Source organism: Adiantum capillus-veneris, chromosome 24 (assembly GCF_014529385.1).
Source record: "Adiantum capillus-veneris isolate H3 chromosome 24, ASM1452938v2, whole genome shotgun sequence".
Taxonomy (NCBI): domain Eukaryota; kingdom Viridiplantae; phylum Streptophyta; class Polypodiopsida; order Polypodiales; family Pteridaceae; genus Adiantum; species Adiantum capillus-veneris.
This window is the reverse complement of record NC_140954.1, coordinates 63,384,014-63,528,192: the sequence shown is the minus strand read 5'-3', so window position 1 is coordinate 63,528,192 and position 144,179 is coordinate 63,384,014. Positions and strand designations below refer to the sequence as shown.

The 144,179-nt window shown below is 42.4% G+C and overlaps 1 protein-coding gene and 1 pseudogene across 1 annotated transcript; one reads left to right on the top strand and one right to left on the bottom strand.

Annotated features, from left to right (window-relative positions):
• Nucleotides 1-32,415: 32,415 nt before the first annotated feature.
• LOC147426481 (uncharacterized) lies at nt 32,416-32,888 on the bottom strand (annotated as a pseudogene).
• A 38,543-nt stretch (nt 32,889-71,431) lies between these two features.
• LOC147426480 (serine/threonine protein phosphatase 2A 57 kDa regulatory subunit B' theta isoform-like) lies at nt 71,432-129,759 on the top strand. The gene is made up of 3 exons (XM_086499185.1): nt 71,432-71,724; nt 71,811-73,311; nt 129,082-129,759. The coding sequence occupies exons 2-3, from the start codon at nt 72,076-72,078 to the stop codon at nt 129,394-129,396; spliced, it is 1,551 nt and encodes a 516-aa protein (XP_086355311.1). The 5' UTR covers nt 71,432-71,724; nt 71,811-72,075; the 3' UTR covers nt 129,397-129,759.
• The last annotated feature ends 14,420 nt before the right edge of the window (nt 129,760-144,179 follow it).

The window sequence follows — 144,179 nt, the reverse complement described above, 5'->3', positions numbered from 1 at the left end:
TTGATGATCTGTGCAATATAATCAGGGTTTGAAAGGTCTTCGGTACTCCTTTCTGGTTCTGCCCGACTTGCTGCTGCACGGGCAAACTACGCGGAAAAGAGTTTAATCCCCACCTGCTCATGGCCCTCGGCCCCTGCTGCATCGCGTTTCCCTGCACATCTGAGGATGTCTCGTGCTCAATTTAAATTGCTCCATCATCTGCTTTTCTGCAAAAGACCCACATTTTGATTTTTGGATGGTTGAGCTTGAGCCAAGTGGCTCACTCCATGATCCAGAAAGTGAAAAAAGGTATTAGGCTCACCAAGTAAACATAACACATGAGTTGAATCACAATAGCATCTTCCATATGCACAAATAATCTTTTCCAAAGTATCTACCCTTACATGTCTATAATAAACCATCAAAATCACTTCATGGTCCAATCCCAAAACCATAAAACATAATCCAATCACATCGTATGGGTGAGCACTCCACCCAAATCGGGGTGAGGCACAACCAATCGTGCATACTCACTTTAGAACATAACATGGCTGCAAAAATTTTTGCAGCATAACCATATCCATTAAAAAAATTCAAGAGCCACACCGGCTTTCACAATAAAAACCACAACCATAATCCATGAGGAATCTCAGCCCTTAACCATAAACCATATTCACACTGAACCAACTCCCACACTTGGAGTTTGACATATCCAGTGCAATCAAACTGGGCCCACACACATGGCCCTTAAGACATGAACCTTTTATGCATAAAATAAGTCCAACCAATAACTAAACATGATATCAAAATCCAATTTTGACAATATCCAATCATGCATAACTGATGCATCATATTTGCACTTCAACCCTCTAGCACATGAGCTAGTTTTGAGCTAGAAAGATGGAAAGCAATCATACACATGCACATGAGTCATCCGCATCTATCCGTGAGGTTCCATACATCATATGATATCATTCCATCAACATAAAATGATGCAAAATAGCTCCGACATTTAGGTCGACCATAAACCATAACTTCATATAAATGCAAAAAACAACTTTTTGCCATTTTCATGTGCATACATAACATGCAAATGAAAGTGTTTCACCTCAAACCAATGTATCAAGCTCAAATCCATAAAATATACTAACACCTTATCACATCACTTTGCCCATATGATACTCATGCAAAAAACGATAACACAAAAAGATAGCCACTTTATTCATATATGTCTGTAGTGTTTGAGTTGACTAACCATATACCCTCACATAAGTTTATGGACATCTAATACTTGAAATCAACTCATCAAAATAACCATAAATCATATATAAAAATCTCGGTCAACTCACGACGTCATATGGTACTCCCCCTAGGTAGCACCCCTACACGCCTCGGTTGTGAAATAGTTAATAACTCGCATTCTTGAAGTGATAACGGAGACCTAAATACATATATTCAAGTTTAATCAAGATTTTCAATTGGTTAAGTGGGTTTTCTTATCTAGTGAATCTATATAGTGTTCCTCCAAGGAGCCTGGGGTCCAAAAATTTGACAGTGCAGTGGGCAGCAAGTTGTTTTTTTACCATAACTGTTACCTCGTGCGTGATTTTCACATGATACCCATGAGAGAGAATGTTTGAAATGATGTGTTTTATCTCCAGTTTAAAGGGTTCGGGCTGATCCATAACAGTTTGTGAGTTATGACCAAAATTGTGTTCCTATCGCTTACGTAACGTGAAACGAAAAGCGCTTTTTATATACACACATGACCATAAACACATCGTTTGCATAAATCAATGTGTTAAACATGATGAAATAATCATGGAGCAACTCATATGCACTCAACAAGTCCATACATGCACTCGTATATGAAAAATCAACCATCAGAGGGTATTCACTCAGAAAAACGACAGAGAGAGAAGAGAGATAGAGAGAGAGAGAGAGAGATGATTGCTATGGAGTTTAGAGCTTCTCATCGTGCTTTAGAATTGATCAGGGGCGGCGAAAGGCTTATTTCTTTGTCGCAAGAGAGTGATGATGAGCGCTACATAGAGGTTTTCACCACAGGAGCCTTCGGAGAACGCGTACACCATGAAACAAGAGAGGAGATAGTAAGCAAGTAGAGAGAAATTATTCTTCTTCTTCTTCTTCTTCTCGTAAACAAGAGAGAATAGTTTATGGAGATGGTGATGAAGATTTTACACCACCCCGTATAATAGGTACGTATAGCCTTGCGGTAGTAGATGTAACTAATGGCACTGAAAACTGAGCCTTGAAGGTGATTTTATAGGCATTGCAAAAAGGTGGAGTGAGCCCCAAGCCAGTAGCTAGTGCCCCCTTCTGAGCCTGGATTAGCTTCCTGCTTTTTGGAACTTTGTTAAGAACATGGCTTGGATTTTGGTGGTCAACTTTTCCACTTACCATTCAATTTTTGTAGTACAAATCAACTAACCAACTAGTATCCCTGCAATTAATGAAACTAAGACTAGACTATACCCCACCGTGATGTCTCGATAAAATTATGACTTTCCCATACTGCCCCAACGTATTTACAGGTTTTTCTCTTTATAAGTATAATTCCCGTAAAAATTCTGTTCAATCTCGTTTTTTCTCCGGGTGGTCATTTTTAAACACGGCGGAGACAAAAAAATAATATTTATATGTTTAGGTCATCCCAAAAAGCACGTTGCTTTTCAAAAACGTCAAAAAGCATGAAAAGCTAAAAATATCGTAAAAAGCAAAAAAAAAAAGCAAGAAAAATTAAAATTGAACCACGGGTTTCCGTCGTCCACTGGAATAAGAAAGCGGACTCGTTTTTCACTAAAAAGCCATGAAAGGCTAAAAATAGCGTGAAAAATTAAAATTGAACCACGGGTTTCCGTCGTCCACTAGAATAAGAAAGCGGACTCGTTTTTCACTAAAAAGCCATGAAAGGCTAAAAATAGCGTGAAAAGCGCTCGAAAAGCAGATTTTTACAAAATTGAACCATAGCTTCTCCGGAACTCGTAGATTAAGGATCCGGCCTTGCTTTTTGTAAAAAAGAATCAAAAAGCATAAAAAAGCATGAAAAAGATTTTAAAAACGGACTTTTTCAAAACTAAACCTAACGTTCGTCTGACTTACTGGAACATAGAAATAACCTTGCTTTTCACTTTAGAACCCTACAATACTGTCAAACAAGCATTTTTAAATCAAAATTTTGCAAAATGGACATTAAAATCTATTTTTTATTTTTAAAAGAGACCCAAAATTTGGGGATCTTACACTTTCTGTAATTGGGATCAAGAAGAACCTTTTTTTTTGTATCCGCACTTGCTAGACTTGGTCTTGTTGTCAAATTTGTGGATGACATATGTACAAATTCATGATGTCAATTTTGATGATGAAATTGTTGCATTTGGCATAAAGAGGTAAGGGTGCTTTTTGCCCCTCACTTAGCCTTGGTAATGTTTGGTCTGTGTATGTGAAAGAGAGGAGTGAGTGTGTTGCCACTTAGTGTGCTGTCATGGAGCTTACTGGACAACCTTTGCAGGTCGGTGATTACAAAGCTTAATCTTGTTGATAGCATAAATTTGAGCTTGTTGACTGACTATTGCACTCTGTTGAGTTTACTTATTGTCTACATATGGACAGATACTAAATTTGCACGCATAAGTTCTATTAAAAAAAACTTTTTTTGTATTGCACCATGCCTTAGTATGTGCTCTGCATAATAAACCCACTACAAAAGAATTTGGCACCCTTCTTTCCATATTGTAGGTGTCACACATGGCAGTAGATTGTTTCATTACTAATGTTTGGTATGTTTTGCCATGGTCTGCGCATACTTTATAAAATGGATTTTTTCCTTCTGACTTTGTATTATAGTTGTCTTGTACATAACTTGGACACCTGGTATATGCATATACATTTTTATCTAGAATCAAATTTTATCCTTGATATGGTTTTGAGGTTGTCAAACTTTTATGTAGCACTTTTGCAGGATAGTGGACGATGTCCACATACAAAAACTTAAGATTGTCTGCTCGATCACGACGCAATTTGGCTATGTTAACAATAGTAAGAGATTTTCTCTTACTAAATACTTTGCATTATAAACTTTATGAAATATGATACTTTTATATCAGCCCTATGGGCACCAGTTTACCATTGGGGAACACCTTTCACATGTAAGTTTTTGCTCCAGATTTTTTAGAACTGACTAATACATACACTTGCACATAATTTTCTTGGTAGTTTTTGCTCCACTCTTTTTAGACTGGGTTGGAGGTAGGGTTTCACATGGTGGGCCATACCTCCCACCATGTGGAACTTCCCCTAGGGTTGGGGTGGACCATACACACACGCATATGCATGCATACACACACACACACAAAAATACGTGTACAATCTCTCACACTTTTTGGTTGTTTCTCTTTAGAGAATATCACCATGGATCATACCTATAAAGGATTTTGCTTCTCAACTTGGTCCTTTTAGTTGAAAGAGTGGCTTTTTTCACGATAGAGGCATAAAGAATCATCAAATATTTTCCATTTGATTCACAAACCATTGAGTATGGTGCTTGGGTTAGAGCACGCACACACACACACACATGTCACTTTCATCGGTGGCTTACGGTTCTAAGAATGGATACGTAGGCTGATATTTAATAGTACATGGATGGTAGGTATAAGTTAAAAAGGTTTTAAGTAGGACATGGATAACAATTGATAGGTTTGTTGACACATGTATTACGTATTCAAGGCTAACAAATATGTTGTCTTGTTTATATTGATGTAAGTGAGGACTCTATCTTTACTTAGGATCTTTTTGGCTTAGTTGTTTTCCATCAATGTCGAACTTGGCCTCTTTCACTTCAAAATAAGTTGTTCTTGACTATCTTATGTACAAAACACTTGAATGATACCTCATTCTCGATATGATGTTCAACAATGAATCAAAGACTGAGTTGCTTTTGTGCTAATCATTGTCCTTTTTCTAAATCCAGTTGTCTTTTGAACTGTGATGTTCTTGATAAGTATAAGTCTAAAAATATCAACACAATATCCAAACTTTGCATTGGTTTCGTTTAAAAAACAAGACTACCATGGCTAGCAAGTCCAGAGAGAGAATGTTTTTCTTCTCATATGCACACCCACATGAACTTCTTCATGCTTATATACACACACATACAAGCAAGTGGAATGGCATCAACACTATACACCTTGAGGCTCGAAGGTGGCTAAAAACACAATATGGGACATACGTTTAAGTTGTGCCACATATTCATTAATGGTTGTTTGACCTGCCATGATCATCAAGATTTTATGACACCAATCAACAATGGTTCACTAGATCAAGCTTTTGCTACGACGTGATCGACATACAAGTAGGTGCTTATGCACCTCTTCTAAGAACTATTGTCTTGCTTGATTGCCAAGTGAGGAGAGGTGCATATTAACAAACCCGTCACAAAATGGACCTCAATCACATAGACATGGATACGTGCTGACTTTTGAACAAGAATGGCAGAGCTATATATGGACATTGTTGATGGTTTTTTAACGTTCTGGGTGGAAAATTGGGCAATTTGTATTCCAATCCATTCATTGATTTGGATGTTTTGAAACTAGATATAGTGAGAGTTGTTACCTTTTTAGATTTCTTCTAATAATTGCATGCTTTATACTAACTTTATGTATACAGGGTCGTATTTGACTAAGATACTAACCATGATGGTAATTCGATAGATACCAAAACTTGAGTGGGAGATTGTTTTTGCATTCTTGAAAAAAAAATCATGATTTCATGTACACATATGCTGTGTTTTTTTTTTTTTTTTTTTCACAAGGTGGGAATATTTAATGGATTGGGAGAACGTAGTTTGAATGGTTTGGAACATTGCATGATCATGCTACTATATGGGAGGGTATGACTCCAGGCATATGCCTTTAGTTTTTGTATATCGATTTGTAATTTCACCATGGCTTTATGGCTTGTGTTAGACAAGACATAGATTAATTGGTCTTGAGGTTTCTTCTGCTTTGAACACATCAAACTAGTTTTCTCTTTATGATGATAGTCTTAATCCTCAAGCGAGGGTCTCTTTGGAGATGATCGTTATTGGAATTTTAAAAATATTGTCCAAAATACAAAGAAAATGCTGTCAATTTTTTTCCAAATAGAAGTCCATGCAATTACTGATACGTTTGCTTGACATTTGATTAGCGATGACTTTTTTTTTGTACTTTCTCGCATAGATTACAAAGGAAAGGGATTGTTGACACCCATCCTCCCATGTAATGGAATTATTGATGTGATTTGGTGCATATGATTATGTTTTTAAACAATTTTTACTTGATCTCTGCTTAGGTCAGTTTCTTTGTAATTTTGGACACCGATAACAAGGGGAAGGGGTCGTTGACACCTGTCTTCCCAAGTAATGCTAGTTTTGATGGGCTTGTGTTTCTGTATGGTGGTAGGTAAGAGGTTCCTTCCTTGGGATCACAGCAGGAACCACATCAATAACAAGAGATCTTCATTCATTGCTTGGTTCTATTTTTTATGATTAACATATAGTCCTTGTAAACTCTTCTAGGATAATTGTATACTCACTCAATACAATGTCATTCTTTGATAATTGTATACATATGTAGTATGATTTCATTCAACCGTATAGTCTAAATGTTTCCATATGTACAAGCCTTTTCTTATGACTCTAGCATAATTCTCTTTTAAAATTTGAGTCTCCTTAAGTATATATGTTATATATGGTGTCTAGTCCAATTGTATGGTTCAATAGTTTGTGAAATCAAACTATTGTTAGGTATTCAATCATAAACACGCCTAGATATTCGTAGCTAGCCTTTGCTCAAGATAGCACCATACAATGGGTCTAGACGTGTCATATGGCTTGACTTGGCCTACCTAATCCAAAGGGATGGGCGGCTCCTAATCCAATCAAGAACATATAGAATATAGCTTTTCATTATAAACAAGAATTGGTTAGATGATTGCCTAACAAAGACGAGTCATCTTAAGCTACTTGAACCAATACCTAATCCAAAAGGGATGTATTTTGACGTGTCTATTTGTGCAATAGATTATATGAAATTATATTGTACTTAAAATGCATATACATTGTTATCTAGAATCAATTTTTATTATTGATGAAGTTTTGAGGTTATCAAACTTTTATGTAACACTTTTGCAAGATATTGGATGATGTGCACATACAAAGACTTGAAATTATCTACTCGATCAGGACGCGATTTGGCTATGGTAAACAATAGGAAGAGGTTTTCTCTTACTCATTACTCTGCATTATAAACTTTATGTCATATGATGCTTCTGTATCAACCCTACAGGCACCACTTTACCATGTGGTAACATCTTTTACATAGTAATTTTTTGCTCCAAAATTTTCAAAATTGGGTTATACATACACTCACACATAATTTTCTTGGTAGTTTTTGCTCCACATTTTTTAGACTTGGTTGGGGGTAGGGTTCCACATGATGGGCCCTACATCCCACCATGTGGACCTTCCCCTAGTGTTAGTAGATTGTTGTGATCAAACAAAGTAGCATAGTGAGAACTCAAACCTACATAAAATATGTCAATACAAGGACATAGCCGACTTGTCCAGTGCATGGAAACATCGAATGCAAAGTCCTAAGTGACAATGCACTAAGGAGAGAAGTGTTGCAAGTACCTAAAATGACAAAACTAATAAAAGCTACCTAAATGTGCAAGTGGTTGTAGGGACTCCTAATGTGCTCCAACAAACTTGCAATGCTCCTAGATCATGGACATACAAACCAAGGAGAACCTAATCTGCACTCAAAACATCATGTAAGCTAGGGTGGTAGGTGAGAAATTGTGACCATTTCCACCACCAACCGTGACCAAAAATGACGAATGAGGGGTCATTTTGGACCTCCTCAATTGTGCCTACCTCTATCCAAGATCAAACATTGCATTAGATGCACCAAATGACCACAAATCAAAATTCAACACACTAGGTGACCTAGAGAAAAAACTGCTCAATGTGTCGCGCGTGCGTGCACATTGAGCACACACACACACACACACACACTCAAACTTGACAAAACAACAATCAACATGAGGCTTAGAGTATGTAGAAGCAACACATGAATTTTCATTAGCAATGGTTACCCGTACAGAAAGTGATGCAAGCATCGGTAGCTTTGCACCACGAGCTCTCAAGTGGGTTACAATAATTATGTCCTTAAAAATGAGGCTTTTTTTTCATATATCTAGGGCCAGAGATGGGATGAGGGTAAAAACCATGAGATTTTACAAAACGTGAGAGCTAGCATTGGATGTAATGACATTATTCTCATTTATGTCTTTGGATTCACCGCAAAGTAGAATTTACAAACAATGGCTCGAGTAATTTACATTGCCTATTGGGCACCAAAAAGTGATGTAGACAAAATATTATACAGGGTGAGGATGTGATGACTTTAGTGCTTCTTGCCAAAGTGTGCATCTAAAGAAACTTGTAGCTATTGCTTGGCCTCAACACCCCCCTCCTAACTTCTTTTTGTCCATGACAAGACCTTTATGCATGAGGTAGTGACATGATCTTCTTTTCTGACATGTGCTAGTTGAAAGCTAGAGTCATCTGCTCCCATTGGTCTTCTTTTGGCTAATGGTAGAGGCATGAATATGGTGTGTTGCACTCATGAATCATGTAAGCAACAATTTTGGCATGTGAGTCCTTGCAGACTGGCCTAAAGATTGTGATGTCCATCTCAAAGTAGCCGGTGTAGAAGGCTGCTTCAAATGTCTGCATGTAGCAACTTGGTAGAAACATCAGCCGGGCAAATAATCCAAATATGAGTTTCATTTTTGAAGTGTCATTAAAGTTAAATATAAGACTTTTATTACCTTCCAAAAATAAATTCCACTTGATCTGTGTTGTTGAATGTGTTGATGCAAGCGGACATCATATAACAAATCTTTAGCGTTCTCTTGCATGCTATGTCCGGCCTGTCGTGCACTAATCTAATCATCTATTTGAGTGACTTGCACATATATCCAATGGAGGGAGAAGTGTTGGGATTTGCAAACATTGGATAATTGAGCCAAGAGGGATGAGCATGCTGCAGTGTTCAAAATCTGGCCAGGTCCTACGGTTAATAATGGGAAAGTATGTGGGGTCTCAACCTACTGGTACAGTGACGTGAACAATTTTATTGTAACCTATTTTTATGCTCAATTATGAAGGATGTCTTCCATGTTATGCACATTGCTATAAGATCCTCAATTATCCACTTTGACAGGTCGCATTCTTGATAACTTCCATTTGCATTTGGCAGTGGTGAGGCAAGTAGACTTTTCTTTTCTTCCATGGTTCTCCAGTTGAGCAGGGCATAAAGTATTTGGGGCTTAGGAACCTCATCTCTAAGCTCTATTGTGGTAATGAACTTTACAAGTCAAATTTCAATAGTTCTTCCTTATAGAGGAGGTTTTTGTCCACCAAGGGTTGAGTCCTTTTCCAGTGCTCCTATGGTGGCATGATGTCCTCAGAAGGGGATGTAGTACCCGCATCTACCGAGCCCTCTTCTTGCTCTTCTAAAGTCTTTGTATCTTTTGCTTCCTCAAAAAAAGCTAAGGAGAGTGTCTGCAAAACCTAACTCCCGTGGTGGAAGCTCTATGATGGCTAACCTCTTGCTCATTGACTCTCTAATCTCCTCCACTTATGTGAGTACTGCCTGGATTACTGTTTTGTGCATGGCATTCTCCTTCTTGTGATGCTTGCTTTCCCTATAGCTAACAACCTTGTTAGTGATGCAGGCAAGCTTTGATATCTCTAGCTGCTCTTGGAGGTCTTCTATTTGCTTATTGTATGCATCTGAGGTGCTGGCAAGGACTGTCATTGGGTTCATCATAAAGGCATGTGATTTTCTTGCATGTGACCCTATTATGGCATTTTGATGAGGTCCATCTTGGTTGCCCAGCTCCCTATGGTCGTTTTTGAGTTATTCAAGGGTTGCCACATAGCTTTAGTGCTTTTGGTCACTTGGTAGGAAGTCGTTTGATGAAAAACGTCCTTAAGATGAAAATTTTGCCCTCATTACAATTTTCTTGAAGTTTTTGCCAACTTTCCTATGGCATTGGCTTCCGTTGGGTGTCTCCAAGCTTATGCCATAAAATTTCTGGAATTTCCCCTTGGTTTGCCCTAGTTTTTGCCATTTTTCAACAGTTTGTCTTGAAATCTCCTAGACTTGTTCTATCTTGACTTTTGGTGGTCCATTCAATGATTTCTAAGCATGGGAGACATGCACAAGGCATAAGGAAGCTGTATATGTGCCTAGAGCTCACAAATTCTTGTCTTTGTTTTTGATCCCATCATTCCTTGCACATACCTTAGATTCCCCACGGATCTTCAATTTCCATGTTTGGACTTCTGATGCCCTAGATACGGCAGGTTTACCGTTTGGGCCACCGTTGCATTTAGGTCAAAATTCGACGTCTTCAATTTGCTTCCAAACTTTTTTTGGAAGTTTTTCATGGTATGGCATTCTGTTGTTTGGCTTCAAGTTTTTCATTGCTTCCTCAGGTTATTTTTTAAATTAGATTTGAGAAAGAAAATCCAAAAAAGGTACTTCAAATTTGTATTAAATCCAAAATTTAGTAAGATAAATCCAAAAATTATCAAAAAAACTACTCAAAAATATGTGAATTATTCTTGACAAATGAAATAAACTTTTTGATATATACAAAATATTTAGGCCATTATTGGTCTATTGTTTGTCTTTTTCTCGATTTTGACCATATAATTAGAGGCAAAATATGAAAACTTAAATATAGGAAGTATACACAAGAGTATGGGGTTACTTTTGGACCTAGCATGATGTGATCCCCCTTTAACTACTTATAGGCAATAAAATGTAACAAGGTTTAAACCTTTGTTAAACAATGCCCGATAATATGTATAAAACATTTTGCAATGGGTTTCGTATGGAATGCCTCCCCCCTCTCGATAGTGAGTCTTCCCGGACAATTTTTTATGAAGTTGTTGAGGTGGGATGATAATCCCATGGGCTTATGGCATTTGTGCAAAGGTGGTGCTCCATGATAATGAATGTGTGCCATGGAGTTTAAGTTGTAGTTGAAGTATGTGATCCTTCATAGGTAAGTTATAGAATTTTGTTTTGACCGTGGATACTTGACTTGTGGGTTGCCAAACGTTTTTTTTTTTGACATAGATGATATAAATGCTCTTTTTATTGGTGAGGTTTTGGGCTTTGGGACCCAAATCTTCAGACTATTGTGATTTTTCCTTTCTACAATTATTCTCCTTTTCACTCTCATAAATTAAAACACCAAAAATATTCATCTTTTCATGGTAGCCTCATAATAAGAGAGATAATTTTTTTAAGTTGGCCTCTTTATATTTTTTCTACCTATATTATTTTCTTTTAACATGTACATACTTTTAGACCCCTCAATATTTGATTTCCTGGCAACGTATGGAGACCTCAACCAGGATAAATTTAATAGAGCATACTTAAACGGATGTGACAAGAACTCCGGGACTGAAGAGTTTGATTCGGTTTCATTAGCTAGATCTAAACTTCAAGCATGATTAGGTCAGTCCAAACAGCTATGGATGTGCAGAGCTTCAGATTACGGTAGCTTGAAACAAGAGGAATGTATCCTAGAAAGGGCTTTAGAAAACAAATACTATATCCCAGAACCCTTTCCAAAAGAAGCACTAGAGCCTTTAGAATGGGAACATATTCTGGAAACCTTGGATGTGTGTGCTATTGAAGACAGTCCCACTATAAATTTTTGTGATCAAGATGGTTATGATGTGGTACGGTACTACATGATCACGGCAAATCTAGAGAAACAAATCCAACAGAAATACCATTTGCCACTAACCTACGATATGCTACAAAAGATCAATGTGGAAAAACAACACGCAAAAGAAAAGGCCGAAGTGGTAGACGAAGCTCAAGCAGAAGCTAAGGAACGCATTGCAAGATGCAAACTTCTATTACAACAAAAGCTAAAAGGAGGACCACTGCAAATAAACAAAGTGGCTCTGATAGAAAAAGAAGAAGATCGGGTGGATCCGGTAATTCAAGTTAAAGAAAGAAGCAACCAAGTGTTGGAAAATGCACTAGTAGATTTAGGAGCCCAGGGGAATGTAATTTCCTTGAGCCTATACAACAAGCTTGCCGACACGGATCTGCACACAACCTGTCAAAAAATCCAAGGGTATACATGCCCTCAAATACGAGCATAGGGCATGACCATAATACCTATGAAAATCGGCTCCATGGTCTTCCCACACAAATTTTATGTGGTCAAAGATTCCCATGAAAACCACCAATTGCTCCTTGGCCAGCCATGGCAACAAACTTACAATGTCAAAGTTGACTAGTTAGAGGAAGCAATTCAACTCCACCATATGACTAATCTTCATGACATTCCATTCTCTCACCCAACAAAAACATCCAAGGGGGTCTCAACAACGGAGCATCTATTGAATACGACGATGCAATGGAAACCCAAGCCATCGATCAAAGAGCCCACAAAGATAGAATCCACCAAGGAATTATCAAAAACAAGGTCAAAACCCTCAAAAGCAGGGCCACAAACATGCTACCACTTTGGGATCACAAACCCAAATCTTGCAACAAATGATCTGGGTTCCCTAAATTATGGTTCAAGCACAGAAGGGATGGTATCTCATGGCTCAGGAAGAACCACAAGCCATGCACATCCACAACGGAGACAAGGAAACGCCCAACATCTAAAGAAGGGTGCGGACAAGCAAAAAGTCAAGAACAAAAAGATGCACCCTTTTAGCTCAAGAAACGGACCAAACAACCAAGCTGCCAAAGCATGGTCCAAGTCCATAAGACCCACCCATGAAATTTAGATTTCAAAGCTCCTGATGCAAACACATCAACACCAAGTGAAGATTCGTGTCCCAAACCCCAAAATCTCACCAATCAGAATAGCATTTATGTCACCTATGTCAAAAAACAAAAACATTTGGCAACCCAAGATTTGAGTATTCACGGTCAAAACAAAATTCTACAACTTACCTATGAAGGATCGCATACTTCAACTACAACTTAAACTCCATGGCACACATTCATTCAAACATGGAGCACCACCTTTGCACCAAATGCCATAAGTCCACGGGCTTATCATCCCACCTCAAGAACTTCATCGGCAATTGTCCGGGAGGATTCACTATCGAGAGGGGGGAGGCATTCAATACGGAACCCATTGCAAAATGTTTTATACATATTATCGGACACTGTTTAACAACGGTTTAAACGTTGTTGCATTTTATTGCCTATAAGTAGTTAAAGGGGGATCACGTCATGTTAGGGCCAAAAGTAACCCCATACTCTTGTATATACTTCCTATATATAAGTTTTCATATTTTGCCTCTGATTATACGATCAAATATGGTCAAAATCAAAAAAAGCACAAAAAATAACCAATAATGGCCTAAATATTTTGTATATAGCAAAAAGTTTATTTTCTTTGTCAAGAATAATTCACATATTTTTTGGGGTAGTTTTTTAAAATTTTGGATTTATTTTGCTAAATTTTGGATTTATTACAATTTTTAAGTACCTTTTTTGGATTTTCTTTCTAAAATCTAATTTTTTTAAAAATGAGAGAAGCAATGAAAAACGTGAAGCCAAACAACAAAACGCCATACTATGAAGAACTTCTAGAAAAAGTCTAGAAGCAAATTGAAGACATCAAATGTTGACCTAAATGCGACGGTGACCCGAAAGGTAAACCTACCATATCTAGGGCATACGAAATCCAAACGTGGAAATTGAAGATCTGCGGGAATATAAGGTATGTGTGAGGAATGATGGATCAAAAACAAAGACAGGAATCGGTGAGCTCTATTCACATATACAGCTTCCCTGTAACATTTAATGGCCTAGTAACTTGTGTGTAGGGGAAAATAGCATGAACATAATGAGCATTTCATTAGAATAGATTCCTAATGCGAATAACAAGAGTGCTTGGGTGGAGAGAGCAACAAAAAGTATAACACCTAGTTAGATAGCATGAACAATACTTCAAAAGAGAGAGAAATTAAGCTATTGACAACAGTTGAGGACCGAATTTACATGGAGCCGGTCCCCCCTCCAAAAGGCTTTGTATTATGGTTTCTCCCATCAAGAGAGACATTTTACAATACAATCCTTTGTGTTCCTTCAATATAGCTAGTGTAATGAAGATGGAAACTTTAAGCACTAAGCAAAACATTTATTAAACACAACATCAATTCCCTCACGGTCTCAGACCGAAGACCTCACACACCTTCGAAGATGGTGAGAGCTAGCGTGGTATGAGAGTAGACTGAGAGGAAGAAGGAGTAGTCTTACGAGAAAGATGTACATCTCCTCACGTAATCACTCATATTAGCATAGCTTAGCTTAGTAATTAGCATGGTAGAAGAGATGAGCATGCATTGAAGCTTGGCTCTTGGTTGGATTTGCATCACAACGCCAAAAGTTGTTGGTATAGGCCTCCCTTCTCACAAGCTTGGAGTAGGTGATAAGATTTCCATTAAATCTTGAGAAGGAGGGGGAGGGGGAGAGAGAGAGAGAGAGAGAGAGAGAGAGAGAGAGAGAGAGAGTCTTCTTACTCCACACATGGACTAGTGTGTGTGTGTGTGTGTGTGTGTGTGTGTGTGTGTGTGTGTGTGTGTGTGTGTGTGTGTATGCAATAATGCCTTTGAAAAATCAGCCCCCACTCTCTCTTGGTCGACCCCTCTTGCTATTTGCTCATGCTCACACCCTATTGCCACATGCCAGCCTTAGCCAATAAAATTTAAGCAGCAGAAGTGATAGCCTTCTGACATGTGTCCCCCTTTCCCCTTTTGTGAGATCTTCAAATAATTAATTAATGCAACTAAACTCTCATTGGACCCCTTTGTCTCCCGGCCAATAGGAATCAGGCAAGCCATTGGGCTGTTGAATGCTCATTGGACCCCTTGGGAGACTGCCCAATAGTCTTCTAGAGAGCTTAATTCTTATTGGTTCTTTTATTAAGTGTTTTTAAATTAATTAAACTAGATTTACGTTAGCGTAATTCTCATTGTTCCACCTCCGTGTCCATCCAATAGGATTTAAGTACACCTTGTGGGCATATGGGCTAGGGAGTTGACATGTGTCCCTCTTTCCCTTTGTGTAAAGGAGCTTGTGAGTGTGTGTGTGTGTGTGTGTGTGTGTGTGTGTGTGTGTGTGTGTGTGTGTGTGTGTGTGATTCTCTCTCATCTCCTACTTATAGGGCTCGCCCCCTCCTATGTAGGGATGCATGAAGACTTTTTGAGCACACACAAAGCATCCAATTTTCCTAGGCTTTTGACCTTTGGACACAACCTTTGAATTTTGGAACCTTAGCATTTTGGAAGTCTTAATGGGTTGAACCTTAGGGTCTTTTGAGCCCATTGTTGCACCTTGCCCTTTTGCATATGGGCCCCCCTTTTGGATCCCTATTTTCCCTCCTTTGGATCCTACTGTGGCCGGTCTGCCAGCTTAACCAATATTCTAGCTTTTTCTCCCCTAGCACTCCCCCATATTAAATGATCAGTTTAACATGAGAAAATCATTTAGGAGAATTAGATATTAATCATTATGACATTACCTCTCTCTTGAAATCATAGTCCTCCTAGACTATGGAATAGAGAAGATAATGCATATTCATTAGTCCTTTTTCTAGTGGGTAGAGGATCCCTATGTTACCCTACAACATCGTTCCAGAATGGATGACTAGTCCATTTGGTGCTTGAGAGCCTAAGCTGCCGCAAGCATGTCTGCACATTAGTCCTATCAATCTTCCATAGTAGAGTGACAAGCTCTACTTGGTGTTTGGGAGACTTCGTCTCCGCAAACTTGATCTAAGCATGCACACTACTTCATTTTTGTGCACAATAAAGAAAAAGAGAGTCTTATAAGACAAAAACTTTGTTCATTTTTAACATTTGTACATTTGCTTACTCTAGGGAAGCATTGTAAGACTTGACAAGGTTTAGGTTATCCTTTAATCGTATGCCTTGCATCCATCTAGCATCTTCAAAAGGATAATTCTTAAAATTAATAAGATATCATCAGATAGTCTTACTGCCTCTTATTACCTTGTCTTCATGTCGGAGAATGGACTTGGGTTACAGCACCTCTTCTTGGTCCTCGATCGCCGGTGGGTCTTCAATATATAGTTGGTTCTTGAGGTGGCTCTCCTTTGTAAGGCTTTAGTACGCTCACATGGAAAGCATTGTGTATGAGCCAATGGCTGGGCAACTTGATTTGATAGTCCATCTTATTGATAGGCCTAAGAATCTGGAAGGGACCATAGTACCTTTTTGCTAACTTATCATAGTACTTTTGGTGTCTCGTAGGATTCTTGCTCGTTGTGTGCCTTAATCGAGCCTTGGGAAATTTGAGTAAGACCCAATCATTTTCTTTAAAGTCTTGGGCTCTTCTGTGCTTATCAGCAATAGCCGTTTGCCTTTGCTGTGAGATAGAGATAACATCCTTAATCTTTTGGAAATATTCTTGTAGGTCTCGGCTATACTCACTTGCATTGACGATCTTCGTGTCTACCTTAAGTAGCAAGGGACTTTTTTATCTTCCCTCAATTACCTCGAAAGGTGCTTTTCCCGTGGAAGTATGTACAGTGTTGTTGTAAGCATACTTCACTAAGGGTAAGTACTTCTCCCATTGGGATCTTTGATCTACTTCCGTTACATAGGCTTTTAGTAGATCAAGAATTTTTAGGTTAGCTATTTCACTTTGGCCATCCGTTTGCGGGTGATAGGGCAAAGAGAATTTTAGCCTTAACCCTAAATTCTCAAGAGACCCTTCCAAAAATTACTGGTCATTCTAGGATCTCTATCCGACACTATGGACATTGGCAAGCCATGGTACTTGAAGATTTGTGAAATGAAGAGGGTTGCAATTTGATGGGCTTTGATAGTCTTTTTGACAGGTATAAGATGAGCTTGTTTACTGAACCTGTCTATTATCGTCCATATTCCCGTATTCTCATGGATAGACTTAGGCAATCCAAAGATAAAATCCATGGATATGCTCTCCCATGGTGAATTAGGGATTGGCAAAGGTTGAAGCAATCCACGTTGCTTCCCTCTATCAAACTTCGTCTTTTGGCATACCACACATTTAGAAACATACTCTTGTATGTTTGATTTCATGGTAGGTGAATAGAAATATGTTTCAATCCCTTTTAAGGTAGACTAAATCCCTATATGCCCTGCATAAGGAGGAGCATGAGATTCATACATTACTTTCTCACGGAGTGAGTTAGTAACAATAGTCTATTGCCATAGAGAAGATAACCATCTTGTAAAGTAAATGGTTCCTCTTTCTTCCCTAGTGTAAGGGCTGAAATCACATCTCTAAAATCGGGATCAATAGCATACTCATCTATCATAGAAGATAGATCATTGTGAGTCGCTATGGAAACCGCATTCACTCTCGGTCATCTTGAGAGTGCATCAGCTACTTGATTATGCTTGCCAGCAATGTGAGCAATATGAAAATGAAATTGCGAAAGGAAATTTGTCCACCTCATTTGTTTGTCAAAGAGCTTGGTTTGTGTCATGAAGTACTTAAGACTTTGGTAATCCGTTCGCAGAATGAAAGGAGTCCCCAATAAGTAGTGCGTCCATGAGTCTAAGGCATGTAGAACTGCGAGGAGTTCCTTTTCATATATGCCTAGAGCTTGCTCAACAGGGTCGAGCCTTCGACTTTCATAGGCTATGACGTTCCTTTCTTGGACCAAAACAGCTCCAAGGCAATCACCACAAGCATCACATTGGACCTCAAATGGCTTTGAGAGATCCGGTAGTGTAAGCACAAGTTGAGAGATAAGCTTTTCAAAAGCATTGTTCTCCTTGGCAGACCATGTATACCTAACGTTTTTCTTTGTTAGGTCATGTAATGGTCCTGAAATTTGTGAGAACTTTTCTATTTTTGTCTATGGTATGCACACATACATATAAAGCTTCTTAGTTCATGAAGATTCCTTGGTTTAGGCCATCCTTTTATTACCTCTAATTTTGATGGATCCATTTGGACGCCATCTTGAGACATAATGTGACATAAATACTGAATCACTTGTAAGAAAAATTCACTTTTCTTTTGATTAACATAAAGTTTATTCTCTCTTAAAACTTGAAATATTACCTGGAGGTGTTGCTTGTGTTCGTCTCATGAATTAGAGTAGATGATGATATCATCAAAGAACACTCTAGTAAAGGTTCGGTGAGGCCTGAATAGCTTCTCCATCAAGCCGTTGAATGTGGCTGGTGCATTGGTCAAGCCACAAGGCATGACAATACATTCGTAAAGACCAAATGTAGTGCGAAATGCGATCTTTACAATGTCTTGTTCAACTATCCTTATTTGATGATAGCCACTTTCTAGGTCAATCCTACTGAAGTACGTGGACCCTTGTAGCTTATCAAATAGGTCTTCTACCCGTGGAATGGGAAACCTATTTTTGATAGTGATCCTATTTAGTGCTCTATAGTCGACATTCATACGATATGTGTCATCCTTCTTTTGCACTAATAACATGGGTGAGCAAAATGGAGATGAGCTAGACCTAACCATGCCCTTCTCAACTAACTCATGCACTTGCTGCATAATCTCCTCTTGTTGATCTTGAGAAACTCTATAAGGAGGTTTATTAGGTGGTAAAATTCCTGGAAGAAGTTCAATTGCATGGTCATCATTGCCTCGTTTAGGAGGTAGCTCACAAGGGATGTCGTCAATAAAGACATCTTGAAACCCCTTGAGAAAATTGGTTAACTCTAATTCTTTGTGAGTGTGTATATTTTCTTTTGCTAAACATTAGGTTCATTTTGAGAATCTTTAACAAAAATCATGTACACGGAATATAGAGCTCTTTATTGACTTATTGAAAGCTTGCATATGTACAATGGGTATGGTTGTTACCCATTTGCTTGGAATCTATGTACATATCTTTTTCCCTGAACCTAAAGTAGATTCTCCTTTTAGGGAATTAAACATTGGCAGCAGTCATGCGATCAAACCATCGTGCCCCTAGGATTACATCCTCGTGCTTGAGAGGAGAGATAAAGAAGTCCTCTTTGTCCACATAGCTCTGGACATGGAGTCTCGATTTCCCGATGAAGGGAGTGGCTGAAGCTTCTTGACCCTTGAAAGCACCATCTGTGGTTATCTCGTAAGCTTGTATGCCTAGCTTGGTGGCCAACTCTATGGATATGAAATTGTGAGTAGAACCAAGGTCAAAGAGAATAAAAGATTCATGTTTTCTTACCTTTCCCCAAGCATGGCATAGAGGAGATCCTTTGTGGTGAGTTTCCTCCTCTTGGATTTCGGCCAAGGTAGCTCTAGGAGGTTCATGGCGGGTGTTCTTTTGGGGAAAAGCGGGGTACACATGCCCTTGCTTGCCACACTTGAAACAGCGGTTATCCTTGCGATAACGCTCAAGCTCTTCAGGAGAGAGTTTGTTTTTGCCTTTGTAAACTCCCTTCTCCTTAGCTTTGTTGGAATTGCCCTTATGAGACTTTGGGACATTGTCCTTCCCCTTAGGCTCATTGGAACCCTTGTTTTCGTGGCTTAGAATTCTCTTAGCCCCTGTTTGGAAATTGATTCGAGAAGCCACCATCATATGGTGTATAACCGTCGATATGGTGCGTGGCCTTTGGGAGTTGACATACTCCGCCATTTCTTCAGTTAAGCCCGCACAAAATTGTTGCTTTTGCTCTCCAAAATCCAAGTTTTTGAAGATAGTGGCTTTGAGTTGTAAGTCCCAAAACTTGTCTACAAATTTGTGAATGGATTTGTAGGGAGAGAGCTTCAAGCTTTGCCATTCGGTGAGTACTTTGTCTTTGGCATCGATAGCCAAATACTGCTTCATAATGGAAGCTCTTAAAGCTTTCCATGTTCGTGGAGCTTCATCGTTGGCCCGTAGGCTAGACCACCATTGCCTGGTGGACTTTTGAAAGTGCATAGCTACATGGCATAGCTTAGAGGACTCCGTGAAGCCCTCATCTCCAAATGCCGCATTGAATTGTTGGATAATGGCCAAGACTTTGTCCATATCACCAAAGGTGCCATCGTAGGTAAGGAAAGAGATGCTCTTCCCTCCCTCTTTGAACTTCTTGAGCTTGGACAACCTCTTCCACACGGTATAGGATTTCCTATGGCCTCTTATTTTTGATGGTTCAAAAGTTGCACCATTGCTTTCTTCAAAGGAAGAAGAATTTGAGGAAGATGGAGAAGAGGGTGACCTCTTTCTCACCTTTTCTTGCCTTGATCTTCTTTATATGCACCATCACTTTCATAAGAGGAAGAGGATGAAGAAGATGGAGAAGTGGGTGTCCTTTTTCTTGCCTTTTTCTTCTCTTGCTTTTTGTCATCCCTCTTTGAATTATGGTGTGGAGAATTGTGCAATGGTCTTCTCCGTTTTGGAGGTGATGGAGAGCGTTTAGCACGCCGTCTTCGTGGAGCCATCTCCACCAAGGTGGCAGGAGACTCACTTCTTTCTCGTTCCTTTAGTGGGGGTTCTTGAGTTCTCCTTTGAGAAGGAGATGTGTCATAAAGAAGCAAATTTCTGAGCCCTTCGTATGGATCCTCTTCTTCTTCCCAAATCGGAGAGAAGCCTCTTTGAAAGTCTCGCAAGGAGGCTTCCTAGGTGCTCTCTTGTCATGGTGGGGAGCTTGGATAATCCCATTCATCAAAGTTAGCAATATTAATTTCACTCTCTTTACTATTGTCAGCCATTCTAACAACTTTTAGGTGTAAACTTTTTAGGTGTACTTTGGCAATTCAAGCCCTAGTTGCTACTCCTCTTTACCCCTTTAGAAAAAGCACTCAAGCTACTGTACCCGTAGCTCGAATTTACCATTAATTGCAAGGAATAGAAGAGAGGGTCATTCAACACCAAAACAGCACCGGGTCCTGTCAAGCTTGTACGTATTAGCATAGCTTAGCTTAGTAATTAGCATGGTAGAGGAGATGAGCATGCATCGAAGCTTGGCTCTTGGTTGGATTTGCATCACAAAGCCGAGAGTTGTTGGTGTAGGCCTCCCTTCTCACAAGCTTGGAGTAGGTGATAATCTTTCCATTAAAGCTTGAGAAGGAGAGAGAGAGAGAGAGAGAGTCTTCTTACTCCACACATGGACTTGTGTGTGTGTGTGTGTGTGTGTGTGTGTTACTCCACACATGGACTTGTGTGTGTGTGTGTGTGTGTGTGTATGCATGCAATAATGCCTTTGAAAAATCAGCCCCCTCTCTCTCTTGGTCTACCCCTCTTGCTATTTGCTCATGCTCACACCCTATTAGCCCATGCCAGGCTTAGCCAATGAAATTTAAGTAGCATAAGTGATAGCCTAAGTGATAGGCTTAGCCAATGAAATTTAAGTAGCATAAGTGATAGCCTTCCAACATGTGTCCCCCTTTCCCCTTTTGTGAGAGCTTTAGGTAATCAATTAATGCAACTAAACTCTCATTGGACCCCTTTGTCTCCTGGCCAATAGGAATCAGGCAAGCCATTGGGCTACTGAATGCTCATTGGACCCCTTGGGAGACTGTCCAATAGTCTTCTAGAGAGCTCAATTCTTATTGGTTCTTTTATTAAGTTTTTTTAAATTAATTAAACTAGATTTACTCTAGCCTAATTCTCATTGATCCACATCCATGGCCATCCAATAGGATTTAGTACACCTTGTGGGCATCTGGGCTAGGGAGCTGACATGTGTCCCTCTTTCCCTTTGTGTAAAGGAGCTTGTGAGTGTGTGTGTGTGTGTGTGTGTGTGTGTGTGTGTGTGTGTGTGTGTGTGTGTTTTTCTTTCTCATCTCCTACTTCTAGGGCTCACCCCCTCCTATGCAGGATGCATGAAGACTTTTTGAGCACACACAAAGCATCCAATTTTCCTAGGCTTTTGACCTTTGGACACAACCTTTGAATTTTAGAACCTTAGCATTTTGGAAGTCTTAAGGGGCTGAACCATAGATGCCCGCCCCCTTTTGGATCCCTATTTTCCCTCCTTTGGATCCCTACTGCGTCCGGTCTGCCAGCTTAACCAATATTCTAGCTTTTTCTCCCTTGGCACTTCCCCAATTAAATGATCAATTTAACATGAGAAAATCATTTAGGAGAATTAGATATTAGATATTAGTTATTATGACAATCCCTATGCCTTGTGCGGGTCTCCCATGCTTAGAAATCATTAAATGGACCACCAAAAGTCCAGATAGCACAAGTCTAGGAGATTTCAAGAGAAACTATTGGAAAATGGCCAAAACTAGGGCAAACCAAGGAGCAATTCCAGAATTTTTCCGCCATAAGCTTGGAGACACCCAAAGGAAGCCAATGCCATATGAAAATTGCCAAAAACTGCCATAAAACTCTAATCAAGGCAAATTGTGCATCTTAAGCGCGTTTTTCATCAAATGACTTCCTACCAAGTGACCAAAAGCGCTAAAGCTATGTGGCAACCTTTGAATAACTCAGAAACCACCATAGGGAGCTTGACAACCAAGATGGACCTCATCAAAATGCCATATAGGGTCACTTTGTGCAAAACAGATTGCAGGAAACAAGAAATAGTGTCATATGATCATTTCAGTGGACCAAATGGGACAAGCAAAGCATACAAGGAGTCTACACATCAAGAGGAACCAGTTGGTACCAATTCCATGTTGAATGGTCAGAAGTGACATCTATCGTGGTTGGTGCCACAAAGCCCAACCTAGGCATTTGCAAGTGAAAATGACACCCAAACCTTAACAAGTGGGTAGTCCCTAGACCCAAAATGATGAGGAAAGCCCATTTATAGGCTTGAAATCACAAAAATATATGTCAGATAATAGTTGATCACCCAGGATCAAAAACTAAAGGGCCAAGATCCTTTTTTTCCTAAAAATAGAGATTTGGTGATCCAAATTGGTCAAGCAAGGCATGGTTGGATAGAGGAAGACAAGCATAACCAAATTGTGCAAACACCATCTCCATATGACACATATGGATATTTTTTAGACAAAATGGTACCAATGGATAGCCCTTGCCAAGAGGATCCCAATGACACCTCACATGCCAAATTTGGACACTCTGACCTCAAGTTAGTGACCAAACTAATTGGGAGGGAACTTAATGCACAAATAGCCGACATCTGAAAATTGTCCATCTAAATTGGGATTTTTGTCATTTGATTGCTACAAAATTAAACACTTCCAAGAAGATAAGGGTACGCACTATCTACAAGCTTGAAGACAAGGAGAGTTTCCAGGTGCATCACAGTTCTCAATAATCGATGTGGCCAAATGGGCCTTTGATAGAATCATGGCTACAGCAAAACGCAGACAATGGGAAAAGAAGACAGGCGTACCGCACCTTGGAGGGGCAAAATTGCTAACAAAGATAGTTGCATACCTAGTAAGAGAGTTTGATTTACTGCAAGAGGCACCAACATTTGCAGAGTGGTCTGACATCATGCGAAGACCAATGAGCAAGGGATGACCCACACTTGTAGTGACACCCAAACAACCAAGAAAGGAGAACCACACAGCCTGAGTACATGAGAGACAAAGGAGCCACCAGTTTAGAGAATGTGGACTCGGAAACCAACATGGAGATCCGAGTGCCAAAAAAAGAGAGATGGTCGAGGATTCAACTTGAGCAAAGGATCGCTCACACGGAACAAAAATGCAAGGAGCAAGAGGAGCTTGAGGCCAAGGCCGGGGAAGATCAAAAGAAAAGACAGATAATCCGCCCAAACTCAACGAAAAGCCGAGAAACACAAAAGAGAAGTGCAAGCTCATAGCTTGACAGCCATAATAAGAAATAAGATCAGGGGCCAAACCAGCTAGACAACCAAGCGACCAGAGGACGCTACAGTTGAGAAAGAAGACGTGAAGAAAGCTAACAAGGCAGCAAGAGAACAGTGCACCAAAAGACGCCTTGATCATCACCAAGCAGTTTCTCACGTCCCTACGGACCCTGAACAGCTAATGGAGATTCTTGTAGCACTGGAAGAAAAGATGGAAGAGCAAAAGGTGAAGCCAACAAGGGCCAAGACCAAGGACTACCAGCACCTGAAGCGTAGAACAAAGCCATGGTCTAGGAGCAAGGGCAAGAGGAGGAGCCTCCCCTCGTGGATCTGCCTCCCTTTGACCCAGAAGCAAAGATTTTCTCAAGGAAAACTACACTATCAAGGAATCCCAAGAGGCTGTCAAGACAAAGATAGAGCTATTAGCAGAAACGATCGCAAATATCCAACCTAAGGGCTTGCTAAAAAAATGCAAGAAAACCCAATGATGGAAGGATCACATGTAGAAAAATCTAAAAATGAACATGTAATTTAGGGGGACAAGTCGCTTGAGGGCTTGGGAAAAGAGCAAGAAAACCCGATGATGGAGGACTTACCTCCTACACAAGTGGAAGACAAAGAGAAAAAGAAGGTTATATAGATTTTGAAGATTGTAGAAAAGCGGATAGTGTGCCGGCCAATACTCATATCCATCATCCCTTTCCAGGTGCACAAGACCAAAAGTGAGAGGAAACCTGCACGGGCTGAGGAGCCAAGGCTGATCACCATCAAGACAAGCCCCTCAACTACACCTCTGGAGCTTAGCAAAGAAGACGAGCCAACACTACCCTGCAATGGCAACAAGCACACCCATGTCAAATCTCAGGCATGCTGCTCTCATCAGGAAGCTTGCTGAGGAGCTGGAAAAGGAAATGATCAAGAAAACCATGCTAGTTGAGCAAAATAAGCTATACAACAAGCTAGTAAGCCTAACAATCATGAGCTCCCAAAAGCACGTAGAGAAACTCAAGAAAGAAAATGTCAAACTCACCACTACAAACACTGATCTACTCGAGGATTTGAGAAGAAGGGATGCCCAGCTCGCTCACATCTAAGTAGAGGAAAGCGGGTTTAAAGAACTCTATGAAAAAGAGGGGACGACAAGGGAGACCCAAAAGAGCAATACACGCAGCAATCATGTAATGGAATTCGCCTATTCAACTTGAGAATAGCGGAAATTAATGAGAATACTTTCGAGAAATAACTTTGTGAGCATAGCGGGTAGACATAATTGAAGATAGCAACATAATCATAGCAATTAGTTAACTTGGCATGAACAATACTTTTGCAAGAGAGAGAATTTAGAGAACATGACAACAGTTGAGGACCGGATTTATGTGGAGCCGGTCCCCCCTCCAATAGGCATTTGTATTATGATTTCTCCCATTAAGAGAGACTTGTTACAATACATTCTTTGTGTTCCTTGTGACCTAGGTGATGCAATGAAGATGGAAAGCTTCATGCATCACAATCATAGCATAACATGAACTTGAAGAAAGCTTTAATTGTCCCAAGCCTCAGTCCCAAGACCTCAAACACCTTCGAAGGTGGAGAGAGCTAGCAGGGAATGAGGGTAGGGAAGAGGAAGAAGAAACATTTCATAGGAGAAAGAACTAGTTCCTCACTTATCATACTCTTGTTGCTAGCATACATAATAGCATAGTAATGAAGAAGAAGGAGATGTCAAGCTTAAGCATTGAAGCATGGCTCTTGGTTGGATTTGCACTCCATAGCCAAGAGTGTTGGTGTAGGCTCTCAACCTCTACTTGCTTGGAGAAGGAGAGGGAGCTCTTGCACTTTGCATAGTACACAATGAGAGTGCTTGTGAGTGTGTGTGGGTGAGTATACCCCCTAGGCACCCCCCTAGCTTGCTTGGGTCGACCCCCCCTTGTAGCTCATGCTTGAAGCTCATTGGACCCCTCCAGGCCTATCCAATCACAAGCAGGAGCCATTACAAGCAACATGGGTAGCCTTGGGACAAGTGTCCCCCTTTCCCCTTTGAGAGAGAGGACTTGATAAATGCTAAAACAATTAGATAATTCATGTAATTTATCATTGGACCCCTTTGAAGCCTAGCCAATAGGCTTCAAGCAACACATGAAGGTAACATGGGTAGGGGTCTGACATGTGTCCTTGCTGCCTCTTCAAGTTGGGGCTTCCCTTGTGTGTGTGAGTGGGTGTTCTCTCTCTAGCCCCTAGGAAAAGGGCTCGCCCCCCCTCTTGTAGGAATGCTTTTGACTTTAGGTGATCAAGCACCTTACTCACCAAGCATGACAAAGCACTTGAACTAGGGGGTGTTCCCACAAGCATCTCAGGCAAGCTTCTCAAGGCACCTCAAGTACCTTAATCATGCAGCAAGTCAAGCACCTCAAGCATGGAGCCAGTCAAGCACCTCAAGCATCTTAATCAAGCACCTCAAGCATGACAAACACCTCAAGCACGACAAGCACCTCAAGCAGGACAAGCACCTCGAGCTTGGGCCGGGTTCCCACCTCAAGCTCAGCCCTAGCTTACCTAAGGTCAAAGGACTTTTACACACATTTATTGGAGGTCTTCAATGAAGCTAACTCTAAGGTCTTATGCTCCATTGGTTAGCCTTGCTCTTTGATAGACCATCTCCCTTTTGGGCCCCTTTACCATTGGCCCCGTGTTGAGATAGATCTATAAGCACATATCTATATCTTAACACTTGTTCCCGTTTATTCTCCCACATTAAGTGATCAATTTAATATGAGAAAATCATTTGGGTTGGTTAGATATTAGATTTTATGACAAATCAGCTAGCCCTAGAACAGAAGGAGAAGTTTTATGCACAGGCACACCAAAGCGCAAAAGAAGTTGTTGCTCTCTGATTAAGCCTTCCAAGTGTTACTAATGTAGTCCAACTAATAATTTCCCACTTATGCGTTTGTGCAAATCCTTTTTATGCTTTAAAACAACCACAAATACACTATTTAATGTGTTTTCAAGTATATTTTATCCCATCAAGCATTGTCTAAGTAAAACTTTCATTAATTTTCCAGTTTATGATTCACTTTAACTATAATATCGTTTTAATTTCACTAAAATATAATAATCACTTGACAGATTACTTTATTTTATCTCTCTACTCTAAAATCGTTTAGAATTTTTTTATCATTTTAACTCAGGACACCAATGTAGTGATAAAAGCTTGTAAATTTCTACTAAAATTTTTCAAATATAAATTTCTCAAGTTTTCCCATTAGACATGCTATTAAATATGCAAAACTATGCAAGATATTTTGTTTTCCAACATACAATTTAAATGCAAATGAACTTTTAACTAATCAAATTTTCATTTCGTTGTGAATTTAATGCATGAACAACTTATTTTAATGTTTTTAATATTTTGGAAGGATATTTTTCTCATGATTTTGATTTCTTTAATTGTGATATATATTAAAAAAAAACAAATATTATTATTGTGATTTAATTTACACCATTTTCAGCTAACCGATTATGCTTCAGAATGCTTTCCATCACCGATGACGCTCGTATAGTTGTAGATCACAATATCCAATTCGTCCTTTTGCCACGTCTTCTTTTTGCCCTCTCTATCTCACTCTAACTTTTTCACTAGAGAGAGACTCTTTCTCTCTCTAACTATGGCATTACACAGAGGACATAGCTAGTTCTCTCTTTCTCTTACTCACTACAATCCCCCAAGGTAATTGTAATCTCTCTCCCCTTTCTGGCTATTAACACCAGCAATAACATACACAAAGAAAAACCTGAATTGTTAACTCTCTAACTCCAACACTCACACACACACACACACAGGCCATTGGATATCGCCCTCTCTCTAACTCTCTTAGTAGTGTTACAGCACGTTGTCGGTCTCTCTCTCTGCTTTCTACGTCACCTTCCACTTGGCCTTCTACTTGCCTAAAAGTTTCTCTTCTTTACGCTACAGTAGCAACAAAATCTCTCTTTATCACTCTATTCTTCATCTACAGGCGACCTCCTCTCTCCTCTTCTGCACTACAGATAGAAAACACTCTTTGTACTCTCTCCTCAAGGGCACAAGAAGTTTTGGACAAATTCTCACAATAATTCCCACATTGTGACTTACCTCAACATCACGAGCTTCTGTGAGGGAGGCGCCGCATACCTAGCTAGGTACCATTGGGGGCAAGGGACGCCGGCCCGGGGGGGGGGGGGCTGGTGGTCCCCTACCCCCAATCGTACCTAGCTAGGTATGCGGCACCTCTTGAGCAGAAGCTCATGATGTTATTCATAGTATGAAAAACACTGGAAAAGACTCCGTTTTCCTACATAAGAAAATTTCTAAATCTTCTTGTGGGGAGCACACACACAGAAACACTTAGACACACAGAGGTTAGCCCTCATGGGCTCCCTCTCCCTTACTCACTCGCACCCTCTACAGTGCCCTCTCAGTCTCCTCTCTAATGACCCTCGCCTTCGGCAGCTTCTCCCCTTGCGTCGATTCTGACTTGCAAACCAGAAACGTTTTTTTTTAATTTTAAAAAAATCTTCCAATCTCATATGGTCTATAAAGACCTTGTTCCCACCTTCAAAAGGGTTTTTAAGTTCGTAGGGACAATCCTCAAATATCCAATCCGTCTAGTTTTAAACCAAATCTAGTACTACTCAATTTGCCATTAACTTGGCCTTCAAAACCTCATTAACACCTTCGGATTTTGATTCTCTTGAGTTAATGAGATAACGAGCAAGCAAGCCTAGGTAGCAAGCCCCTCTTTGTCATCGTCAGGCAAAGCATCATGATCTATTTGCTTTCAACAACTTTCCCCCTCTCAATATGACGTATTTACTAAACTTTGATCGTTAATGATGTATGAGATATTAAGGATCGGTCAATTTTCCACATTAATGAGATGCTAATTTGGAAGATTGCACTAATTATCAGGCGTGAGCTATGTTCTAAACTAGACTCGCTATACCAACTAACACCAATCCATAACACCAACTCTTACCACAACCCACTACCCATACATATTTTTATTGACTGACTTATAAAATCTAGCTTAACATACTAACGTAATAATTTTAAAGATCCCACTGACATAAATCATAGGACTTGATAGTCATTTCTATGTAGTAGACATAAAATTATGATGAGCAAACGTACTTATGCAATGATTTTATATGCAAATGCTCCTAACATGCCCATGCATAATCCCAAATAAACCCGAGTTTGGTACAAAATGTCAAAATATTGAGAGGTCTACATTCCTCGCCCACTGGAATGTGAAGTCATCCTAGACAACCAAAAATATATGATACACTTCATTACTGCAACTCCCTAGCTCTGCAGCTACACTTCACAACTACTTTTAAAAAATAACTTTCTCCTCTCCTCAAATGCGAACGTCCTCGTGAGCACAACATCCTGAAACATATTTTACATTGCATTGTAGTATGGTTGTTCTAACTTGTTATAAAATATAAAAAAGATTACATTTTGTAATAGCTATCAATCAATCAGTCTTTAATCAGTGACAAACTAATAAACACTAAACATAGTGATATAAACCAACTAACACTAGAAAATGTATATACCCTCACTGACAAACATTTATAAAGAACTACCAATCACCAACCCAAACCTCATCAATAGCAATAAAAAATGAATAATAAGGTGATCAGTTAATCAAAACTTTCCCATTGCCAGATAATAAACTTATTATTATTTAATAGCAAGAACAATCCCCTTCCATGGTGATAAATCTCTATAGAGGTCACAACTAAGTGGAAGTCATCACCTTTAATTTATTTTCCTTCTTTTGAATTCCCAATTTTTTAATTGTTTTTTTCATACATTCTTTTTTCTTGCTTTTGTTTGTTCTTTTTTTAGCAAGTCACGTCGGATTTGATTGCTTTTTTTGCACACATTCTACTTTCACTGCGAACATTGAGCAAGAATTATTAGCACTTTACACTTCCATCCTGTACAAAACCTGGATGCGGCTTGTGGCTTTGACACTAGAGATAGAGAAGACCCACGCGCCTACGAAGCTTGTATGGCAACGATCGCACAACATATAACATAAAGTTTTTCTTTACCCCCCTTTGGCTCATCACTAATGTAAAGTATCTATAATATTTCTCATAATCTAGGGTTTAAAGGTCTATACTCCCAAACTATAGAGACCTACATCACTTCTAAGCATTAAGAGCATAAATATATTTCCATAACTAGATTAGCTACATTGACTCTATTAAACAATCACCCAAACTACCACTCTCGGCCACTAATCACCTTGGTCACAAATAGGTGATTAATAGGTCTAAATAAAGGAAAGTTAATGAAAATATATAAACCCCCTAGTCTAGCAAGTTTATTAGGACTATAAATAGTAGAGTATTAACTTGTCACTGACAATCCTCTTGCATCAAGCAAAAAATGATACAACTTTTTAAACATTTATAATGACAACTGGCAAGTAGACCACCTATTTAGTCTTCTTGAACACGCTTGGTTGAATAATTGCATCCCTAGATATAGCTTGGACATGGCGTCTTCTCACGTCGCAATAGCTACTACCCTTCGTTTGAAATTGCAAAAAGGTTAGATTACACTCCCCTAATTTTTTATTGTTGTTTTTTTGCTTTGTTTTGCTTATCTGATTGTTTTTGTGTTTTTAGTGTTTATTTTTTAATAAAATAAAAAAACAAGCATGAAAGAAAATGTTTCTTTTGGATTTTGTTATTTTTTTTATTTGTTTGGATTTTTGTGATTTTATGATGTTTTTCCACTTGTGTATGCAAGGCTAGGGTAGTTCAAAGCCCATCTCCCCCTTGGTGTCATCATCAGTGTCTCTCACAAACATATGAAAAAATAATGCAGGTGTATTGGCTACACCAGAAGGTGCTACATGCTAGACTATAGGCTTCCATACATTGTCTAGTTGCCTACTCTTAGTAAAAGCTTCAAAATCCTACTCGTAGAACATGTCCTAGTCAAAGGGATCTATACGAGGTATAAAAACCTACTTTTACCCAAAATCTACAACTCCCTACATGCCTGTCATCCCCTATCCACCATGCATTCATGTTTTTCTCGTTGTGCTATGGGTCTCAAGCATACATACATGTTACAAACACCTACTTTCTAACAAAAAGTTGCAGTGTCCTACGTGTACAATGCCTTATTCACTATGCACATTTTTAAAAGAAAAATTCATTCTTTTGCAAAACCAATATGTATATGCAAATAAGGTAGCATTATGTGGTACAATCAATAATATTTTTCCATTGCATGATTATCATTCATCTCATTTGGATTCATCTCACAATTTCCCTAGAGCATACAAATCATCCCAAACATATTTATCACTCATCGGTTTTAAACTAACATCGCCCTCAAAAAAATAGCTCACTCAAATATTTATCTCCAAATAGCTAGGGATTTTAATATCTCTTTACTCAAGTGCATTGTATTTATGAGCACTTAGAAAAAAAATTACATCTCTTTGCTTTGAAACTAACACCACAAACAATGGTAAACTAACATCTCCAAACTTCCTCTCAAACCCAGTATCTCTAAAAAAATTATAATTTCTAACTCTCAAACATCTCATACCTCTCGGAAAATATCTCCCTTATATCTCTCAAACATCTCACTTCTCTAGCTTCTCTACTCTACTTCTCGATCATCTCTTGGGTCCTTAACACATCTAACTCTCAAGCATCTCTTGGCTTGCTAACTTCTCTATAAACATATCCCACTTCTCTAACATCTTTCCACTTTGCTAACTTTTCACTTTACACCCTTTAACTTCCAGAATGATCTCAAACTCTACACTCTTATGCACTTCTTTATCTCCTAAACACTAATATATCCTTCACCATAAAAATGCACTACAATTTTAAAACACAGAACACACTAGACATGGCATCTACTACGTCAATTTCTTTACATTCATTTCAATGGACATAGAATTACACATTGATTTTTTTTCTCATTCTACCGACTCTCATGGACAATTTTGCAAAATTTCTATTAGTCAAACACCAAAGTTTTGCCAAATATGTTTGAATTTCACTGAAAGCCATCATTCTTACTACAATTGAATGTAAACGACTCGCATGTGAGCAAGGATAAACAAGGAACCCTCTCCTCAACTATATCTTATCTCACACCACTCAAGTCACACTTACTCACTCCTACTTTTAGTCACTTTTCACTCTCCCTCTAGCTCACGATCTTTCTTAACTTCTCTCCTCACTTGATAACTTAACCATTTAATCAACTTTTATAAAAACATGGATTCTTATTTATTTTGCATGCACATAAACTCACTAAACATCCAAATAGAAACAACAAAGACTCCTCAGTGTAGCCCAAATATCTACACATAAATGACAGTACATTAGAACTCACACTCACTATCCATGTTACATGAAATGACATCTCCGTAATTATGAGTATCTCAATTAAAAACAAGCTAGCTATTCTTTATTACAAACAAGAAAATATTTTGTGTATTTTTCATTTTTCTAGATCAAACAGTCACTACTTACTCTCTCCTATGATTCCCTCATCATTGAGCTAAGATGGTATAGTTTAGTAATTCCCTATTTCCACAAACTTTGCAATATGTCCTATCACACCATAGTATTTATGCCCAGTTTGCCTCTTTTCATAGATTTTACTATCCCTAGTTTCTATCCACTCTTTTATAGGGTCTATGTGAAATCTTGTTTGCACATTATGTCTCCTAGGTATACTATCGTCCTCTACTCTCTCGGCTTTGTCCCCCTCTTGCACATATGCAATGCATTGCCTAATTATCTCACTCCCCAAAATGATCACATGCAATAGAAATTCATGTTTATATCTCTTAAGCTCGTCATCATCATCACTAACATGTTCAATGTGTTGTTCTATTGGTTTCTCAAACTCATTCAATGCTAATGCTTTTTCTAGATTTTGTTGCTCACAAGCACTAGTCTCAAAAGTAGAAGAACCTAACATAATTTCAATATGAAGGTTCTCATATGCAAAGTGCTTCATACGTATATCCTTACAAGCAACTATACTTTCTATGCTATATTCCACCAAAAGAAAAATACATCTCTCTTCTTCACTATAACACAAACCAGTTATTTCATAGGGTACTAAAGTTTCAGAATAAATTTGCTAAAATATTTGTAAATGCTCCCTATCAAGACGCACTTCTAACAAGGCTTGTCTTTTCTTGATATCTATCAATGTAGATATGCTATCATCCAGTAGCTCTCTTTCCTCTCTGCACGCATCTCCTAGGAAACACGGATTCTCAACAGAAGTATCTACATCGTTATTGATGGATTTGCTAGTATTACAAGTACAATGATCACTATTAACTTTGGACATTACAGTTTCACTCTCATATGGCTTCTCATCATTGCAAAGGATTTGGGACCCCAATCTAAGCTGCTTATACTCATTAAACTCCTCTTTCATTTCCCTAATATACTTGCTCATAATTTCCACTTCTCGAGCATGAGATCTACGTTCTTCTTCTAAAATCAGACAAATCTCTCCTATGTGTTCCTTTAATTGGAGCATATCATATTGAATAAAGTGATTTGCTGACATTGCTTACTCTTTATTATGTTTAGTTTTCAATGGAGCATCTCCCTTCTCTAATTCTAATATAGTTATTTTCTTCATTGTATGTATCACTGACACTTTTGCTATTTCACGTTCTGCACTTAATTGGTTTTGTAAAGATTCAACCTTAGATCTCAATTCCTTAGCAAGTTCAGATTGGTTGTACATGGTTAATTCTTCCTCTATTGTCATATTGAAACAATTTACCATCTCAGAGTAGGAAAGACCTAACTAGGAAAACCTAAGTTCCAAGGACACTCGTACACTTTGTTATTCCTGATTGTCGCTCACTACCAAATATCCACGGCTCTTTAAGTTACAAGGACCCCATAGAAATGTTTTTATGTGTTGTCGCTCAATAAAATTCAATTATAATATGATTTAATATCTTGCTCTAGGGCTCTAGGTCTACCCCAAAGTACGATCGGTATGCAAAGTCTATGCACAGGGGTGCCCCATAGCTCTATTAGCCAGTCGTTTCCGATAAACGTACCAAAAATGACTAAGCCTTCCAAGTCTTACTAATGTAGTCCAACTATATCTAATTTATACTAATTCCCCACTTAAGCATTTGTACAAATCCTTTTTGTGCTTTAAAATAACCACAAATACACTACTTGATGTGTTTTCAAATATATTTTATCTGATCAAGCTGCTAGAATGAGGGTTGCAGAGAAACGCACGCATCTTGGAGAAGACGAAGGAAGCTCAAGGCACACAATAGAGAGTACGTTACTTAGTGTGTAATGGAAAGATAGATAGCCCTAGAGTGATGGGCGTATATACAATGCACGAGGGAAAAAACCTCCTAAAGAGGGGAAAAATGCCCCGGCGGTCCTAGTGTGTTCACACACATCACTACCACATGTATATGGTAACAAATCCCCCATGGAGTGATGCGATGAACGAGAGCTGGCACATGAGTAAAGGGAAGTTCCATGCTCTGAGGACATGATCAGTCCACAAAGGGGAGTAAGCCCAAAGCTTTGCAGAAAGCTTTGAGCTTCTCACAAGACAATGACTTTGTGAAAAGATCTGCAAGGTTGTCCTGTGTTGGCACATAAGCCAAGCTGATCTCTCCTGCTGAGAGCCTCTCCCTGACATAGTGGTAATGCACCTCAATGTGCTTTGTGTGAGCATGAAAAACTAGGTTCCTCGCAAGTGCGAATGCGCTCTGACTGTCAGTGTACATAGTGTTGGCAGTGTCCTTTCCAACACCCAAATCAACCATAAGGCGTCTGAGCCATACACACTCACCGTATCATGTACTTAGCCTCACAACTCGAAGTGGCCATAGTAGGCTGCTTCTTGCTCAACCATGATATACATGAACTACCAAGCATGAAATTGATCCCCCCTTGGGATAAAACAAGCCAAGATGTAAAGTGCCATTAAGGTAGCAGAAAATCCTCTTGACAGCCTGACAATGCTTAGACCATGAGCTATGCATAAATTTGTTGACCTGTGAGACTGCAAACTAAATATCCGGCCTCATGTTGCATACATAAATGAGGCAGCCAACAACAGTTTGGTAAAGAGTGACATCAGCACGATCACCAGCATCATGAAGACTCAATTTCAAACATGTTTCCATGGGAGTGGCAATAGGTTTGCAATCCTCAAGTCCAAACTTACGTAGAAATGTCTCTATGTAACTTTTCTAACACAAGGCAATACCACCATCATAGTACTGCTTAAACTGTATACCCAAGTAATGATGCAACAACCCCAAATCTTTCATCTTAAAAGTAGCATTCAAATCAGCCTTAAATTCAGCAATATGTCTCTCATTTGGTCCAGTGATCAACAAATCATCTACATAAAGAACCACAATGAGAAGTATATCACCCTCACGTTTTAGATACAATGTGCTTTTTGTTGGACTGTTAACGAAAGCCTTGTTTTGACCAAATGAGTGTCAGCTTGCTCATGCCAAGCACGAGGAGATTGCTTCAACCCATACAAAGCCTTGTTACATTTGCACACTTTGTCCTCTTGTCCTTCCTTGACAAAACCGCGAGGCTGTGTTACATTAACTTCCTCAAATATGTCACCATTCAAGAAAGCAGTAACAATGTTTGACTAATCTACATCCCAACCAAAATGAGCTGCAATGCACATAGAAAATACACAATAGTCATACAACAAGTGGGAGCAAAAGTCTCTTCATAATCTATGCCTTTTTGTTGTGCATAACCCTTTGCAACAAGTCGGCCTTATGGCGATCGATCTTATCATCCGGCTTGCATTTCAACTTATAAACCCACTTCGTACCAATGGCCTTTTTGCTAGGAGGCAAATCACATAAAGTCCATGTGTCATTTTTTATAAGTGCGTCATATTCTCATTGCATGGTAGCCATCCAATTTTTTGAATTTTTGGCTTCATCAAAAAATAGAGGTTCCTCAATATCATGTAAGCTAGACACAGCCAAAGCATAACAATCTGATGCATAAGATGCATGGTGAGAGCTTGAACGAGTACGACTAGACAAAGGTGCATTCAATTTACTATCACATAATGTATGCACCAGCCATTTTGGCATACCTCTAGCCTGCTCATTTTCAGCCCTTTCCTCATCAAGTACATTGTGTACATCTACATCAGTAATAGGCTGACCTGTAACATTTTTTGAAACCCCCATAGGCTGTACATTTGCCTCATTGGAATTTACATTCATACTTCCACCACTGAAAAGAGGCAACAAAGTGTCATAAATGTCCTGTGAGCTTACATTATTGTCTTTAGTACATGACATCAAGGGCTGAACAAAATCTTCCACAAACACTACATCTTGTGAAACCAGAATACACTTTGTTTGTGGATGATACAACCTATTTGCTTTCAGCACTATAACCAACAAAAATACATTTGACAGCCTTATCATCCAATTTTATGTGTTGTGTTTGTGGCACCAAAGCATATGCCAAACAGACAAAAACACGCATGTGCTCAATAGAAGGCTTTCTATCATGCCATGCTTCATATGGAGTAATAGACTGCAAAGCTTTCGTAGGACACTTGTTTAGTACATAAGTGGCACACATGATGGCCTCAAGCCAAAAAGAATGCAGCAAAGCTTGACTTTTGACCATACATCGTGCCATTTCTGTAAGTGACCTGTTTTTCCTCTCAGCGACACCATTTTGCTGAGGTGTATAAAGCACTATACATTGGTGTTTTATCCCACGACTAGCCAAAAATGCATTAAATTCATGAGACATATACTCCCTCCCTCGATCGAAACGGAGGGTGCCCATAGTACATTTCGATACATTTTCAGCCATAGCCAGAAATTGTTTGAAGCACATAAAAACTTTGGACTTCGCTTTAAGCGGAAATACCCATGCATGCCTGGAGTAATCATCAATGAAAGTCACGAAGTAAAGGTAATTTCCCAAGGACGAAGTTTGCATGGGCCCACAAACATCACTATGCACAAGCTGCAACCTGCATGTGGCCCTAACTGAACAATCCTCTGGAAACTTTGAATGTTGCATCTTACCCAAAATACAACCTTCACAAACATGTTTGACAGGTGCTTCAAGAGGCAGCAAAGAAGCAACCATATCAAATTTCTACAAACGCAACAAACTGGCAAAATTCAGATGACCAAAACGTGCATGCCAGTGTTTTGCATCTGAAATAGCCCTTGAATCTGCAACTGCATTTGTAAAATTTTGTCCACACTTGTCATACAAAGTGAGCTTATATAACCCACGGCACAAAAGCCCAGATGCAACAATTTCATCACCAAAACTGAGATCATGAACTATTCCTTTTGTCATCCACAAATTTGACTACAAGTCCAAGTCTAGCAAGTGTAGATAGAGATAAAAGATTCTTCTTGATCCCAGGTACATAAAGTGCATCAACAAGTGTGAAAGAATTGCCATTTGCAGCAGTAAACACAATCCTTCCAACTCTCTCAACCGGATAAGAGGCATTGTTGGCACAAGTGACTGAATTCTCATGAGGGACAGACTTGAGAGAGGTGAACAATTCACGATGTGAGGTAATGTGCTTTGTAGAACCACTATCGAAATACCACCCATGTGAATCTGCAGTAATTAACATGCATGCATCATGGACAGTAGGATTGTAAGTGCACTCTGCACTAAAAGCCCATTCTGCATCAACATCAACATCACAGTCTCCTTTCACATAAGACTCAACAATGGCTGCATTTGTAGGTACCAGCATTTGCAGTGGAACCACCCTCTTTCTTCTGAGCCTCTTTGGCCTTCAACTTAGGACACTACTTGATCAAGTGATCGTTAGCTTTACAATAATGGCAACGCATCTTCTTTTTGCCCTTATCACTAGAATTTCCAGACGAATTGCTGCCAACAGAAGCAATTGGAACAAAAATTTTGCCACTCGCAGCAGAACCATAAGAAGTGGATTGTTGTTACCACCCTTTCTTTGAGAAGCAATAAAAGCCTGTTCAATTGCATGCTGCCTAGTCCTGTTTTTTTGGAAAGTGACTCTTGCAACAGCAATGTGCATAATGCATCAGACTTGACAACTTCAGGATTTCCTTGGGTCATAAGTCTCCAAGTACTACCAAAAGTTTGGTAAGAATCTGGTAAGGCATCAAGACAGGCTTGGGATATTTTGGATGGTCTTTATGCAAGGCACAATGAGGCTAAAATTGCTTTGCTGCGTAAAGAGCTGGAGTCGAAGATTATGCATGAGGAAGATGATATGGACACTTTCCTTACTAGTGTCACCAGAAATAAGTTGCTCATTGATATCCTTGACACCAGCTCTTTACGTAGCAAAGCAATTTTAGCCTCATTGTGCCTTGCATAAAGACCATCCAAAATATCCCAAGCCTGTTTTATAGATTTTGTTGAACGAATGTGAGGAACAATGGTGCGCTTCATAGATAACACAGTCAATGCCTGAGCCTGCGCATCCTTTACATCCCAACGAGATTGTTCTGTCGTAGGCAAAACAACTCTAATAGCAGCAATCCTTGCAGCAAGACATGCAACATCCTCAACATCGCCTGCATCCTCAGAACCAGGAAGTACATCAATGCCCTGCACAATATTTTAGATGCCCTTTGACACAAGAACATGTTGCATCATATAAGCCCACATAGGGTAATTGTCCCCATCCAACCTGTCCTCAGCAGCAGCAAACATCTTGAACACATCCGTGTTGTTGTCATTCATGGTAAATGTTGCACCTAATGTGAAAACTGCCCAAAATGAGGAGAAAATGAGTGAGACCAACACGTGCTATATAGCACAACCCGCAGTAGACTATATGGGACCTGTTATGCAATATTTGGCACGGACAAAAATTGCATGTGCAGACCTAGCTGGAGTGGAAGTGGAGGCCGAAATGAGCCCGAATCAGAAATTAGAAACGAAGGCCAAAATGAGCCCGAATCAAAAATTTGTCGGCCTGCGAACGCTCGCCAAGCCTCACTGCAATCGGAGAAAGTGAGCAGGCGTATGCTGGAGCTGCTAGCAACTGAGCCCGGGAGGATGCAACATGCTCTGATACCAATTGTTGGAATTAGGGTTGCAGAGAAACGCACACAGCTTGGAGAAGACGAAGGAAGCTCAAGGCACACAATAGAGAGTATGTTACTTAGTGTGCAATGGAAAGATAAATAGCCCTAGAGTGATGGGTGTATATACAATGCACGGGGGGAAAACCTCCTAGAGAGGGAAAAAATGCCCCGGCGGTACTGGTGTGTTCACACACATCACTACCACATGTATATGGTAACACAAGCATCGTCTAAGTAAAATTTTCATTGACTTGCCAGTTTATGATTCACTTTAACTATAACACCAGTTCAGTTTCACTAAAATATAATAATCACTTGACATATTACTGTATTTCATCTCACTGCTCTAAAATTATCTACAAAGTTTTTATCATTATAACTAAGACACCAGTGTAGTGATAAAAGCTTGTAAATTTCTACTAAAATTTTCCAAATATAAATTTCTCAAGTTTTCCCATGAGACATGCTACTAAATATGAAAAACTATGCAAGATATTTTGTTTTCCAACATATATTTTAAATGCACATGAACTTTTAACTAATCAAATTTCCATTTTGTTGTAAAATTAATGCATGAACAACTTATTTTTAAGTTTTTTATATTTTGAAGGGTATTTTTCTATGATTTTGATTTCTAAAATTGTGATATGTGTTAAAAAACAAATTTTATTATTTTGATTTGCTTTACACCATTTTCAATTAACCAATTATGCTTCAAAATGATTTTCATCACCGACGGAGCTATAGATCGCAATATCCAATTCGTCCTTTTGCCACTTCTTCTTCTTGCTCTCTCTATCTCACTCTAACTTTTCCACTATAGAGAGACTCATAACTCTCTCTCTCTCTCTCTCTCTCTCTCTCTCTCTCTCTCTCTCTCTCTCTCTCTACAATCCCCCAAGGTAATCAAAATCTCTCTCTCCCTTTCTGGCTATTAACACCAGCAATAACATACACAAAGAAAAACGTGAATTGTTAACTCTCTTTCTCTCTAACTCCAGCACTCATACACACAAACACACACAGACACACACAGAGACCGCTGGATATCGCCCTTTCTCTAACTGTCTTAGTAGCGTTACAGCAGGTCGTCAATGTCTCTCTGCTTTCTATTGTGGCCTTCTACTTGCTACAACTTTCTCTTCTTTACACTACAGTAGCACAATAACTCTCTATCTCTCTATTCTTCACCTACATGCGACCTCCTCTCTCCTCTTCTGTGCTACAGATAGAAAACACTCTCTCTACTCTCTCCTCAAGGGAGAACACACACAAAAACACTCAGACACACATAGGGCAGCCCTCATGGGCTCCCTCTCCCTTACTCACTTGCACCCTCTACAGCGCCCTCTCAAGGTCCCCTCTGACGACCCTCGCCTTTTGGTGGCTTCTCTCCCTTGCGTCGGTTCTGACTTGCCAGCCAGAAACATTTTTTTTAATTATTATTTTTTCTTCCAATCGACCTTGTTCCCACCTTTAAAAATAATTTTAATCATAGGGACAATCCTCACATATGCAATCCGTCTAGTTTCAAACTCAAGATCTACTACTACTCAATTTGCCACTAACTTGGCCTTCAAAACCCAATTAACACCTTCGAATTTTGATTCTCTTGAGTTAATGAGATAACGAGCAAGCAAACCTAGGTAGAAAGCCCCTCTTTGTCATCGTCAAGCAAAGCATCATGATCCATTTGCTTTCAACAACTTTCCACCTCCCAATATGACGTAATTTACTAAACTTTGATCGTCAATGATGTATGAGATATTAAGGATCGGTCAGTTTTCCACATTAATGAGATGCTAATTTGGAAGATTGCACTAATTATCATGCATGGGCTATGTTCTAAAGTAGACTCGGTATACCAACTAACACCAATCCATAACACCAACTCTTACCAGAATCCACTACCCATACATATTTTTATTGACTGACTGATAAAATCTAGATCCCGCCGACATAAATCATAGGACTTAGTAGTCATTTCTATGTAGTAGACATAAAATTATGATGAGCAGACATACTTATGCAATGATTTATATGCAAATTCTCCTTACATGCCCATGCATAACCCCAAATTGACCCGAGTTTGGTCCAAAATGTCAAAATATTGAGAGGTCTACACTCTCACTCATAAGCAGAGCATCACCCTCAAGCTGTTGTGAACACGATTGATGGACCACGCAAGAAAATCACATGCCTTTATGATGAACCCAAAGATTGTCCTTGCCAGTAGCTCAAATGCATACAATAAGCAAATAGAAGACCTCCAAGAGTAGCTAGAGATAACAAAGCTTGCCCGCATCACTAGTGAAGTTGCTAGCTACAAGCAAAGCAAGCATCGCAAGAAGGAGAATTTCATACACAAAAAAAAAAAATCCAGGTCCTACTCACGGAAGTGGAGGATCTTAGAGAGTCAATGAGTAAGAGGTCAGCCATCCCAAAGCTTCCACCACGGGAGTTAGGTCTTGCAGACACTCTCCTCAGCTTTTGCCGACGAGGCAAAAGATACAAAGACTTTAGAAGAGCTAGAAGAGGGCCTGATAGATGCGGGTACTACATCCCCTTCTTAGGACATCATGCCACCATAGTACACCCATCTACCGGAGGAGCACTTGAAAAGGACTCAATCCAACCTCCTCTATAAGGAAGAATTGTTGAAATTTGACTTGTAAAGTTCATTACCATAGCAGAGCTTAGAGATGAGGTTTCTAATCCCCAAATAATGTATGCCCTAATCAAGTGGAGAACCATCGAAGAAAAGAAAAAGCTACTTCCCTCACCACTGCCAAATGCAGATGGAAGTTATTAAGAATGTGACCGCCATAGTGGATAATTGAGGATCTTATAGCAGCGTGCCTAGAATGGAAGACGGCCTTCATGGTTGAGCATAAAAACGTGATTACAATAAACTCATTCATGCCAGTGTACCTGCAGGTCAATCCCACATAATATCCCATTACACAGGACCTTCCCAGATTTTGAACGCCTGCAACGTGCTCATCCATGCTCACTCAACTATCCAGGGTTTGTAGAGCCCAACAATGCTCCCTCCATTGGATATATGTGCCAGGCACTCAAATAGATGATCAAATTAGTGCACAACAGGTCAAACATAGCATGCAAGATGATGCTAAAGATTTGTTATATGATGTTCGTCTGCATCAACACATTCAACAACACAGAATCCACACAAATCAAGTGGACTTCACTTTTGGAAGGTCATAAAAGTCTAATCTCTAACCTTAATGACACTTCAAAAATGAAAGTCATATTTGGATTATTTGCCCGGCTGATGTTTCTACCAAGTTGCTACATGCAGACATTTGAAGCAGCCTTCTACACTATCTACTTTGAGATGAACAACACAATCTTCATGGCAGTCCGCAAGGACTTGCGTGCCAGAATTGTTGCTCACATGATTCATGAGTGCGACACACCATATTCATGCCTCTATCATCAGTCGAAAGAAGACCAGTGGGAGCAAATGACTCTGGGTTTCAACAAGCACACGCTAGAAAAAGAAGACCATGTCACTGCCTCATGCATAAAGGTCTTGTCAGGGACGACAAGAAGTCAGGAGGGGGAAGTGTTGAGGCCAAGCAATAGCTACGAGTTTCTTCATATGCACACTCTAGCAGGAAGCACTAAAGTCATTGCATCCTCACCCTGTATAATATTTTGCCTACATCACTTTTTGGTGCCCAATAGGCGATGTAAATTACTCGAGCCATCTTTTGTAAATTCTACTTTGCGGTGAATCCAAAGACATAAATGAGTATAATGATGTCGTTAGATTCACTGTAAACTCTTGCTTTTGTTGAAATCTCATAAGTTTACCCTCATCCCATCTCTGGCCCTAGATATATGAGAAAAGGCCTCATTTTTTTGGATATAATTATTATAACCCACTCGAGAGCTCGTGGTGCAAAGCTACCAATGCTTGCATCACCTTGTACGAGAAACCATTGCTAATGAAAATTCATGTGTTGCTTCTACATACTATAAGCTTCATGTTGATTGTTGTTTTGTCAAGTTTGTGTGTGTGTGTGTGTATGTGTGTGTGTGTGTGTGTGCGCGCGTGCGCGCGTGCACGGGTATGGGGCACATTGAGCAATCTTTGCTCTAGATCACCTAGTGTGTTGAATTGTGATTTGTGGTCACTTGGCGTATCTAATGCAATATTTGAGCTTGGATAGAGGTAGGCACAACTGTGGAGGTCCAAAACGACCCCTAATTCGTAATTTTTTGTCACGGTTGGTGGTGGAAACGGTCATGGTTGCTCACCTACCACCCTAGCTTACATGATGTTTCAAGTGCAGATTAGGTTCCCATTGGTCTGTATGTCCATGATCTAGGAGCATTTCAAGTTTGGATCGCATTCAGAGTCCCTACGACCACTTGCACATTTAGGTAGCTTGTGTTAGTTTTGCATTGTTGCTTAGGACTTTGCATTCGATGTTTCCATGCACTAGACGGGTCAGCTATGGCTCAAATTGACATATTTTATGTAGGTTTGAGTTCTCGCTAGGCTATTTCGTCCAATCACAACGATTCGCCAACACTAGCGGAAGGTCCACATGGTGGGATGTAGGGCCCACTATGTGGAGCCCTACCCCCAACCAAGACTAAAAAATGTGGAGCAAAAACTACCAAGAAAATTATGTGTGAGTGTATGTATAACCCAATTTTGAAAAATTCGGAGCAAAAACTTACTATGTAAAAGATGTTACCATATGGTAAAGTGGTGCCCGTAGGGCTGATATAAAAGCATCATATGTCATAAAGTTTATAATGTAAAGTATTGAGTAAGAGTAAATCTTACTATTGTATACCATAGCCAAATTGCGTAGTGATCGAGTAGATAATTTCAAGTCTTTGTATGTGGACATCATCCAATATCTTGCAAAAGTGCAACATAAAAGTTTGATAAGCTTAATACTTTATCAATGATAAAATTTGATTCTAGATAACAATGTATATGCATTTTAAGTACATTATAATTTCATATAACCTATTGCACAAATAGACACCTAAAAAAGTCAAAGTACATCCTTTTGGATTAGGTATAGGTTCAAGTAGTATAAGATGACATGTCTTTGTTAGACAATCATCTAACCAATTCTTGTTTATAATGAAAAGATATATTCTATATGTTCTTGATCAGATTAGGGTTTGTGGCCCCAACCCATCCCTTTGGATTAAGTAGGCCAAGTCAAGCCATATGACGTGTCTAGACCCATTGTATGGTGCTAGCCTGAAGAAAGGCTAGCTAGGAATAGGTATGTGTGTGTTTATGATTGAATACCTAACAATAGTTTGATTCACAAACTATTGAACCATACAATTAATCTAGACACCAAATATAACATATATACTTAAGGAGAACTCAAATCTTACAAGAGAATAATGCTAAAATCATAACAAAAGGCTCGTACATATAGCAAAATTTAGACTATACAACTGAATGAAATCGTACTACATAAGTATACAATTATCAAAGAATGAAATTGTATTGAGTAAGTATACAATTATCCTAGGAGAGTTTACAAGGATTATATGTTAATCATAAAAAAAATAGAACCAAGCAATGGATGAAGATCTCTGTTATTGATGTGGTTCCTGTTGTAATCCCAAGGAAGGAACCTCTTACCTACCACCATCCAAAAACACAAGCCTGTAAAAACTGGCATTACTTAGGAAAACAGATGTCAACAACCCCTTCCCCTTGTTATCGATGTCCAAGCAAACCTGACTAGAATTTATATAACTAATAATGTGTGTGAGTGTGTGTAGCTGTTTTATCATAAATAATAAGACATAATTGAACTTTTGACATTCAAAAGACAGCTAGCTTCAGAATAAAGGAGCTGACAAATACAAAAACAACTCAGCCTTAGAATTATCTTTGTACAATGTTTGTAAGAATGAATCCCCATTCCAGTATACAAATAACAGAAGAACTTCCCTTGCAATAGGTGTAAGTGTAATCCTGTGTTGAACAACTTGCTAAAGAACCTTTCCAAGATAAGATAGAGTCCTTACCTGCATCCATCCAAACAAGACAACAAATATGTTAGTCTTGGATGTGTCTTACAGGTATCAATGGACTATACCAGTTGTTATCCATGTCCATCTTACAAACCCTTTTGTTAACTTACAACCTTAGTCCATAGTATTTATGTAAAAAATGTTTCTTTTTTAAAAAAATCCCAAAGTTTTCAGTAAAAAAATATCATTTTGATTGCCCATCACCCCTTCTAATCCAAGTGTCTGAATCCACCATTAATACTTTCATCAGTTAATAAGTTTACTTTCAAGATTAATGAAACACCACCATATGAGGTTATAAAAGAAGTTTTTTAGAGGATTCCATTTATAGTTTCTAAAAAGCATCAAGCTCGTTTATGTTTGTTTTTAGGTCAGATACAGTTTATGCCCATCATGGTACATGGAATCCCATTTCAAGCAATAGGAGTAGCATTTGGACAAGTGTCCTTCTTTCCCCCTTTGAGAGAGAGAGCTTAATTAATTACATGCATCTAAATTCTCATTGGACCTCCCTAAAGGCCATCCAATAGGATTCAGGCACACCATGAGGGCAGCACGTGTAGGGTCTTGACATGTGTCCTTAGTTCTCTCTCATGCCCCTACCTTTAGGGCTTGCCCCCTCCTTTGTAGGGATGCTTTTTGACTTGCACACCACAAGCACCTTTGTCATCAAGCAGGACAAGCACCTCAAGAATCTTGTCCATCAAGCACGACATGCACTTCAAGCACCTTGGTCATCAAGCACGACAAGCACCCCAAGCACAGGCCTACCTTGCCTAAGGTCTAAAGTACCTAAAGATCTTAGGTCTAAGGACTTTTAACACTAACCTTTGGAGGTTTTTAATGAAGCTAACCCTAAGGTCTTTTAAGCTCCATTTCCTGCTCATTGCTCTTTGGTAGACCATCTCCCTTTTGGACCCTTCACGAGATGTAGCCTTCTCTCCCTTTGGTCCCGTGCTGAGACAGGTCTAAAAGCACATCTAACTCTTGTTCCCATTCATTTTCCCACATTAAATGATCAGTTAAATATGAGAAAATCATTTGGGATAGTTAGATATTAGATTTTATGAAATCATCAAACACAATTTTCATGCTCAAGTCGTTGGCATTCAATTTTCATGCTCAAGTTGTTGGCATTTTCTTTTATATGTAACCTTTGTGGTTGTGTGTCATTCTTTTGGTGGAGTACGCTGGTTTTTGTTTGCTCAAAAAAACTTGCTCGATGCTCGTTTTTGCTAAATGCATGCACAATAGGTGTTATGGGCTCTAGTGTTTAGCAAATACATATTTGGAATGACATACAAAATCATGACTATGATAGCTTATGAAGCTTTTTGCACCATATGTACAATATCTTTATGCGACTTATTGTGGATCTACCAACCACCATACGAGTTGCTGGCTCAATATGGGTGCTTGTAGATACGTTGACAAAACTTTATAAAGTTTATTCTATTCACTATTCAATCTCTAAAGTTAATCAAGTTGGTTGTTCATAGTCTATATCAATTATATAGATTACTCAGCAATATTGGGAGTAAATGTGACCCACGTTTACCAATCATTTTTGAAGGATTGTCTGTAAATGGTTGGCGAGAAACAACTCAATACTAGTATTGCTACTTGTCCAAAGATGGATGGGCAACTTGCAAATATTGATCTAGTGTTTGAAAATATGCTAAGAGAGTATGTTAGCAAGAATCGATCCAATTGGAAAGATTACCTCTCTAGTTTGGAGTTTACTTGCCATGATGCAAAGCATGTTGCAACTAAGTTTAGTCCTTGCATGTTTGTATCAGGTTTCAACATCGATCACCAGTTATGGTGAGGCTACTTATTGATGAAGAATGACAATAGGTCAAGGACTTAATTTGTGCTAATGAAATTCGTCGGCAAGTCACTTTCATGGAAAGTTGAGAAGAGGTATTCTTACATGTTCCAACACCTTCAGAAAGTATGGAAACTGGTCATTCATTTATTCACCTCCTAGATGTGGTATCTCATTTAAAGTACTCAAGTGAGTTATAAATCTAGTCTACACTATTGTTGATATAAGCCATTTACACAAATATTGTTTGCAAAGGGACAACAATGTAGACAATCAAGATGTTCTTCTTTGTTTCATTGAATCTTCTACTAAACTGTGCATTGTTCAAATGGACGGCTATGGACCCATGAGAGGTGCCAGTGTGGAAAACATTAGTGTTCTTAAGAAGATATCACTACTTTTGTTTTTTAGGACAAAAATGTTTCCCAAGGGGGGAGTAATGTTAGACCAATGTTTAGGACACACATATAATATAGGGGTCTATATATAGCTAGGTACAAGGGCCTATATATAATACAATTGGGTGAAGAAGAGCATGTGGTTGTCCCCAGTCTCTCACACCAAGTGTACATGTGCCCCACGGGATGCTCTGACAAATAGTTTGCCAAAAATGTCGTGTCTGTGATTGCACAACATGGACAGAACAAAGAAGCTTTAGGATGTTTTCATTGGATGCAAAGTGAGAATGTCTCTCTAGGCTTGCATCTTAAGGGCATATAGTTTTATGTAATATGTAAGAAGTTAACATGAGATTGTTAGTCGGGTGCTCTTAGAATAATGTTGTGCTTGGCATTGCTTTGGTCGACCCATATGCCAAGTGTGGTCTATTCATGAAAGCATAGAATGTGCTTGTTGCAGTTCATGTCCATATGACTGTAGTGTGTGCTCAAGAGGGGCAAAGCCAAGAAGGAATGAACGTGTTCCACTTTGCAAAGTAATGATTTTTGTCTAAATGCAATCTCCTATGCTTGTACCTCGAGGGCATAAAGGATCATGCAAAAATTTGCATGGGTAAACAAATTCACGATGAGATTTGTTTTGTGATGAGAGTCATGGATGGGGGTGTGAAGGAAATGTTATTTTGGCATGGTTTTGGTTTGAGACATATACCAAGAACAGCCAACACGCTAGTCAATATGTATGCAAGCTAGAAAACACATTGACTAACTTTTAGTGCAATTATTGCAATGTACTCCAATGATTGCATCTTGAAAGCATGGGGCATTGTCAAAGAAGTTGAGAGGGTATAAACAAATGCATGGTGAGACGAGGATGCATGGTGATATTTGCAAAAGTGGAAGGACCCATGATGTGTTACTTGAGAAGAATGGTGGGTATATTATGCCAAGTGTGTATGCCATGTGAGTAGTGCTCTTGCAAAGCTTTTGGTCCTGAATGTTAGATTTGGGATTGTAGTTTTTTCAAGGTTTGTTTGCATGGGCAAGACAAAGAAGCTCTAGGTTGTTCTTGATAGATGCAAAGGGAGGACTTCTCTCTGTGCTTGCATCTTTAGGGCATCTAGCCTTATGCAAGAAGTTGATGTGATATTGTTAATCAATGGCTCTCAAAAAACGTTGTGCTTGGTGTTTCTTTGAACAACATGTAGGCCAAGTTGTTCTTCCTAAAAGCACATAAACTGTTCGATGAGCTTCAAGTTTGGAGGACTATCTTTCTACCTCAAGAGTGGGAAAGCCAGAAGCATTAGGACGTATTCACTTTGCAGAGTACGGGTTTTACTCGATGCAATCACCTATGCTTGCATCTCAAGAATATGTAGCATCATGCAACATGTTACCATGGGCAAACAAAATTATGATGAGATTAGTAGTTGAGACTTGGTCATAATGCTACAAACTTTTGTACAAACCACCAAGGCAAACCAAGGAGAGTATGGCCTCTTCAACAATCACTTTCAAGAATGCAATAGACTTTGTATATGTAAAAATACTAGAGCATTGATTATATTTGCTCTTGGAAGGAAACATAGCATAAGAAGAATAGAAGTCATATTTCTTATATTGCAGCAATGCGTAGGTCACATACGAGAGAGAGAGAGAGAGAGAGAGAGAGAGAGAGAGAGAGAGAGAGAGAGAGAGAGAGAGAATAATACCTGATGTAAGCATACCCCTCACTGCGCATCCGCTAAAAACACTCCAGAACTTTGTGGCCCTTTCCTTGTTGAGCATAGCCCCAAGGCATTGCCGAGCACGATGTTTTTTCTCAACAGCCCCTAATTAACAACGTCATTGTGAAGTCTTGTGCACATATCAGTGTCTTGCATAGTAACACATGCCTTCAAGGGGAAAACATGTGTGGCTTCATCTGGAGAGATGCCGTTGCTTGCATCCATTGAAAATATCCTAGAGCTTCCTCCTCGCTTCCTTGCCCTGCCCCTATGGGCATATCCCACAATCAGTGTATTCCAAGAGTTGAGATTCTTGAGAGGAAGCTCCTCAATCACTTTTCATGATTTCTGAAGTGCACCACACTTGGGCATATATATATGTCGATCACGGTAGTGCCAAGCACTACATTTTTTTCGACATCCCTTGACTACTAATATCATTGTGAATTTGCCTATGTTGTCATAATAACTAATATCTAATTCTCCTAAATGATTTTCTCATGTTAAACTGATCATTTAATATGGGGAAATGCCAAGGGAGAAAAAGCTAGAATATTGCTTAAGCTGGCAAACCGGCCACATTAGGGATCCAAAGGAGGTAAAATAGGGATTCAAAGGGGGGGCCATCTGCAAAAGAGCAATGTACAATGGGCTTTAAAGACCCTAAGGTTCAGCCCATTAAGACTTACAAAATGCTAAGGTTCCAAAATTCAAAGATTGTGTCCAATGGTCAAGCTTAGTAAAATTGGATGCTTAGTGGGTGTGCCAAAAAGTCTTCAAGGCTCCTACATAGGAGAGGGCAAGCCCTGTAAGTAGGGGATGAGAGAGAAACACACACACACACACACACTCGCAAGCTCCCTCTACACAATGGAAATGAGGGACACATGTCAGCTCCCTAGGCCAATTGCCCACAAGGTGCACTCAAATCCTATTGGATGGCCATGGAGGTGGACCAATGAGAAGTAGGCTAGAGTAAATCTAGTTTAATTCATTTAAAAACACTTAATAAAAGAACCGATAAGAATTAAGCTCTCTAGAAGACTATTGGACAGTCTCCCAAGGGGTCGAATGAGCATTCAGCAGCCCAATGGCTAGCCTGATTCCTATTGGCCAGGAGACAAAGGGGCCGAATGAGAGTTTAGTTGCATTAATTAATTACCTAAAGCTCTCACAAAAGGGGAAAGGGGGATACATGTCAGAAGGCTATCACTTATGCTTCTTAAATGCTATTGGCTAAGCCTGGAGAGGTCCAGTGAGGTGCCAGCAAGAGGATTTAGCAAGAGGGGTCGACCAAGAGAGAGAGGGGGATGATTTTTCAAAGGCATTATTCCACATACACTCACACTAGCTCATGTGTGAAGCAAGAAGACTCTCTCTCTCTCCTTCTCAAGCTTTAATGGAAAGCTCAACACCTACTCCAAGCTTGTGAGAAGGGAGGCCTACACCAACAACTCTTGGCTTTGTGATGCAAATCCAACCAAGAGCCAAGATTCAATGCATGCTCATCTTCTCTACCATGCTAATTACTAAGCTATGCTATGCTAATATGAGTAATTATGTGAGGAGATGTACTTCTTTCTCGTAAGACTACTCCTTCTTCCTCTCAATCTACTTTCATACCTTGCTAGCTCTCACCATCTTCGAAGGTGTGTGAGGTCTTGGGTCTAAGACCGTGAGGGAATTGATGTTGTGTTTTATAAGTGTTTGCTTAGTGCTTGAAGCTTCCATCTTCATTGCACTAGCAAGTTATTGAAGGAACACAAAGAATTGTATTGTAAAATGTCTTCCTTGATGGGGGAAACATATAATACAAAGTGTTTTGGAGGGGGGACCGGCTCCATGTAAATCCGGTCCTCAACTGTTGTCAATAGCTTAATTTCTCTCTCTTTTGAAGTATTGTTCATGTCTATCTAACTAGGTGTTATGCTTTTTATTGCTCTCTCCACCCAAGCACTCTTGTTATGCTCATTACAAATCTATTCTAAAGAAATGCTCACCATGTTCATGCTATTTTCCGCTACACACAAGTTACTAGGCCATTAAATGTTACATTGGTATCAGAGCACAAGAAGGGAGGTCCTCAAGCTAGCTATAAATGGTTGGTATCATTAATTGCAGTTGAGTAAGTAGAATAGGGATTTTTCATCCATGCAGTGCGCCTGCCTTTGTGCAGATAACGGGGCATCACCGTCGAGAGCTATGGTCTTAATAGTGGAGTCCTACGGGGCTTGCCTACACCTTAACTACTATTGAGCTATTAGAAGCTTGACAGGATCTGGTACTTTTTTGGTGTTGAACGACCCTCTCTTCTATTCCTTGCAATTAATGATATTCGAGCCACGGGTACAGTAGCTTGAGTGCTTTTCTAAAGGGGTAAAGAGGAGTAGCAACTAGGGCTTAAACTGCCAAAGTACACCTAACAAAGTTTACACCTAAAAGTTGTTAGAATGACTGACAATAGTAAAGAGAGTGAAATTAAAGTTGATAGCTTTGATTTTGCTAATGAGCAGGCTACTAATGATGCCCCTATGCTTGTTAACTACCTTGTTTCTAGGCTTCAACAAGCCATGGGCAATCCATTCCTCCAAAGTAAAGTGCAACGACAGCTTTGTGCTCATGGGATTCTCCAAACTCCCCACCAAGACGAGAGAGTACCTAGGAAGCCTCCTTGCAAGACTTTCAAAAGAGGCCTCTCTCCGATTCGGGAAGAAGAAGAGGATCCATACGAAGGGCTCAAAATTTTGCTTCTTGATGATGCATCTTATTCTCAATGGAGAACTCAAGAGCCCCCACCAAAGGAACGAGAAAGAAGTGAGTCTTCTCCCACATCGACGGAGATGGCTCCATGAAGACAGCGGGCAAAATGCTCTCCATCACCTCCTAAACGAAGAAGACCGTCGCACACTTCTCCACACCATAATTCAAAGAGGGATGACAAAAAGCAAGAGGAGAAAAAGGCGAGAAAGACGTCACCCTCTTCTCCATCTTCTTCATTCTCTTCCTCTTATGAAGAAAGTGATGGTGCAGACAAAGAGGGTCAAGGCAAGAAAAAGGCGAGAAAGAGGTCACCCTCTTCTCCATCTTCCTCAAATTCTTCATCTTCTGAAGAAAGCGATGGTGCAACCTTTGAACCATCAAAAAGAAGAGGCCATAGGAAATCCTATGCCGCGTGGAAGAGGTCGTCCAAGCTCAAGCAGTTCAAAGAGGGAGGAAAGAGCATCTCTTTCCTTACCTATGATGGCACCTTTGGTGCTACGGACAAAGTCTTGGCCTTTATCCAACAATTCGATGCAGCGTTTGGAGATGAGGGCTTCACGGAGTCCTCTAAGTTACACCATGTAGCCATGCACTTTTAAAAGTCCGCCTGGCAATGGTGGTCTAGCCTACGGGCCAACGATGAAGCTCCACGAACATGGAAAGCTTTAAGAGCTTCCATTATGAAGCAATTTTTGGCCATCGATCCCAAAGACAAAGTACTCACCGAATGGCGAAGTTTAAAGCTCTCTCCCTACGAATCCATTCACAAATATGTAGACAAGTTTTGGGACTTACATCTCAAAGCCATTGTCTGCAAAAAGATGGATTTTGGAGAGCAAAAACAACAATTTTGTGCGGGCTCAACTGAAGAAATGGCGGAGTATGTTAACTCCCAAAGGCCATGCACCATATCTGCGGTCATATACCATACTATGGTGGCTTCACAAATCAATTTCCAAACAAGAGCTAACAGAAATCCTAAGCCCATGGAAAACAAGGGTTCCAATGAGCCTACGGGGAAGGACAATGTCCAAAAGTCTCCTAAGGGCAATTCCAATAACAACAAATCTAAGGATAACGGAGTTTACAAAGGCAAAAACAAACTCTCTCCTGAAGAGCTTGAGCGTTATCGCAAGGATAACCGTTGTTTAAAATGCGGCAAGCAAGGGCATGCATACCGAGCTTGCCCCCAAAAGAACACCCACCATGAGCCTCCTAGGCTACCTTGGTCGAAATCCAAGAAGAGGAAGCTCACCACAAAGGATATCCTCTATGCCATGCTTGGGGAAAGGTAAGAGAACATGATGCTTTTATTCTCTTTGACCCTGGTTCTACTCACAATTTCATATCCATAGAGTTGGACACCAAGCTAGGCATCCAAGCCTATGAGATGGGAGATGTCCTACCCCACATATGGTGCTTTCAAGGGGCAAGAAGCTTCAGTCACTCCCTTAATCCGGAAATTGAGGCTCCATGTCCAAAGCTATGTCGACAAAGAGGACTTCTTTATCTCTCCTCTCAAGCACGAGGATGTAATCCTAGGGCACCATGGTTTGATTGTATGGCTGCCAATGTTAAATTCCCTGAAAGGAAAATCTACTTTAGGTTCAGGGAAAAATATATGTACATAGATGCTAAGGAAATGGGTAACACCATACCCATTGTACATACGCAAGCTTTCAATAAGTCAATAAATAGCTCTATTTCCGTGTACATGATTTTTGTTAAAGATTCTTAAAATGAACCTAATACTTTAGCAAAAGAAAATATAAACAATCACAAGGAATTAGAGTTATCCAATTTTCTCAAGGGGTTTCAATATCTTTATTGACGGCATCCCTTGTGAACTACCTCCTAAACGAGGCAATGATGACCATGCAATTGAACTTCTTCCAGCAAGTTCACCGCCTAATAAACCTCCTTATAGAGTTTCTCAAGCTCAACAAAAGGAGATTATGCAGCAAGTGCATGAGTTAGTTGAGAAGGGCATGGTTAGGCCTAGCTCATCTCCATTTTGCTCACCCATGTTATTAGTGCAAAAGAAGGACGGCACATATCGTATGTGTGTCGACTATAGAGCACTAAATAGGATCACTATCAAAAATAAGTTTCCCGTTCCACGGGTAGAAGACCTATTTGATAAGCTACAAGGGTCGACCTACTTTAGTAGAATTGACCTAAAAAGTGGCTACCACCAAATAAGGATAGTTGATCAAGACATTGTAAAGACCACATTTCGCACTACTTTTGGTCTTTACGAATGCATAGTCATGCCTTTTGGCTTGACCAATGCACCGGCCACATTCAACCGCTTGATGGAGAAACTATTCAGGCCTCACCGAGCGGAGTGTTCTTTGATGATATCATCATCTATTCTAATTCACTAGATGAACACAAGCAACACCTCCAGGTAATATTTCAAGTTCTCTGAGAGAATAAACTTTATATTAATCGAAAGAAAAGTGAGTTTTTCTTACAAGAGATTCAGTAGTTAGGTCACATTATCTCTCAAGATGGCATCCAAATGGATCCATCAAAGTTAGAGGTAATAAAAGGATGGCCTAATCCAAGGAATCTTCATGAACTAAGAAGCTTTATAGGTATGTGTGCATACTATAGACGCTTCATAGAAAAGTTCTCACTAATAGCAGGACCATTACATGACCTAACAAAGAAGAACGCTAGGTATACATGGACTGCCAAGGAGAACAATGCTTTTGAAAAGCTTAAATAAAAGCTTATCTCTCAGCTTGTCCTTACACTATCGGTCTCTCAAAGCCATTTGAGGTCCAATGTGACACTTGTGGTGATTGCCTTGGAGCTGTTTTGCTCCATGAAGGGCACGCCATAGCCTATGAAAGTTGAAGGCTCAACCCTGTTGAGCAAGCTCTAGGCATATATGAAAAGGAACTCCTCGCAGTTCTACATGCCTTAGACTCATGGACGCACTACTTATTGGGGACTCCTTTCATTCTGTGAACGGATCACCAAAGCCTTAAGTACTTCATGACGCAGTCCAAGCTCTCTGACAAACAAATGAGGTGGGAAAATTTTCTTTTGCAATTTCATTTTCATATTGCTCACATTGTTGTCAAGCATAATCAAGTAGCCGATGCACTCTCAAGACGGCCGAGAGTGAATGCGGGTTTTATAGCAACTCACAATGATCTATCTTCTATGATAGATGAGTATGCTATTGATCCCAATTTTAGAGATGTGATTTCAGCCCTTGCATTAGGGAAGAAAGAGGAACCATTTACTTTACAAGATGGTTATCTTCTCTATGGCAATAGACTATGCGTTACCAACTCACTACATGAGAAAGTAATGCATGAATCTCATTCTCCTCCTTATGCGGGGCATAGAGGGATTCAGTCTACCCTAAAAGGGATTGAAACATATTTCTATTGGCCTACCATGAAAGCAAACATACAAGAGTATGTTTTTAAATGTGTGGTATGGCAAAAGACAAAGTTTGATAGAGGGAAGCAACCTCGATTGCTTCAACCATTGCCAATCCCTAATTCACCATGGGAGAGAATATCCATGGATTTTATCTTTGGATTGCCTAAGTCTATCCATGGGAATACGGGAATATGGACGATAGTAGACAGGTTTAGCAAACAAGCTCATTTTATACCTATCAAAAAGACTATCAAAGCCCATAAAATGGCAACCCTCTTCATTTCACAAATCTTCAAGTACCATGGCTTGCCAATGTCTATAGTGTCGGATAGAGATCCTAGAATGACCAGTAATTTCTGGAAGGGTCTCTTTGACAATTTAGGGACAAGGCTAAACTTCTCTTCAGTCTATCATCCGCAAACAGATGGCCAAAGTGAAATAGCTAACCTAACAATTCTTGATCTACAAAAAGCCTATGTAACGGAAGTAGATCAAAGGTCCCAATGGGAGAAGTACTTACCTTTAGTGGAGTATGCCTACAATAACACTGTACATACTTCCATGGGAAAAGCACCTTTCGAGGTCATTGAGGGAAGATCCAAAAGTCCCCTGCTACTTAAGGTACACGGGAAGATCTTCACTGCAGATGAGTATAGCCGAGACCTACAAGAATCTTTCCAAAAGATTAAGGATACTATCTCTATCTCACAGCAAAGGCAAAAGGCTGTTGATAAGCATAGAAGAGCCCATGCCTTTAAAGAAAATGATTGGGTCTTACTTAAATTTCCCAAGGCTCGATTAAGGCACACGACGAGCAAGAATCCTACAGGACACCAAAAGTACTATGCTAAGTTAACAAAAAGGTACTATGGTCCTTTCCAAATTCTTAGACCAATCAATGAAATGGCCTATCAACTGAAGTTTCCCAGTCATTGGCTCATACACAATGCTTTTCATGTGAGCCTACTAAAGCCTTACAAAGGAGAGCCACCTCAAGAACCAACTATTGAAGACCCACCAAAGATCAAGGACCAAGAAAAGGTGTTGCAGCCCGAGTCCATTCTCCGACATGAAGACAAGGTATTAAGAGGCGGTAAGACTATCCAACGGTATCTTATTAAGAATTATCCTTTTGAAGATGCTAGATGGATGCAAGGCATACAATTAAAGGATAACCTAAACCTTGTCAATGCTTACAATGCTTCCCTAGAGTAAGCAAATGTACAAATGTTTAAAATGAACAAAGTTTTTGTCTTATAAGAATCTCTTTTTCTTTATTATGCACAATGTGAAGTAGTATGCATGCTTAGAATCAAGTTTGCGTAGATGACGTCTCCCAAACACCAAGTAGAGCTTGTCACTCTACTATGGAAGATTGATAGGACTAATGTGCAGACATGCTTGCGGTAGCCTTAGGCTCTCAAGCACAAAATGGATTAGTCATCCATTCTGGAACGATATCGTAGGGTAAGATAGGGATCCTCTACCTGCTAGAAAAAGGACTAATGAATAGGCTTTATCTTCTCTACGCCATAGTCAAGGACGACTATGATTTCAAGAGAGGTATAATGTTATAATAACTAATATCTAATTCTCCTAAATGCTTTTCTCGTGTTAAACTGATCATTTAATATGGGGAAGTGCCAGAGGAGAAAAAGCTATAATATTGGTTAAGCTGGCAGATCGACCACAATAGGGATCCAAAGGGAGGGCCATCTGCAAAAGAGCAATGTGCAACAATGGGCTTTAAACACCCTAAGGTTCAACCCATTAAGACTTCCAAAATGCTAAGGTCCCAAAATTCAAAGGTTGTGTCCAATTGTCAAGCTTAGTAAAATTGGATGCTTAGTGAGTGTGCCAAAAAGTCTTCAAGGCTCCTACATAGGAGGGGGCGAGCCCTGTAAGTAGGGGATGAGAGAGAAACACACACACACACACACACACTCACAGGCTCCCTTTACACAAAGGAAATGAGGGACACATGTCAGCTCCCTAGGCCAATTGCCCACAAGGTGCACTCAAATGCTATTGGATGGCCATGGAGGGGGACCAATGAGAATTAGGCTAGAGTAAATCGAGTTCAATTCGTTTAAAAACACTTAATAAAAGAAACAATAAGAATTAAGCTCTCTAGAAGACTATTGGACAGTCTCCCAAGGGGTCCCATGAGCATTCAACAGCCCAATGGCTTGCCTGATTCCTATTGGCCAGGAGACAAAGGGGTCCAATGAGAATTTAGTTGCATTAATTAATTACCTAATGTGAGTGCGCGGTGCATGTGTGGAGAGTGAGAAGGCGAGAGAGAGAGAGAGTACACGTAGAGCTCCCAAATCTCACTATATGAGCACAATGTGAGAATCCAAGTGAGGGCTCCTTATTCTTTGTATGTATAAAAAATAGGGAGATAAATGTGGGCGACTGGATGCTGGCCGGTGGACACGGGTAAAGCACGGTGAGGCACACCGCCTTTACCTAACATTCTCCCACTAAAGGCTGTGTTGCATATACAACTCCTCACTCCTACGAGAGTGGGTACAAGAACACCAAATTGTGTTCAAACTGACAAAACCTGTCAATGTGAGAGCTAAGCTCGATCGCAAACTATGGCAAGTAAACTCCAGCCACTATACCACAAAGGCATACACAAAGCAAAAGCTCAAGATACATGCCATGTCAAAATCGGTATGCAAGCCAAAACACTGCAGAAGATGTCCGCAACTGCAAATGGCAACACCTGTGGGAGTACTAGACTCAACATGTACTAGACTCAACACCTGTGGGAGTACTATACTCAACATGTAGCTGGGAGTCAAAATTGGAAGCTCCAAATGGCCGAGCACTCACAACTCAAGACCAAAAATACAGAGCGAAACACGCTCGTGATGCATCACCCAAAAGGGAAAACACTGCATGCAAATCCTGAGTGCTACAAGCAATCGCAATCTCGATCGCACCAACGATGTGCATAAAACTGCTGGGAAAATTTCGTCAGAGTTTCATCAGCAAAATGGCTACAAAACCAGTAACCAAAGTGACTGCACGCTCAAAAACATGAGCAACCAAAGCGCATCAAACCGCACTCCAAATGCATGCACCAATCTCCACACTTTGCATACATCATTGCAAACACCTGCAAATCTAGTATACAAATACCTGCGCTACCTGTGACTGCCAAAAAACATGCTCGAGGCATACATTACCAAGCTCAAAATGCAATCACATGAGTCTCTCTGAGCATCAAACCACATAAGGCATACATTGCATCCTCCCACCTGTGAGGAAACTTGCAGCAAATACCACTCTCACATCCGAGAGCAAACCATGTGTGGAATCCTCGACACACAATAAACAGCTGCTGCAACATAAATTTCAGAGGAAAAAATTAGTTCAAATGAACATCACCATTGCCTTTGGAGCATGCCAAAATCTCAGGTTACATCCTAACCTTGCATAAATCGCATTCCGTATGCAAAAGTTATGCAAAAGACACTATTTCGGAGCTCGAAAAATGACCTGCGGAAATGAAAATCTGCATTCTTCCTGCAAGTATGGCTGCAAAAAAGCATACTGTCATAAAATCTAATATCTAACCAACCCAAATGATTTTCTCATATTAAATTGATCACTTAATGTGGGAGAATAAATGGGAACAAGTGTTAAGATATAGATATGTGCTTATAGATCTATCTCAACACTGGGCCAATAGTAAAGGGGCCCAAATGGGAGATGGTCTATCAAGATCAAGGCTAACCAATGGAGCATAAGACCTTAGGGTTAGCTTCATTGAAGACCTCCAATAATGTGTGTAAAAGTCCTTTGACCTTAGGTAAGCTAGGGCTGAGCTTGAGGTGGGAACCCGGCCCAAGCTCAAGGTGCTTGTCGTGCTTGAGGTGCTTGTCCTGCTTGAGGTGCTTGTCATGCTTGAGGTGCTTGATTAAGATGCTTGAGGTGCTTGACTGGCTCCATGCTTGAGGTGCTTGACTTGGTGCATGATTAAGGTGCTTGAAGTGCCTTGAGAAGCTTGCCTGAGATGCTTGTGGGAACACCCCCTATTTCAAGTGCTTAGTCATGCTTGATGACTAAGGGGCTTGCTCATCCAAATTCAAAAATATCCCTACAAGGAGGGGGGCGAGCCTACAAGGGGGGGGGGGGATGAGAGAGAACACACACACACACACACAAGGGAAGCCCTAGCTTGAAGAGGCAGCAAGGACACTTGTCAAGTTCCTCCTCATGTTGCCCTCATGGTGTGCCTGAAACCTATTGGTTGGCCACCCAAGGGGTCCAATGATAATTTAGGATATTTAATTAATTGATTTTGCATTTATCAAGTCCTCTCTCTCAAAGGGGAAAGGGGGACACTTGTCCCAAGGCTACCCATGTTGCTTGTAATGGCTCCTGCTTGTGATTGGCTAGGCCTAGAGGGGTCCAATGAGCTTCAAGCATGAGCTACAAGGGGGGGTCAACCCAAGCAAGCTAGGGGGGTGCTTAGGGGGTATACTCATCCACACACACTCACAAACACTCTCATTGTGTACTATGCAAAGTGCAAGAACTCCCTCTCCTTCTCCAAGCAAGTAGAGGTTGAGAGCCTACACCAACACTCTTGGCTATGGAGTGCAAATCCATCCAAGAGCCATGCTTCAATGCTTGAGCTTGCCATCTATTTCTTCTTCATTACTATGCTATTATGTATGCTAGCACAAGAGTTATGATAAGTGAGGAACTAGCTCTTTCTCGTATGAAATGTTTCTTCTTCCTCTTCCCTACCCTCATTCCGTGCTAGCTCTCTCCACCTTCGAAGGTGTTTGAGGTCTTGGGACTGAGGCTTGGTATAGTTAAAGCTTTCTTCAAGTTTAGGTTATGCTATGATGGTGATGCATGAAGCTTTCCATCTTCATTGCTTCACCTAGGTCACAAGGAACACAAAGAATGTATTGTAACAAGTCTCTCTTTATGGGAGAAATCATAATACAAATGCCTATTGGAGGGGGGACCGGCTCCACATAAATCCGGTCCTCAACTGTTGTCATGTTCTCTAAATTCTCTCTCTTGCAAAAGTATTGTCCATGCCAAGTTAACTAATTGCTATAATTATGTTGCTATCTTCAATTATGTCTACCCACTATGCTCACAAAATCATTTCTTGAAAGTACTCTCATTAAATTCCGCTACTCTCAAATTGAATAGGCAAATTCCATTACATTGGTATCAGAGTATTTGGTTTCTCTTTTCTTGCTTAAGAAGAGAGGTCCTTAAGTAGCCTATAAATGGTTGATGTTGTTAATTATAATAGAGTAAGTGGAAGTGGGATCTAATATCGGTTTTGTTAAGCCCACTATGTGGGGGATGGTGCACACCTCAGGAGCTTTGGACTTAATGATGGAGTCTTTTTAGACTTGCCTACGGCTTTACCATTATTGAGCCATAAGAAGTCCGAAAGGAGCTAGCCCTTGGCAACTCTTCTATGTTAGACCTACTCATCTACTCTCTATAATTAACCACTTTGAGCTGTGGGTGTAGATACTTAAGAGCCGATTTTCAAAGGCTAAGAGGAGTGGCAACTAAGGTTTTGAACTGCCAAAGCATACACTAAGTATAAACATAAATTTTGTTAGCATGGCTGACAATAATCAAGAGAGTAGAATGAACATTGATAGCTTTGATTTTGCACATGAAGGTGCTAATGATGATGCTCCCATGTTTGTGAATTATCTCGTCGCTAGGTTGCAGCAAGCTATGGGCAACCCTGCTTTGCAGGACGAAGTTACTCAACAACTTTGTGCTTATGGAATTTCCCTTCCTCTCCCAGAGGAGAGAGAGCTTAGGAGGCCTCTTGAAGAGACCCCCAAAAGAAGACTCTCTCCCATTCGAGAGGAGGAATCCAAAGAGAAAGAAAGCAATGACAATCTAAGTTCTTCTGAAGAGGTGGCTCCACGAAGACGGCGGTCTAGACGATCGCCTACTCCTCCCAAGAGGAAAAGAGCAACCTATAGTCTTTCTCCTCATCACTCTGAAAGGCAAGAGAGGAAACAAAGGAAGAAAAGGGCTAGGAAGAGGTCACCCTCTTCTCCTTCTTCTTCACCTTCCTCCTCTTCCGATGAAAGTTATGTCTATTCTCCTAGAGAATACAAGAGGGGAGGACATCGCAAATCATTTCCTGCATGGCGAAGGTCACAAAAGCTAAAGAAGTTCAAGGAGGGAGGAAAGAGTATCTCTTTTCTAACCTACGATGGCACCTTTGGTGCTACCGACAAAGTGTTGGCCTTCATCCAGCAATTTGATGCGGCCTTTGGGGACGAGGGCTTCACAGAGTCCTCCAAGCTACGCCATGTAGCTATGCACTTCCAAAAATCAGCTCGTCAATGGTGGGCTAGCCTTCGTGGCAATGGAGAAGCCCCAAAGACATGGAAAACTCTACGAGTTTCCATCATGAAGCAATTTCTTCCAAGCGATACTAAAGATAAAGTTCTTACCGAATGGCGCGGCTTGAAGCTTCTCTCTCATGAGTCTATCAACAAGTATGTAGACAAGTTTTGGGATTTACATCTCAAAGCTACTGTCTTTCAAAAGATAGACTTTGCCGAGCAAAGACAGCAATTCTGTACGGGATTACCTGAAGAGATGGCCGAATACATCAACTCTCAACGGCCTGGTACTATTACCGAAGTAATCCATCACACCATGGTTGCTTCACGCATCAATTTCCATCAAGGGGCTAGACGTAATGTCAAGCCCATGGAAAACAAAGATAAAAATGATGCAAAGGGGAAATCCAATGCTCAAAATAATTCCCAAGGCACTTCCAACAACAACAATAACAACAACAACAATCGGTCCAAGGAGAAGGGAGTTTACAAAGGTAAAAACAAACTCTCTCCTGAAGAGTTTGAAGCTTTTCGCAAGGACCATAAATGTTTCAAGTGTGGGGAGCAAGGACATGGCTATCGTTCTTGCCCCAAGAAGAATACTCGCAATGAGACTCCTAGGGCTTCCACCATCGAAGCTCCAAAAGAGGATGCTCATTGCAAAGGATCATCACTCTCCTATGCTTGGGGAAAGGTAAGAGAGCATGATGCCTTCATCTTGTTTGACCCTGGCTCTACTCTCAACTTCATATCAATAGAGTTGGCCACAAAGTTGGGCATTCAAGCTGTTGAGATGGGAGATATAGTAACAACTGATGCAGCTTTCAAGGGACAACAAGCCTCCGTTACTCCCTTGATTGGGAAGTCGAGGCTTCATGTCCAAAGCTATGTCGACAAAGAAGACTTCTTCATCTCTCCTCTCCAACATCAGGATGTTATCCTAGGGGCACCATGGTTTGATCGCATGGCTGCCAACATGAAGTTCCCTGAAAGGAGAATTTACTTCACCTACAGGGGAAAGAACATGTATATAGATGCTAGTGAGCGTGGTCGCACTATTCCACTTGTAAATCCTCTTTCTTTTGATAAATCAATGAAGAGCTTAGTTTCTGCGTACATGATTTATGTCAAAGAGTCTCTAAAAGCTAATAATGTTTCATCAAATGAAAATGATAGGAATCAAGAAGAGTTAGACTTATCTACTTTTCTAAAAGGATTCCAAGATGTGTTCATCGATGATATCCCTATGGACCTACCTCCAAAACGAGGGGATGATGACCATCGTATTGAGCTCCTTCCAGGAAGCTCACCGCCTAACAAACCTCCTTATCGAGTCTCACAAGCTCAACAAGAGGAGATTATGAGGCAAGTACAGGAATTGGTAGACAAAGGGATGGTGAGGCCTAGTTCCTCTCCCTTTTGTTCTCCAGTCCTTTTAGTGCAAAAGAAAGATGGTACATACCGTATGTGTGTGGACTATCGAGCACTAAACCATATCACTATCAAAAACAGATTTCCCGTGCCTCGGGTAGAAGATCTGTTTGATAAGCTACAAGGCTCTACCTACTTCAGTAGGATTGACCTTAAGAGTGGCTATCATCAAATAAGGATAGTGGATGAAGATATCCTAAAGACCGCGTTTCACACAACATTTGGTCTTTATGAATATCTAGTCATGCCTTTTGGCTTGACTAATGCACCAGCTACTTTCAATCGTCTCATGGAGAAAATTTTTAGACCATATCGTAAATTCACTGGAGTGTTCTTTGATGATATCATCATCTACTCCAAATCTTTGGAGGAACATAAGCAACATCTCCAAGTGATTTTTCGCCTTGAGGGAAAACAAACTTTTTCTCAACCAAAAGAAAAGTGAATTCTTCCTTCAAGAGATTCAATATCTAGGTCATATTATCTCTCACGATGGTATTCGTATGGATCCATCAAAGTTAGAGGTAATAAAATCATGGCCTAACCCAAGGAATTTACATGAGCTAAGAAGCTTTATTGGTATGTGTGCATACTATAGACGCTTCATAGCAAAATACTCTCAAGTAGCAGGACCACTACACGACTTCACAAAGAAGAACGTTAAGTTTGTATGGACTGCTAAGGAGCAAAATGCTTTTGAAAAACTCAAAGAGAAGCTTACTTCCCAACCAGTCCTCGTGCTTCCGGATCTCTCAAAACCATTTGAGGTCCAATGTGATGCTTGTGGTGATTGCCTTGGAGCGGTTTTGCTTCAAGAAGGGCATGCCATAGCATATGAGAGCCGAAGGCTCAATAGTGATGAACGAGTCTTGGGCATTTATGAGAAAGAGCTTTTAGCTGTTCTACATGCCCTAGATACATGGAAGCACTACCTATTGGGGACTCCATTTATCCTACGAACCGACCACCAAAGTCTCAAGTATTTCATGACGCAAACCAAACTTTCCGACAAACAAATGAGGTGGGCAAATTTTCTTTCGCAATTTAATTTCCTGCTCACATAGCTGGTAAGCACAATCAAGTTGCCGATGCACTTTCACGACGACCAAAAGTTAATGCGGTGTCTATAGCTACTCACAATGATCTATCCTCTATGATAGATGAGTATGCTACTGACCCTGACTTTAGAGACATAATGTCAGCCCTTGCTTTGGGGAAGAAAGAGGAACCATTCACCTTGCAGGATGGTTATCTTCTCCACGACAATAGGCTATGTGTTACCCATTCCCTTCGTGAGAAGGTTATGTATGAATCCCATGCTCCTCCATATGCAAGGCATAGAGGTATTCAACCTACTCTCCGAGGAGTAGAGACGTATTTCTATTGGACTACCATGAAAGTGGACATACAAGAGTATGTTTCAAAATGTGTAGTATGCCAAAAGACCAAGTATGATAGAGGGAAGCAACCTGGATTACTCCAGCCATTGCCTATTCCAAATTCACCATGGGAGAGTATATCCATGGATTTCATCTTTGGATTACCCAAGTCTATCCATGGGAATACAGGAATATGGACAATAGTCGACAGGTTTCGCAAGCAATCACATTTTATTCCTGTCAAAAAGACTATTAAGGCACATCAAATGGCAACTCTCTTCATATCTCAGATTTTCAAGCACCATGGATTACCCACATCCATCGTGTCAGATAGAGATCCTAGAATGACCAGTAATTTCTGGAAAGGTCTCTTTGAAAATCTAGGAACAAGATTGAATTTCTCTTCGGCCTATCACCCACAAACGGATGGCCAAAGTGAGATAGCCAATCTTACGATACTCGATCTACTCAAGACTTATGTTACCGAAGTAGATCAACGCTCACAATGGGAAAAGTATTTACCTCTAGTAGAGTATGCCTACAATAATACTGTACATACTTCTACGGGGAAAGCACCTTTCGAGATCATAGAGGGAAGACCTAAAAGTCCCTTGCTACTCAAAGTACATGGGAAGATCTTCGCCGCCGATGAGTATAGCCGTGACTTACAAGAATCTTTTCAAAAGATTAGGGAGGCTATAGCCATCTCTCAACAAAGGAAAAAAGCTGTTGCTGATAAGCACAGAAGAGCCTTAATGTTCAAAGAAAATGATTGGGTCTTACTCAAGTTTCCTAAGGCTCGATTAAGGCAAACGATGGTCAAAAATCCTATGGGCCATCAAAAGTATTATACTAAACTAGCAAAAAGATACTATGGTCCTTTCCAAATCTTGAAGCCCATCAATGAGACGGCTTATCAACTCAAGTTGCCCAACCATTGGCTTATACACAATGCCTTTCATGTAAGCCTACTTAAGCCCTACAAAGGAGAGCCACCAATTGAACCAATTATTGAAGACCCTCCCGAAGTTGAAGACCAAGAAGAGGTGCTACAACCCGAAGCTGTCCTTCGGCATGAAGACAAGGTACTACGACATGGTAAGATAATCCGACGGTATCTTATTAAGTTCAAAAATTATCCTTTTGAAGATGCTAAATGGATGCAAGGAGTACAACTTAAGGATAGTATGAACCTTGTCAATGCTTACAATGCTACATTAGAGTAAGCAAATGTACAACTCTCTTTTAAATGACTCATGTTTTTGTCTTATAAGACTAATCCTCTTTTTAATTGTGCACAAATTTAACTAGTATGCATGCTTAGAATCATGTTTGTGATGACGACGTCTCTCAAACACCAAGTAGAATTTGTCACTCTACTTTGGGAGAATGAAATGGACTAAAGAGCAGACATGCTTGCGGCAGCTATGTCTCCCAAGCACCAAATGGATTAGTCATTCATCTTGGAAAGATGTCGTAGGGTAAAAAAGGGATCCTCTACCCGCTAAGTACGATTGACTAATGACTAAGGCTTTATCTCTTCTACCTCATAGTCGAGGACGACTATGATTTCAAGAGAGAGGTAATGTCATAAAATCTAATATCTAACCAACCCAAATGATTTTCTCATATTAAATTGATCACTTAATGTGGGAGAATAAATGGGAACAAGTGTTAAGATATAGATATGTGCTTATAGATCTATCTCAACACGGGGCCAATAGTAAAGGGGCCCAAATGGGAGATGGTCTATCAAGAGCAAGGCTAACCAATGGAGCATAAGACCTTAGCGTTAGCTTCATTGAAGACCTCCAATAATGTGTGTAAAAGTCCTTTGACCTTAGGTAAGCTAGGGTTGAGCTTGAGGTGGGAACCCGACCCAAGCTCAAGGTGCTTGTCGTGCTTGAGGTGCTTGTCATGCTTGAGGTGCTTGATTAAGATGCTTGAGGTGCTTGACTGGCTCCATGCTTGAGGTGCTTGACTTGGTGCATGATTAAGGTGCTTGAAGTGCCTTGAGAAGCTTGCCTGAGATGCTTGTGGGAACACCCCCTACTTCAAGTGCTTAGTCATGCTTGATGACTAAGGGGCTTGCTCATCCAAAGTCAACAAGATATCTACAAGGAGGGGGGCGAGCCTACAAGGGGGGGGGATGAGAGAGAACACACACACACACACACACACACACACACACACACACACACACACACACACACACACACACACACACAAGGGAAGCCCTAGCTTGAAGAGGCAGCAAGGACACTTGTCAAGTTCCTCCTCATGTTGCCCTCATGGTGTGCCTGAAACCTATTGGTTGGCCACCCAAGGGGTCCAATGATAATTTAGGATATTTAATTAATTGATTTTGCATTTATCAAGTCCTCTCTCTCAAAGGGGAAAGGGGGACACTTGTCCCAAGGCTACCCATGTTGCTTGTAATGGCTCCTGCTTGCGATTGGCTAGGCCTGGAGGGGTCCAATGAGCTTCAAGCATGAGCTACAAGGGGGGGTCGACCCAAGCAAGCTAGGGGGGTGCTTAGGGGGTATACTCACCCACACACACTCACAAACACTCTCATTGTGTACTATGCAAAGTGCAAGAACTCCCTCTCCTTCTCCAAGTAAGTAGAGGTTGAGAGCCTACACCAACACTCTTGGCTATGGAGTGCAAATCCATCCAAGAGCCATGCTTCAATGCTTGAGCTTGCCATCTATTTCTTCTTCATTACTATGCTATTATGTATGCTAGCACAAGAGTTATGATAAGTGAGTAACTAGCTCTTTCTCGTATGAAATGTTTCTTCTTCCTCTTCCCTACCCTCACCGTGCTAGCTCTCTCCACCTTCGAAGGTGTTTGAGGTCTTGGGACTGAGGCTTGGTATAGTTAAAGCTTTCTTCAAGTTTAGGTTATGCTATGATGGTGATGCATGAAGCTTTCCATCTTCATTGCTTCACCTAGGTCACAAGGAACACAAAGAATGTATTGTAACAAGTCTCTCTTTATGGGAGAAATCATAATACAAATGCCTATTGGAGGGGGGACCGGCTCCACATAAATCCGGTCCTCAACTATTGTCATGTTCTCTAAATTCTCTCTCTTGCAAAAGTATTGTCCATGCCAAGTTAACTAATTGCTATAATTATGTTGCTATCTTCAATTATGTCTACCCGCTATGCTCACAAAATCATTTCTTGAAAGTACTCTCATTAAATTCCGCTACTCTCAAATTGAATAGGCAACTTCCATTACACATACACACTTGCAAACACCCTTCTCTCAAGCTTGGGAATGTCCCTCAAGCTTTCATAAGCACATATCTGGTGGTTTCTCACCGATCTCAAGATTCCACCGAAAGCGAGCTCACCATAGCCGAAAGCTCACTTCTCTGTAGCACTCCATCTGTCGCAAAGCCAAAGCTTTGATACCAATTGTGAGTGCGCGAATGCGGTGCGTGTGCGGAGAGTGAGAAGGGGGGAGAGAGAGATTACACAGGATGTGCGTGGAGCTCCCAGATCTCACTGTATGAGCACAATGTGAGAATCCGAGTGAGAGCTCCGTATTCTTTGTATGTATAAAGAATAGGGAGATAAATGTGGGCAGCCGGACACTGGCTGGCGGACACAGGTAAAGCACGGTGAGGCACACCACCTTTACCTATCACCTAAAGCTCTCACAAAAGGAGAAAGGGGGACACATGTCAGAAGGCTATCACTTATGCTTCTTAAATCCTATTGGTTAAGCCTGGAGAGGTCACATGAGGTGCTAGCAATAGGATTTAGCAAGAGGGGTCGACCAAGAGAGAGAGGGGCTGATTTTTCAAAGGCATTATTCCACACACACTCACACTAGCTTATGTGTGAAGCAAGAAGACTCTCTCTCTCCTTCTTTTAATGGAAAGCTCAACACCTACTCCAAGCTTGTGAGAAGGGGGGCCTACACCAACAACTCTTGGCTTTGTGATGCAAATCCAACCAAGAGACAAGCTTCAATGCAGGCTCATCTCCTCTACCATGCTAATTACTAAGCTATGATATGCTAATATGAGTAATTATGTGAGGAGATGTACTTCTTTTTCGTAAGACTACTCCTTGTTCCTCTTAATCTACTCTCATACCCCGCTAGCTCTCACCATCTTCGAAGGTGTGTGAGGTCTTGGGTCTGAGACCGTGAGGGAATTGATGTTGTGTTTTATAAGTGTTTGCTTAGTGTTTGAAGCTTCCATCTTCATTGCACTAGCAAGTTATTGAAGGAACACAAAGAATTGTATTGTAAATGTCTTCCTTGATGGGGGAAACATATAATACAAAGCATTTTGGAGGGGGGACCGGCTCCATGTAAATCCGGTCCTCAACTGTTGTCAATAGCTTAATTTCTCTCTCTTTTGAAGTATTGTTCATGTCTATCTAACTAGGTGTTATGCTTTTTGTTGCTCTCTCCACCCAAGCACTCTTGTTATGCTCATTAGGAATCGATTCTAATGAAATGCTCACTATGTTCATGCTATTTTCCGCTACACACACATTACTAGGCCATTAAGTGTTACATATGTCAACATCTTGCATAGTGCCACATGCCTTCAAGATGCAAGCACATGTGATTGTTGCAGCTGGAGAGATGCCCTTAGTTTGCATTTTGCTGAAAACACCTCAAAGCTTCCTGGACCTGCCCATGTCATGGGTAGATCCAAAAATCAGTGCACTCCAAGAGATGACATCCCAGACAGGCATCTCCTAAACAACTTTTTGTGTTTTGTGAAAGAGACCACATTTGGCATACATGTCAACCAAGGTAGTTCCAAGCACCATGTTTTCATCTAGAGATATGTCATCACTTTGCATCTGCTAAAATCAACCCAAATCTTTGTGGCCTTGCCCTTGTTGGGCATAGCCAAAAATTAGTGCACTCCAAGAGACGACATCCAACATAGACAACTCCACAAGCACCTTTGGCATACATGTCGACCAAGGAATTGCCAAGCATGATGTTTTATCTCAGAAGCACTTGATCGACAACATCACTATGAATTCTTTTACACATATCAACGTCTTGCATAGTGGCACGTGCCTTCAAGACAAAAGCATAGGTGGCTTCATATGGAGAGATGTCCTCGCTTTACATCCACTCAAAATAGCCCAGGGCTTCTTCTCACTTCCTCACCCCTACCCTTGTTTGACATATCCCTACAATCAGTGCATTCCAAGAGTTGGCATTCTAGACAGGAAGCTGCTCAAGCACTTTTCATGATTTTTTGAAGTGCACCACACTTGTCATACATGTCAACCAAGGCAATGCCAGGCACTATTTCTTTTCCAACAATCTGTGACTATCAATATCATTGTGAATTCTTTTACTCATATCAACATCTTCGTAGTGCCACACGCCTTCAAGGTACAAGCATAGGTGATTGCAGCTAGAGAGATGTCCTCGGTTCGTATTTTCTGAAAACAACCCAAAGCTTCTCGACCCTGCCCATGTTTGGCATATCCAAAAAACAATGCATTCCAAGAGATGACATTGCACACATGAAACTCCTCAAACACTTTTTGTGCTTTCTGAAGTAGACCACATTTGGCATACATGTCGACCAAGGCAGTTCCAAGCACCACGTTTTCTTTCATCACCCCCTGACTAACTATATCATCATGAATTCTTTTGCCTGTATCAACATCTTGAGTGGTTCCGCACGCCTTCAAGATGCAAGCATAAGTGATTGCATATGGAGAGATGCCTCGCTGTGCATCCACTGAAACAACCCAGAGCTTCCTGGTCTTGCTCTTGTTCGACACATCCTGCAATCAATGAAGTCCAAGAGACAACGTCTCGGACAGATAGCTCCTCAAGCACTTTATGTACTTTCTAAAGTACACCACATTTTGCATAGATGTCGACTAAGGCATTGCCAAGCACGACGTTTTCTTTAAATAGCACCTCATGATGAATTCTTTTGCCCATATCAGTGTCTTGTGTAGTGTCACATGCCTTCAAAATTCAAGTGTAGGTAATTGCATTTGGATCCTCTGAAAACAACCAAGAGCTTCTTGGCACTGACCTTGTTGGACATTTTTCGCAATCAAAACACCCCAAGAGGGCATCCCACATAGGCATCTCCTCAAGCACTTTTTGTTATTTTTAAAGTAGATGACATTTGCCATACATGTCGACCAATGCATTGCCAATCACGATGTTTTCTTTCAACAGCCCCTGACTAACACTATGATCGTGAATTCTTTTGCCTATATTAGCGTCTTGCGTAGTACCACACACCTTCAAGCATAGGTGATTTCATCTATGTTTTCTTTCAACAACCCTTGACTAATAATATCACCGTGAAGTCTTTTGCCCATATCAATATCTTGAGCGGTGCCACACTCCTTCAAGATGCAAGCATAAGTGATTGCATCTGGAGAGATGCCTAGCTTTGCGTTCGCGGAAAACAACCCGAGCTTCCTGGCCTTGCCCTTATTTGGCATAACTTGCAATCAATGAAGTCCAAGAGACAACATCTTGAACAGGTAGCTCCTCAACCACTTTTTGTGCTTTCTGAAGTACACCACATTTGGCATACATGTAGACCAAGGCATTGCCAAGCATGACGTTGTCTTTCATTGGTCCCCCAACTAATAATATCATGGTGAATTCTTTTGCCCATATCAATGTCTTGCGTAGTGCCATATGTTTTCAAAATTCAAGCATAGGTTATTGCATCTAAAGAGATGCCCTCACTTTGCATCTTTTAGATTACTGCTTAGAAATGTTCTGTTGGCGAGCTAAAAGGGTAGCTAGCGATGCACTCCCTCTCTCCGGGAGCTCTTTGTCTCTCTTGTTCGCTGTTGCTCTCGCTCCTTTGCTGCCATGCCTGTTGTCCCTGTCGTTTGGAAGACGGGTCACACACTCGTGTAGCTTATGTCTTCCCTAGACAAGGGACCCACGGACTCTTCCTCAGGACACATTAAAATTGTTCAAGTCTTCCCTACCATAGGTAAGGTTTTTGATTTGAACTACAGAATCAAAAAGAGTATGGACACCGTATGCTGGGAGCGTATTTATCTGCTTTGTCGACTTCGTCAGAGCATGCTTGCAGTTTCCTCTCTGCGCATGAGAATGGAATTTCTGCGGTTAACGACATAGCCGTTCGCCATCGCCGTCGCCCACCCGATGCATTGTGGGCCTACGCAGAAATCTCAATCATTTTTTGTGTATACGACATCCAAGAGCACGCCGATCGCGCAATGCAGCCCGCAGATTGCCGCCTTCCCTTTCTTGTTCTTGCCAAGCGCTGCTTTTTTAAACGCTAGTTTTTCTTCTTCTGTTTTATCTGAAGTTCTCGGTGCCATGGCCACCACTCGAGGACCTGGCAGCCTTCGTTAGCTTCCAAAGGTATTTCTGAGCCTAGATCTTAATAACTTTTACGTATTCTGCATCGCAGTTCTTTTGTAAGGTGCTTGGCATGTACTCTTCTGCAGTGATTGTGGAGCTAGAGGGCATGCTCGGTGCTTGCGACCCTTGTGTTTGCTGGCAATGGCATACTAAGGCTGTAGATATACGCATAAAACAGTGGGATACAGACGCATTTCGGTGTTGCAAAGAGCTGGTTTTTAAGGGTGCGTGGAATTTTGGGCAATGGGGTTCTAGCAGAGGTGTCATCAAAGGTGACCATACTTGCTATAGCACCTGGGGTTACTTGGAAGGAACAGGGTTTTATAAGCACGGTCGCCAACAGAGACAGGCATGTTGGCTAGAATCATCAAACCAAAAACTAAGCGATCCTCAAAGTCAGAGAGCAGCGATAGTGGAGGGGTTAATGTGACAACTGGCTCCACTGTTGGGGTTAGAAATGCAGCTGGTGCTGCAAGATTGGCAGCCGGAAGCAATGGTATGCGCGGGAGCATTCCACCTCCACAACCATATGCGGCTGCCCCTCCTGTTCCTGCTGGTTCAGCTCCTCCACCTAGGCTTCTACCTGGTAGAGAAAGATCATCTGTTATTGAAGTGCCCTACTCCAATGGTACAGATCATCTTCCTTCCTTTCGTGATGTCTCAAGCTCAGAGTGTCCAAGTCTTTTCTTGCGAAAGGTGAGCCTATGCTGTGTGCTCTTTGACTTCTCTCAAACCTCCAAGAACACGAGGGAGAAGGAGATTAAGCGTCAGACACTTTCTGAGCTGGTGGACTATCTTGGTACAGGGACTGGAAAACTTACTGAGAAAATGGTGGAGGAATGCTTCAAAATGATCAGAGTAAATATCTTCAGGGCCTTGCCAACTGTACACCATGATTCTGTGGCCTCGGATAGTTTGGATGCTGAAGAAGAAGAGCCGGCACTCGAGGCAGCCTGGCCACATTTGCAGCTTGTTTATGAACTCTTGTTGCGATATGTGAATTCTGGCGAAACAGATGCTAAAGTGGCTCGTCAGTATGTTGATCATTCTTTTGTGTTGTTACTGCTTGAGCTGTTTGACTCAGAGGATCCACGAGAGCGGGAATCTTTGAAGACAATTTTGCATCGGATCTATGGAAAATTCATGCTGCACAGGCCCTTCATACGCAAGGCGATCAACAATATATTCTATCGGTTTATTTTTGAAACAGAGAAGCATAATGGCATTGCTGAACTTCTTGAAATTTTGGGAAGCATTATCAATGGATTTGCTTTACCACTCAAGGAGGAGCACAAGCTGTTTCTTGCTAGAGCTCTCCTTCCTTTGCATAAGCCCAAGGGTGTGGCTATGTACCAGCAACAGTTAAATTATTGCGTTACCCAGTTTGTAGAGAAAGACTTTAAGCTTGCAGATACAGTTATCAGAGGACTGCTTAAATACTGGCCTCTGACTAACAGCCAAAAGGAGGTACTTTTCTTGGGTGAGTTGGAGGAGGTCTTAGAGCTAACTCAGCCAGCTGAATTTCAACGCTGCATGATACCTTTATTTAAACAACTTGCTCGTTGTCTCAATAGCTTGCATTTCCAGGTTTGCAGCTCATGCACATTCTCTCTCTTTTTGTTAAGAGAACTTATTTTTTTAAGCTGCAAAAAATGTTGATTCAACAAGGTTTACTAGCCGGTTTGCTGCACAATTAAACAACAGATTTATTTGAAATAAGTAAGGTCCTCATTTTCAATGCAATTGAGCCATCAGCATATGTTCATTTATCAGTGAAGATTTTTTAATTTTCTGTTGTGGCTTAGCTTTGTCTCTATCAGGTAGTTCGTCTCTATTAGGTGGTTGGTTTGCTTATGTTACCACAAAAAAATACAGCTAAGGTGGGTTGGAAGGATTTTGATCTTTGAAAAGGAAATTTCGAGGAAATAGATTTATGCAAATCCTTTTTGCTTTGTTCAAGTTTCGCAAAGGCTACTAAAGGATTCTAGATAAGGTGCAAAGGGAGGGACCATAGAAGGAGTAGTAAAGGTTTGTGTGGAAGAAATTTATACAGATCAAGGTAAGAGAGTGTGTAACCAATTCTAGCCTCAAAGAGAGTGTTGTAATTCATATACCCAAAGAGTTTGCAACTCAAGACTAAGAAACATTTGTAAACTTGTTGTCAAAACTAGAACATGATTGAAATTGACAAAGAAGGATAAGACACTCAAAGCTAGATTTCTCTAGAAAGAGTTGGTTGCCTTCAACCTCCATTACCCGTTGCCCTAGAGGAATTTGTTTCTCAACATAGTTGGGTTTGGCCATGGGCAATGTGCCGTCTTTGGTGTAAGCTAATTTGTTTGAGACTAAAGGCCTAGGGCTCTTGAACTTAAAAAATTAAAGCAAAAATGAGCTTTTCATTCCAAAAGCATGTCATGTGCACATGGCTTTGTGTGCCATGTGGACATGCTTCATCGACTTCTAGAGCCAGTTGCACCTATCCCTAGATAGGAGTGTCTAGAATCGTAGGAGGATTAGTACCGGCAATTTTGTGAGCTTGTTCGCAGGACCTGCATCAGAGTTACCCGGAACGCGGAACGGGAACGGCGACGGGCCTCCCTGCGGAACGGGGGAACGGAAATGGGCCCGGAACGGGAACGGCGCGGAACGGTAGGCTAAAAAAACACCCAATTTTTTTTTTTTTTAGCGTTATGTGTTTGAATACAAGTAGTATTAGAGTCCTTTGACTCTAATACCCACAAAATTGAAAAAACACGATTCGAAGACCATTTAACCTTATTATGACTTGATTGGGATGTGAGGCGCCCAGAGTACATAGCCAGATGAACAACAATGAGCAAACACAATGCCCATAGTACATACACAATGCTCTCAAATAATTGCAATAGTAGTAGTGAGAGATAACACTTTGGAATTAATTATGGCTAACATAGTAACAAGCCTCAAGGGCCGCTAGCGGCCAAGGTGCTACAAAAAAACCAAAGGGGGGCAAAGTTCAAACCAGACTTGAGTGACCACAATACCAAAAGACTGAAGGTGACAAATACCATAAAGATGCTAGTAGCTACAAATGGCAAAGAGGGCAAGGCTCAAGCAGTCATACAAAAAGGTGGATAAATGGCAAAGACTCAAGACTCAAGAGCCACTAGCCTGAGAGGCCTCCCAATCCGTAGTAGCCGGCTGTAAATCATGCACATCCTCCCATTCCTCATCATCGAGGTCTAGGTCCGGCTCGATCTCAGCCACAGATGAAGTACCTGGTGTTGGTGGATGTGCATCTCCACCCGCCTGAGAAGCCTCTTACTCCATCTCCCACTGTGTAAAAGGATCTGTCTGTTTGTTTGTACTCTTGCAAAGCATTTTCAAATTTGCGTTGACGAAGACAAGATCATTAGCCTTCTCCACTCCAAGCCGATTTCTCTTCTTGGAAGCAATGTGGCTAAAGGTACTCCACAATTGCTCCAAGCATGAGGTACTAATTGACTGGCTGAGAATACGGATCGCCAATCTCTGAAGCTCAGGGCCATCATAGCCATAGTCCTCCCACCAAAGCACTGAACCTATTTTCCTGCGATCAATCTGAGCATCTGGACTGCCAAATGACCCCCGCATCTCTCTGTACTGTCTCAGCTGATCTCTGACAATGCGTCGCCCATCTCTGTCTAGAACCATCTTGTTTAAGATCTCTGTAAATTGGTTCATGACTTCCCTATCTGTCTCTTGCCCTGCACCTTGGAACTCTGGATCCACCATGTACGCTGCCCCGTGTAAAGGAGAGGCATATGAATTCCACCTCGAGCTGCAAAGCGCATGGATCTCCTCATATCGCTCTGCGTTCGGCTCAAGCTGTGCAAGCTGCTCAATCATGCGGTCCATTGCCTCATAAATCTTGCCAATGCAAGGATCCATGCCATCCAGAACTCGAAGCAAATGAACCACCGGTTTTACCTGTGCATCTAGACTCTTGAGCTCCTTCCAGAACTCAAGATCCTCTGCCTTATCCTTGTACAAAATCCCTGCAACTGTCTTTGCATAGGGGGAGGTGGTGAACTCATCACTGATGAAGACCTGTCGGACCGCATTTTGACATTCAGACAGCCTGCGTACAAGAAGAAAGTTGAATGCGAAGCGGGTATCTGAATACTTTAGAAGCACTTTGCCGCCCGACCTCTTGAGGTACTCACTCCGAACCAAGTTGTGATCGTTGATGAAAGTAACCATCTTCACTGCATCAGCAATGACTGGAGCAATCCGGTCTAGCTTGCCGATGTCTTTTAGAAGGTTGTTCAAGCAGTGTGCCATGCAAAAGCACACTGTCACATGCGGATAGTGGCCCTCTATGATAGCTGCTGTTGCCCTGTTTGATGCCTCCCCATCTGTGACAAAGGCCACCACGTGTTGCTCACAGATGGTTTCTATGGCCGCTGTCCATTCTGCAGAGAGGACATCGGCGGACTTGCTACTCTTAGTGGCATCATGAGAGTGCACAAAGTACATCTCTCCACTGGAGTATGCGACGAGACCATGGATAGATCTCTTCCTTGTATCGCTCCACCCGTCAGCAATGAGGGAAACGCCATGTTTTGCCCAAAGACGCTGAATGTTGAGGGTTGCTTGCTCCACGATAGCCTTCTCTCGATCGAGCAAGGTGGTTCGGAGAGCCTCTGAAGATGGCGGCACATAGCCGGTGCCATACTCTCCTATCCGTTGCACCATGACTTTCCAATATTCCGACCTATTTCGATCAAACATAGAAGAGGTTAGTATCAAAAAAGTGGAAACGACGATAACGGAAGAAATGAGAGAGAAGATTGATGAATCATAAAACAATGAACATACCTCGTTGCGACAAATGGGATATGGTCGTGATAGAAGAATCGGGCCATGGCCGCATCCACCTCTTCCTTCTTCTTTGGGTCCCAAGAGGTGGCAAGGGTCTTTTGGCGACGAATTGGACCTTTTGAAGATGCACCAACACCTACACCGGGTAGAGAGGAAGAAGGGAAAATGAGGGTCTTTGGATCAATACCTTTGCGTGCCGGCGTGGCTTTATGGTTGAATTACCGATCCTTTTCCTCGAGCTCCTTCCTCTTCTCGATGGTTACGTTGGCACAAAATTTCACCTCATGTCCCGGCACTCGAAGAAAGTGTGCCCTCACTTTGTCATGCCCCCCTTTCCGCGTGTAAGAGCATAGCTTGCATCCCCATGCACGAGAACCTCCCGCCGCCGACAAGGTGCCCTCCGAGGTCACTTCATCCCACCACGACCATTCCTTCGCCTTTTGAGTGTTGCCCGCATGAACGGAGGGGGTTGAACGAGAAGAAGAGGCCATGGATGATGGATTATCCGTGAAAGAGAGAGCTTGATCTTGAACTTTGAGAGAGAGAGAGGGATTGAGAGAGAGAGGCTTGCCGCTTGATTCCGTGAGAGCTCGAGCCTTGAGCCTTGAAAGTTGAGGGTTAGAACTTAGAAGTTAGCCCAAGAGAGAGAGAGGTTGAGAGCTTGAGCCTTGAGGCATGCCGCGGCGCCACACTATGGCTTGAGAGTTGAGAGCAAGCTAGGGAGAATGAGCTTGGCTTGAGAGTTGAGAGCAAGGCTCAAGCAAGGGAGAATGGGCCTTGAGGCTTGATGAGTGTGTGAAGAATGGGGGAGGAGGGGGGCATTATATACTTTTTTCACTGCTGAAAATGGCCGTTGGCTGCCCAATAGTCATTTTTTTAAATTTCAAAAACTGCCGTTGGGGCCGTTCCGGCCCGTTCCAGTCCGTTCCGGTGGTCCCGTTCCGGTGACAGCTTTCAGCCGGAACGCCGTTCCGTTCCGACGCGTTCCAGAACCTCCAGCCGGCCGGAACGCCGTTCCGGCGTTCCAAGGCCCTAAAATGCCGTTCCTCGGTAACTCTGACCTGCATGTCTTGACGAGTCCATCAAATCAGGTTTTCTAATTTTGGAACCCTCCTGCATAAATGGATTGCACATGCATTTTGACAGATGTTATTACACTACGTTGGACATCTGACATGATGTGCATATAGTTTTAGGTTACATATATTCAATGAGCCATTCTCTATGTCAATCGGATACCCGGGTGGGCGGATGTTGTCACAAAGTGATGACTTGGCTAACCCTAGCTTGCTGAAAACCCTAACCCTAACCCTAAAAGGCAGCAGGGAAAAGCAACCGAATGCTGATGTGGCACCGTACGGCAGATCCCAAAAAACGCGGCGCGTTTCACGCTGGACTGTACGGCAGCTTTCGCGATGGAAAAAAAGCTATGCAAATTTTTGGGCAGCTTTTATTCTACGCAATTGAAAAAGTTCTATTTTTGCTTTATTTTGATGGGCTCAAGAGAGCTTGTGAGAGAAAGAGCCTTGGCTTTATTTTTAGGCTTTTGATTCTAAGCTTTTGGGGCTTTGCTTTTGGCATCCCTTGTAAATAAATACGTGGTTTGGGCTCCCACTCTACAGAGCATCTGGACGCAGAGTCTGAGAGTGAGACCCAACCACTCTTGTACTTTGAACTAAGATTAATATAAAAAGAAATACCGAAAGGGGCGCCAGTCTTTGGGGCCAATATCTCTAGGCATGGAACTCCGCTGGGCCAGTTAAATCTATCGTGAACTGTGAATTGTTTTGAAGTGGTTATTTGGTGCTGTCGCGATCGATTCTTGACTTGGAGTGTCCAAGTCTGTTACAGTGGTATTAGAGCACGACCGATTTCTCTTCTATCGGAAATCCGATCCCAAATTTTTTTCCGCAGCACCTATGGCTTCACGCAAGGATTAGTCGACTCCCTCTGCATTTGTAGATGCGGGAAGGGATCACAACGAAGATTCCGGCAAGGAGTATGGCTCGCCTCGACCTACTCAGGCGGAGCGACAAGAGATGGAGCGTCGTCAATTGATTGGCGATGCAACAAAGATGATGCTCAATTTTGCGAAGGACCCAAAATTTGCAAGATATATGAGCGAGACTTGAAGTGCAGGAGCAGTGGGGCAGAAAACCACAACACCACCCCCGAAACTCGCACTCAAGAAACCTTTTGCTCACAAGAAATATTCAGAGAAGGAATTAGAAGAGGTGGTTGATGCATGGATTGCTCAACTTTTTGACGCGCAGAACAAAGCACGGCAAAAAGCAGAAGAAAGGCACTGACTTCTCGGGATATTTGGGTCGTCAGTCGACATTTGATAAGGCAAAGAGACAAAAGAAGCGTGTTCGATTTGAAGGAGTACCCAGTTCTTCTTCTTCTTCTTCTTCTTCTGACAGTTCTTCTAGCTCATCTAACTCGAGCGAAGAAGACCGCAAAGGCAAATAGCGAAGCAAGAAACAACGCTTCAGAAAGGGCAAGAAAAGGTAAAGAAGTCTAAATCTCGCCCAGTGAGTGACAGTTCTACAGAGGATTCGTCTACAGACAGTTTAGACTGTGACGACGGCAACTTTTATGCAAACAAGAAGAATTTTTATAAAGCTAACCAATATGACTTTCTGGAAGACGAAAGCAAGAAAGTCCGAGAGTTTAAGGAAGGTGGACAGTCAATTAAATTTGACACATTTTCAGGATATAAAGATGCTTCGAAGGCTTTGTCTTTTATACAGTAGTTTGACATCGCTTTCGCGGGAGGACGCTACTCAGAGCACTCTAAGATTCGGAGAGCTGCCTCCTATTTTAAGGGGAATGCTCGAACTTGGTGGTCCACGCTTCTTTTAAACAAGACCGCCTCTTAAATGGTTGAAATTTAAGAAGCTTTTTATTTCTTCTTGGTTGACTAAAGAGTATGAACGCGATATACGAGCTGCATGGAACCATCTTCGGATGACCAAGAGAGATACAGTGGACGCTTATTGCGAGAGATTCTGGAGCTCTTTTCTACCCTCCTCTTCATTCAAGAAGATCTCGTTCAGAGAACAGATTGAGCGGTTTACCTTGGGTCTACCTACAGAGATCCGAGATCACTGCTTGGAACAAAAGTCAGCTTCTATTCAAGAGTTGACGAGTCGTGCGAAACGGGGTTTTGCCATTCACTCTGGCAATCTGACCTACCCCACCGATGAGGTCATGACACAACGAGCCGAACAGATTTCAGCGAATGAAAGTAGAAAGAGAAAGAGCAACCCAAAAAAGAAGGATGCACGACCCAAGCTTACTCCTCAGGAGAGAGCTCGCTTCATCAGGGAGGGGAAGTGCTTTGGATGCGGGGAACATGGACATATCTCCGCGAAGTGCCCTAAAAAGGCACAGAAAGAACATAATGACAAGGACGACGAAAGGAGTTCGAGAGCAGCTGAGGAACGTGGAAGAAAAGGCAAGATGAAAACAGGACTGGTTCCAGATTGTGTGGGTATCGATCCCAACACCATGGACGAGAGTACAAAACTTTGCCGAGCTTGGGGCAAAGTGAAAGACCAAGCGGCCCTGATCTTCTTTGATGAAGGAGCCAAGCCAACTTCATTTCACCGGAATTGGCGGCGCGGCTCGAGAGAACTCCCGATTGGATGGGACCACTTGCGAAGGCAGTTCTAGCGGCACCCGACAGGGACGTAGCCATTACACCTATCATTGGCAAACTTCGGTTGCATTGTCAGGGGTATTTGGGGCATGAGGACATTTACATAATGCCATTGGAAGGTTGTGATGTTCTCTTGGGAATTCCCTGGTACCACAAGAACAACGCCGTGGTCGATTATTGGGCGAGGAAAGCGACATTGACTACAGAGAAGGGCAGAACCATCGTACTTGACATTAAACTGAAGGGTGAGTCTGTCTCTATTGTATCGGCTTCGGCCATTTCTAGATTAATGAAATCCAATCTGTTTGTTTACTCGATCTTTATGAAAGAATTGAGTGATAAGGATAGGACAAATATGTCTAAACTTGATAAAGAACGCCAAGATTTTCTCCACTCACGCCGATTGCTTCTCATAGGGCCTACCAGGCGAGTTACCACCTGCTCGTCCTGAAGATCATACCATTGATCTGATACCCGGAAGCACACCACCGAACCAGCCACCTTACCGTGTGAGCCGAGCACAGAATGAAGAGATTATGAACCAAGTGAAAGACCTCTTGGAAAAGGGTCTTGTCCAGCCTAGTACTTCACTGTATTGCTCTCCACTGTTGTTGGTTTTGAAGAAAGACGGATCTTGGAGAATGTGCATCGATTATAGAGCTCTCAACAAAATCACCATCAAGAACAGGTTTCCGATTCCTAGGATTGATGATATACTCGACAAATTACAAGGATCCTCGTGCTTTTGCAGGATTGATTTGAAGAGTGGAGGACATCATATCAGAATCGCATCGGGAGACGTCTACAAGATAGCTTTTGGGACGACTTTTGGGTTATTCGAGTTTTTGGTGATGCCTTTTGGCTTAACCAATGCCCCTGCGACATTTAACCGGATGATGGACATGATTTTTCGAGAGTACAGGCTTATTTGTTGGCACTTTCTTTGACGATATAATTGTTTTCTCCAAGAATGAGGCAGAACACAGAGATCATTTGCTTCAGGTCTTTCAGGCATTACGAGATCACAGGTTAGTGATTAATGCGAGAAAAGTGATTTTTTCCTACCAGAGATACACTTTTTGGGACACATTGTCTCGGCAGCAGCAGGAGTGCTAATGGATCTGGCCAAGATAGAGACTATCCGTGATTGGCCCGATTTGAAGAATGTCCGTGAAGTTACAAGCTTCTTGGGATTGTGTTTGTAACCGGCCTGTTCAATCCAAAAAGGGCGGTAGACTTTACTTCAAACCTTGATTTAGCTTTCACCCATTATTAGTCGTCTATTTTATCTGTACTTTCAAGACACAACAAAGGGGAGAGGGATACAGGCTGCTAGATTGCACCTGTATGAGTAGACGGACACCAGATTGGCCCCTAACTTAGGCGGTAGACTTTACTTCAAACCTTGATTTAGCTTTCACCCATTATTAGTCGTCTATTTTATCTGTACTTTCAAGACACAACAAAGGGGAGAGGGATACAGGCTGCTAGATTGCACCTGTATGAGTAGACGGACACCAGATTGGCCCCTAACTTAGGCGCCCCTTTCGGTATTTCTTTATTGTTCAAAAGAGGGAATAAACGCTGTGGTTCCCTACAAGCTGCCCCGCACAAACTCGGCTGAATTTCCATTGTTCCAGCCCGATTTCGGCAGCATAACTGTACTAGAACCCTTCACAGTCAGTATTCCCACGCATTGAATGACTTTCCCGACGCATACGGGCACTTTGCAAAACCTGGCGAGAATCTGCAGCACGCTGAATTCTCTGTTTTCAGCCCTGAAAGTGCGCCAGATCACCTGTATAGCGGTCCCCTTGCGTCCCCGAACCTCCTGGGGGTGTAAGGGTCCGTTTAGGGCCAAAACCCTAAACCTGCAAAAATACACAGCAGGCTGTAATTCACTGTTTCGGGCTCCGTTTCGCATGCCGGTCGCATCCGTAGCAAGTCCTCGAGCTCCCGCACCTGTAGGGCTACTTGCCCTTTGAATCGGACGAGATTTCTGGCGTGAAACCTCTCCGAATTCACCTGTACCTGCGGGGAGATTAGCCGTAGCTAATCCAGTACCTGTGCAAGAGGCTCTTGCCTCGGCAATCGCGCATGAACCCACACAATTGTACATTGGTCAAATGAAGAGCCCACTAGAGGGGCATAACATACTGCCAAAGGGGAGAGAGAGGGCAGTGCGTAGCGTGCAGGGCATCACTCCTGGCACCGCACTGTGCATAAGAGGGAAAGCAAGCACTCCATAGCTCTTAACCTGTGACAAAACTGAAAATGAGGCTCTCTCCTCTTCAAATTCAGCGCCACTTCTTGTTGCATGAGGCAAGTGCACCAGAAGGTGCCACTTGGCACATTTACAAGCATTTTCCCGTTTCGGGGTTGCCGCCTAAAAATCTCTCAACCGGTTGCCCAGTTGACTTCACGGCAGAGTAAGAAAATGTTCCCTTTGTCATTCCGGAGGTAATGACGTCAACACATTTTCAGGTCCCAAAATAGCAGTTCCCTAAATTTTAGGAGATGCTGCCATTGTATCTTTCTAGGTCATCCGACCCTCTTTGTACACTGCGGCCACATCCAGAACTGAAATGTAGCCTCTGTAGCAAAGGATTCCACTTTGGCTAGTCAATGACCCCACTTGGCTAACCATAGTCCTTGTCCAACCTTAGTGCTCTCTTGCCCTCAGGCCTGGACTCCCTCTGGACAGTTCCACACTAGCTATGCAATGCAGGGCAGTTAGATTTCCCGAGGGGTGTTTCCAAAAAGTGAAAGTAAATAGATAATAAGAAAGAAATCAACAAAAAGGATAGATAGTAGTCACACGCTGGTGACATACCCCCCTCTTGAAATCTCAAACGTCCTCGTTTGCATCTATGTCGTAAATGCTTACTGTCAACACTGATGTATTCAACACCTGTCGACACATATACGACACATACATGCTCATTGTCAACCCTAGTGTATTCAACACCTCGTCGACTCATGTATTGCGTGCGTGTGAACCCTGTCCCAATGACAGTGGTAGCTTCGCACTCTGCCATTGCTTTGAGCCACTAACTTTCCAATGACAAAATGGTAGCTGCACATTTTGCCACTGTCTTATAGTACACGTTGGATCCCGTAACACTTTCGAGCATACCCAAACCGACAATTTAAGAATGCAGTTACACATGTACTCTTCAATAGAAGCAATCACTGTATCCTTGACAAACTGACAAGAAATACTCACTTCTATAGCACTAACCAAACTTTTGGACATTCCATATGAGCAATTGCCAAACTGACAATCTGTACAGCTCTAACATTCATGTAACATGTATTTCATTTGAGCTCACTTTAAATACCATGTACATCATTTGTTTCAGAAGCCATTGTCACACTGACAATCCATGTAGCTTTGAAACTCAAGGGGTCAAGGTAGGTTGCAAATCGAAGGCTTCAAGGTAAAGTGATAACACAGTTGGTGACTCTGCAAGTTCACCTTCTTCCATCCACTTAGCATCCATTGGTGGATAGTTTTTGAACTTTACCAAGTAACGCCTAGCAACCTTGCCTTTCACTTTCCTTTCTTTGTGTGCCAAAATCTGTTCAGGGACCAAGATCTCGTCAAGTTCCTCGACTTCCGACTGATCTTCAGCTGGCATATCTTTTGGCACATCACCCACATAGGGTCTGAGAAGACTCACATGAAACGCATTGTGAATCTTCCAACTGTCAGGCAATTTCAGCCTATATGCAACATCACTGATTATGTCGCACACTTGAAAAGGCCCATAGTAACGCATGCTGAGCTTTGGAAACAGTCTTTCCTTGCCCTTCATCTTCTTTAACCTTGCCTTTTCAAAGCGTAAAAGCACCCAATCACCAAGTGAATATACCACTTCACGACGGTGACGATCAGCTGCTTTCTTTTGTTTTGCCTGAGTCTTTTCTAAGGCGACTTTGACCTTCTTGTACATTTCATCCATGTCCTGAACATACTTATCTGCTTCAAATATCTTGTCTTTTGTATGCAGTATGGGAGGAACTTTCTTGCCACCTTCAACTATCTCGAAGGGTGCCTTGCCAGTTGATGAATGCACTGTATTATTGTATGCATACTCCACCAATGGCAAATACTGCTCCCACTTTCCTTTATGCTCTGACACATAGCACTTCAGCAGATCTAGGACAGTAGAATTTGCCTCTTCTGACTGCCCATCTGTTTGAGGATGAAATGACGAAGAGAATTTGAGCGTGGTGTCCATATTCTCAAACAAGCCTCTCCAGAACAAACTTGTCATGTGTGGATCACGGTCGCTAACAATCGACTGTGGCATGCCATGATACTTGAAAATATTGCTCATAAACAAGCGTGCCATCTGATCTGCTTTATCTTCTTCCTGGCAGGAATAAAATGAGCCTGTTTGCTGAATCTGCAAATAATGGTCCAAATACCATCGTTTCCTGTCTGCGTTCTCGGAAGATCAAAGATAAAATCCATAGCAATACTTTCCCATGGTTTATCTGGAATAGGTAGTGGTTGCAATAACCCTGGTGCCTTTTGCCTGTCAAACTTGACCTTTTGGCATATTAGGCATTCTCGCACAAAGGCATCCACATCCCTTCTCAATGTAGGCCAGTAGAAGAATGTCTCAACCGCTTTAACTGTAGCATCGATACCACGATGCCCTGCATACGGTGGGACATGACTCTCTTCCATAACTTTGCGTCGCAATGGCTTTGTGACACACAATCTGCCATGCATCATCATGAACCCATCTTTAAGAAGATAGTGTTCATGACGTTGTCCATCCATTAGTTGCTCGAAGACCCTTGCAAAATCTTCATCATTTGCATACTGTTCTCTCATATCATCAAGTTCATGATGATAAGGAATCGACACAGCTGAAATTTGTGGCTTCCTTGACAAGGCATCAGCCACAACGTTCTTCTTGCCTTCCACATGCACAATCTGAAAATGGAACATGGACAAGATATTTGCCCATCGCATATGCTTCTCAGATAACTTTGTCTGTGTCAAGAAGTATCGCAAGGTCTGATGATCCGTTTGGACAACAAAGTCTGCACCTAGCAGGTAGTGTTTCTAACTTAAGAGCGCATGAATCACAGCTAGTAACTCTTTCTCATAGACCTGCATGGTCATCTCTGGCCCTTGCAAAATTCTGCTCTCATAGGCTACTACCCTGCCATCTTGCATTAGCACTGCACCAATGCTACTACCGCAGGCATCACACTGGACCACAAATGACTTCCTAAGATCTGGCAACACAATGACTGGATCTGAAGTCATCTTTTCCTTTAAGAGATTAAAAGCTAAAATCTCTTTTTGTGTCCATCTAAAGGTGACTGCCTTCTTTTGAAGAGCATGTAAAGGTGAAGCAATCTCAGCGAAATTTCGGATAAACCTTCTGTAATAGGAGCATAGTCCCAAAAAGCTTCGGACATCATGCACCGTCTTCAAATTTGGCCATGACTTGATCGCTTCAACTTTTGCAGGATCCATTCTGACACCATCCTTTGAGACAATGTGTCCCAGAAAGTGAATCTCTTCCAGAAAAAACTCACTTTTCTTTGCATTGATGAGCAACCTATGACTGCGTAGCTCTTTGAACACAATGGCTAAGTGATGCCTATGCTCCTCTTCATTCTTTGAGTAGACTATCATGTCATCAAAGAATGTACCAACAAACTGCTGGTGTGGACGGAAAATTCTGTCCATCATCCTATTAAACGTAGCAGGAGCATTTGTGAGACCAAAGGGCATCACTAAAAATTCGTAAAGGCCAAACGTTGTTCTAAAAGCAGTCTTGTGCACATCCTCTGATCTAATGCGGATCTGATGGTACCCACTCTTTAGATCTATCCTGCTAAACATAGCTACTCCTTCTAATTTGTCCATAATATCATCAATTCTAGGTATAGGGAACCTATTCTTGATGGTATTCTTGTTCAGTGCACGGTAGTCGATGCACATACGCCATGAGCCATCCTTTTTCTGCACCAACAACACTGGAGAACAGAATGGAGATGAACTGGGCTGAATCAGCCCCTTTTCTAACAACTCCTGTACTTGGCCCATTATCTCTTTCTGCTGAGCCGCACTAACCCTGTACGGAGGCTTATTTGGTGGGCTACTGCCTGGCACCAAATCTATCGCATGGTCCTCGGGTCTCTCTGGCGGTAATTGAGACGGTAATGAATCGGAAAAGCAGTCACTATACTGTTGTAAAAACATTGACCTTTCTTTATCTAGCACATATAAATTTGATTCATCACAATCTGACACTTCACGTGCAAAAACCAAGTACGCAGAAAGATGCTTTTTCATTACAGAAGTAATAGCAGAAGCTGATACAGTAGGAATAGACTCCCCTTTAAGCTTTACATCCAAAATGTGAGTCTTTCCTCTGCTCTGTACAATGATCTTTTTGTTGTAGGCATCCATGATTCCCTGTACACGAAACAACCAAGGAATACCTAACAACACATCACATCCGTCCAATGGCATGATGTAAAATTCTTCAGCATCTACATAGGACTGGATATGTAGACGCAACTTTCCAATGATGGGTGTCACAGCCTTTGTATGGCCAGGACATGCCAAACCTGCCTCTGCTGTATACCCCATCTCTTCAGGTCTGATTCCCAACTTTGAAGCTAATTCTGGGGAAATGAAGTTGGCTTTGGTACCTGGATCAAAGAAGATAAGCACTGTTTGATCCCTGACCTTCCCCCATGCTCTGCAAAGCTCACTTGCATCTGAATTTGGCTTATCGCCCACCATATCTGGCACTAGACCAGCCATGGGCTTCTTTCCTTTCCTGTCCTCCTTGTCATCAGAATCAGCTGGCCTTTTCTTTGTAGGACAATTGTAAGCAATGTGGCCAGGCTGCTCACATATAAAGCATTTGTTCTTTGTCCTCAGGACCTTCTTTTGCTCTTCTGACTTGCGAGGAAAACGTCTTTTCCATTTCTTTGCTAGTCCTTTTTCTGATTCAGCCGTAGCTTTATCTTTCCTTGCGTTGGCCGACTCCTGAGTCCCTTTAGGAGCCTCATTGGGAACGTGCTTCTTGGCTGAATTTTTCTTGCCCGATCTTGCGTTGACGCCAGTGTTAAATTCACAATCTTCTCCCTTGAGCAAACCATTCCCAGTGTTTGCTACCTCGATGAGCTGCGTCAAAGTAGTGACTTTGGTCTTCGTGCAGTACTTTCTCAATCCTTTGGGTAGGCCACAACAATATTTTTCAATTTGTTCTGTCAATGGCACAAACCTATAGGAAGTTACTGGAAGTAGAGCTTTCCAAAATTTCCGATTGTAATCATCCAGATTTCTGCAAGTGGCAGCATTTAGCTGGTGCCATTCTGTCATGACATCTGCTTCGAAATCATCAGATAACCATACTGCTGCAAAAATCTGCTTGAAGTAAATCCATGTGGACGGAGCTTGCCCTTGAAGCAATAAAGTTGTCCACCATTGTCTCGCATTCCCTGTCAAGAAAGTGGCTGCCTTGCGGACCTTTGAAGCCTCTGTAAAGTTTCCCCCGGCATAGGCCTTGTCAAACTGTTGGAGGAATGAGAGAGCCTTCTTCCTGTCATCAAACCCTGTAAAGGTCGTGAAAGTCACACCTTTGCCACCTTTTTTGTACGGAGTTGGCCTCTCCAACGGCGTTAAATTGTCATATGGAAGTGACTGAAACATGGGAACACTATTAGGGTTCATCTGTGTTCCTTGGCCGCTATTAACTTGACCTGGAAATGCCATATTTGGCTGCTGATTTGTAATTCCAGCCATACCAAAATTTGCTTGTGGCATCCCAAATTGGCCCTGAGTGCTCTGAAATCCTGGTTGCATACCCATAACACTGTACATGGGGTTAGGCATCATCGTTTGAGCACCCCCAAACACTGTTCTTGGCGTGTAAAACTGATTTCCAGGTGCATGACCAGCCATGCTCTGGAATACGGATCCACCTCCAAAATAGCCAGGGTGTACTGAAGGTGGTGGGAAGACCTGTTGCATAGCCTATAGGTTGCTTCCCTGCCCATTAGAACCAGCTATAGGTTGTTGAAAGGTGGCGGGCTGAACTGGTACAGCTTGAAATACTGGCATCTCACCCACCTGTTCTTGCACCTTAGGCATAGGTTGTGGAGACTGCATGTTCTCCGTCAAGTGTACAGGTGTTTCCATTGACTATGCGGTATGAATCACCTGTGCTCGAGCCTTAACAAGCTTTTGAATATGATCCAGTGACCCAACTTGCTGAGACGGGACAGGAGGTTGCAGAAAGGCTAAAAACCTCGGATTCTGCATTACTTGTGTGAACATAGCCACAGCAGTAGCCAATTGGGTCCTGAATATATCGTCATCTGTCTGTGGTGGTCTTGACGACTCACCCACTTCATGTGTCTGTTGACCCTGTGAAGAGGAAACCTCTTCAGTCACATCATATGGTCTGTCAGCCATAATTGCAATTCCCTGTGTCTGGTCTATGATCCCCTGTGTCTTCAAGCCCAAAACTTACCAAGGCTGACTTCTATGGGAAAAAGTGATTTAGTCCCGTCGATGGAACCATGTAACCGGCCTGTTCAATCCAAAAAGGGCGGTAGACTTTACTTCAAACCTTGATTTAGCTTTCACCCATTATTAGTCGTCTATTTTATCTGTACTTTCAAGACACAACAAAGGGGAGAGGGATACAGGCTGCTAGATTGCACCTGTATGAGTAGACGGACACCAGATTGGCCCCTAACTTAGGCGCCCCTTTCGGTATTTCTTTATTGTTCAAAAGAGGGAATAAACGCTGTGGTTCCCTACAAGCTGCCCCGCACAAACTCGGCTGAATTTCCATTGTTCCAACCCGATTTCGGCAGCATAACTGTACTAGAACCCTTCACAGTTAGTATTCCCACGCATTGAATGACTTTCCCGACGCATACGGGCACTTTGCAAAACCTGGCGAGAATCTGCAGCACGCTGAATTCTCTGTTTTCAGCCCTGAAAGTGCGCCAGATTACCTGTATAGCGGTCCCCTTGCGTCCCCGAACCTCCTGGGGGTATAAGGGTCCGTTTAGGGCCAAAACCCTAAACCTGCAAAAATACACAGCAGGCTGTAATTCACTGTTTCGGGCTCCGTTTCGCATGCCGGTCGCATCCGTAGCAAGTCCTCGAGCTCCCGCACCTGTAGGGCTACTTGCCCTTTGAATCGGACGAGATTTCTGGCGTGAAACCTCTCCGAATTCACCTGTACCTGCGGGGAGATTAGCCGCTAGCTAATCCAGTACCTGTGCAAGAGGCTCTTGCCTCGGCAATCGCGCATGAACCCACACAATTGTACATTGGTCAAATGAAGAGCCCACTAGAGGGGCATAACATACTGCCAAAGGGGAGAGAGAGGGCAGTGCGTAGCGTGCAGGGCATCACTCCTGGCACCGCACTGTGCATAAGAGGGAAAGCAAGCACTCCATAGCTCTTAACCTGTGACAAAACTGAAAATGAGGCTCTCTCCTCTTCAAATTCAGCGCCACTTCTTGTTGCATGAGGCAAGTGCACCAGAAGGTGCCACTTGGCACATTTACAAGCATTTTCCCGTTTCGGGGTTGCCGCCTAAAAATCTCTCAACCGGTTGCCCAGTTGACTTCACGGCAGAGTAAGAAAATGTTCCCTTTGTCATTCCGGAGGTAATGACGTCAACACATGTTCAGGTCCCAAAATAGCAGTTCCCTAAATTTTAGGAGATGCTGCCATTGTATCTTTCTAGGTCATCCGACCCTCTTTGTACACTGCGGCCACATCCAGCACTGAAATGTAGCCTCTGTAGCAAAGGATTCCACTTTGGCTAGTCAATGACCCCACTTGGCTAACCATAGTCCTTGTCCAACCTTAGTGCTCTCTTGCCCTCAGGCCTGGACTCCCTCTGGACAGTTCCACACTAGCTATGCAATGCAGGGCAGTTAGATTTCCCGAGGGGTGTTTCCAAAAAGTGAAAGTAAATAGATAATAAGAAAGAAATCAACAAAAAGGATAGATAGTAGTCCCACGCTGGTGACAGTGTTCGTACTACAGGCGGTTCATTCGAAAGTTTGTAGAGGTTGCTTCCTCTTTGCATATCTTGACACAGAAAGGAGTCCCTTTCTCGTGGGGACCCACAGAGGTGAGTGCCTTTCAGACATTGAAAGAGAAATTGACTACGGGACCAGTTTTGACTGTGCCGGACTTGCAGAAGTCATTCAAAGTATATTGTGATGCTTGTGGTCGTAGTCTGGGTGCGGTCTTAATGCAAGAAGGCCATGTCATTGCTTACGAGAGCCGATTGTTCTCAAGGCCGGAAATGACAACACAGATTTATGAGAGAGCTTTTGGCGGTTATCCATGCTCTTACTCAGTGACGGCATTACCTACTCGGAGCGGATTTTACTGTCTTTACATACCTTTAGAGTTTGCGCTACTTCTTGTCACAGAAGCAGCTATCGGAAAAGCAGATGCGGTGGGCGAACATCTTGTCACAGTTTCCAGATTGTCCATGTTGAGGGAAGAAGAATGTGGTGACAAATGCTTTGTCTCGGAAGCCGTCGGTTCTGGCTATTTACGCGATACATCATAGGAGCTTTGAGGATATGGTCAACCAGTTTGCCACAAATACAGATTTTGCAGACGTTTTCACAAGGGGAGACAATAGAGGAATATTCCATTCGGGATGGCTACTTGATGAGAAAAACCATGTTGTGCATTACACAGCCGTTGAGGGAAAAGGTTATGACTGAATGCCACTGTCCACCTTTTACGGGTCACCGTGGCATTGTTTACCACCATGGAAGCGGTAGAGAGATACTTCTTTTGGCCGAGATTGAAAAAAAATGTGGAACAGTTTGTGCGCAGTTGCTTGGTATGCCAGAAGGACAAGTTTGACAGGCATAAAGCACAGGGATTGTTTCAGCCTTTACCCATACCCACTTGCCCCTGGGAAAGTATTGCAATGGATTTCATTTTTGATCTCTCGAGAACACAGAGTGGTCACGATGGTATCTGGACTGTTATTGACAGATTTAGCAAGCAGGCTCATTTCATTCCAGTGAAGAAAAGAGTCAAGCCGGCTTAGACACGGCTTTTGCCAAGGTCCGCGAGGCTTTGCAGAAATCTCAAGAATGACAGAAAAAGGCAATGGATCGTTATCGTCACGATTTGAAATTGAATGAGGATGATTGGGTGCTCTTATGTTTTGAGAAGGCACGCCTGAGAAAGAAAAAGGGAAAGGAGAGGCTTTTTCCAATGCTTAGTATGCGATACTAAGGACCTTTCCAGATCTCTGAAAAGATAAACGATGTCTCCTTCCAACTGAAACTGCCTGACACTTGGAGGATTCACAATGCATTTCATGTGAGTCTCTTGAAACCTTTCAAAGGTGATGTGTCTGATGATGGGGAGCCTGATGAGCAACCCGAAGTGGAGGAAAACGAGGAGATCCTTGTTCTTGAACAGATTTTGGCACACAAGGATACGAAGAATAAAGGTAAAGTCCGAAGGCGGTTCTTGGTTAAGTTCAAGAACTATCCTGCATTGGATGCGAAGTGGATGGAGGAGGACCTAGCAGATACTCCGATTGTGAAACTTTACCTCGAGGCTTTTGGTTTAGCATAGTCTACTCCAAATGGAACCCAGAATTCAGCTTGGCCGGTGATCTTGTGCAGTGGGATGCACAAGAGGGGAGTTACTCCGCTCCTTTGTCAACAGATGCCTCGATTTTGATACTAGAATCACTGATGTCTCTTTGAGCTTTAGGGATACTGAGAGCTGACAGTATTCTGCTGTATGATTTTATGAAATGGAATTCGTGAGTATGATAATGATTTGTTCTTGACTTCTTTTTAAGTGCAGGAACTGATAGACGAAATGACTGCAGCATTTTGGTCTACTTGATCTCGAATAGACATGGTTGCAATAGGGGTTAGTCAATCGGACATTGATGAGGTCCAGACTGGATCTAAATGCGATTGCTAGCTACATTGCCGATAAATCATGGTCTAAGATCCGAATGAATGTTGAATGTCATGTGATGTGTTGTGATGTCTAGTGATGTCCTGTGATGTCGTGTGATGTGACTGTCGATTGGTACATTTGCTAGATGTGTGTTCCTAGTATGTAGGTGCTAACAGTCAGTGTGTGCTAAGACGGTTTATGGCCTCTGTCTGTTTTGCAGGCGTAATCGAGGGCGATTACAATGCTTTCAAGAGGGGGGTATATCACAAAGTGATGACGTGGCTAACCCTAACCTGTTGAAAATCCTAACCCTAACCCTAACCCTAAAAGGCAGCAGGGAAAAGCAGCCGGATGTTGATGTGGCACCATACGGCAGATCCCGGAAAACGCGGCGTGTTTCACTCTCGACTGTACGGCAACTTTTGCGACGGAAAAAAAGCTATGCAAATTTTTGGGCAGCTTTTATTTTACGCAATTGAAAAAGGCCTATTTTTGCTTTATTTTGATGGGCTCACGAGAGCTTGTGAGAGAAAGAGCCTTGGCTTTATTTTTAGGCTTTTGATTCTAAGCTTTTGGCATCCCTTTTAAATAAATATGTGGTTTGGGCTCTCACTCTGCAGAGCATCTGGACGCAGAGTCTGAGAGTGAGACCCAACCACTCTTGTACTTTGAACTCAGATTAATACAAAAAGAAATACCGAAAGGGCCGCCAATCTTTGGGGCCAATATCTCTAGGCACGGAACTCCGTCGGGCCAGTGTAAATCTATTGTGGACTGTTTTGAAGTGGTTATTTGGTCCTGTCGCGGTCGATTCTTGACTTGGAGTGTCCGAGTCTGTTCCAGATGTGCAACAGTTTTTGTCACAAACCGCTGACGTGCCAAGCCATTGAAGAACAGAGCCAACTTGCAGATCTTGGTCGAGGGGCCTAAACCCTAGAAGCAACAGAAGAAGTTAAAGTTCTCACCAACTTACAGATCCTCGTCGAGTGGGTCTATTTTTTTAAAAAGAAGTTCCCGCCAAATTATGGGACCCCGTCTGATGGGGCCCAAGTGACCTAAAGAGAATAAATAAAGCAGAACACACACACAAAAGACTTGCGTATTCAAATGATGACGTGGCAATAGGTTGTACGGACACCCAGATTTTGCGTTGACTTGTTGACGTGGTAGCTTGCACGGCCTTGCTGAGATTTTTTTCCCCCCAATTGTGCGAGCTTTTCCTGCAAGACCTAGGATTCCGCTTGCTTACTTCTCTCTTGGCTTGTCATGGCTTCTTCTTGTATCTTCTTAGAGTCGTCCTCCTTTACATAGAAAGAGAGGAGACCATGCTCTGATACCACTATCACAAACGGGAGCGCTTTTAGAATATAAAATATATTCGGATAAATAGAATTTATCACTTAATACTGAAGCCAGAGGATATACACACAGAGAGAGAGAGAGAGAGAGAGAGAGAGAGAGAGAGAGAGAGAGAGAGAGAGAGAGGTCTCGCGTAAACCCCTGCTGCCTGCTGCCGCGCGTAACCCCTGTTGCCTGTTGTCGCGCAAATCCCCTGCAGTTTACTGCTGCGCGAACCCTCTGCAGACTGTTGCTGCGCGAATCCCCTGCAGCCTGCTACCCTTATTCCGCGAAACCCTATTTTTGAGAAACCCTAATTCCGCGAAGCTATCTGCCCTGCGTGTACTTGGCTGCTGCGTGTACCTGCTGTTGCTGCGCGAAACCCTAACAGCCCACATCTGCGAAACTCTAATTCTGTGAAACCCTAATTTCACGGAACCCTAACAGCCCAAAACCCTAATTGTCCAAAACCCTCATTGTGCCCATCTTTCTACCGCCTGCACGAGAAAGAGAGAAAGAGAGAAAGAGAGAGAGACAGCGTCCAAGCTTCATTTCGGGTCTTGCTTCTCCCGTTTGCCAGTCTCGCCCATTCTTCATGGCAGCTTTGCCGGTCTCGAGTGCTACACACGGCGCTCCATCACCACTTGCCTGTCGCGTGGACTGTACTGGCGACCTGCTGACACGCATTGACTCCAAAATACAACACTTGGCACAGCATGCCTTGGTTGGCCGGATGATTGGACAGTCTCCACCTCGATCTTCTATCCGTGATTGGTGTCAGACTGCATTGGGCACTACTCAGGGACGGGTCTCGGAGCTTACATTACTTGGCAGGGGCATATTCATGGTACGTCTTTCAGATCCAGCCATTGCCTCCGCTCTCCTGGCTCGCTCTCCGATACTCTCTGATCGTAGGATGATATATTTGACGAGGTGGTATCCCGAGTTTACTACTGAGGAGTTTGACAGTCGCCACCTTATTCCCAGATTCCCTCTGACGCTCTCCTTTCCGGATATGCCTCTCCATTTCATTGATGAGCATCTTCTTCAGATGATTGCTGCTCATTTTGACACAGTAGTTCCAGGGTCTTGCATCTTCTCATCTGGTCCACCTCGCATTCAGGTCCTGGTGTTTGGGGATACTTCTTTACCAGATACAATTACTGTGGCTGTGCGTGATCGAGACTACTCTTGCCGAATGGTAGTCACTGGCCGCCCAGGACAGTGCTTACGTTGTCACGAGATGGGACACTTGGCACGAGATTGCCCCACCCTGCCACGCCATCGGCGACAACAACAGCAGGCTAGTGGCACTCATGCTCAGCCACGTGGTCAGCGCGCACAGCCGGTTCCTCCTACTACTACTGGAGCACCTCCGCAGCCTGCGGGTGCTCCTCGTGCTTCAGCTCCTACTGAGGCTGCATGGCAGACAGTGGGTCGTAACCATTCCTTCCGTCCTCGTCAGCAACCTCCAACGCATGCAGCCCCCAGTGTTACCTCTCCTGCTCCCTCTCAAGTTTCCACCACCCCCTTACCCCCTGCTTCTCCTTGCCATTCTTCTTCTTCAGCACAGGATCACTTAACCTCTGCTACCAGCTCCTCCTTCACTTGCCATTCCCCCGCCCGCTCCTTCCCCTCTTCCCGAGGTCCCTATTCCCATGCAGATGGATCATTCACCGCTATTACCTCTCCCTTTTCCTCCTCTCCCTCTCGCCCTTACTCCCCCCCCTCCACCTTCTGGTCCACCCCCTCCCTCAGCCTCTCATACTTACGTCCCACGCAGTTTTCTCAGCTCTTGCCCTCTTTCCTGGGGCACTCATCAAGCTGAAATGTGCGGTGACTCAGAAGGACCGTTGCGGGTGCATCTCTATCTTATGCATCACAAGCCAGGTTGTGTTCCCTCTTTAATAGGCAGTCGCTCTCAGCCTATCCATTCCTTTTTCCTTCCATTCCACGCAGCTCAGGAATGGTCCGAGGATTAGGTTCTGCATTTTGTGCTTGCACAAACTATGGCTCAGCTTCATTTATGGTTGTCTACTTCCGCTCCGGATGTATTGTCTCCACACTTCCCTTCATGTATTGGTGCTATGGAATGGAGTGATGTTTATGCTTGCTATTCATTGCCTATGATCATTCATGTATCCTCAGATGTGGTGCTTCCTATGTCTATGCGCATTTGGGGTGTCAAAGCTGCAGCATCGGTAATGCAATGTAAACAAGCTGAGGTCCGCAGTTGGTGCAATGAGACACCATATTTTAGAGAGGGCTTATGGGTTGCTTTCCTACCGCCCGAAGCTCACCCCTTGGATGGCCCAGCTGCCTCCAAGAAGATGTGCAGTTATTCAGATGCTTTACCAATTCATTCATGCAGACTATGGATTTACATGTAGTTTCTTGGAATGCTAATGGTTTACAGACTTCTCGGGTAAGAGGTTCACGTAAGCTTTTACTTCACAAAGATTTACACGCTCATGTAGTAGGCACTGTGGATATATTACTAGTATAGGAGCATAAGATTGCCACTCCCTTTGGTAATCTCATGCCCTCGGGCGTTCACACTTTTTGGGAGCCTGCTTTGGGCATTCATGGACAGAGTTGCGGTGTATGCATTTCAATGGGGCCACGTTACTTGGCCTCAGTTCAGCAGCATGGCACCCTTGTCGCTGGCAGAGCAGTCTATGTTTCTATTCGGATTCAGGACTCTATCATTGGTTTTATGTCAGTCTATGCACCCACTACTCCTGGGGAGAGAGCTACTTTTTGGTCCTCCTTGGCTGCTGTTCTACCTGCTGTAGACTCTTGGGTTGTTGGAGGAGACTTCAACAACGTCGAGAGCGACTCTAACTGGCGATCCATCACACCTCCAGTTCTATCATCCATTTCTCCCGATGAGCAGCCAGCTTGGGATCGATTTCTTCTAGCTATTCAAGGTGTTGACGCCTGGCACATACCCTCTTTTGGTCACCACCCTGCTACACTTCATTACTCGTGGGGGTTTCAGAGACAGTAGGGAAGATTATTAGAGCGACTTGATCGTTTTTACATTGGCCCTTGGGCAACAGCTCTAGGTGGATTTACTACCATTTGGATAGGGACCAACCTCTCAGATCATTTTCCCATTTCATTGTTTATCTCCTTCACTAGATCCTCTGCACAAAGACGAGGCTGCCGCATCCCTGACAATGTTCTCACCACTGAAGTTTTGCAGCAACAGATTCGTGACTTATGGTCCACGGGTGCTTCTTATTGTGGTCCCCCTGGAGAGTTCCTTGCCCATTGCATTACTCAGTCTAGTATTTTTTGCCGTGATCAGACCGCTATTATTCATTGTCAGTTGAGAGTACGCGAGTCTGATCTCCACATTCCACTTGGTTCCACACAGCGCTTGCTTGAGGAGTGGCCTCAGGATGCTTATCTCGTTGCTAGACAGACAGAACTCATAGAGGAAATTCGTCGCGTACAGGAGGCTAGGTCTGAGTTCACTCATCATGCTTCAATATCTCATTGGATAGCTAAAGCTGATCGAATGAATACGGACTTCTTCGCTGCGCATAAAGAGCGCCCTCCTGGCACCACCCTTCGGACTTTGTGCGATGCTCAAGGAACACTACATATGCATCCTGATGTTATTCTTGATATGTCTGCAGATTATTTTGAGGCATTGTTCACTGCTGATGTATGCACTACTGAGGTTTTACTTGCCCATGAGCAGATCTGGCATCACACCCGACGCCGTTGTACAGACACTATGGCAGAGATCTTGTTGGCTCCATTCACACTTGCAGAGCTTCATGCTGCTATCGAGAGTCTAGCTCCATCTTCCTGTCCAGGAGAGGATGGCCTCACTAGAGCTTTCTTTTTGACTTATTGGGATGTACTGCATATACCACTGCTTTGCGGTTGTCAGGACATCTTTGCATCAGGATATATGCATCCGGATCTTTGTTCAGGTCTCATATCTCTTATTCCGAAAGGGGGTGACACCACTCAGCTCCGTCAGTGGAGACCTATTACCCTACTCCCTTCGGTCTATAAGATTTTAGCATTACTGATCAGCCATCGCTTGCGACCATTCTTACCAGATATTATTCATACTTCTCAGATAGGCTTTGTCATCGATCGATGCATATTGGATAATATCTTCACTTTTTATGAGGCAGTAGAGTGGGCCAGATCATCTTCTGAACCTCTCGCTTTTTTCATCCTTGACTTCGAGAAAGCATATGATCGTGTTGAGTGGGACTTTCTCGAACGATCATTAGCCAGGATGGGTTTCCCTTCGAGATGGATCTCAGGCATTTCCGCTCTCTTCAGGACTGCCAGCAGTGCTATTACTTTTGGTGGTCGTGTCAGTCGCAGTTTTGAGCTTTCTCGATCTGTCCGTCAGGGTTGTCCTTTAGCAGCATATCTGTATTTGTTTGTAGGAGAGACTATGTCCGACTTTCTTCGTGCTCAAAGTCATGCATTTTCTGGCTTGACCATGCCAGTACCTTTAGCTCTGGACCTTATCGATCAGGAGTTTGCTGATGACACTATGCTTATGTTGCGCTATTTGCTACCATCTCTTGATGCCATGCGGGAGGCCCTGGAGGTTTTTTGCATTGCCAGTGGTGCACGCATTAACTGGCATAAATCCTATGGGTTACTGGTTGGCAGTGATGACATACCTACTTGGGGGGTAACTGATGGTTTCACATGGCTGTAGCCGGGTCAGACATGCAGATATCTAGGCTTTCAGGTTGGTTTTGACGTTTCCTCACAGCAGCAGTTTGCACCCGTACTACAGTCTATTCGCAGGAAGCTATGTCATTGGTCTTCATGTCATTTGTCGTTGGCTGGCCGTGCATTGGTCGCCAACCAGGTCATTCTGGCTACAGTATGGTATACGGCCTCTTGTTGGATGCTACATTCTGGTGTGATAGCTCAGCTCCGCAGACTAGTGCGGAACTTTTTATGGAGTGGAACAGATGGGACTACTGATACTCGTGCTCGAGTTCGCTGGTCCACGATTATTCGTTCTAGGTCAGAGGGAGGCCTTGGCATAATTGATCCAGAATTACAGAGCCGCGCCCTTCTTACCAAGCTTATTGTTCGGGGTCTTTTTCTCGGCCAAGAACCTTGGAAGATGCTTCTTCAGGCCACTCTTTCCACAGCGACTCCACGCCTCGGCACTAGAGATGGTCATACTTGGCATGCAGGGTATCGTTTTCTCTTTACGGATGCCCCCTTGTTCACCAGCACTCTCTCACCCTTCATCCGATCGCTCCTTCAGATTTGGGTTTCCATGCGACGGGCTATCATACGCTCACCTCCCTCATGTCGTGAGGAGATTGAGCGCCAGCCTCTCATTTGGAATGATGCAGTTCTTGATTCTTCGGTCAATCCACCCCGTCAGCTTGGAGAGAGGACTCACATTGATTGGGCTGCTTGGGACACTGGCCCTGCTGCCTCTATGCGGTTGTTTCATGAGACACGTATGCTGGATGCAGATTTTGTGGCAGAACATTATGACATTGGTTGCGGGGTAACAGATAGACTGCTTGAGATTGCCTCCGCCGTTCCTTCACAGTGGGATGCAGTCATGCGAGGCACGGTTGAGATGCCTCCACATAGTGGCTGGGAAGGTCTCTTTGCTCAGAGCACTCTCTTATTAGTTCGTTTAGACACCATGCTGTTCACAGTTGATACTGACTACTCTCAGGGGATTCATGCTAGATTGACATATGCTACCACCTCTCCACACCTTGTCTACCCCGGCGCTCGATGGGAGGCCATACGAGTAGTTGGCTCCCGTGCGAAGCGTCGTTGTGTTGACCCCCGTTTCGCTTCCGCTGATGCCGCACTTTGGAGGCTTTTGGTGTGGGAGGGTCGTGCCCTATCTCAGCTTTATTGGGACCCAGGAGAGTGGCATTGGCCTCACTCTAACCCCACCAGTGCACCTGTATCATTCTTTGAGTACACTGTTAGAATTGGAAGATTAGCATTGATGAGACAGCACCCAGAGCAGCCCACTCGTATGCGTTTCTGGTTACATTCAGGTCTATCCCATGCCTATCTACAACAGTTTTGGTCAGCCATCTGGGGTTTACATGCGGCTCATCGTATTTCTTTTCTCATGTGGATGATTGCACATGCAGGACTTCCAGTTGGGACTTGGCTAGCTACTATGGGTCATGATTCGTTATGTACTCGCTATCCTTTGCGACCTCCTGAGTCACCTGCCCATTGTCTTTGGTCATGCTCGTCTTCCCATGTAGTGTGGCTAGCAGTTTGCTTTTTACTTAGCAGAGCCGGTGTTCAGTATGGATTTCTCACTTGGGGATCTGTCTCATGGTTGATGCCGATGCTCGGACCGCATCTTTTCTACGAGGGCTCAGACACAGATCCAGCTCTTATGCTTACCTCGACTGGTTATCGGCGAGGGACTTTGGCTATGTTACCACAGATTGCTTGGCAGGGGGATCCGCAGACACGTGATGAAATCTTTTCAGTCATCACTAGCATTACACTATGGAATGTTTGGAAAGCTCGTTGTCTTCACATTCTCAGTGTGGCTCCACAGCTCCTTCCGGATACCCTCACTGCCATTTGGCTGGACATCATTCACACCCTGATTTGGCAGTGGGATTCTTCCTCAGGTACATCTAGAAGCAGCCGAGGCTCGTCGATTTGCCTTCCTTCGGGGTTGGGCCCGATCTCCACTCTTCTTCACACTTACAGGTGGTCAGATTACATGGCATTATGCCCCCCCTCGGTGGTTTCTCCTACACTCATCACACCAACCACCATGAGATTGTTCTAGTCGAGTTGTCACTATAGTGGCTCCCACCCTTACATTCAGCTTGTACACCCCACGTGATAGGCTATTTTGGCATCCGTTGGGGATTATATTGTACTCAATAATATACAGCCCTGATTTTTTTGGAAAAAAGAGAGAGAGAGAGAGAGAGAGAGAGAGAGAGAGAGAGAGAGAGAGAGAGAGAGAGAGAGAGAGAGAGAGAGAGAGAGAGAGAGTATTGGGAACTAGAAGATGGGATGGTCTTCCACGTAATAGTATCTTTATTACTGAGGAGAAGTCTATACAAGCACTTGAACCGAACGTATTACCACGTTCGTTCTACAATAAGACTTGGTGGTTCGTGGAAGCCTCGGCTTCCTATTCCTAGGGCAAAATCCTATTTCAAGGAACTTCCGTTTCTTATTCCAATTCTTTGAGAACCAAGGTTTTTGCCTCTAGATCTCACCTTCTAGACTCACCTTGCAACTCTTTTCCGACTTTGTTTCGAGAGTCCTCTTCCCGCAGAACACAAAGTCCTTACTTGGGAATCTCAACTTTCGGATCACAACTTGAGAGACTTACCTCTCTCTGATCCGTGGATCTACTTTTCCAAACTCGGGTACGAAACACTTGGGCTGATCTAGCTCTAATTCCTCAGAGCACTTTTTCTCCTGCAGAGGCTCATGCCTTCCTTTGCTCCTACTCCCTCGCGAAGAGGTAGTACACCAATCAAATACTGAGAGATCATAACATGAAATCATTACCTTCACATTCTCAACGCTCAGAACGCAACTCGATTCTCGGAAAGCAATTCCTCGGAAGAGATCTTGCGTAGAGAAACGTCTCTTCCAATCCTACACACAAAAGAGGTGTGTTCTCGGGTTCCTTCTCGTAAATCAGCCCCGTCTTAGACATTCAAAGGCTGAAAACAGCGAAAATGTAACAAACTTGGGCACCCTAAGTCTATAATTCATTGCGACACGGGAGAGAATGACTTAAAATACTTAGCAACTTTAAAATCACATTTCAATTTGGTTAACACGGCCCGGCGTAGTTCCGAGCCCAGAGAGATTGGCCCTGGCGCCCCTTTCGGTATTTCTTTTATATTAATCTTTGAGCAAAGTACGACTCCCGAAGGGTCCTCTGCTCTTAGGCTCTGCGTCCAGATGCTTTGAAGAGTGAGGCCCTTAGGGCTTATTTATTCTTACAAGCAAACTGTTCTTAAAGCAATGATCCTAAAATCTGTCAGCAAAAAGCACCAACGTGATTTACAGAAATCCGTACAACTGCCACGTCAGCAATTAGCGCAAAACACAAAAATTCGTACAGTTTGCCACGTCATCATGTCAGCGCGAAATCCGGGTGTCGGTACAAATTTGCCACGTCATCGTCCCGTACAGCCTGCCACGTCACCATGCTGCCACGCCATTTGTCCGTACTGTTGTCCATGCAGTCCTGCCACGTCATCTCTTGAAAGAATTGTAATCGCCCTCGATTACGCTTGCAAAACAGACAGAGGCCATAAACCAGTTCAGTAGACACTGACTCTAACTACCGACGCACTAGACACAATACCTTACCTCTAGTACTTGTACAAAGACGACAGTCACATCACTGCACATGACATGACAATCAATCACCGAAAGATTCATTCCAAATCTCAAACCATGACTGCAAGCAACGTATTTTAGTAACCACATCTAGATCCATCCCGGATCTCACTGATGTCAGATTAACTAATCCTATATTGTTATCATGTCGATAGAGATTTTTGACTCAAGCACTGTCGTGTGCGAGCAGTCATTCGCCTCAAGCACTGTCGTGTGCGAGAATCATTTCCAGGGTTCCCAATCCATCACTAAGTTCATTCTGAACAGAGTGGTTCAATCATTCAGTTCCAGCTGCGTGGCCATCTCATCCCGCAGGAACTCTTGATGCGCACACTACAATTCCATTGAATCGGTCGTGATTCATTTATCAAGTTCATTCGGGAGCTGTCACTGCTCCAAATCATCATCTCATTCTTAATTCTGCGCTTTGTCCAGAATTAACAGATACTTTCATAAAACGTTAGTTTTATTCAAAATTTAAAATCATCTTCCAAAAAGTCTCATAAATTCATAAAGCAAAATAATGCTAGTTCATAATTTTCTATCTAAATTCTTTTTTGGAACGAGTATCGCCTCGTTCCGTTGTCCTTTCAATTTGCCAATCATCCTGATTCTTGTGCCTTTTTGGGGCACCGTGTAGCGATATGTCCTTGTTCTCCACATTCAAAACACTTTCTTGCTTTGAAATATTCATCTCTCTGGTCTTCTGTCAGTGAAGGTCGTCTATCTCTTTGTCGATTGTTTGTGCTATGACTTGTTGAAGGTTCATGTGATGAAGATTCATGACTTGTTTCTGCTACGACTTGTTGAAGGTTCATCTGATGGGTAAGTTAAGTTACCTGAATGTATAGCAAATCCCGCTTTGCATGTCCCATCAACTGTTGTATAGACTCAGACTTCCTTTCAAGATAGTAGTCTCGAATTCCTTTGGGAAGTCCACAACGAAACCGCTCAATCTGCTCCTAAAAACCGACCTCCTTAAAGGCTGAAACATGTAGAAAAGTTTCCCAAAATCTTTCATAGTAAGAATCCAAAGATTGTGTCTTGATTATCCGAATATGGTTCGAGTCAGTAATCACATTTTGTTCGTATTCTTGTGTGAGCCATGAAGAAATAAAGAGTTTCTTAAATTTCAACCGCTTTGCTTGTTTCCTTAACAACAGAGTGGACCACCATGTCTGTGCATTGCCTTTCAGAAAGAATGGGGCCCGTCTGATCTTGGAGTGCTCTGTATGGCGGCCTCCAAAAAATGCTATATCAAACTGTTGGACAAAGCCTAAAGCCTTTGGAGCATTTCGAAACCTTGAAAAGTGCTCAAACTTTACTGTCTGTCCTCCCTCTTTGAATTCTTTGGGCTTTTTGCCCTTGTCGTCGAGGAAATCATATTGGTTGGCTGTGTAAAAGCGCTTTCTTTTTTCATAAAACATATGTTCTTTTTGTTGTTTCTTCCCCTTTTTGTCCTCATCACTCGAGTCAGAAGAAGATGAGTTGTCTGAGCTGTCAGAAAAAGATGAGGACGAATTGGGAAATCCTTCAAAGCGTACACACTTCTTTTGCTTTTTGGTGTTTTACCCAAGTAACCGGGAAAATTAGTTCCCTTGTTACGTTTCTTCAATTGCTTTTTCGATGGCTTCTTTGTGTCCAAAAGCTGATTGATTTGGGCTTGGACCGCATCATGGAGTTCTTTTTTAGTAAACATTCTCAGAGTAGGAGGCTTCTTGATTGTCGGTTTGATTGGTGGCTCGGTGGCTTTCTGCCATTGAGTATGCACTCAGCCATCGACTGTTGGGTCAAATTTTTTGTAAATTGGGGATCCTTAGCAAATTGAAGCATCTGCTTTGTGCACTTGTCAACCTGTTGTCGACGTTGCATCTCCAAGTGTTCATATTGTGTGGGCTGAGGTGGCCCGTACTCGTTCTCTGCTAAGTCTGGGGTCGGTCCCTGAAGATTCTTCAATAACAGTTTCCAAAAGTGATAGGACTTGTATGCTTTGAGAAAAGCACATGCCTGATGCTTTGATACCACTGTAACAAACTTGGGCACTCCAAGTCTAGAATCTGTTGTGACACGAGAGAGAATCACTTAAAATACTTCACAACTTTAAAATCATAGTTTAATTTGGTCGACATGGCCCCGCGTAGTTCCGTGCCTAGAGAGATTGGCCCCAAAGATTGGTCTCCTTTCTGTATTTCTTTTATATTAATCTTTGAGCAAAGTACAACTCCTGAAGGGTCCTCGACTCTCAGACTCTGCGTCCAGATGCTCTAGGGATGTCCAAAAGCAGAGCCCCAAAAGCAATTAAAGTCAAAAGCAAACTATTCCAAAAGCAATGATTCCAAAGTCTGCTAGCAAAAAGCACTAGCGTGATTTACGAAAATCAACTGCCACGTCAGCAGTCGACGCAAAACGCAAAATCCGTACAGTCTGCCACGTCATCATGTCAACACGAAATCCGGGTGTCCTTACAGTTCTGCCACGTCATCACGTTGTACAGCCTGCCTCGTCACCATGCTGCCACGACATCTATCTATACTGTTGTTCGGGCAGTCTTGCCATGTCATCATTTTGTGACAGAAAAACATCAACTTGTCGCGATGGAAACTCGCTCTGTAGGCACTTCTTCGCGATGGCATTTGCGCACTTGGTCTTGGCATCATCCGATGGCATCATCTTCGCAATGGAAATCTGCAACAGCATTACCTTCCTTCTAACGCTGGCTTTCTCTTGCCACCAGCGCTGGTTGTTTTTCTTCTTGCAGTGAGTAAGTGAGAGGGCGCTTTTAATGCTCTTGGCAGTTGGTAGAAATAGGAGCCACCTTGCCAGCAAGAATAGGAGAGGGTGAGGGGCGCCACAGAGAGAGAGAGAGAGAGAGAGAGAGAGAGAGAGAGAGAGAGAGGCTGTGGGTTGCCAGTGCTGGCAGTTTTTTTTTTAGTGTTTTGAGTTCTCTTTTTTTTATTAAAGGTTGGCTGTCCACTTAGTAAGTGGGTGGCCGGCCTTTAAAAAAAATGGTATGAACCTGTTAAAAAACTCAATCAAACTGTAACAGACTTGGACACTCCAAGTCAAGAATCAACCGCGATAGCACCAAATAACCACTTCAAAACAATTCACAGATCACAATAGATTTGCACTGGCCCGGCGGAGTTCCGTGCCTAGAGATATTGGCCCCAAAGACTGGCGCCCCTTTCGGTATTTCTTTTTGTATTAATCAATCATCAAAGTACAAGAGAGCGGTTAGGGTTTCACTCTCAGACTCTGCATCCAGATGCTCTGAGAAGTGAGGCCCTCACCACTAATTTAAAGGTTACAAGGGATGCCCAAAAGCAGAGCCCCAAAAGCTTCAAATCAAAAGCAATTGCTCTCTCTCTCTCTCTCTCTCTCTCTCTCTCTCTCTCTCTCTCTCTCTCTCTCTCTCTCACAGAGAGTCAAAACTTGAAAGCAAAAGCATTCTCTCTCTCTTTCTCATTAGGTAGAGAAAAAGCAAAATTTGCGTCGCTCATCTTAAAAAAAAAAAAAAAACCGCGATTTCCGGAAATCAGGGTTTCTGGCAGAAATTAGGGTTTGCAGGAATTTTAGGGTTTCTGGCAGAAATTAGGGTTTCTGTTGTCCGCCACGTCATCACTTTGTGACACAAACCTTGAAAGCAATGCATACACAGTACTTCCCAGGCGTCCCTGGATGCAATCACATGCATTGTTGCAATGCAGACATAGACTTTGACGCACTAGAAATACTCTGTACTCGGATGTCTCCAGTGAGAAAAACCCTCTCACTTGAAATTCCAATAATTCATTTAGAATTATTTTTTGTTAGATAAAGCCAATTTAGCAACATGACATAAAGAGAATAAATAAAGCAGGATACACACACACACAAGGACTTGCGTAGCAGCTGATGACGTGGCAGCAAGCTGTACGGACGCTCGGATTTTGCGGTGACTTGCTGACGTGGCAGCCTGTACTGATTTCCACGCTTTACACCGGCTGATTTTTAGCGCCAGCTTTTGGGCGAGTTGCTTTTGAGTTTCAAGCTTTTCATGTAAACTGCTTTCAAGGCCAAGGCCTTTAAATAAGTGCAGAGGGCTCAGTCTCTGGCACTCTTTTGGGTGGGTGAAGGTGCATAGCGCGAGCACCGGCATTGTTTGAGCTCAAGTAATATAAAGAAATACTGAAAGGGGTGCTAAGGTTGGGCCAATACTCTCGGGGTGGAATTTCGCCACTCCGTGTCGTGTGTGCTCTCTCTCTTTCAGTTTCAGTTGTTATTGAAGTGCTAAAAGTCTGTTCAGTCTATTCTTTTCCGTTGGCACGTGGTGCCCGTCTTGTGACAGTTTCACCGTGAAACTAACCCCTGTTCATACTTATCAATAAATCACGTTAATGATTTATTTTTAAGGAATTTGCCCTTTCGAACCCTAAGTGATTTTTAAAATTATAACCTGCAATTTGGCCTATAAAGGGAGCAAGGCACCCAACGTTTTGGCATAAGTATCAGAGCAGATTAGCCTCAAGGTTTTGTAGAGATCCAGCTTAGCATTTGTTGCAGCCATAGTCACAAGGGACGCCCATTTGGGTTTTCTGTCCCCACTTGCCGTCCCACCCTCTTTTTTACAATAAAAATCCATTCGAGCCCTGTCCCCCATCCCCACTTCTCGGAACGTGTCCCTTGTGACTATGTTTGCAGCTATAGATCAGCGCTAGCGTTTTTGCAGCAATCAGGCAGCCATAGCAGATTTCAGCCCTAGCGCTCGCTTTCCTCTTGTAGATCAGCCAGCATTTTCAGTTTTCAGCCTTTCCCTCGTCGGAGGTGCATGAGATCTTGGAGTGCTAGCCTCTCAGATGCGGTCCTTGGCAGCCCATTGAGCTTCTCCTCGGCCATTCCCTCATTGTATTGAGTGCTCCCATTGCTGCTCGTCATCGCCGTCATCGAGATCTGCGTTTTCAGCCCTTCTATCCTCTCACATCGGGAGTGCAAATCAGCCCTAGATCTACCCCTTGGTGGCCATCTGTACTCCCATATCGTGACGGATCCAAGGTGCAACAAATCAGCCCTAGAGGTGCTTCATCTTGAAGAGTTAACGAGGCGACATTCTCCATTGAGTCAGTAGAGTCGAGGTATTACATGCGTCTACATTCCATTTACACAATCAAAAGCAAATGCCACATCGGCAACGGTGTGGGGGACCCTTGAGAGGGTTGATTGTGATCCTATGGGGTGTCTCTCTCTCTCTCTCTCTCTCTCTCTCTCTCTCTCTCTCTCTCTCTCTCTCTCTCCACATCTCTACCGCTCTCATTCCCTCTCTTCAGGGACAGTAAAAGAAATTGTCATTTATACTAAAGCAATCATTACCACAAGGAAAGAAGTAAAGATTTGTGGAAGTGTAAAAGTTGCACTGAACATTGGTATCAGAGCTTTGAAGATTTTGCAATAATCGGCTAAACCCCCAAAAGTTTTTCTCTCTTGTGTTTGCAGCCCTTTGGTGATACTCTCCCACTCTTGGAACAACAGGCTTGCCTTTTCACGTGGGACCTTGCGCAAAAAATAGCAACCAATTGTATACTAGGTGTTGCATGCGAGGTGCGTCGAAGAGGGGGTAGATAGTCTCTCGAAGATTAGTATGCGACCTTCCTTGAACCAAGAAATCCTTGCATGGACAAGATTGGTAGCGGTAAGGAGACCTCCACCAATTCAAAAGGTGAGTAAGTTCCACCTTTGGATCCTCCCATGAGTCCTCCCGCTACACCTCCATCCTTGCCACCAAATCCTATGAATGCTATGATGCGGATGATGATAGAGATAATGGTGCAAGAAGCACCACGCCTACGAGAGCGTGTGGAGGCGGAGGAGGCTCGACAAGAGCGTGTGGAAGTGGCAGAGCGAGAGGAATGTTGATTGCCAGCCGAAGCCGAGACTCGTAGGCTGGAAGTCCCGGAGGCGACCCATGCTACACGGACGACCAATGAACCAATTCCCGAGAAGATTACGTTCAGTAAGTATGACTGTAAGATGGATTCTATTGTCATTTATTCTCGATTGCATCAATTTACATCCTATTTTGTTGCTGTTAAAAAGTCTGATAAAAACAAAGTTGTCTTGGTTTCAACCTTCCATGCATCTAATGGGTGATTCCATCACGTGGAAGGATGAGTGGATGGGGGAGAAGAAGGAAGCCGACACAAGGCGGCCCACTTCGCATCTCTCCTCGTTCCCTCCCTCGAGCTTAGCTGGGAGGAGTTTGAGGAGGATTTGAAGACGTGCTTCTTGCCTCCACAATACCCGAAGCGAATGAAGGAGGATTTTTGGGGTTCAAGTTTGATGTGGAAGCCAGTGATCCAAAGACATTGCAAGAGGCGTTATGCTTGGCTCAACTCCAAGAGATGAAGCACAAGGGTAATGTCACGTGCACATCTAACCCTATGTGTACGTGGACAAGCTACTTCATGACAGGGGTTCAGTTAGCCTAGCTTAGGAACTGATTTGGTACTTTTGTGATTCTGTTCGCAGACCGTGCATGTCCAGACACTTAGAGTAAATGCATATCCTCTGGTTGCACACAGCATGATCATTAGAACCCATCAGAGCATTTTTACAATGCATAGACCAATTTTCCCAATTTTAGCCAATTTTCACTTATTATTTTTAAGTGACTTTTGTTGGGAACTGGGTAGGGCAATTTGGCAAGCCAAGTACATAAGAAACCCTAGCGCTAGCACTTTCTGGCATAAGAGGCAGCAGGAGCACCTTGTTCAACAGGCACCTTCTCAACAAGATCCCCCCCCCCCCCCCAACAGCAAACCTAGCGTTTTGCAAATAACAGGCCTAGCGTTTTCAGCCATCACCAAGCCTTGGCGTTTTGCATTGCAGATCAAGCCCGACGACAACAAAACCACATCAGGACAACTAGCGCTTTTGCATCTGCACAACATTCAGCCCTAGCGTTTTGCATCAGCATGACAGCCTAGCGTTTTGTAGATTCTCCGCGACAAGACCACAAGTTGCACCAGCGTTTTCAGTTTTCAGCAGTCAAATACCGCAGTAGAAGTCCTGAACCTCGCAGATCTCACCTTCCCGCAACAGATCCTCACCGCACGGTCAGATCCATCGAAGTTTGTAGATTCAGCCCGGAAAACGCTGATTTCAGCATCTGTGTTTTCAGCGCATCGTCGTTGCACCGTCGTCACCAACATAGAGTCCAAATTCAGCAGATAAAGATTTGCAAATTTCAGCCCGTCTCGTCGTCGTCCTCATCGTCGGCAAGTCCAAAGCATTGTAGAGTTTTGTGCAATCAATAGTAGACTGCTCTCGCCATAGAGAGTGGGGCCTTCGGAGGAGGGTTTGACAACATTCTGGTGTCGTATTCTTCTCTCTCTATCTCTCAGTCTCAGCACCTTCATTCACTGTGTTTCCCACTTTGTTTGTGATCATTTGCACTCTCTCACTAAAGGAACGGAAGGCTCTCCCTTCTGTAAGAAAAAGGAACCCTTGAGCACAGTTCGGAGCACTCATCTTGAGCAAAGTTCAACATTCACTTCCGCTACACCTTACATTGGTATCAGAGCTTTGGTAGTGTTCTGTATCACTCAAGGAAAGAACCACAATAATTTTTTTTGCTTGTTGCGATCGCACGTAACCCAAGTACACTTTGGGTGTGTCGATTCCTAATCGTGTTTTGAAGAGTGATAGGAATCCCAAGAAAGAAGGGCTTGTCCAGCCTCCCCTTGTTTCTCTTTTCACTCATTGAGAGCGGATCGTGCACTTAGCGACTGGCTAATCGACGTGAGGTGGGAAAAAGCAACCTTGGTGTGAGTGCAAGGCCGCCAAGGGGTGTGCCCGCGGAAAAGAGTAGAGCTCGGGTAAGAGAAGATCCAGCTCTAACACAGATTGCAAGCGAAAGAAGAACCTCAAGACTCCAGAACCCAAGACCCACAAGACCCCAAGTTCCTCGTGAACTTAAGAACCCAAGACTTCAGTGTATGGTCATTACCCGAAGCGGAATGGATACTTCGCATGGAGGTGATGAGCATGGTAGTGGCGAAGAAGAATTTTCTCCACCACGAGGTTTTTCTGACCCTCCCCCTTCCCATCTACGCCAAGGATTGCACCAAATCCTATAGAGGCTTTGATCAAGTCGAAGATGGACATGACGTTACAGCAAGAAGCGCAACGCGTTACCTTGGATCGTGAAGCGCGCTTGGCGGCCGCGGAACGAAAAGAAAGAAAAGTAGAAAGAAAGGCAGCTATGGAGCGTGAGCATGAGCAAGCGCGCTTGGCGGCCGAAGAAAGACAGACAGCTATTGAGCGTGAGCGTGAGCAAGCACGCTTGGTGGCCGAAGCAAGACATGCAGCTATTGAGTGTGAGCGTGAGCAAGCGCGCTTGGCGGCCGAAGTAAGAAAGGAAGCCGCCGAAGAGAGACGAGTGGCCTTGGAGGCCGAGTGAGGCGTAGAGAGACCTACGCATGCAAGAGTTGGTCCGATAGGTTCTCACCTCGAAACCCGAGCCGGCCAAAGATCATCAAGTGACGCAAGCCGAGATTCGGACTCCAACAACCCCGTCATCGAGAAGCTGACTTTCAGTAAGTATGACGGTAAGATGGATGCTAGTGTTATTATTCTTGGTCGCATCAATTTAATGCTTATTTTGCGACAACTAAGAAGACAGGAAATAGTCAAGGTTTTGATGGCAGCTATGTACCACGCATGGCAAGAGGCACAATTGACCGTGCACCTAGAGAAAGCCGAGGAAGGCACGCCCCTTTCTTTCAATTGGGCTGACTTCCAAGACAAGCTCAAGGCGCGGTTTATGCCACCATAGTACCTAGCGCGGTTAAAAGAGGATTGGTGCAATCTCAAGCAGAATGGTATGCCTGTTATGTTTTTCTCTAATCGTGTTTTGCAGCTTGGCACCCAATTACGCAAATCGGATGATGAGCGCAAAGAGGCTTTCCTTTTTGGGTTGGACTAATATATCAAGTTTGTTGTAGAAGTCTTGGACTCCGCGGATCTCAACAAGGCGGTAGCAATTGCTCTCTCCCAAGAGATGAAGCACGACAAGGGAAAGCCTAAGGAGAACAAGTTGTCTCAAAGTACCTCCCAGACTTCTCAGAACCCTCAAAATGGTAAGAACGGTAACTCTTCTAATCAATCTTCGAATAGTCTTTAGAAAAGAACTCTCCAATTGAACCTAAGGGTAAAACTAACACAATTGCTAAACCTAAGCTCACTCCATATGAAAAAGCAGAACAAGGAATTTTAGGAGGATACATCACGTCGAAAGAACAAAGCATTTATTCTAAGGAAGGTCGTTGTTTTCATTGTCACATCAAGGGTCACATAAAAAGAACATGTCCTAAGCTTGAATCTAAAGAACCCACAGAACCCACTTCCTCTGTCAATGCAATAAATGAGAACACGAGTGTGACCCAAGTCTCTCATGGTCCTCCCATTGATGAGTCTCTCATTAAGTGTTATTGTCACGTGACACATCCAACCCTATGTGTCCGTGGACAAGCTACAACACGACAAGGGTTCAGTTCAATCAAGTCAGTCTAGAATAGGAAGTTATCTGGCACTTTTGTGAGTCTGTTCACAGACCGTGCATGTCCAGTCACATAGTGTAGATGCATATCCTCTGGTTGCACACAGCATGAGCATAAGCATTCCCATCAGAACCCATCAGAATCCTTCAGGGGAATTTCCCAGTGCATTTAGCCTATTTTACCTTTTTTTGACATTTTTCACTTATTATTTTTAAGTGACTTTTGTTGGAAAGTAGGTAGGGCAAATTGAGTAAGTTTGTATATAAGCAAACCTAGACTAGCACTAAATGGTAGAAGAGGCAACAGGAGCCAAGCTCAACAGGCACCTTCTCAGCAAGACCGGCAGGAACCCATAGCGTTTCCAACCAATCAAGACCAAGCTAGCGTTTTCTGCAGCAAACAGGCCTTGCCATTTTTGCAGCAGATCATCTAGCATTTGCATCATCGCGAGCAAGTCCCAGTCCTTGGCGTTTTGCATCAGGAGATCATCTCCCACACACCCCCAGACCTAGCGTTTTGCATCATCAGGTATCATCGCCCTAGATCAGCATCAGCCTCGCGTTTTCCACTAGGAGGATTATCGCCCACACAGTCCCAACACCTAGCGTTTCCAGATTGCACCCCTAGCGTTTTTGGAGATTCTGGCATTTGAAGTTTTTAGCCTTTACAGTTTTCAGCCTTGTCGATTTTCAGCAATGAAAGACTATCAGTTTCAGCCCTAAAAGAGTAGCAGATTCAGCCTAAAGAACATCAGTTTTCAGCCCTACGGTAGATGCAAATTGTCAGCCATAAAGACCAGAAAATTTAGCGTTTTCCATAGCATTTTCGGTAACAGCAGATTTCAGCCCATAGCGTTTTTGGACAGTAGATAAAAAATTGCAGATTTCAGCCCTTAGGTCGGTTTCGCCATCCCCGTCGTCATCGCCGACATAGCCTAGACTTGCATCAGTCACATGCATTGAGTTTGTTGTGCAATCAAAAGTAGACCGCTCTCACCGACGAGAGTGGGGCCTTCGGAGGAGGGTTTTACAACGTCTTTGGTGTAGTATTCTCTTCTCTCTCTATCTCTTAGTCTCACACACTTGCACGCATAGTGTCCATTCACTTTGTTTGTGATCATAGCACTCTCTCATTAAGAACGGAAGGCTCTCCCTTCCATAAGAACAAAAGGAACCTTGAGCACAGTTCGGAGCACTCATCTTGAGCAAAGTTCAAACATTCATTCCGCTGCACCTTACCTTGGTATCAGAGATTTGACAGTGTTCTGTTTCACTCAAGGAAAGAACCACATTATTTTTTTGGCTTGTTGCGGTCGCACGAACCCAAGTTTTCTTGGGCGTGTTGATTCCTTATCATGTTTTTGAAGAGTGACAAGAATCCCAAGAAAGAAGGGCTTGTCTAGCCTCCCCTTGTGTCTCTTTTCACTCATTGAGAGGGGACCGTGCACTTAGCAGCCTGCCAATCGACGTGAGGTGGGAACTTGGTGTGAGCGCAAGGCCGCCAAGGGGTGCACCCGCGGAAAGGAGTAGAACTCGGGTGAAGAGAAGATCCTTCTCAAACACAGATTTCAAGCGAAAGAAGACCCTAAAGAACCTCAAGACCCTTAAGAACCCAAGAACCCAAGGCCCTTAAGAACCCAAGTTCCTCGTGAACTTCAGAACCAAAGAGCATAGTGCATGGTCATCACCCGAAGCGGAATGGATACTTCGCATACAGGTGATGAGCATGAGAGAGGCGACGAAGAGTTCTCCCCACCAAGAGATTTTTCCGACCCCCCCCCCCCCCCCTTCTCCATCTACGCCACGAGTTGTACCAACTTCCATGGAGGCGATGGTCAAGTTGATGTTGGACATGATGACCCAACAACAAGAAGCCAATTGCGAAGCGATTCGCCTTGCGTTGGCACAACAAGAAGCGAATCGAAGTGCGCTGGCACAACAAGGAGCGACTCGCATTGCTTTGGAACGCGAGCGCGAAGAACGAAATGAAAGAAATGCCATAAAACAAGAAGAAAATCGCATTGCTCTAGAACGCGAGCGCGATGAACGAAACGAAAGAAAAGCACAAAGAAAGGAATAACGGGAAGCTCAAAGAGCGGCCTTGGAGACCGAGCGTGAAGCTCAAAGAGCAGCCTTGGAGGCCGAGCGTAAGGCTCAACGAGACCTCCACACTCAAGAATTGGTTCGACAAGTACTTGCCTCGAAGTCCGAACCAGCCAAAGATCGTGGGAGTTCCTCAAGTGGCGCAAGCCACGAGGCGGATTCCAACAATCGAGTCACAGAGAAGTTGACTTTCAGTAAGTATGATGGTAAGATGGATGCTACGGTTATTCATTCTTGGTTGCATCAATTTAATGCTTATTTTGCGACAACTAAGAAGACGGAATAGCAAGGTTTTGACGGTAGCTATGTACCTTGCCGGTGATGCCATCAATTGGTACCACGCATGGCAAGAGGCACAGTTAGCCGCGCACCTAGAGGAAGCCGACGAACTCACGTTCCTTTCCTTCAATTGGACTGATTTTCAAGACAAGCTCAAGGCGCGGTTTATGCCACCTCAGTACCTCGCATGATTGAAGGACGATTGGGACGCTCTCAAGCAAAATGGTATGTCAGTTATGTCTTTTTTTAATCGTGTTTTGTAGCTAGGTACCCAATTACACAAGTTGGATGATGAGCGCAAAGAGGCATTTTTTAATGGATTGGATGAGTATATCAAGTACGATGTCGAGGTGCTCGAACTCAACAAGGTAGCGATTGCTCTCGCACAGGAGATGAAGCACAACAAGGGAAAGCCTAAGGAGAACAAGACTTCCACAAGTACCTCGCAAACTTCTCAGAACCCTCAGAACAGTAAGAATGGTAAGAACGGTAACTCTTTTAACCAATCTTCCAACAGTCTCTCAGAAAAGAATTCTTCCAATGAACCTAAGGGTAAGGCTAACACAATTGCTAAACCTAAGCTCACTCCATATGAAAAGGTAGCACAAGGAATTTTAGGAGGATACATCACGTCGGAAGAGCAAAGCACTTATTTTAAGGAAGGTTGTTGTTGTCATTGTCACATTAAGGGTCACATTAAAAGAACACGTCCTAAGCTTGAATCGAATGAATCTAAAGAATCCACAGAACCTACTTCCTCTGTCAATGCAATTAATGATGACACGAGTGTGCCCTAAGTTTCTCATCATCCTCCCATTGGTGATTCTCTCATTAAATGTTATGGTCATATGTGGAGGTAGCGTTTTGTCATATTGTTTGACCCAGGTAGTATGCATTATGTGATCAGTCCCTCTCTTGTAGAGAGAGCCCACCTAGAAGTTAGTCAGAAATCTCCTCTCGAGATCTCTGGCTTTTGTTCCCGGTATGGACTCTCTCATCACGCAAGAGTGTCTTGGTGTGTTGTTAAGCTACTTTCCGTAGATGATCTTTTTTGTCTCTCCTCTCTCAAGATGTGATATGATTTTGGGCATTCGATGGTTTCGTGATCTTAACCCTCTCATTGATTGGGAGGCTAACACTTTCACTCTCAATGCCAAAAGTGACTTTCCCATTGTCATTCAAGGAGAGAACATTGTTCATTCTCCCTCTCTCATTGCTAATATGCAGGACAAGATTGAAAGGATTCTGGAGAAGGAGACTCTCTCAGTCTCTTCTTCTCCCAAGCATGACACACATGATTTGCATGATTATGAGAAGCATGATGCTTTGAATGACAATGACAAGCATGATGAATTGGATGATAATGATGAGCATGATCAAGATGTGATTTCTCACAAGCATGATGATTTGCATGATCAAGATGTGATTTCTCACAAGCATGATGAGTTGCATGAAAAGGATGTGATTGTTCACAAGAAGGATGATGTGTTAGTGGATACTTTCTCTAGTGAAGCTAACCTCATTGCAGATACGATCAATCACGAAGGATCGATCTTGACTTTTGAGTTGAGGTCCAAAGAACCCCCTCAGGAAGAACCGATCTTGGCTCTCGAGCCTAGGTCCAAAGAACCCTCACTGGAAGTACTATGTGTTCGCATGATTGATACGCACGCATTGTTCGAGTGTTTCTTTCGTGATCGTTTCCTGTATCTTAGCCAGCGTCTTTATGCGATCCCTTTTCCTAGGCATGACATATTGTACGTTGAGCACGTTTCACTCATGAATGAGCACGAATGTATGCGGATTGTTCATGAAAAGCTGAAAAGTATGTATGTAAGGAAGTCACATTCCATGTCTCTTCCTTGGCACGACACATTTGTAGAAAGAGCACATAAAAGTATGAGCACCAAGCATGGGCATTTCCGTTGTGAATTGCCGCAGTTCATTGCTTTAGATCATAAGAGAAAGATACGATCTCATTGTTTGCGTGTGTGGGGTGAACGGTTTGGCACTCCGTCTCTTTGTTCATCTACATTGTATGCATAGTCTTTGAGAAAGACAATATTTTTTCCAATCACTTTACATGGAATAGGTATATTCATGTTTTTGTGTTGGAAATGGTTTCAGGAATTTTCAGCCATGGAGATTCTTGAAGAAGAAAGAAGCAGGACTCTCGACGAAGTTGAAGCATCGAAGGAGCCACAAAAGACTTTGTGTCGCTTTCGGCGTGGCCCAAAGAAGCAAGCATTGCAGACCTTTATGACGTTCAAGTATCGCATGACCCACGCTTCAGAGTCGGCCGGCGAAGAGTCCTTTCCAGGACTTTAGATGCTGTTGGCGAGTACTGTACTAGTACCTCACTTTGAAAAGGAGGGGATGTCACTGTTAAGTATGGAGCCTGATTTACCCCTTGTAATTTTCTGTGGTAAAAGCGCACATTTGTAAGGCCCCCATTATGAGGAGAAGCCATCGCGCGTGAAGGAAAATCACTCACCGGAAATAAAATTTTCACGGCCAAAAATCAGGGGCAACTTTAGGGGCCGCCCCCGAGACTTTTTTTTGGTTCGCCGGGATATTCCTTTTCGTCGGAATCTTATGACTGGTCGACGGCCGAAAAGCGGTCGGTTGGTTGGTGGCCGGTGGCCGAATTCAAAAGCGAATTTGTCTACACAAGGGCGGCCACACATGGGCGGATTGGAGGGTCCGATTTTCACACAAGGGCGGCTACACATGGCTGCCTCTTATAAGAGAGGGCAACCCTTTTGGCCTATAAAAGGAGGCCATTTCTACACACATTTCATAGTGTGAAGTTGATGCAACAAGGTGGGTGTGAGGTGGTGAGAGTGAAGCAAGGCGGGAGCTCCAAAAGGGTATAATCCCTTTGTAAACTACTTCTTGTTTTGAAGTACTAAAGCCATTGAGTGGCTACTTTCCTGTGGACATAGCCCACATTGGGTGAACCACGTATATCGTGTGTACTCTCTCTCTCTCTCTACTCTATAATCTCGTGTATGTAAATCTGTCTCTCTCCATTAAGTAATCTACTCAATTATCTATTTAGCTACGTCTTATTTCCTAACAACTGGTATTAGAGCAAGGTTTGCTCGCAGCTAAATTATCTCAAGGAAAGGATTCCTTGAACTGAGTGGGAGTTATGGCGGAGGAGGGGGGAAGCTCAAGATTGAGAAGTTCAACGGCAAAAACTACCAACATTGGAAGATGTAGATTGAAGACTATCTCTACTAGAAGCACCTCTATTTGCCACTAGGCGGTCTTGCAAAGAAGCCCGCAACGATGGCAGATGAAGCATGGATTGTCCTTGATCGAAAGGCACTGGGAACAATCCGTTAAGCTTGGCGTCAACGGTGGCCTTCAATGTTTCGGAGATGAAGACCACGGAGGACTTGATCAAGTCACTTGACGACTTCTACGAGAAACCATCGGCATCCAATAAGGTATTTCTTATGAAGCGCTTGTTCAATCTAAAGATGGCAGAGAATGGTTCAGTTGCAGAACACCTAAATGACTTTAACACAAACATAAGTCAACTTCGATCGGTGAAAATCAATTTCGATGACGAAGTGCGAGCTCTTCTTATACTATCATCTCTACCGGATAGTTGGGACAGCCTTGTGATGGTTGTAAGTAATTCTATTTTTGGCACAAATACTCTTAAGTTTGATGATGTTGTGGGTGTTCTCCTAAGCGAGGAAATACGAAGGAGAAGCACAAAAGAATCATAAAGTGTTGTACTGCCAGTGGAAACAAGAGGAAGGCCTAAGGAGAGGTTCAAAAACCAAAACGGTCGTTGTCACAAATGGGAGCGCATAACAATATAAAATATACTCGAATAAATAGAATTTATCACTTAATACTGAAGCCAAAGGATATAGAGAGAAATAAATAGAGAGAGAGAGAGAGAGAGAGAGAGAGAGAGAGAGAGAGAGAGAGAGAGAGAGAGAGAGAGAGAGAGAGAGAGAGAGTACTGGGGACTAGAAGATAGGCTGGTCCCTCCCCTTAAAGAGTATTCTTTATTAGGGAGAATCTTTTTACAAGCACAAGAACTGGAGAAAACCCCTCCGTTCTAAATCTCTGACTCGATGGTCGTTCCTTCCCGTAAGGGAAATCCGAGAGACAAGCTCTCAATCCTTTTTCCGTCTGTACTTGGAGTCGAGACTCCGCAGACATTTCCGAATTCCGTTCCCGGAATTCCCAAGCGTAGGTCGAAGCCTTCTCTCTTCTCCTTCGCGATGAAGTACCTGCAAACACATACGCAAACACGCGACAACAATTCGTATGGTGAATCCACAATAGATACCTGTCGCTCTTTCGCGGGAAAAGCGACTTCCGTGCTTCGTAGTCTCGTGATCTCTTGCGTGATCTGGCGGCAGAGTCTTCTCTTGCTGACGTTAGTAACCTCCTTTCAGTGAAGGCATGTGGTGCTTTTATAGCTCCTTCACCACGGCACGAATAGCTGCTCGCGGAGAGATTGCGGCCGCTTTTTTTTTTTTTTCCTGTTCTACCTGAAATAGGGAGAGAGAATTCGCTGGTTGGTTTTGTTGCTTTATTTTCTAAGTGGCTGCCCACTTATTAAGTGGACGGCCGACATATTTTTTAAATTGGTATGAACTTGCCCAAAAACTCAATAAAACCCTGTAAGTTAAAAACAATGCTTTCACAGCACTTCCCAGGCGTCCCTGGATGCAACCACATGCACAAATGCAATGCAAACATAGATTCCTTGCGGAAAAGCGTCTGCTCTTCCCGAAAAACTCGTTAAAATATTCTGCTTTTTAAGAAAAGCTTCTCAGAACGCATCTTTATTCTTGTGCTTGCGTCTTTACGCGTATTCCTCTTTCCAGTTCGGATTTCCTCTCGACTATGGATATCCCCTTTCTGATGCACCCGTCACCCACCTTGTGACGCATCAGGAATACCCATCACCTAGTCCTTTCCTACCGAACTTACGGTACAATCCCCTTCATGATGCTCTATGTCACCCATCCTATGACGCATCAGAGATGTCCGTTCCCGGATGGTGGGATACTTCTTCCCGATGCTCCCTGTCACCCATCCAATGTGACGCATCAGAAGTACCCGTTCTTGGTGGCCTTACAGATATTCCCGTTCACAGTGCTCCCGTCATTACTTTGAATGACGCACTAGGAATACTCTGTACTCGGATGCTCCAGCGAGAAAAACCCTCTCAGTTAAAATTCCAATAATTCATTTAGAATTAGTTTCTTGGTGTTCCAAGCGAGAAAACCCTCTCACTTATAAATCCAATAATTCATTTAGAATTATTTTTCTGTCAGATAAAGCCAATTTAGCAACATCCCTCTCACTTATAAACAGTTGTCCTCAACTGTAGAGGTCCAACTGAACTGCCGGGGAGAAATTGGAAAATTTCAAATCTTGGTCAATGGTGAGTTGAGCCAGTCCTTTCTCAAGAGAGAACTTAGAAATTAAATTAAACAAAAATTCAATAATTCAATACTTACCTTACCAGTTCATGTCCTTCCTCTAATACCTCGAGGATATCCTTCACCATTCATTAAACTTACAAGCCATGTAAGAACTCGTCATTCGCGTCTTTCCGAGAATCTGTTAACTCAATTCCACCTTCTCAATCCCGAGAAGAATCATCCTCCTAAAAATAAATTTAGGTCTATGTCCTTGCGCATAACCTTGCGCTATGAGTCCTGAGGATATTAAACCTCTTGTGTCCTCCCACATAGGGAATGCCCAAATCATAAGAGTATTAATCTTGATGTCTTCCTTCACAAACAAAGTGTGTGATCACCTTAAAGAAGGTTCTTGTTTCGGGCCGTCGCTCAACGTAGGCGGACGGTTCCAATCCGAAGATTCCTTGTGCACAGCGCACTTCCTTCCAATCTTTTCCTCCTTGCAAGCATCAATGACGCCTTGCAAAATCTCAGGCAGGTAGGATTCTAGCCATAGCATTTTTTGAACGTACGTTCAAACCTAGTTCACAATAGAGCGAACCCTCTTTGATTCTTAGGGATGTTCTCCCATATGTAATTCTTACCATTTTGAAACGGTTGGCGAATTATATTCTTATGAACAGAATAGTTCGAATTTATTCGAGCAGCGTGTAAATGCTACTTGACCTGCTCATGGAGAAACATATACTGCAACCAAAATTTGCTACTGTAATGGTAAAAGCACATAGCGTACTCAATGATCAACGACCATCAGAAAACCTCTTCTCCGTAGAGAAACTCAAATTCCTTCTACCGAACACATTTCAAATAGAGATTCTTGTGTCGGAATAGCCTTGCACGCAAAAAGGCGCTCAAGAGAGTATAACAAACTCTCATCCAGTTCCTTGGCATAGGTCTGCATCTTCGTGTGTTATCCATGTACTCAAAGGTGTACATAATTCTTAAGCTGTGTTAGAGTTTCGGTGAACGTGGGAAATTTCCTTCCCTTCGGAAGATTCTTAGAGCGAAGACACTCAACCTGACGATCCCTTGGCTCGATCTTAGAGCAAAACCCACTCATCGAATAAACGAGGATTTCAATCCTTGGATTCCTTGAGCACAGGCAGTAGTCGTCACTTGTTCCTTCCCTCGTAAAGAGAGTATTCCTTCACTTGTGCGAAAAGCACTACCATGTCTTCCCTTACTGGGTAGGGAGTGTGGGCTTAAAGAGTATTCAAGCTTAATGAAAGCTTTTCTTTGCTTGGAAAGCTCAGAATGGTTCCTTCATAATTTCTTACCCGCAATAGCAGGTAATTTGTTGGAGAACTACCGGATACCAGATCAATCATGGACCTTCCGGATAGTTAAGCAAAGCAGTTCATCGTATAAAACAATGTTCTGACTCAACCTTACTCTCATAAACACTCGAGAGTGATTGTCCTGGTTAGACGCGTGCATATCTCGTGCATAAAAGCAATACACAGTTGATGAGTGTCTCAAAGATTTAACTTTGATTAAAGACCTGCCCTCTCACTTTAAGTTTGAGGGTCTTCTATTCAAAAACTTAGGAGTTAGATTGAATTCCCTTACTCCAAACTTTCTCCGGATAGCAACGTATCCTTCGAGGAGAGGTAACAAAAATTCATTGTTTCTGTGTTCAATGGTCCCCGTCCCACTGCGGGGATTAAAGTCTATGTACACTAAGGTGTACACTTTCAGCTTTTATTGCTGACTCTACCATCTGCTGCAAAGTATTTTGCAAATGCGTCTACAAAATTCGGGCAAAAGTCCTTTGTTGAATTTCTTCATCTTTCCTCCCTCAGAAAGGGTCGAGAGTGGAGCTACCTTGGCAAGAGTGAACCACTACTTGCTTTGACTCACTTGTGTTCCTATTGGGCAAACCGATCCCAATCTTCTTGGATGCCTTCCTCAAAGCGTAGAGGAAAAAAAATTTGTCAGAAAATTCAGCCTTGAATTGAATCCAAGTCTTGTTGTAAGTTCAATTTCCCAACTCTGCGAGCTTTTCTTGCAGGACTTAGGTTTCCGCCTGCTTACTTCTCTCTTGGCTTGTCATGGCTTCTTCCCGTATCTTCCCAGAGTAGTCCTCCTTTACAGAGAAAGAGAGGAGACCATGCTCCGATACCACTGTCACAAACGGGAGCGCATAACAATATAAAATATACTCGAATAAATAGAATTTATCACTTAATACTGAAGCCAAAGGATATAGAGAGAAATAAATAGAGAGAGAGAGAGAAGATCGACACAGTACTGGGGACCAGAAGATGGGCTGGTCCCCCCCCTTAAAGAGTATTCTTTATTAGGGAGAATCTTTTTACAAGCACAAGAACCGGAGAAAACCCCTCCGTTCTAAATCTCGGACTCGATGGTCGTTCCTTCCCGTAAGGGAAATCCGAGAGACAAGCTCTCAATCCTTTTTCCGTCTGTACTCGGAGTCGAGACTCTGTAGACATTTCCGAATTCCATTCTCGGAATTCCCAAGCGTAGGCCGAAGCCTTCTCGCTTCTCCTTCGCGATGAAGTACCTGCAAACACATACGCAAACATGCGACAACAATTCGTATGGTGAATCCACAATAGATACCTGTCGCTCTTTCGCGGGAAAAGCGACTTCCGTGCTTCGTAGTCTCGCGATCTCTTGCGTGATCTGGCGGCAGAGTCTTCTCTTGCTGACGTTAGTAACCTCCTTTCAATGAAGGCATGTGGTGCTTTTATAGCTCCTTCACCACGGCACGAATAGCTGCTCGCGAAGAGATCGCGGCCGTTTTTTTTTTTTTTTTCCTGTTCTACTTGAAATAGGGAGAGAGAATTCGCTGGCTGGTTTTGTTGCTTTATTTTCTAAGTGGCTGTCCACTTATTAAGTGGACGGCCGGCATATTTTTAAAATTGGTATGAACCTGCCCAAAAACTCAATAAAACCTTATAAGTTAAAAACAATGCTTTCACAGGACTTCCGAGGCGTCCCTGGATGCAACCACATGCACGAATGCAATGCAAACATAGATTCCTCGCGGAAAAGCGTTTGCTCTTCCTGAAAAACTCGTTAAAATATTTCGCTTTTTAAGAAAAGCTTCTCAGAACGCATCTTTATTCTTGTGCTTGCGTCTTTACGCGTATTCCTCTTTCCAGTTCGGATTTCCTCTCGACTATGGATATCCCCTTTCTGATGCACCTGTCACCCACCTTGTGACGCATCAGGAATACCCATCACCTAGTCCTTTCCTACCGAACTTACGGTACAATCCCCTTCACAATGCTCTATGTCACCCATCCTATGACGCATCAGAGATGTCCGTTCCCGGATGGTCGGATACTTCTTCCCGATGCTCCCTGTCACCCATCCGATGTGACGCATCAGAAGTACCTGTTTTTGGTGGCCTTATAGATATTCCCGTTCACAGCGCTCCCGTCATTACTTTGAATGACGCACTAGGAATACTCTGTATGCGCTCCCGTCATTACTTTGAATGACGCACTAGGAATACTCTGTACTTGGATGCTCCAGTGAGAAAAACCCTCTTACTTAAAATTCCAATAATTCATTTAGAATTAGTTTCTTGGTGTTCCAAGCGAGAAAACCCTCTCACTTATAAATCCAATAATTCATTTAGAATTATTTTTCTGTCAGATAAAGCAATTTAGCAACAGTCGTGATCGCTCAAGGCAGAGCAAGTCACGCACAAAGTCAGTTCTTGAATGTTGGAACTGCGGCAAGAAGGGCCACGTCAAGAAGGATTGCTGGTCCAAGAAGAAGAAGGAGACAGAGTCTCAAGACAACAAGCCAACATTGGAGGCCAATGTGGCAGGTAAAGTAGAGCAAGATACTCTAATTCTCTCATTAGACAATGTGTCTAATTCCTAGATAGTAGATTCCGGGGCTTCATTCCATGCGACACCACACAAGCAACATTTCCAAGACTACACCGAAGGTAATTTTGGGTATGTATACTTGGGAGATGATGAAGCTTGTGAGATTGTCGGCAAAGGTACAGTTTTTGTCAAATGCTAACGGAAATGAATGGAAGCTTAAAGATGTTAGGCATGTTCCTTCTCTTCGCAAAAATTTGATCTCTACAGGACAATTGGACGATGAAGGTCACAATATTGCATTCAGAAACAGACTGTGGAAGATCTCAAAGGGATCTTTGGTGGTTGCCAAAGGAGAAAAGGTCGGTACACTTTACTTGTGTACTGTTAGCACGCAACCTTCAGCTTGTGCAGCAACTACAGAAGTTGACAGTGCGGTGTGGCACTATCGGCTCGGTCATATGAGTGCCAAAAGAATGCAAATCATTCAAACAAAGAAGCTTCTACCAGGTTTGAAAGAAGTGGACTTAGAGTTCTGTGAAGATTGTGCTTATGGTAAACAAAAGAGGGTGAAATTTCAAAAATCAGGAAATGAAAGAAAAAATAAAGAACTTGAGTTGGTTCATTCTGATGTTTGGGGTCCTGCAAGTATACCATCACTTGGTGACTCATTGTACTATGTAACATTCATAGACGATGCGACTAGAAAAACATGGGTTTATGTCATGAAGAATAAGTCCGATGTATTTTCCATATTTTAAAGGTGGAAAGCCTTTGTGGAGAATGAAACATGTACCAAGGTTAAATGCCTCAGATTCGACAATGGAGGTGAATATTGCAGCCAAGCTTTTGTGCTAGCAATGGCATTCGGAGGCAAAGGACAACCCCAAGGACACCTCAACGAAATGGGATTTCGGAAAGGATGAACAGAACAATCATGGAGCGAGCACGAAGCATGCGGCTACATGCTGGCCTACCGCTTGAGCTTTGGGCGGAAGCTGTAAGTACGTCTGTGTACTTAATCAATCGGTCACCCTCAACGGCATTGGATGGGGGAGTTCCAGAAGAGGCATGGACAGGTAAACCGGTGAATTATGCATTTCTCTAAGTGTTTGGGTGTGAGGCTTTCATGCACATAGATAGAAGCCTAAGATCAAAGCTAGATGCAAAGTCCAAAAAGTGTTTCTTCATTGGCTATGGAGAAGGTGACTTTGGGTATCGCCAATGGAATCCTGAAGATGGTAAAATCTTAAGGAGTAGGGATGTAATTTTTAACGAACAAAATATGTACAAAGATTACTTGGAAAGAAATCAAACAAAAGAAACAGGTGATGAGTACATGAAGCTTGAGGACGGTGAAGACTCAAGGATTGCAAACGGTGACAATGCGCGCAACAACGTCAACCAAATGAGGAGCCTCAACCTATTCCCCGAAGATCTACAAGAGCAAGTAGACCTCCAGAAAGGTTTGTTCCTTCCTTCAACCATCTCTTGATCTCAGATTCTGGAGAGCCGGAATCATACGAAGAAGCTATGCAACATGAATCCAAAGAAGAATGGACGAAGAGCATGCAAGTGGAGATGGACTCACTACATCGCAACCAAACATGGGAATTGGTCGAGTAGCCTAAAGGTAAGCGGGCACTTCAAAACAAATGGGTGTACAAGGTGAAGGAAGAAGAAAGTGGGAAGAACAGGTACAAGTCTAGGCTTGTGGTAAAAGGGTTTTCTCAAAAGAAAGGTATTGACTTCAATGAAATATTTTCTCCTGTTGTAAAAATGAACTCAATTAGGCTTGTCTTAAGCCTTGTGGCTACTCATGATTTAAATCTCGAGCAAATGGATGAAAATATGGCATTCCCTCATGGTGACTTAGAGGAGGAAATCTACATGCTTCAACCAAAGGGGTATGAAGTAAAAGGTAAGGAGAAAATGGTTTGCAGATTAAAGAAGAGCTTGTATGGTTTAAAGCAAGCATCAAGACAATGGTACTTGAAGTTTGATCGATGGATGTTGGATCATGGATTCACAAGATGTAACTCGGATCACTGCGTCTACACGAAGAATTTGGGAGATGGGAAATTCATCATTCTAATGTTATATGTTGATGACATGTTGATTGCAAGTGCTAACATGCAGGACATCAAAGACCTAAAAGAGAAGCTGTCTAAATCTTTTTCAATGAAAGATTTAGGTACTGCAAAGAGGATACTTGGTATGAAAATATCAAGGGACAGGACGAAGAAGACAATAAAGCTATCTCAAGAAGATTACATTAAGAAGGTACTAGAAAGGTTTGCAATGCAACATGCAAAACCAGTTTCTACACCTTTGGCTGGTCACTTTAAACTAACGAAGGATATGTGTCCGAAGACACAAGAGGAGATAGCCTATATGTCTAAAGTTTCATATGCTGCAGCGGTAGGTTCTCTAATGTATGCTATGGTCTGGACAAGGCCAGACATTGCACATGCAGTGGGAGTTGTGAGTAGGTTCATGGACAACCCAAGTAAAGAGCATTGGCAAGCTGTGAAGTGGATACTTAAGTATCTAAAAGGGACAACAACAAATGCTTTGTATTTTGGAGGAACTGATATTTTTCTAGAAGGGTATGCTGATGCAGATATGGCAGGTGACAAAGATACTCGAAGGAGCACTACTGGCTATGTGTTCACGGTTGGAGGTACAGTAGTAAGCTGGGCTTCAAAGCTGTAGAAAGTGGTTTCACTTTCTACCACGGAAGCAAAGTATGTAGCAATGACGGAGGCAAGCAAAGAAATTCTGTGGCTTCACAGATTCTTAGAAGAGCTTGGATTCAAACAAGACAATTGTGTCTTGTACAGTGGTAGCCAAAGTGCTATCCATCTTGCGAAGAACTCAGCTTTTCATTCAAGGACAAAGCACATTGAGGTGAGACATCACTTCATACGCACTCTTGTGGAAGAGGAACAGCTAAAGCTAGGAAAGGTGCATACAAGTGAAAATCCTGCAGACATGTTTACAAAGGTGGTCAACAAGGAGAAGTTGAGCTTTTGCTCATCTTCAATCGGCATTCAAGGATAAGAAGCCAGGATGGAAAGTAGTCACAGGTTTGGTTTGGAGATCAGTCTCCAAGTGGGAGATTGTTAAGTATGGAGCCTGATTTACCCCTTGTAATTTTCTTTGGTAAAAGCGCACATTTGTAAGGCCCCCATTATGAGGAGAAGCCATCGTGCGTGAAGGAAAATCACTCACCGGAAATAAAATTTTCATGGCCAAAAATCAGGGGCAACTTTAGGGGCCGTCCCTTGAGACTTTTTTTTTTGGTTCGCGGGAATATTATGGCCGGACGGCGGTCGAAAAGTGGTTGGTTGGCCGGTGGCCGGTGGTCGGAAGAAGTCAATGGCCGGTGGCCGGATTCAAAAGCGGATTTGTCTACACAAGGGCGGCCACACATGGGCGGATTGGAGGGTCCGATTTGGACTTATTCACACAAGGGCAGCTCCCGAACCTCGCAGATCCCACCTTCCCGCAATAGATCCTCGCCGCACGGTCAGATCCATCGAAGTTTGCAGATTCAGCCCGGACAACGTAGATTTCAGCATCTGCGTTTTCAGCGCGTCGTCGTTGCATTCTCATCATCGCCGTCGTCACCGACGTAGAGTCAGAATTCAGCAGATAAAGATTTGCAGATTTCAGCCCTTAACGTTTTCAGATTTCAGCCCGTCTCATCGTCGTCCTCATCGTCGTCGACATCGTGGGCAAGTCCAAAGCATTGTAGAGTTTTGTGCAATCAATATTAGACCACTCTCGCCATAGAGAGTGGGGCCTTCGGGGGAGGGTTTGACAACATTCTGGTGTCGTATTCTTCTCTCTCTATCTCTCAGTCTCAGCACCTTCATTCACAGCGTTTCCCACTTTGTTTGTGATCATTTGCACTCTCTCATTAAAGGAACGGAAGGCTCTCCCTTCCGTAAGAAAAAGGAACCCTTGAGCATAGTTCGGAGCACTCATGTTGAGCAAAGTTCAACATTCACTTCCGCTACACCTTACGGGTAAGCTCAGGACAGCCAATGGTAATGGTAACTTTTCCTCTCAAGACACCTCTAAAGACAAGGATAGAAATTCTAATAGGAATGGTGACAATAGAAAGAACTCTCCTAATTTTCAATCTAATTCTCCATCTACATCTCTCTCTCAAAGTGACAAAGATAAGGATAAGGGTACAGGAAAATTTGATAAACCTCAACTCACACCTAATGAGAGAATTGCTCGAGGAATCGTAGGTGGTCAATTAAGTACAGAAGAGCAGACGTTGTGTACAAAGGAACGAAGATTTTTCTATTGTCACGTAGTAGGTCACGTGAAAAAGGAGTGTCCTAAGAAAGAATCTAAAAAGGAAACTCGACTGCGTCAACTTCTGACTTATCACTTGCACATCTAACCTAATGTGCATGTGGACAAGCTGTACCTACTTCTAGGGTTTAGGTAGCCTAAGAAGTGTTTTGGCACCCTCGTGAGCCCTGTACGTAGGCAGTGCATGTCAAGGCACGTAGAGTAGCTGCATACCCTCTGATTGCACAACCCATGATCATTAGAATCAATATCCAGTACCCAACATGAGCATTTTCCACCGCATGAACCCAGTTTTGCAATTGCATGTGAAAAACCTCTTATAGGTCATTTTATATTAAGTGACATTATTATTTCCAGAATCGTGGGGCTGAATATGAGGCTTCTCAACCCAGTTGTGTGCACCTATAAAAGGAGACCCAGGGCGCCTAGTAGAAGCAGAAGAGGCACCAACAAGGACCAGCGTTTTGCAGACCAAGAAGACCAGCGTTTTCAGCCAAGAAGACCTGCGTTTTCAGATCAGCCCTTAGCCTCGCCGTACCTCACCCATCCGGTACCAGATCCTCGCCGTTTTCCACCCTTTGTAGCAGATCAGCCTCAAGAACAGCCTGCGTTTTGCAGTTCTCAGCCCTTGCATGCATCACGGTTGTAGATCAGCCCTGTCTTGTCAACGTAGTGCAAATCCGCAGCAGTAGACCCTAGTGTTTTCAGATTTCAGCCCATTGACAGCCTCGTCGTCGACACAGACCTCATCAAGCATCATAGCATCTAGACCCATTGTACCGGACTTGTGCAATCTAAAGTAAATACCTCTCTAGCAATGGAGAGGGGGCCCTTGGAGGGGGGTTTGGGACCCCATCTGGTTTCGTCTCTCTCTCTCTCTCTCTCTCTCTCTCTCTCTCTCTCTCTCTCTCTCTCTCTCTCTCTCTCATGCACCTAGTACTCACAGTTTGCTTTCCCTTTTGTTTTGGTCATTGCATGTTCTCTCATTAAGTCGAGCAAGGCTCTCCCTTTCTCTTGTCATCAGTCTGATTCGTGAGCACACAGCGGCTTTGATATTATGTCAAAGGGGCAGCAGAAAAAGTGAACCGGATGATGATCGCATGTGCAACCAGTGAAGAAGATTCTCAATCAATGGACAGCCATCAAAGTTCCATGATGCTGTGGTGAAAACCTCCTCCGAATCAGCCTGTTATAGTGGGCAGCCCTCTGTCCAACTGCATCTCAGCCTAGGGGACCCTGACTGACGTCACATGCAACATGTGCAAGCAGAAAATGATGCAAGTGGAAGAGGGGGCGATGAAGGGAAGAGAGGTCACTAGAGAGAGAAAACGCTGCAGATAGTGAGATCGCACAGAGAGAGAAGGAAAGACTATATTAATGTCCTTTTGAGGCTGAACGTGTAGGACAAATCAAGTTGTGCAAGAGTCTCTTGAATTTTTCTGAAAAAGGACACTCAAGTGTCCTGTTTTGGAACCAAGACAGTGTCAAGCAGTCCCAAAAGGTCTGATTAACTTACTTAGTTAACCCAGCTGTGTACAGTAGCAACATTTGCTGTTCTGCAAGTCTCTTTGCAAAATTGGATATTTGGTACCTCCCAATTTAAGTTTTGTAAGTTGTTTGCCATCATGCAGGTTGCAGAGCGTGCTCTTTTTTTGTGGAACAATGATCATATTGTGAACTTGGTTGCGCAAAATCGACATGTAATTTTGCCTCTTATTTTTCCTGCATTGGAAAGGAATACAAGTCGCCACTGGAGCCTTGCAGTCAATGGGTTAACAACCAATGTCAGAAAGATGTTTCAGGACCTGGATGAGGAACTTTTTCAAGAATGCCAAAAGAAATATAAAGAGGATGAAGACAAAGCAAAATCAGTGGAAGAGAAGAGGGAAATCACTTGGAAGCGACTTGAATTGCTTGGAGATACCAAAAAAGCTGAAAATATCTAGAACTTGTATAGGTATGGCGTGTCGCAGGTTACAAGTCAGCTGTCAATTTATGAGATTACGTAGAGAGAACTTCAGTGTCGGATCCTGCTGCCATTGGTACTTTCTGTTAGTCTTCTGTGTTTGCCGGTTCTGGCAAGCCCATTCCCATGTCGTTACTGGCATGCATGCAGGAGTGTAATCTAATCTAATACCGTGCATGGCTCTTGGGGTCGCCCATAAATATGCACTCTGCAAGTTCTTGTTATGTCTTCCTGGATTTTGGTGTTTATGGATGGAGCTCTGCTGCGAGCTAATCTGCCTAGTAGTACAATTTAAGTAAGAGGTCTGTTTGTGCCCTCTAAAGTTGAGCTTGCTTTGACGTTCTGTAATTGTGTGATTAGGTTGCTTTACGGTGTCTTTTGAGTGTGCTTGGCATACGTTAATTCTTCTAAAAGCGTGAGCTTTCTGCTGAGAACAGAAAAGGGGCAAGAGGGTTTGCATTAGAGCTTGTTCATTGATTCCTTAGGGGTGTTCAAGGAGTTCAAGGAGGTGCTAGTGTCTCTAATTACAAGCGTGCTCCTCAGGAAGTCTTGTTTATAGGTTTTTCTGTTTTTCCAGTTTCTCAGCTATTGCTGCAAGACTCGTTTAAGGAAAAATGTTCAAGAGCATTATACCAATTTTCTTTGTCGCTTGAAGAGATGCAGCAACTTTTTGTAGAGCTGGCAGCGCCATGCGTGCTGGAGTAAGAATTTTCCAAATGGCTTATGTTATTTGTATGCTTCTAAATGGAACCTTTTTACACCATAATAGGTTTTTTAGATCCTAGATTTGAGTTATGTTGCAGTTAAACAGTCCTGATTAAGGTTTCTAAGTGGCTTAGCTTCTTTATGCTTCTGAATGGAAGCATTTTACGTCATTTTGGATTTTCTAGACACTAGGTTTGCGGTATGTTGCTGATTGAGTCAGCGCACCTCAAATGCATAATGGACTGTTCTTCCAACCATGAATCAAAGAAGTTTCACACTAGTGTTTGGGAAAAGTGGTGCCTCAGCTCACAATCATACCGATTCGAAATTTGAAAATGTGGTTGAGAGCATAACAAATAGTGTGAAAATACTAAAAATTTGGCCAATTTCTTTTTGGAAATACCTGTTTCCGTCTGGCCTTCCACTACCTTTGACACTGAACTAGTTCTGTGATGAGCATTTTTTGCCATATTTAAATATTTCAAATTTTGGGTCTTTAGGTGGAACAGAATCTGGTTGAAACTATTTATCCTAATATTGACCTTCCATACATTCTTCTTGGGTGTGGAATTTGGATATGTAAAAAATAAATATTAGTAGTCCCTATGGCATTTTTGCATAGGCTTTCTAGATAGATTTAGTTAGAATTTGTAAATTTGAAGAAAATTCTTTATAGCTACGAGTATTGTGGCTCATGTGAGCAATAAGAATGTCATCTAGTAAATCTGCAAGATAGCCACTTCACGAGCAAGAGGGAATGACCCATCCTACTTTTGAGCAACAATAGAAGGAATTGGATCTATTTAATGCAACGCGTACACAAAATTTCCTTGCTAGGTAGCAAGAGATCGAAGACATCACAGAAACTTACGTGTCTAAACATCATCCATATCCTTTATGCATCCCACTTTGGAGCATACACTAATTCAAAATAATTACATTACTCCTAAAACATGATGCAAGAAATTGGCTTTCTAGAGTCGCTTGTGCTAATCTTTGCATTGTTTTTGATAGTGAGTAAAAGCAATTGACCTTTACTTTGTTATTGTTCTTCAGAAATCCAGAAATGTTTTATTCAATAACCTTTCTTGAACAAATATTTTTGAAATTCCTAGCACGCTTTTTTTTTGGGTTTTTTTGTGGCCTTCTCTTTATGTTCCATGCTCATCACATATTGTGGTATATGGCTATCATTGTCCAACACTAGTCTAGGTAATGCCATTGTGGGCCTCTTTTGCCAATGGATCTTTGCTCTTGTACACCTCCTTAACCTTTAAAATTAGCTTCCTCTAGGCCAATATGGGTCAAGTAAATCAATTTGCTTGTGTAAGCGAGACCTACCCTTCATTTAAGAGATTGAACTTTGATTTCTTGTGAGCCAAGGCCCAATTATGGTATATCCACCTTGCAAATGCGTGTGGTATGAGCACTCTAGATCACAACCATAATATAGTAGTCTATATTGGCATTGAGGAAGGATAGTTCTTTTGGTATCCAATCGTTGCTCTCATATTACAACCGTTGCTTTCATATTAGAGTGTTTGATCTTTTGTTGGCATTGCCTTTGGCAAAAAGGGAGGATGTATACCAAGGGATTTTCAGCCAGTGTACAACGGAGTACCCTCCAAATTTTGAAAGGTATGTTTTATTCTTCTCCTCTTTAATCTATAATCTCTCTCTCTCTCTCTCTCTCTCTCTCTCTCTCCAACCGGAGTGACAGGCAGTGCCAACGTCTGTCTCCAGACGTCTTGTTAATGGCACAAATAAACCATTTTGATATTGTGCTAGATACCATAAGTCTAATAAGATTTTTGCACCTTGCACATGATGCCAAACATGTTTCAAGTGTTGATAAGTAAATATCAATAGCATACCCCTTTCTTTACCATGATAGAGCACACTTTGTATGGCTTGAAGCTTTTTATTTTTGAGAAAACATTTTGTTACTCATAAAAAGGAAACTTAATGCAACCATTTTCAATGTATATGATGTTTATCTCCCAATGAAAGTTACATGACTCGGACAAGGTTTGCCTTCTCTATAAGGAGGCTTGCTTAGGTGTAGAGTAGGGAAATGCATAACTTGAACTTGTGCTTTATCCTCGTTTGAATTATCCTCATCTACTATCCACCAAAACAATATCCATTTTCTTATCTTTTAATTTCGGATTTGTATATACTTTAGAGAAATGACCCGTAAAATTATCCATGCTAACATGGACAGTGTTGTGCAACAATTTTCTCCATTAGTGTTTCATGACAGAGAAAAATAAGAATAGAAGAAGGGCTTAAAACAAATATCTTTACTCTTTATTTTATAGGTAGTTCTAGATGTGTATATTGATATTAATATGGATAAATTTTTGCATCATGAAGGATCCAATAGAATAATTGCCAAAAGATGTTCAAAATAGCATCCTTTTACAACAAATGCTCTCAAAATGTCCATACTTCATAGATTCCGCCCATGTATCTAGAAAAAAGAAATACATTCTCATTAATGTATTTTTTTGAAAAGAATTGAAAAAAGGATGCTAAATAGCAGGTGTTAACAGGTCTCCTTGAATAATCTGTTGGTGAAGAAAATATCTCAACATTGGTGTTGTAAAAGGTATTTTCTCAAAAAATTTAAAGAAGATTGTCAAAAGTATCTTCTCAAATTGGGTGCCCACGTAGAAGCACTCTCTTTATGGTAAAAAAATCTTAACTTTGGTATTCCACAAATTTTCCTTCAAAAAAGTTAAAACGATTCTAAAAAATATCTTTTCAGAATCAAAGGCACAAGAAGACCGTATTAACTCAACAGTGGAAGGTGCAGATTGAAGACTATCTCTACTAAAAGGACCTTTATTTGCCAATAGGCGGTCTTGCAAAGAAGCTCGCAACAATGGCAGACGAAGCATGGATTGTCCTTGACTGAAAGGCATTTGGAACAATCCGGCTAAGCTTGGCGTCAACGGTGGCCTTCAATGTTTCGGAGATAAAGAGCACGAAGGACTTGATGAAGTTTCTCCTTAGGCACTCTTATTATGAAGAAAAATATATTAACTTTGATCTTGTCAAAATTCTACCCTCAATACTTTTTAAGAATATTTTCACAAATCAAACAAAACATGGCTACCTTTCATCCTTTTCTCAAATAGATTTAAGAATACTTTCAATTATAGATGCCCAAGTGGATCGTGTTAACATGGCCTCCTTGAGCACTCTCTTTGTAAAAAAACAATATGAACTTTGTTCGTGTAAACAAAATTCTCTCAATTTTTTAAAAGAATATTTTCAAAAAATATATTTCTGAAATTGTGTGTCCCAAGTAGGCCTCATTAATGTGGCCTCCTTGAGCACTCTCTTTATGAAGAAAAATCATCTCCATTTTTGTGTTGTATAATTTTTTCTCTTAAAATTCAGCCAAAAAAGTTTCAAGGATATATATTCAAAATTGGATGCCCATTAGAGTGCATTAACACGTCCTCCTTGAGCACTCTCTTTGTTCACATATCTCTTTCCCTTTATAGACGACTCGCAAAATCAGATTTTCAAAATGGGTGCCCAAGTAGAGCACATGAGCATGGCCTCCTTGATCACTCTTGTTGACAATGAAGTGTGTGCTTGATATACAAATGTGTCAACCAAGGGCAATTCATGGTCGACCAGAGCCTCAATAATGGCTAACTATGAGCTCTTGGTGATGGCTAGACTTCAACTTATTAAAGTTGACAAGCATGAAAAAAAAACAGAAACTGAATAACAAGGTGGAAGTGCTCAAAGGGGGGGGGGGGGGGGGGGGGGGGGGGGGGGGGATTCGGAAGAGAAACAAGGCAAGGTGGAAAAGAAAAAGCGGATCTCTTCCTTAACGTGGCTGCCCTGTCATCAACTTCCACCGCCTTATGCGAACACGACAGGGTGAGAGAGTGTTTCTTATTGGCTTGCAGCTTTTGCTCAACTCTTCTGCCGCTCAATGTGAACCCAACCAAAGCTTGTACAAAAGTTTTATTGGTGGTGACGAAGGTGTGGTGAGTGGGTTCTAATAAGCTGGCATGGAATAGCACATTAAGTTGTCAGATGCTAATTCTCATGGATGTTGATCACTATTACCGGTGGTTGCTAGCCTATGGGAATTCAGGCCTACTGTGTCAAGTTACCTAGCAGAGAGTAGTGGCAAATCAAGGTTGGAATTGAGGTCTACCACTTGGAGTCTCAGATTGAGGATGGGTGAAGATTTGTGGCAAGGGTCAAGGTTGAGTTGGATGCCCTTCCCCTCGCTCGCTTAGGGTAGTAATGGAGATGGGTGTCAACAGCCCCTTGTTTTGGTATCACCCCTGATCCCCTTTTTTATGGAGCAAAGTTTGGAGCTCTCACTTGCTACACCTCTAGTATGGTCCCATGCTTGGATACCCCCTATATGGAGCTCTCACTTGCTACACCTCTAGTATGGTCCCATGCTTGGATACCCCCCATATGGAGCCTAAACTTGAGAGCTCACCTTGTCTGGACCCTTCTTGGGCAGCCTTGTATGCTTCGCCACCCCATATGCTACATCCCTCACCCCTGGTGTATCCAGTTTAGCCCTCTCTGGCTAATCAAGTGTAATCTTTGAGTCTCTCTAATATAAATTCACCGCGCTTATGATTAAAGGAAAAAAAAAGTGTGAGCACCCAAATAATTTGATCTAGACCTGAGGGTCATGGGTGGGGCTAGGAGAAGGTACAATGATACTAATTTTGTATTGACTTTAATAGTGGCACCCTAACCCTGGTGAGCTGGATGCACTAGCGGGTTGTGGCTATCCATCCTCATGGAAATTTGCAGTCATGGAGGATGCATGACAACATTAAGCTCTCAGCTTCCTAGTACATAACGTTGTCTATTATGAAGTCATCATTCTTTTTCACATGGTAGCCTTTGCATCAACACTAAATGTTGCATACGTTCATTACATAGATGCATCAAGTTTTTTTGGTGTTCCTTCTAGTCCTTCAAGCTTTGAAACCTAGTTTCTATCCCATCCTTGATTGCCTTACTAGTGTCTACTTGCTCATTTCTTGCATTTGCACTCGCTAGGCCTTGAACTACTGCACTAGCCCATCATACTTTTCAACATCAAGGGGCTTGATAATTGTAGGAAGAGCAATGGGTAGAAGAAAGTGCTTCTGGTTGGGGCAACAACATACAAGCGTGGAGATATATTGGGTATTTGCTTCGCTACCTCCATGCAAACGTGTTTTTGCTCATTTCCTAGTGGGATATCTAATGACATGGCACTTTTGGTCATGCTTCACATTTCAATTTCGTGATTACCTTTATGTGGCAAGTGTCAAGTAGAGTCAAATCATGTGGCTTTTCTAGGACTTGTATGTACGTGGGATGTGAAGGTAACTGACACTTTATAAAATTATGTGGATGCATCCTAAGCCATCCCTTCATAAACTTCTTGACTCTCTTTTCATTTATCTCAAGACTTCTAGGCATATGGACCCGAGGTGTTGAAGGATGTTATAAATGTGCCCATGTTTTCAGAGATCTTAGCGAACGAGCTAGATGCTTTGTGTTATCATGTGTCCATTGGCAGTGAGCATTGGAAGATCTCATGAGGATCTTTGGTTTTTTGAAGAGGTCAAGATGTAGAGTTTCAGAATAGTGATACTCCATTATGTGATCACCTTAAGATGTTGCATTGTGAGGCATTAATGCGGGTACTTGAGGATACAAGGAGGTGTTTCCTCTTGGGGTATGTACGTAGTCATGATGTGATCTCATTTGAGGCATGTGCTGCGACTATACAAGAGTACAGACAATCATTGATGAGACTTGGTTATGGATGGATGACATGGATATTGGTTATGATACTGTGCTACCATGTCAACCATTGGATGGCAATGTTGGAACTCTAGATGTAGGTACATGTGATGTGAGCATGGTAGGACAACAAACAAAAGTTTCGATGTAGTATGTATGCAATTTTGTGCATGTACTTAGATGTGTCGCTAGGTATGATCCACTTATGTATGATGGCGGGTTGACAACTAATGGATTATCCTCTCATGTGATAAGGCTATGTTGCAAGGTGTCAAGCTTGAATGGGAGAATGCCCTGCATACAATCCAGTCAAAGATAGCCTCCACAGTGAAAACAATGAATTGGCACATGGCTAACCATGGTAGGAGGCTATGGGAGGTAGCGCTTGATCAGTTGAGGTATCAGGGTGATAGTCAAGTGTTGTGCATATTCTCTAATGTGCATGGAGCATTTTTACATGGTTATACAAGTGTGGATGTAAACATCAGGCGGTTTACTTCTAGTCATTGGTGGCTTCTACATAGCCATGATAATGGGCATAAGATGAGGTTTCTCATGGTTGTTCTTGGTTGAGGGCACATTGGCCTTTAAATGAGAGATTGTTGGGGCTAAAGGAAAATTAGTTGTTTGCCCAGTGTGGACACACACATACCCATCGCATGTACACACATGGTGCATTCATTCTTTGAGTAGTCTAAGGAATAAAGATGGGTTCATCAGAGATGACCCGGAGGCAACGAGAGAGGAAGGTGCGTGTAGCCAAGCTAGCACAAAGGGATTGGATAGAGAGAAGCACAACGTGTTTAGAACCCACCTGTTTTTGCCCCCCCGCCCCCCCCCCCCCCCCCCCCCCCCCCCCTTCTCAAAAGCCCGTAGTAGAGAACTTGGCAGCACCAAACGCAGATTGCTCTTCTTTCTCACTGATTGACGGTTACTCTCAATTCATGATGTAGCTACCTTCTGCACCGTCTGAACACGGAGAGCGGAGGCATAAACATAGTATATACGTCATTAGAACTTGTCCACAACTAGTATGCACATTCTTGGAGATGTCTCAGATATGCTTACCTACATGTGAAGCACCTCACTTTATGAAATCCTTACCACCATAAGCCACATCACCTTGTTGAGCAGAATTCATTACCTTGGCAGTGTTACCAAAAGTTCCATTATGGTAGTGTACATTTTCTGCTCCTTTGCACTTTCTTCGAGCATCTCTTTGGAGGCATTTCAATGCCTTCCAACCTCTTCAATTGAAGAACTAAGTGTTTTTGGTGGTATGTCGTGTTATACATCTTGCAATGCCATGATAAAGAGTTTGGTTTCTTGCTAATTAAGGGTCTCATACACGATAGGGAAAAGTATTTCTCAACTTACAATACTAGCATTTGGAAATTAAAAAATGCTAGATTAGAGCAAAAGCAAAAGAAATAATGCGCCTTCAGCATTTTTGAAAGATACCATACATTTTTTTAAAAGTATGGTCAAGATTTTGAAAATTCTTGTTTAGAAAATAATTTTTTCCAACTCTCCCTTACTTTAGGGTCCCTTTTTTGTGCGATTCAGGGCACTTGATTCCTGGCTGAGTCATCCAAAACACCCCTCATTCTCAAATTATGAAAATACTTATGGAATGCTTCTAGATGGGTTTATTGTTGCAAGAGTTCTATGGCTTGATAGTAGTTTGAAAATACTTATGGAATGCTTCAAATTATGAAAATACTTATGGAATGCTTCTAGATGGGTTTATTGTTGCAAGAGTTCTATGGCTTGATAGTAGTTTGAACTCGCACGCATGTTGGATTTGCACACACTTTTTTTCCCCATAAAAAGCGAGCGATATATTAGAAAACCAAAGAAGTTTACAAAGGAAAAAGATTCACGACACAATGGCCCAAGAAGCTAGGGAAGCAAAATACAATGGGACATCCTAAAAGCTATCTCTTAGGTTTGTTCTTTAACGACTTCTTTGTCTTGGACTCTCCATTGTCCCTTTGTGGAGTCTCAAGGGTTCTCTTGTTGTCTCATGTTGGATTTGCACACATTTGCTAGATGGATTTGCTAAAAAAAATTAATGACCTTGATGATGATTTATTTGTGGGACACACATTGGTATATTTGCATGCATATAAGTGTGCAGCAATGTCTGAGAAAGTTTATTTCTTAATCGGCCAGGTTCCTTCTCGTAAAGATTCAAAGCAAAAATACCAATAGAATTTTCCAACTTTGTAGGAATTTTGAACTATTTTCTTGTATATTTCTATTGGCTTTCCTTTCCTTTACCATGGTTTGCAATTGAAAGATCTCAATTTTCAACCCGCTCAAGGGTAAGCTGAGGCAAACTTTTCTCGAACATTGCCATGGAGTAGAAGTCGAGAAGAATATAGCCAAAATAAAAGATAATGAATTTTTGTGTTTTTAAAGCAATAGTCACCATATTTTCATAGGTTCTTTTTGCATTTCTAAGAGCCATGAGAAAAAAAAAGATGGGAGATATTGTTCCTTGGATGGAAATTTTTTGAAGGGAGATACTGTTCCAGGGTGTGCGCAAATTGATCCTTACACTATGGAAAGCCACATTTTCCTTACAAGATAATGACCTTATAAATGTATCTCTACCTCCTTAAATCATATAATGCCATATTAGTGAATTGGGAATTTCCCAATTCCTACTTTCAAAACAAGTTTAAGATTTAACCACATCGCCAAATCTTAGCCAAAGTTCTGAGAGCATGTCTTGAAAGAGATTTCAAGTACTACCTTGTGGAAGACTTTGGCTTTAAGAAATAATTTGAGATTTGTCCATATGGCCAAATCTTTAAGACATTGGTGATTTCCATTACAACCTATCTCTATGATGACAATTGCGTACAAGATCATTGCTAAAGTGATTGCTCTAAGATTAGCTCCAACCTTGAATAGAATCATCACTCCCCACCAACATGGATTCATAAAAGGAAGATCAATTTATGACAACATCTTGGCTGCCATGGTTGGTATCGATTATGCTTCCTTCACCAAGCAAGAATGTATCCTCCTCCAGCTTGATCTAGATAAGGCTATGATAGAATCTCATGGTCATACATTGAGGCACATGAAGTTCTCAAAGCTGAATCAGAAACGCTAAGAAGAGCCCTTGAGATTGTGCAACTTTTTACCTCTTCCTTCGGCTCAATGTGAAGTATTGAGAATCAAGACTGATATCGGCACAACACCAACTGTCTCAAAAAGTAGTTGAATGGTGTTTTGAAAGAGTACAAACAGTGCTCACACATTTTCACCTTCCTCCCAAATGGACTCTAGACAGGCACAACTATTATGGTTAGCAAAAATAAATCCACCAGTGCTTCAAGCCTAAAGCTGGGGTTGAAGAGAACTTGAAGAATAAGCTTAATAAGAAGTGGAACCTCAGTGGAGCAACAGGCAATGGTCCTACAGATTTCAATGTATATGGGCCTACCCCTCAGAAGTCAAACACAATACTCTACTCTGACTTATTCTTAGGTATTTGGTGTAGTGCCAAAGCTTTAAGGATTGGCAAGTATGATGGCACCTACCTTAGATGCAATCAAGCAACATAGGATATCCCCCACCTCAGAAGTCAAACACAATACTCTACTTTGACTTATTCTTAGGTATTTGGTTTGGTGCCAAAGCTTTAAGGATTGGCAAGTATGATGGCACCTACCTTAGATGCAATCAAGCAACATAGGATATCCCCCACCTCTTTGTCTATTGTAAAGAAAGCAGGAAAATTGTTTCTAAGGTTCAAGCCTAGGGTCAGTTATGGAATCTGCAGCTAATTGGGCAAATGTAAGGGGCTTTGACATCCCCCTTTGGAATATATGGAGAGGATTCATTTTATGGTTTATTTGGAGATCGAGGAATTCCTTCATCTTCAGTTCTCCTGATAGTCACCCTTTGGTCCTTCATTTGGAGCTAAGGAGAGCATCAGATGCTCTATGTAAGAAAATAAAGTTCTTAGTTGATCCTGAATTCTCAGTTTCTGCCATGCAAAGAAGCATCCCTTGGTCTCAATGGAGAGGAAAGATTCCTTTGTATTACTCAGCCTTAAGGCTTAGAATGAGAGATCTCTTACTTAGGTTATGATACACTTGCCATGCAAAGAAGCATTCCCTAGTCTCAATGGAGAGGAAAGATTCCTTTGTATTACTCAGTCTTAAGGCTTAGAATGAGAGATCTCTTACTTAGGTTATGATACACTTTGATGGGGTGACCCTCCCCCTACATGTGGGTCAATGTATTTTTCTTATCCCCTTCAAGGTTCCACTTTCTTCCAAAAGAAAAAGAATTTGCGTAGAGAGAGAGAGAGAGAGAGAGAGAGAGAGAGAGAGAGAGAGAGAGAGAGAGAGAGTTTGCAACGCATGGTAGTTAGAGAGCAGCAACAAAGGATTGTGGTTGTCGTCGGTGGGTGGTTTGGAATGTTTTCGGCTTCCTTTGGAGTGTTCACAACCAACTTGCCTCTTGCCTCTCTTTCTCTTATCACGCTCGAGATAGGATCTCAACCAGAGCGTGGTAGATTGGTTATGCCATTTCCCTCTTGAATAACAGGTCTTGAGTTCAACTCTCCTCGTCGGCTAGATCTTTAAGGTCTCTTGGGATAGTTTCCTACGATGTTAAAACTCTCTTCTTCTTGGAGGTGTGTGTGTGTGTGTGTGTGCACGCACGTGTGCACAATAAAAAGAGGAAAGTGGTATATTCTTTCTATCACCCAAGTGTGGTAGATTGGTTATGTTATTTCCCTCTTGAATAACAGGTCTTGAGATCAACTCTCCTCGTCGGCAGCTAGATCTTTAAGGTCTCTTGGGATAGTTTCCTACGACGTGAAAACTCTCCTTCTTCTTCTTCTTCTTCTTCTTCTTCTTCTCTCTCTCTCTCTCTCTCTCTCTCTCTCTCTCTCTCTCTCTCTCTCTCTCTCTCTCTCTCTCTCTCTCTCTCTCTCTCTGACGTGCACGCTAGAGTGCAAATTGTCTGAGAAAGCTAACTCCTTCCAGTCTCCAGCGTGCAAGGTAGGATTGTCGCCAGTGCTGCAAAGAGCAAAGAGCCGGGAGGGGGCAAAGATTGAGGGCAAAGAGCTAGAAGGGGGAAGACTCCAGAGGTTGAGGGGTTTGAAAGTCGAGATAGCGAAGGAGGGCTGAGTTGGGCGTAAGGAAGCAGATAAACATGTGGCGTTGTCACGAGCGCCGGGGGGGGGGGGGGGGGGGGGGGGGGGGGGGGACTCGTCACTATATGGAATGACCTTTGTGAGGGGGGATATATGACAAAAAAGGCAAGCCTGAATCGCATGCAATCTTGGTCGTTTGTCGCAGTAGTGAACTAGGGGTGAACTAAGGGTGAAGTAGGATAAGGTGAACTAGGGTGGAAAAGCGATTTGCACGCCTTTTTAGAAAGATTCTCGATCCATGATTGGAGACGCATTGGGAGTGAACTAGGGTTAGGTGAACCACGATTGAAATGTAGATTTGCACATAATCCAATGATATTAAGAGCATAAGCACATGGCTAATATTGAGTATTTCACATTCAAAGAGCTTAATTTTCACGTAGAGTAAGGAGGTGGAGCTTTCACATTAATGAACTATGAGTAAACTAGGGGTGAACCATAAGTGAACTAGGCGTAAACTAAAAGTGAATTAAGAGTAAACTAGGGTTTCTATGGCCGTTATACTATACCTTCTCCTACTATTTGGTGAACTAGGAGTAAACTAGGCTTTATTTGGTTTTGTTCGGTATAGTGCTTCCTTCAATATGGAGTCACTTGAAGACCATGAAAGCAAGGATAGCATCTTGGACCTCAAAGTGGAGTGTGACTCAAGCAGTAGCAACACATGTGATGAAGCTAGTGACTCCTCAGGCACCTTTGAAGGTAATGAAGTCATCCCTACAACTTCAATGAGATGGATCACACAAAGAAGCTCACCCTCTCTCGATCCACTGCATATTTGTCCCCTATCTTTTATTCTTTTGAAAGGAATACTTATGAGTAGATGAAGAATGCAATTTAGGATGAATGCCAATCACCTTGGAAGCTCTTAAAGCTTGTGATGGTAGAGGGGTGCTAAATTTGGGCACATGGAGAAAAATGAAGGACAACTTGTGCTTAAGGCATGTTGAAGATGTCATGAGTTATCTTTGCTTATGCTCACCATCTCAAAAGCTAGAGATATCTCAAAGAATTGGGAAACATTGTGCAAGGTTGCCACACAAAGAGACATGAAATGAATCACTTGGGGATAGAGGATATAATTAAAAGGATCAAGTTAGAGTGGTGTGTCGACATTTAAAGACATGGAATTCCCCTTGCCTATGTGAAGGGCCTTCTCAATAAGTGTGAATGTAAGTCGGTGAAAGGATGCTCAGAGGCATTCAATAGTGCCAAAAAGAATCATAACCATGTGCAACTTTCGCATCATAAAAGTGTAGATGTGTTAGAACTCAAAGCAGCTTTGGTGGAGATTATGGTTGAACATAAAGTGAGGCTTGTTATGGTCCGTTCGAGTAAGATACATTGTACCTCTAAGAGAATTGTCGATTCCATTTGTCACAGAGGTGGAGAACCCCCAATCCCTAAACCACATCCTACCCCACAAATAGTCATTTAAAACATAAATATGCTCCATGCGACATACCGGAGAACATGCTTGCACAATATCAAGGTTCTCCTGTACTTTTTTTCCCTCTACTATTTCCTTTTCTTTGTGCTTTTTTTTACAAGGATCACACTTCTAAAAAAATAGCAAACCAAAAAATAAAGAAAGAAACTTAAGCCCAATAAAATAAATATGCAATGGTTGGAGGAACAATGCTTATCCTTATCTCAAAGCCGGCACCAATCCATCTTTTTATGCCAGCCATGCACACATCCTCCGTCCTCATATACTCCTCTAATGCCTTGGCCATTCTTCTTTCTATGAAAACATCTTCCGGCCCTTTTATCTGCTTATTACTCTCGTCAAAAGCATTCCATTTTTGACGCAAAGACTTCTTCTTGGTTTCTAAAAACTTTGATTTGTTCCTCTTAAATCTATAAAGTGGATCTTCAAACCGCACCCTTACTTGCTTTTTGTATTGACTTGCTCTTGCCGAACTCCTATTGTTCAATCCTTGAGGTTGACAAGCCTTGCATAGTGGAATATTGCACTCGATATTGTGATCATCTTGAAGATGGTCCATCATGTCGACCCTCTTCTCATAACATATCTTGCTAGTCCAACATTCTTCTGTCGCAATGCATTGTTGAGTCGTCCTCCCATCATCACGCGCGACATGAATGTAAGGAAGCCCCGCATCTTCCATTGTCAAGAGTGAGAGTGTAAGGTGCTCCAATGGCAAAAGGTAGAGCTCCTTCTTTTTAAGGTTGGAAGGGAAAAGCAAGCCTTATAACTTCTTAAGGTATTAAGGATGGGAGAAGAGCATTAAGGATGGAAAGCTTTATAACAGAGTGGGTACATTGGTGCTCAACATAAGGCATAAAGTATTAAGGGTAAGGGGTGAAAAATGCATCAAAAGTAATGGGGCTCCATTAGAGCAGAGCCGGGGTCCTCCATTGATTTTGAAAGCAAGGCATAATATTAAAGGAAAGGGATAAGGAGGGCTTCACATATTGAAGGAAAGAAGGAAAGTGGTAAATATGATGCTTATTAAGCGTTGAAAAGGGTGAACTATTGTAGCGAACCCAAGCTATTGCACCAAAGCGATGGTGTTCTTCGGCAAGAACATCTACAGCCAGCCATGAACTAGGGTGTATTGAACCCAGGTAAACTAGGGAGGGTGTGTGTGTGTGTAGCAGGCTGTGCACCCCGCACCCCGCACCTTGAATGCTCACGAAACCCCTTATTGCAATGCCGACTGCGCGCTGAAAAGCATGCAAAATAAATTTCCAGCTCCGCTTGCCATGTGTCAACCCATATCCACATCAACCCTCCCCATCCGATGGCCCAAACACCTTCCCCATCCTCCGACATCGATCCCACTGCCACCCTGCCGTGCCATATCTTTTTTATCTTGTTTGATGAAAGTCGTTTGATGCTATGTGAAATTTTTGTTGTATAACTCTTGAAACCTTATGCGAGCATAGTGCATCATATGCTAGTGCCTCTTATGCTACATGATGGGGCTTTGATGTAAAATTTTTGTTCTTCATGCAATATAGTCCATCTTGCTCTCTCCAATATGTCTCACTAAATTTGGATATGAATTGTTTGCTTATTTTGTGTATTAAGGGGTGATGTGTTAATATCG

What these genes read in the sequence shown, in the direction of transcription:
- LOC147426480 (XM_086499185.1), top strand. Translation starts at nt 72,076, where the DNA reads ATGTTGGCTAGAATCATCAAACCAAAAACTAAGCGATCCTCAAAGTCA. An exon ending in TCAATAGCTTGCATTTCCAG is followed by an intron (nt 73,312 to 129,081) that starts GTTTGCAGCTCA and finishes GCCATCATGCAG; the next exon opens with GTTGCAGAGCGTGCTCTTTT.